The 116,968-nt window shown below is 42.2% G+C and overlaps 2 protein-coding genes across 13 annotated transcripts in view; one reads left to right on the top strand and one right to left on the bottom strand.

The window, feature by feature from the left end:
- Positions 1-8,078, top strand: part of cntn4 (contactin 4) — a 164,295-nt gene extending 156,217 nt beyond the window's left edge. Inside the window, exons 14-23 of one of the 2 annotated variants that reach the window (XM_047583884.1) lie at positions 517-637; positions 1,085-1,243; positions 2,016-2,165; positions 2,544-2,614; positions 3,570-3,804; positions 4,063-4,178; positions 5,089-5,275; positions 5,367-5,479; positions 5,569-5,737; positions 7,821-8,078. In XM_047583884.1, coding sequence (XP_047439840.1) covers positions 517-637; positions 1,085-1,243; positions 2,016-2,165; positions 2,544-2,614; positions 3,570-3,804; positions 4,063-4,178; positions 5,089-5,275; positions 5,367-5,479; positions 5,569-5,737; positions 7,821-7,912 — 1,413 coding nt within the window. In that variant the 3' untranslated portion in view covers positions 7,913-8,078. The remainder of the gene's footprint in view (positions 1-516; positions 638-1,084; positions 1,244-2,015; positions 2,166-2,543; positions 2,615-3,569; positions 3,805-4,062; positions 4,179-5,088; positions 5,276-5,366; positions 5,480-5,568; positions 5,738-7,820) is intronic. The other variant, XM_047583886.1, reaches the window with a different exon arrangement.
- A 4,939-nt stretch (positions 8,079-13,017) lies between these two features.
- LOC125006529 (band 4.1-like protein 1) lies at positions 13,018-106,325 on the bottom strand. Of its 11 annotated transcripts, none has more exons than XM_047582639.1 (25): positions 106,051-106,325; positions 57,240-57,404; positions 55,848-56,009; positions 49,527-49,631; positions 42,435-42,477; positions 42,163-42,238; positions 41,638-41,856; positions 40,729-40,816; positions 40,489-40,641; positions 38,004-38,101; positions 37,118-37,293; positions 36,620-36,849; positions 36,212-36,247; positions 34,962-35,006; positions 32,401-32,550; positions 30,630-30,716; positions 28,952-30,355; positions 27,181-27,231; positions 24,562-24,939; positions 23,982-24,110; positions 18,872-18,931; positions 18,085-18,180; positions 17,608-17,688; positions 17,386-17,502; positions 13,018-16,185 (listed from the first exon to the last, which is right to left on the bottom strand). In XM_047582639.1, exons 2-25 carry the CDS (start codon positions 57,276-57,278, stop codon positions 16,180-16,182), a joined length of 4,029 nt encoding a protein of 1,342 aa, XP_047438595.1. In that variant the 5' UTR covers positions 57,279-57,404; positions 106,051-106,325; the 3' UTR covers positions 13,018-16,179. The 11 variants fall into 11 exon arrangements, with proteins under 11 accessions (XP_047438595.1, XP_047438594.1, XP_047438593.1 ...); XM_047582638.1 differs by having other exon boundaries at positions 24,562-24,936; positions 55,848-56,015; positions 106,051-106,324; XM_047582637.1 differs by having other exon boundaries at positions 55,848-56,015; positions 106,051-106,324.
- Between the last annotated feature and the right edge of the window lie 10,643 nt (positions 106,326-116,968).

A 116,968-nucleotide genomic window follows, 5' to 3' on the forward strand; every position in this document is an offset into this window, starting at 1 on the left:
AGCTAGCGGCCGCTGTATGGAATTCTTATTGCTTCTGTGCCACAGCTTTTCTGCCATGTCCAATTTATTACAGAACCTGCTGAGCTCCACTCGCACTGATAAAATGATAATGTAGGAGTGGGAATTGCAATTAGAAATGGAATGAAAGTCTCTCTCTTAAAAAACTAACTATTAGCCTGCGACCATTAGGCTGCTCCACATAACTGAAACTGCTCAATACCGCGTTTTAAATCAAGCTATTACTGCAGCGCGGCCCTGTAATTACAGCAATAAAATAAATGCTCAGTGTCCAATGTGGTATTTCTGTCCTCTTCAGAATACAGAAGGAGCACGCCACGCGAGGAATTATGGATTTATTTTTCCCAGGCGCACATACATGAGCTTTCTGCTATTCCAGCAGGCGGCTTTGTTCCCACGAGGCTCTATATTTCTTTTGAATTACAATAGCCATAGGTGGGTCGCCACGTTGCTCACGAAACTCTCGTGTGTCTTTTGTGTGCATGTGCGGAACGACAGCAGCATTCGGCAGGAGACATCATGATTCGAAACATCCAGCTGAGGCACGCGGGGAAGTACACGTGCGCCGTGCAAACGAAGGTGGACAGCATTTCTATTGCCGTTGACTTGGTTGTCAGAGGTGAGTCGCACACACTCCGCCTCAGCTCTCGCTACAAATGCACATGCTTTTAGATGAAAGCGCCGACCGCATCATTTAGGCTGACACGTTCTCCAAACAGCTCCAATTTATCTGCGACCGAAGACGAATAGAGTCCTAAGACATGTCCTCACTTGCTGCGTCTGACTGCTGGAAAAAAATATATATATATATAGAAAAGATTGAGAATTAAAAGTGACTTTCTCCTCAAGGGTTAAAGAAAATTTACTGTCTAATTAGACCGAACAGCTCCCAAAGGTTTCACATATAAGTGACTTCGCTGCAGCAGCCGCAGGTGCTACAACCGCAGCGACTCTCCCACCGTCTTTCCATCTCTTCCTGATTTACATTTCTCCTCCCCCCCTCTCCCTCCTCTACCTCTTTGCTGTCTGTCTCCCCTCTTTCCTGCCTGGCTGTGGCATCTATCAGGTCCCCCGGGGCCCCCCACCAGCATCCACGTAGAAGAAATCACTGAAACCACAGCCTCTCTGTCCTGGAGGCCCGGCCCTGATAATCACAGTCCAATTACAGCGTACACCATCCAGGCCAGGACACCATTTTCCCTCGGGTGGCAGGCTGTCACCACAGGTAAGCCCTGTCCAACCAGCCGTGGCCTCCTCCAATCAAACGGAGGGAGCTGCTCTTCATTCCTTTCTCGGCTGTGAATATATTGGAGATGTAATTTTTTTTTTTTTAGCCCAGCGCCAAATGGTACCCAATTGCACCGCGTCCATTGACCGGCATTTTATCGGACTCCCGGGAATCCTGAAAAATGGATCCTCTCCTCGTGATGAAGCTCGTTTTCGAGGCTGTAATTTGATAGCGCCGCTGTAATTTCCCCCTGCATCCTCTTTAATGGGACCCTTAGCATTCACACACGGCTGTGCTTTTCTCGCACGCTGTACAGCTCGTTGTGTTGACAGTTTTATCTCAGGTGGTTTTACCGGCCCCATTGATCTGTCAGATCAGGATCACACACACACACACACACACACACACACATATATATATATATATATAAAGCAAACATATAATGACGTTGTATGCTGCACAGAACTACTCCATGCACAGTGTCATTCATGTTTTATTATAGAGTCAAATCACTAACAGTCATTGTGATTCCTGACCTTGTTCAGTATTGTTTGCGCGTTTTTTTTTTGTTTTGTTTTTTTGTCTGCATGCATCATGTGTCCTTGTCTGGGATTACACTACACCTGTGGTGGAGTCCTACCAGGTCTTTCAGCCTGGAGGATAACCTGCTGCTGCTGATGCTAAGCGGATACACACATAGTCATCACACCTACATGCACTCCTAAAGTTTCTTGAAATTGAAAGGGGGCACTGTGTGTTTTTATGCCAGTACCTGAGGTGGTGGGGGGCCACCGGCTGACAGCCACAGTAATAGACCTGAGCCCTTGGGTGGAGTATGAGTTTCGAGTCCTGGCAAGCAACACCATCGGGACCGGCGAGCCCAGCAAGCCTTCCAAACAAGCAAGGACAAAAGGCACTTGTACGTACCGACTGAATCTCTTTCAAAAATGGCATTGACTTATGTTTTCCAGAGAAGAACTCCTCCATAAAATACTGATTAACGTTGACAGGTGGACACAACTAGTCCTGCTCTGTCCAAATAAAATCTAACTAATATAAAATGTTTATTTAGTAAAACCTTTTTCACATTTGGTTAAGGCATTTTGCTGAGGTTAGATCTCCTGGTATCTTTTTGACTCGTTGCTGATGAGGATCTCTGGATGTTGAAGTTCTCGCTTGGCAGTAAAGTCACCTCCCTTTTGCAATTGGGGAGTAGAAACCGAGAAAATGATTACATCTGCTTTTGCAGTGTCATGTGGATTCGACACAACTAAGCTGATCTGTCTCCTTCCTTCAGCTCCGAAGGTCACACCGGCTAATGTGAGCGGAGGCGGTGGCAGTCGCTCCGAATTAGTCATCACATGGGAGGTAAGCAGGCGTGCTTAGGACCCCCTCACCCATGGAGGCAGCCAGACGTCATTATTCTTTGTGGATCCCGGCCTCTGTTTCATTAATAACAGCTGAACGGCTTAATGTATGGCATTTCATTTTTAAGAACAGAGAAGCAATAACTGCTGCTGTCACCGTGGAAGGGGGGGAGAGAAAAATGCTTTTGAGGTTTCAATAAGATAATTAAACTCAATAGCTCCTTCGAAGTCCCAACATTCCTCTGATTATTTTCCATCCCCTTTCTTCTGTTCTTTTTTTCTCCATCTTGTTCTTTTTCTACAAAGTCCCTCACACATCAGCCCGGCTCTAAGAGATTATATTTGTTCAGGCTGCTCAAAAATCACTGGCTCCTGCTGTGAAACGCCGGCCAGAATCAGAGCTTCTGTTGCAGAAGTTTAATTAAAGTGTAACTTTGGCTTAACAAAGCCACTACTTTGTCTCAGCCCTGAAAATTCTTGAGGCATTTTCATTTTTACACAAAGGAAGGGAGGGTTTTTTTTGGTTAGAGGGTTTACATTTGCATGGCACCCCTTTAATGTGAAGACAAGAATAAAAGTCTAAATTAAATTCAGTTCTGCCTGTTAAATAGTACCAACAAGGCAACAATTAAAATATCAAACACTCTGTTAAAGTTTATAGAGTGTTTGATATTAGATGAATAAAATCAAAGACGATGAAACAAACATGGTCCTAGAATGGAACCCTGTGGGACGCCACAAGTTATTCACGCATAAAAAGTCCATCCATTTATTATTTACAAAATGTGACTGATCTACGTGTAAGTCAGTGTATTTAAGCCATAATGTGACTAATTAAATAAATGAATATCAGCTTTGTTTATGCTATCACGCTGGGTTCTGTGTGTGCTGTGTAATGGGTGTGTCCGGTAGTAGTTCTTTTGTGCAATATCTGAAGGATTGTGGATTTTCTGCAGCCTGTTCCAGAAGAGCTGCAGAACGGACCCGGGTTCGGCTACGTCGTGGCTTTCCGACCCCACGGCGCCACGGGCTGGATGCAGGCGGCCGTACCCTCGGCTGAAGCGTCCAGATACGTGTTTAAAAACGAGAGCATCCAGCCCTTCTCGCCTTTCCACGTGAAGGTCGGCGTCTACAACAACGAGGGGGAAGGGCCCTTTGGACCTGTTACCACTATCTACTCTGCTGAGGAGGGTGCGTATGATCTCGTGCTGCACTCAACATGTTATGGAGTTCTCCTCCCTTGCTCAGATAGAAAAATTTATGTATGAGTTTAAGATTAGAGCTGAGTCGAGTCGGAGCAGGTTCTTCAATCGGCACTTGCAGACGTCTTCCCCGTACTTCCCTCCCTGTGTTGTTCCGATGAAAGGGGTTCACTGATGTTTCCTCTTTGAGGAGGTCATCAAAGCTCAGCGTTACATCTGAAAATGGTCTCCACACATTAACTTCCAGAGCCTGGCAGAGCGCCCACGAGGGTCCGCGCCAAGAGCCTCTCTGCATCCGAGATTGAAGTTGCATGGAAAGCCCTGCCCTGGAACGCCAGCAAGAAGAGAGTGCTGGGATACGAGGTGAGCTCAGGAAAAAAAAAAAAACACGCACACACTTTGTTTGTGGGAGCTTTCAGCAGATCCACTTCTGTTGTCTGTCTGTGCGTGTGTGCATATGGCAACTAATGTGCATGAAGCTTGTTCTCTTCTATTATTGATGAGTGTTTCAGACTCATGCACCTTGGGCGTAGGAGATAATAGCTTGTTTCATGCATAATGGTCCAGCCTATTCCCAAGCCTGTGGGTTTAGCTGTGTTTCTCTTGTTGCTTACCTAAGTACTGTAACCACCCTGATTAGCGTACTGATGCAATACTCTAAGGGATAGAACGTTTAGCTTCTAATCCACACAACAAAGCACTTTTCAGACAGTGGCTTTGCGCTCAGTTAGTTCTTGTCGTTTTAATTCTCGCTCATTATTAAAATCCAAGATGAGAATAAAGGCGCTCTCTTCCTCCGCGGATCCCGTAAAGTGCCAGAATTATAAACTGTTGACCACTCAAAGTCAACAGAGAAGCGGGGCCTGAAGGAAGCATTCCTGTGAGGAAAGACAAATTATATTTGTGTTGTCAAGCGTGCGGGCTATTTCATCCCTGACAAGCAGGGTGACAAAGAAAATCTGTTATCAGTGGAAGCTGATGTCAGGGGATTTTTGTGGATTCTTTTTCTATTTCTTTTTGCATATTTGACCTCGCTCTTTACCACACGTCTCACACTGAGAGCGGCCGAGGCGTTGCGGCTCACGAGGTAACATGCGGTGTCACGCTGCTGAAACCTTGTTTTCAGACCAGTTCACATCTTCCATTCGGTGGAGTTCACATCCACCTATTTCCAGTTTGCGCTCCATTGACAGGGTGTAACAGGAAGCTTTTAAGGAGCGCGTCGTGTTTTCTGTGTTCACGTGTTTGACTCTGCGCCTCGTTTGCTTTTCAGCTGAGGTACTGGAGTAAAAGTGAGAGGGAAGACATGGCCAGCGTGCAGAGGACAGTGGGAAATCAAACGTCTACTATTATCAGCGGGGTGAAAGGCAGCACCACTTATTACATCTCGGTGAGGGCGTACAACACGGCTGGAACGGGACCTCCCAGCACCACGGTCAATGTTACCACCAAAAAACCTCGTAAGTGTCGGATGGAATTAGGATCCCTGCAACTCCCTGACACCCCTCTGCTTTTGTTTGTGGTGAATAATGCTTCCTACTCCCCCCTCAGCGCCCAGTCAGCCACCGGCTAAAGTGATGTGGAACACATCAAACTCCAAGATCATATTGAACTGGGAGCAGGTCAAAGCTCTGGAGAATGAGTCAGAGGTCACTGGTTACAAGGTAAGCTCCCAAGTCGCTTAATGTTTTTTCCAGAAAATTGTGCTGGTGGTTGCCGCCGCGTCTGACTCCTGATTTGACCTCATCCCAAGGTGCTGTACAAGAAGAACCGACACAGCCGCCCCAGCGTCATGGAAACCAACACCACCTCTGTGGAGCTTGCTCTCCCCACTGATGAGGATTACATTATCCAGATAAAGCCGTTCGGAGAGGGAGGCGAAGGCAGCAGTAGCAGGCAGATCACCATCCCAAGGATACCAGGTCAGTGGAGAGCTAGTTAGCCTCCCTCGTGTCTGAGCGGCATAATCCCCCTCCCCCGCTGCAGCCTCGCCAGAGCAGATTAGCCATCATCATCTCCAAAGGAACAGAGAAAGTGGGAGAATAATGTGCTACATGAGTGTAATTAGGTGACACCATAAAGACACCACCACCAGAGCCACATGTTAGAGAGAGTCTGTCCAACTCAAATCATGGGCGCCATGTTTGCTACATCAGAGGTTAGATTCTACAGTGTAACCGTATGGGGCGGATGTGCTATGTTGAAATAAATGTCTTATTTTCTCCATTAACAGGCCTATAAATGTTATTGCTAATGTCTGTCAATATGTAAAAGGCCCTTGCTTAAATATCCCAGTTTCTACTTACTTTAAATACTTAAATGAGCTGTAAAATGCTTTGAAGCCCAATCACCTCATCAGTCATGGAGCTGTGTTTATCTTCTCCTCAGTCTCCATGTTCATCCATCACCGTTAAAAAGGCTGAAATTACTCAGAAAAATGATAAATACTCAGAAATAGTGAAAATTAAACTAGCCTTACTGTTATTTAGTATTATCATTATAACAGTAGCACGCTAGCCATAATAACTTAGTAGTATCTGAGGCAAAGTTACGTGTCAATTCAATGTGTCTATCTACATGGACATAAGTTACATGCACACATCGGTTTCACAGTTTATATGACGGTAGCTGCTATTTTTCTAAGCCTTTAGTCTAGATAACTAGCTAGCGTAAGTCTAGCTTAACGTCAAACTTCATTCATTTCTAAAGCATTGTTGGGCGTTTTTGAGATCAAGGTTCACATTAATGATGGTATGACTTTATTTTTCTGTATAAAATCTTAACAATTGTCAAAGAGAGACATTTAACCTCACATAATAGGGAGAAATGAGTTGACATTTAGTTCTTCCTTTTAATCTTCTGCTCCCATAACTTTTTTGTTCAGTCTTTTCCTCTTTCTGTGGCATATTTTAACTTTTAATCCAACTTCATTCTCTGTTATTGCCACTTTTCTATTGGTGAATATTGGTTAGATCAGGGGTCGGCAGCCTTCAGCACTCAAAGAGCCATTTGGACCCATTTCCAACAGAAAAGAAAAAACACTGGGAACCACAAAACCCCTTTGACATCTAAAATGAAGATAACACTGCATATACCGTGTTTTACCTCTATACTAGGCCTATGTATAAAAAACTAGTGTGTTGCATTTATGAAATGAAATAACTGCTACAGAGAAAACTAAATTTTATTTATGCATACATAACAGGGATTTATCCATGGTTGGCTTACCTGCGGTTGAAACGTTTGATAAATAGCTGGACCTGCCGGCAGGTGTCCCATGTCGGCAGTTGTGACATATTTTGAGCAACAAAAAATAAAACACATTTTAATTTTAATGTTGCAAGATCACCAAAAATTCAAATTTGGAGTTGTATTTATAAAACTAACAAACTAAAATAAAATACATTTGAATTAAATACTCGATAGCAAGGAGTATGTGTGCTGCAATGCACTGTGGGAGTTCAGTGTTTTTGGTTGATGTTACAACCATGAGTGTGGTGTGGCATTCAGTGTCATTCAGTCGTTGTGTAGCTCTTACTTGTTCATTATTGAGTGACTAGTTGGTGCTATTCTGAGGCAGTTAGCGTGAAAAAGTGAATGACTTTCATCGGCATCCTTGCTACGCCCCACTCGCCACAGAGAGCCGCAGCAGAGGGACGAAAAAGCGGCATGCGGCTCTGGAGCTGCGAGTTGCCGACCCCTGGCTTAGATGTATCTAACATGGCGCCCATGAAACACGTGACCAGCTCAGAACCAATCAGCATAGAAGGATGGTCCATTCCCTAGTTGGCCCGACTCTCAAATATACGTCTCTAGCCATCCCGTGTATATATAGTCAAGCAGCCTGTTAAGAATCCCAGATAATTCTCAAACACTCAACAGCTGGTAATTACTAAAGCAAACCAGAGAGGCAGTGGATTAAAGAGATGAAATGCTAAAAAAAAATTATATATTTTGATTCCATACACAGACTAACAGTCTTGTTCTTTTAATTTTTTTTTTCAGGTCCAAATGCAGTCGGCTCAGCATCCAAGGTCTCCACTCTGTCAGCCCTCAGTACAATAGCACTGTCTTTCACAGCACGGACATCTTTATGACAAACGGCTCCCAGCAGACGTTGCATCTGAGGTGGAGGCATCGGTCCTCCAGTGGAACGCGAATACACCCCGCTCTGGTGTAACTAGATTCATTCATTTAGATTTTAGAGGCAGAAGGGAGATGCTAACAAAATAAACAAAATAAAATAAAAATGTTTAAAAAAAATTAAAACGCCACTGAGATGACAGGAAAGGAGTCCCCTTAAGCACCAAGGCTAAGTAAAGGAGTAAAGGAGAGTGACCGATGTCGTGACTATGTTGTTACCAAAGCAGCTTTCATAAGAAAAGGAAAAAGAGGAGAGATAAAAAAAGTCTTATATGCATCTTTTTGTAAGACGTGTGGAGCTTTTATAGATTTTGTTTTCTTAATCAAATCGGTCTGGGCTTATTGGGCGAGATGAGTGTAGCGCATGGTAAATAACATCCATCAGAGTTCCAGAGGAGTTTGAAGGAAATAGGAATGTGGTTTGACATCTTTTGTCTTCTAAAACAAGGTGACGATGCTTGTAACTTTGGTTCCAGCAGACGACAGTGGAGCGTGTTTTTGTTTTGTTTTTTCATGTGATGAACTGTCACCTGGTACATCTGCTCGATTACAGACATATCTTCACTCTAAGGACTCCGTCGACAGCGTTGGTGATGGGTCGTCTTACCCGGTGTGTGAAGTGAGCATTAGCATTAGAGCACACATACCAATGCTCTACTAAACAAACACACTGCTTCTAATCTGCAGAATGAAAAAATATTAACTTCATATTATCTGCCTTTATGGGGTGGGAATTTTGTCAGCATACTCACATGCCATATCATTAGCCTAATAGCATAATTGCCTAACTACTTTTTTGACTTACTGTTACAATATCAATAAAAATACAATGTGCTTGATACAAATGTGTTTTTTTCTTATTTTCCAAAACCATTCAAATATTATTTAGGCAATTATGCTATTATGCTAACGATATGTTTCTCGACAGAGAAAGAGTAAGGAGTAATCATTCCTTCTGTCCGTTGCTACACTACACAGATCAGCCACAACATTATGACCAATGACATGAGTACTAAATAGCATTTAAACCATCTTGTGACAACTCAGTGTTCTGCTGGGAAACTTTTGGACCTGGTATTTATTCATGTGGATGTTGCTTAGACATGTAGCACCAAACCCATAAAACCCAGAGGCTCCCAACTAACCACTAGTGATGTTCGATACCACCGATTTCCTTTCCCATCTGATATCTGTTATTGGCGATACTGATCCGATACCGATACTTTGTGTAAATACATCCTGTGTCTGGGAAAAAAAAAAAAAAGTAGCACACATTCAAATTACAGCTTTATAACGAATAAAACACATCAGAGTCATTCATTTATTCATTTATTTTAAACTCTAAAGTATATTGAGGTAGTAGCCTCATTTACTATATAGTCGAGCTAATACAACAACAGAAAAACCAAACAGAGACACAATCACACAACATATGTGAAAATTATGTTTCAAACACTAATCATAAATGTGTTGTGGTTTAACCTGAGGCGTTTCACAAGGTTTGTTGTGTTGCCACAACTCAATAGTTTAGTTTCTTTCGCTCCTACATTACCTCCAATGACTGAAGTATCAAAAGTATCTGTATTTTTTAGTTGATTTTATGGCATAAATACCTGGTATCGGAAGTATCGATATCTCGGTATCGATCACAACTGTTGATCTGTTTTGGAGGCAACAAGGGACCTAAACAATATTAGGAAGGTGGTTATAATGTTATGCCTGATCCTTGTATGTTAGATGGAGGGAAAGAACATTAACCTTCACACTGATACCTGGACAGAGATTTTATTTAAACCTGACAATGTTAAACAATCCCCTTTAGCTCTAGAATTCAAATTTGCACATAACAAAGGAGCGTGTAGAGCGTTTACAGCCGGTGTGGACGGATGGGATGATTACAGGTCTGTCACCTTTAGTGGGAGTGGGGTGAGGCCGACCGAGAGCATCCAAAGAGTCGATGGAGTACTTAAAGCCAACCACGGGATAATTATCAACCTTGTTACCAGAAAGAGTAACGGTGGGGTTCCCTCTACCTTTGTCATTCTGCCGCGCTGGTGACCGGACCCTCGTGGCTGTCTCATGCTCCTCATTCTTTCAGTTCAGCCCTGTGTCTATTAGAGCTATCGTTTGCCTTCTGTGTGCCTCATCATATGTTCAAAATCCTCAGGTCCTCGAAGAGCCTTAACTTATCATGTATATTTAAAAAAAAGAAAAAAATAGAAAAAAAAAAAAGCATTAGAAGGGTAGAAGTACGAAGCAGCCGCGGTGATGTTTACATGCTGCTGTGTTGATAGACACTGTATGTGGTGGTGGAGGTGGTGGTGGTGGTGGTGGTGGGCCGGAGAGGGGGAGGGGCTTAGGGCGTGGCAGCATCCTTTCCCGAGGTTACTGAGGTTAGTTTGAATGGCGTTCTGCTGTTTCGCATGGGATGTCGGCGATATATGAGGCCTGGTGCATTTTTTCTAGGTGTGTGTATTCTTAATAAAAGACAATGCTGCTGATCTTTTTTCTCCCCCCCCCCCCTCCCTCCCATAGTCTCCTGATGCCATGTGGGACTTGCTGTGCTGCGCGAGTACGCTACACTACACTACAGTACAGCACAGCGCAGCCTGTGTGTAGCTTGTAATCCAGTTTTAAGTAGTTTGTAGTACTTTGAGGGCAAGTGTACTGTAGGCTACTGGGTCTCGCTCAGAATCATGCATCGAGAAACGTGTAATATACTGTTTTGTACACTTCAAATCATTTATATAAAAGAACCTTTCTAAAGAGATGATTTACTCGGTTTTTATGTAACGACTCTTGTTTCATACCGTAGCTAGCCGTCGCTCAGCATGACTGTACTCCGTCCGCTCTCTTCTGTTCATCTGCAAAGCGACTGAATGGCTTTAGGAACATGCATCATCTGGTAGGTCTGTGTTTACCGTACGTGTACCACGAAATCTGAACCATGATCCGCCCTGTGTCTATGCTTGTGTCTCAGTCAGCCCCCCCTTCCTCCCCCTTCCTCCCCCTCCTCCCCCTCTCTGAGGTGTACTGGATCTACTCTCCACAGACGCTCTCTTGCAGGAGGGGTTTCCTCAGTTGCTGTTTGTTGTTTATACTGTGTTAATAAAGACTATTGATTTATAGAACCACGTCGAGCTCTGTTAGTCCATCAATGTGTATCCACCCGTGTGACATATAGGAATAAGCGAAGGCAACGCACAGCTACACAGTGTATTGTTATCCGATAGAGCACGCAATCGGGTTTGTGAATAAGATCAAATAATTTTTTTTTTTTTTGTGCTCAGACTACAGCTGCAGTAAATAAACATTGTCTCACCTAAAACTAAACTTAATAATCAGCAGATGTTGAGTGACATATTTCACAACCTTTACACTAAGATGCTAGAGTACTAATAATAGACGTCTCTGTTTAAGTCATTAAAAGCTGCTCCATTTGAAAATAGGTTTTGATCATTGTTGCTTCTCTTCTAAATAAGGGGCTTCTTCATTCATCTAGTTCATCATTCAGACGCTACTTTCATTTTCTCTCTTATTACATAAAAAGGACAAACCAAGTCAAGGTCCAGGTCCTAAATCACTGTACGCCGTGATAAAGGCACCTGGTGATATAAAATATATTAAAACTGAGACCAAACGTGAAAAAAAGGCAGGAATATGAGATGAATTATGATTTATTTGTTTTTTCACAGCAGTGGAAGCTGGAATCCTACAATTCCCACAATGCAACACGTCTACAAAGAGAAGTCTCTTTTCAAACCCTTAATAAACCTTCATCAAAGACAAATGGCTCCTTAACTAATAATTATTATTCTCCTTTTCCTATTTGCTAGAGTATAGGTCTTCAACAGGGGGTCCGTGACCCCTAAGGGGTCCGCGGAGATACTGCAGGGTATATTAGACATTTTATATATATATATTTAGATATTTTAATTTAAATGTCTTTAAATATACATAAATCCAACATATTTTATTAAAGAGATAAACGGAGTCAGAAGACGTTACCAACACCCTGTTGTTGCACGGTTGAAATAAAGAATGAATATTTGAACCTGTGTATTATTTTAATAACTTAATACTGAATGCAAAATAATAATAATAATGTATATTTAGCAGTGGGCTGAGTTTAATATAGGAGATTAAGTAGGGGTTAATCTCAGTTTGGTCCTTGACCTGAAAAACGTTGAAGACCTCTGTGCTAAAATATTGCTGCTCTAGTTCTTTGTCTGCAGGAATTCACTAGGTGGCGCTAAGAGCACACAAATGAACCTGCAGCCCACTCACACTGCATGTACTCTATTCGGCCACTAGGTGGCAACGCACAACCAGGTAGCACTCCATCATTAATCCGTTGCTAAAGAAGCTCTTTGTTTCTCTGTGCTGCTGAATTATTCATTTATGGAAAATATAAAAATAAGGGACAAACATTTGTCAGAGTTCCTCTTCTTAATGACAGATACTTCAGTTAAAAACAGAGACTGTTTGAATCATACTGAGACATTTATTTATGCATGTATGTTTTTTTTTGTTTGTTTTTTTTTTCCCATTTAGACTGAATGCAAATACAGCAAATACACGCCACCAAGCACTAGGGGAATGTAGAGCAAAAAGGAAGTGGAGACTTGAAGGTGGAGGCTTTAACAGCAGGTTGATGACAGCTCCCCGTCGGCCGTCTCTGTTAACGGGGGCCCAGCAAATGTTTCCATCCGGTTGACGACTAACAGTCCAGATCCAGAGCAACTTTTTTTTTTCTTCTTCTTCTTCTCCTCTTAAATTCAATGTCAGAGTCTTTACAAGACGATAATTCACTTTCGAGACATGCGGGTCCCTCCTCACCTTGGGTGGGGGAGGAGAGGTCGTTTCTCCATCTGTCTCTTGCCGATTAAGAGCACTTTGAGCCGAGCACCGATAACTGCGGCTCCGGCTCCTGTAACCACGACTTAAGGCACCCTTTTCATGTGACGTTTCTATTCCTTCGGGTTTTACTTACTGCTTCACCCTAAAAACCCCCCTAGCTGCTCTCATTACAGTGTACAGGATAATATACAGAAGTATGGATATATATATATATATATAGTTATACCTACCAGTCATTGACTTGACCTTTGACTGGTAGTGTATATTAATATAAAAAAATACAGGCTGTCCATACTCCGTCTCAACACCTCAGCTTCTCTCCTTATGCCTACAACTATTAACCCTCCGTCAGTAACGTGGCCTGTCCTACAGCAGAGGCAGGTCCTCATTCCCAGCAGTTTACAGTAGATGTGCTGCTGTCGTTCACAACTCTCCAGTGTCGTTTGACCAGATAAAATTAAATTAAATAAAAAAAAAAAAAAAAAAAAAAGAGAGAGAAAATTATACAAATCATCTGTTTGCTTCCACAGACACATCTACAGCAGGTCGATTAGACGATGAGCGCGACAAGAGCCATGATCACAAGTGTTGGAGAAGCTTCTTTTTGAATGTTACTCTACAACTGTGTGTGTGTGTGTGTGTTACAGGTTTTGGTTACGCTTCGGTACACATGAGAGTTCACAGTTTTCTCCCTTTAGAGCGAAGGGGGGGCGGGGGGTGATGGCTGCTTATTGCAAGTCTCGCAAGCAGTGCGCTTCACCGCTTCGCTTAACAGCACAACGCTAACAACGACGAGGCCGACGTGAGTCCGAGGGGTTCTTACGTTTCATAAACTATGCATAGTATAGTATTAAAGGTCACCCAGGATATATGGATACACGTGACAGTCCACACCGGCCGCGTACGTCGCACAATATGCCCTCGGCTTTGTCTGCTAAGGGGAACACGGAGGCGTTCCTATAAATATAAGTACAAACTCAAACAGCAGAACTTTAAAGGAGTTAATCCGACAGAAGACAACAAAAAGACAAAAGAAAAAGTCTCTGTGTTGATCGTGTGGTTTTGAACTTTTCAGGCCGTGTGTTTGCAAACATGCAGCTGGAAAAAGTCTTTAAGCTGATTTATACAGTTTTATATTAATAAAATGAGTGAAATGACTCAGTGGAGCCTGGAAGGAAACCCAGGAGAAGTCTTTCAGCTCGGACATAAGACGAATGGATGGGGTTCGGGTGGTAACATCAGTCGTTTGTCATTTCTGAAAACACCACCAAACACGTCACAATCTGTAACTCTAGGGCGTTTTCAGGAATTAGTGAAAATGACAGAAGGGGGGGATGTGTCTGTATGAAGTGAGCACAGCAAACGCACAAAACAAGTTAGAAAGGTTTAACATAGTGGAGCATTTCAGAAAAAAAAATAAAAAATCTGTGACCTAGACAGAATTTCAAATTAAAACTGGTTTCAAATAAAAACATTGACTGTGAGCTTTTAACCGGGTGAAACTATGTCAGTGTTGCGGCTAAACATGTGTGTAATTTTTAAAAAGTTTGAAGCAAAGCCTACGATGCCAATATTCACCATAGACTGTATAAAGATGGACGACGGAACAGCTCCTCAAACGTGATGTCAAAGTAAGTAAGGTAAGTAAGTAGAGCTCCCCCTGGTGGCTGGAGGCTGCAGTGTAGGCCATAAGCTCCACCCACTCCATTTTAGTGGGTGGGACTTTTTGTCTCTTGTCTCTAAAATACTAAAATACACGTCAAATACATTTTCTAAGGATGGTTTCTGTTGTTTTATGTGGTTGATATAATGTTGACGAATGTTCAAATGTCAGTTTTTTCATTTTGGTTAGTTGGATGCGACATCCTGTTGCCATGCCAACAAGTATTAATTAAACGAAAGTGAGTCAGGAGGAAGTGTTGGCAGGTCATCAATATCGGACTCTGGCTACAAACTGGCAAGATGGCGCCGCCGCCCTGTATCCCTGGGAAACGAGCATCAGTTTGACCAATGCAAGGAAGTGGGAACGCAGCGTCCATATTTATGATACTGACACATTCACAACTCATCACAATCTGGTGAACTAACTTTCTAGCTGCGGATGACAACCCTCTGATTTAACGCTGTGAGATCTCCAGGGAAGGTTGAGGAGGGGGGCGGGGGAAGAAAAGAAAGTCACAGCATGTTCACACATTTAGACTGAAATGTCCAAAAACACAGGAATATCAAAGAAACCGATTCACAATGGAAGTCATTAAAATCAAGTAAGAAAAAACAAAAAAACAAAACATTTGCATTCTTAGATACAGTGTAACATTATATTAAAATGTCTCTAAAAATCCTAAACCTCTGCCCGGACTGTGTGACCAGCGTCTATTTATATCGTTGGCGAGCTGACACCAAAATGAAACAGTGACAGTGAAGCGGGACAAGGACTGTGATGTTTGGATGTTTGGAGACTGGGACCCGTTCCAGCTGTCCACTGAAGGAAGTGTCTTTATATTCTCCAGCACAGTCTGTCAACATTTCTATGAGTCCATGACTTATTGGCCCAGAGTTCTTTGCGCTATCTCAGCAGGTCCTCGGTTCCATCATGACATTTCGGTTTCGAATGTGAACATGTCCGAGTATTGTGTTTTCATTCCCTCTGCTATTTTTTAATTATTTTTTTTTTTTAATCGAACCATGCAGATTATAATCATCTGATATTATACATATTTCATAAACAAGCAAACACTGAACATAAATTAGATCATCTATAGATAAAAATGTAAAAAGCTAATAAGACAGCAGTTGATTATACTGAAGGTGTCACGGCCGGGAGGTGGCGACAACAAGCGAAAAGGCTGCCTCTCGCCACTTGACACCTCCCCACCCCACCCACGCCACCAGCGCTGCCCCCACACTTTCAGCCAACCCACCTTTTCTCTTACATTCACATCATATGTGACAGAAACACGAGGCAGATATTTTTTGCCTTTAAACAGGAAGTAGTAATTTGCGAAGGGAGGGAGTTTAAATCATGTCGGGTTTAACAATATGCAAGAAAAGCTGAATCTTTCCAATAGAAGACATCTCTATGGGTCCACGAGGAGGTGGAGGAAGATGGGATTGGCCGGGACTGAGCGGGAGGCTGGGTGGGGGTCACGGGCCGCGTCACAGTTGGTTTGTCTAAAGGGACAGGAGTGGAGGTCTACTGCTTCATGGAACGCAGCCTGCTCTTGCGTCGGTGTGTACACAGTGGGGTAGATAGTCCTCTTTACTGGGTTGGTGGCGTACTGCAGGGCAGGGCAGGAGACACACGGCTGGAGGATCTTCTCCTGTGCACCCCCGCCCCAGTCTCGGGGGCCGCCACGTCCGATCAGGACTGCAACGAGACCACAACACATAGAGCCGTCATGAACGTGGACAAATGCGTGGGACATTCGCTTCGCTTTGTGGTTGGACTGTCATTTTGTTTCTTTTTGTCGCTGTTTAGCATCCATTCCTTGTGGTTAGATTGTGTCATTTTGATTCCCTTCAGTTATTTTATATGTATATGTTGTGCAGTCAATGTGCATTTCTTTGCATTCCATACTGTATTTTGCATCCCCTTCAGTCATTTAAGTCTATACGGCACTTAGCCATTTTGCATTTCTTAGTATTTCATACAGTATTTTGCGTCCTCTTTAGTTTCTTCATGTTTATATGGTATGTAATCATTTTGCATCCCCTTTAGTCATTTTATGTGTCTATGTTATGCAGTCATTGTGCATTCCTTTGCACTGCATACAGTATTTTGCATCCTGTTTAGTTGCTTCATGTCTATACAGAATATGATCATTTTGCATCCCCTTTGCCTGTTTTATCTGTCTACAGTTTGTAACCATTTTGCATCCCCTTTAGTAATTTTATCTGTCTATGTTATGCAGTCATTGTCCATTCCTTTGCATCACATACTGCATTTTGCGTCCCCTTTAGTCATTTTATGCCTGTATTGTATGAAGTCATTGTGCATTCCTTTGCACTGCATACAGTATTTTGCATCCTGTTTAGCTGCTTCATGTCTATACAGAATATGATCATTTTGCATCCCCTTTGCTTGTTTTATGTCTACACAGTATGTAGTAATTTTGCATCTGCTTGAGTAATTTTATGTCTATATGGTATGTGATCATTTTGCATCCCCTTTAGTCGTTTTACGTGTCTACAGTGTGTAGCCATTTTGCATCCCTTTCATCATTTTATGTCCATATGGTATGTGATCATTTTGCATCCCCTTTGCTTGTTCTATGTGTCTACAGCTTGTTACTAGTTTGCATCCCCTTTAGTAATTTTATGTTTATAAGGTATTTAGTCCCTTTACATTTTTACACCTTTGGTTGTTTGTCTACAGGATGGTTATTTTTGCTTGCATTTTGCATCTCTCAGTTGTTGTGCGTACCTTTGCAGTCACATAACACGTCTTTGCTGTTGTTTTGTACCTCTTCCACAAAATAAATCTTAATCAGAGACTCTGTGCTTGGCTGGCCCGTGAAACAGTCCCTCCATAGAAATACTCTGATCACGGGCAGAGACTGCAACGTACCTCGGCTTTGTGCTGCAGCTCCTCAGTGGGAGACTCTGTTTCCCTGATAACCACTGCTTTTGTCACCAGCATGTCAGGATGCTGCTGCTTGGCCTCTTGGATCGCCATGGCGAGCGCCTGGGGACATAAAACACCTCCGTCACACATAAGCCTCCGGTGCCCTATTGTGACCTTCTGAACACTCGAGTGCAAGCGTCGCATTGTTTCCGTGACAGCCCTCACCTGATGTTGGTCCACGTCGTCGTCTCCTGTGATTATAATCCTTTTCTCGATTCTGGTCTCGGAGTAGCCTCCTTTCACAGTCTGTAGAACGCACACAGAAAGAAACAAATCAGATGAAACATGAGCTCAGTCCACAACGATTAAAAATTCCCCTTGTTTAATGAAAAAAAAGGGGAAATCAAAGGTATCACGGTTGTTATTGCATTTAATCCTCTTCTTTGTTCTAAAAACACTCGATATTTAGCACCAGACACTTATTAGAAACAACAACAAAGATAAAACCACTCATGAAGATGGACAGATGGAAACTCCTAACTGAGAATCACAGAACGATATAAATAATTAACTAACTCAATGTTCTGGTGGGAAACTTTTGAACATGACGAACATAAAACATGGTACAGATACAGATGTGGTGGTGCTGACTCCAAGCTTCCTGTCACTGAACTGTAACCATGGGAACAGATGACTTGTCACCTTGGTAACTTGTGTTGTGGTTGCCGAGGTGACGTTCTCCCCGGTGATGGTCAGCGGCGACACGACGGACTCCCTCTCCTGGATGCTGACTTTTACCTACAGCGCATTCATGACGGTCAGTCACACACAAGATCAAAAAACACGACACACAGCGCCCGGGATGACAAAGCCCATTTTCACACCTCACACAACATCACTATGAACATCACTATGAGCGCAGCCCGGCTCTTAAAGATAGTGGAGACCACATTCTAAAATGTACTGTAATTTAATTAGTGGGATGTTTGTCAAATAATCCCTGAGCTCTAATCACACCTACTCCTCAGAAAGTTGTTAACTTTGTTTAAGAATGAAGCTCAAGAGGACCCGATATAATGACTGTTTGTCACTTATGTGGATCAAATTATATTTCCCAAAATGCAACATGTTCTTTTTATTAGTCTCCCTTCACTGGTAATTTCTCGTGTCGCTAAAACCTCAAATTTACATGTTTTTTGTCTAGTTAAAAATGAAAAATTTCCTTTTCTTTTGGCAGGACAAATCTGCAAATGTGAAGATTTTTCTCCTTCCAAACGCTCGTAGAAGCCTGTATTCATTATAACGTCAAACCCAGTCAGGTGAACCTTGGGCACAGGTGAATATGAGATAAAGGTCCAAGGATACAAAGGAAGAAAGCAGGAGAAGAAGAATGGCTGCAGGCACACACACACACACACACACACACACACACACAAACACACACACACACGCTGTCACTCCAATGTATCTCTGACTTAATGACGCTTACCGGGGAGCCATTTTCTTTAAGGGCAGCAGGAGCCTCCCGTGGGCTGACGACACCGTGGTCCTGAATGAGACAGAAACGGCTCCTATTAAACATGTTTAATAACCTTCCAAACTCCAAAAGTCATTACGGCAGAAATAAAAAAAAGTCTCTTAGCTGTCAAACGTTCAACTAGGCTGATCAGGCATAACATTATGACCACTGACAGGAGAAGTGAGAAACTGTTGGACCTGATTTTCATTGTTGTGGATGTTTCCCCCATAGAAATAACACTCCTAAACAACATGAGTATTGAAGCCAGTCATTTTAGAGACAATGTTTGTAATGTGTATGAATTCATTCCCATCGGGTGAAGTTAACGTGGTGAAGAACCAACGGGAACAGTCGAGGAGAACGGGTTGAACAACAACAGGGGGGTGGGACGGGGGCAACAGAAAGAAATATATTTTTCTTTTTAAGTAGCACTGAACCTTAACTTAAGCTTTAAAAAGTGTCTTATTTATTATAAAACAGCTTTGAACGGAACAGAAGAAGAAAAGAGGTTTGGTATCAGTTCATCCTTCAACAGCTTTGTGGGAAGGAAAAGTATCAACTCTTCATTACACAATTATATTGTGATGCGTCCTTAACTGCTCTCACTATCAATACTGTAGCTTAATTCTTTCTCTATTCCTCTTCACCATCTACAATTCAGACTTCCACACTGAAAAAAAAAAAATGAATTTCAAGAAAGCAAAAAATCCTCGAATCAAAGAAATACATCTTAGAGTTTGTTCAGAGACGAGAACTTTGTGCTTATTTTAAGAATGTTTGTCGAGCCAGAAAAGCTCAACCCATCGGCAGATTTCTTTTCTCAATACGAGACGACCTGACTGAATATAAGAATGTTTTGCCTCTTTCTAGTGATGCTGCTTTTGCTGCCACATCCAGACGTTCTGGGACGATGAAGCCATTGTTGAGTATCTGCTGGGAACGACCTGGAGATCAGGAGGTCGACGTCTTTGCCGACTACTCATATCAGTGCCACCAAGACAAAGGAGATGGTGACTGACTTGGGAAGGAGGGGAACACAGACTTTGTGGATGGATATAAATACCTGGATGTTCACCTGAATAATAAACTTGGACTGGTTGGACATTAATGTCCCGTAGAAGAAAGGACAAAGCCGCCTGCTCCACCTGCTGAGGAGCCTGAAGTCCTTTGGGCTGTGCAGGACACTACTCAGGACCTTCCACTCGGTTGCATCTGGATCCTTTTACGCTATGGTCTGCTGGTTTGGCAGAGTCCCAGAGAGGGACAAAAAAAAAAAAGACTGGGCAAACTGACAAAGATGGCTAACTTCATCATCCAGGGCCGTTCTCTGGACTCGGTCGAGCAGGTAGAGGACGGGAGGGTGTTAATTAAGAGCCAGAAGGAGCTTTTCCACAGGTCCTTTTTCCCCTCAGCAGTCAAAACCTTTTTACTTCAGCGTCTTTCTCTGACATAATAAGAACTTTATACATCTGTCTACACCAACTCATCCCTGTATTATTTCACATAATTTCTCACTAGTGCAGTATTTGGTGCAGCTCCTATTGGAGTTTGTCTTTATTCAAGATATTCATGAATGTTTGTTTTCTCATTGTATATTCAGCCTCCTTACCGCTTTGTTTGTTTGAACAATAGCTGTTAACATTTTGGTTACCTACTTAAACCTGGTGCAATATGTAAATATGTTTGTACCTTTTATATATTTACTTTTATGTAGTTTCTCTTGTCTTTCCTTATTCTATTATCTCTATTTTTGTGCTGTTGTTGACTGATGCTTTTTTTCCACCACAGGGATAAATAAAGTCCTAGCTTAGCTTAGTTTAGCTTAGCTTAGCTTAGCTTATCTGATCTCATCTGATCTGAGCTTAATGTGTCAACATTTAGGGATAACACATGTTACAGTGCAGGCCAAACGTTTGGAAGCAATATCAAGTTTGTACATGAAAGATCATAGTTTCATTTATGTATTTTCCATCAAAACAAACCTGATTATTATATAAAGAGCAACTTATCAGAAGACATTAGTACTATAATTATGAGGTATTTGAGTCTTTCTTTCTTCAAAGTAACCTCCTCTGGCTTTAACAACAGTGTGACGTATACGAGGCATAAGAGATAAAGCGAATAAAGCAAACTGTGGTTTGTTTTTTGTTTTTTAACTTTTGCACTGAAGTTGTGACTCTTGCAAATCTTCTCGACCCTAAAACTAAGCCCTTCTTCTTTTCTTTTGCTGACATTTATTCAGCAATGTTCTGATAACATTAATGGTCATTAATAAAGAAAAGTCTGATCATGCAGTAAATACATCCCAAAATACATGTAACTCATGCTGCGTTTTAAGGTTTCTGGTTTGTGAACAGAAGTTGCCTGTAACGTGCTTGTAACGTATACACATGTTGGAGCGGAGGAAGGAAATCAGAACTTAAAATACCTGCAGACCGCACACAGAAAGAAACAAATCTGATAAAAACAAGAACTTAGTCATGACAATTTAAAATTCCCACTTTTGGAAGAAGCCTAACTCAAAGCTCCATCATTATCCACAACATTAAAGGAAGGCAGCTGGACTTTTAGAGTTTCTTTGAGACGTTTCATCTGAGCAGCTCCTTCAGTTCTGAAGCGGTGGTGTAGGAATTGGGATTTAAATAAGGACATCTGTGGGTGACTCTGCAAGTCCGGTTCCCTTTCATTAATATAATAAATATATTTAAAACCTGGATGACTATAATTGTTTTTATTTTATTTAATCTTCAAGATCCAGGATTCAAGAACCATTTATTGTGATTACCTGCTAGTTCCTCGCTAAAGTAATGCAAATATAAAAATATTACTTAACAGTCGTCTAGTTTACCGTAGATCATTAAAACTAATTGAACTACAATCCAAACACATTAAACAAACCCAGAGCAGCAGTGGTCTCCCTCTGCTGGCCGCCCTACGTCACTGCTGCAGCTCTTTGGCGTCCTATGGATGACGTCACCCTGCATTTGATGCGCACACACTCAGACTCACACTCAGACTCTACTCCAGGCTTTACTCCGACATCTTTGAAAATTTGACTCCACGCTGATGTGGCACTTCAAAGACACTCTCTCTACATCAGTGCCTGAGTCTCATCCAGGCCATTAGCTGAATGGCTGAAGAGCCCAGCGATGATTACATTTTAATAAGGCACCTGTGGGACTGCCAGCCTGCACTCAAATCCCTGCCTCTGGAGATGAATGGGATTCGCACCTGCTTTCATCATCCTCATTAATACCCTGTCAATACTTTAATCACTCCATAACGACGCTATTATGTCATCAGTGCCTGGGGAATGTATCACTGTAGCCCGTAGAAAAACGCGTCTTCGTCTGATCCAGGCTTCAGGGCTGCGCAAAAAAAATGTGACATCCTTCACTGCAAATGTGTTTGATGGTAGACTGGAATGAAATAGAGCTTCGTGTAAGCATTGTCCTCAACCGCTCTCACTGTAGCTCAATGTGTCAGCATTTATGGATAAAACATGACGTGCATGTAATGTAGACGTATGTGACAAATCCAATACTTTGCAAAAGACTTCAGAACTAAAAACACCTGGAGACCGCACAGAAAAAAACACATGTGATGAAACAGGAACTCCTGGTTCTGGTAATTAAAAATTCAACTAGTTGAAAGTTATTTGCACAAGCCAACACAACGCAACCTGGATTGAAATCGTTCCTCTGAAAAAAGCACAAAACTCATGTGGTGTAGATTCATGTAGTTTAGAACAGAAGAACTCAGGTTAATCGACTCTAAAGACTCATTTAAGGTTGTGCAAGACATAGACAGCGTGACTGTTATCTGAAGAAGTTGTATGTGTTTATGGGAAAAAGCGTAACTCAAAGCTATCATCATTTTTTTTCTATTTAATCCTTTTATATGTACACTCAAGTTTAATTTTATCATATACATCAGTGTAGAAAGTATGAATGTGATGTCACAGCAACGTCACTGTGAAATAACCTAAAACTAACTGAAACTGAGGCTAATCCACTTTTCCAAACTCATACTAGTTCGTAAGAATCATTGTCGAGTCCAATTATTCTTAATTTGATCTGATAATCCACATTTTTCCCGGTCTCGCTGTATTTACTGATACATTTCACTGTGTTTTTGCCACTCAGGCGGCGTGGTCCCAGGGGGGCGGTGACGTCTATCATGTCTGAGGGGAGCAGCAGTCAGCTGGTTAGCTTAGCTTAAAGAAGCTCTGTCTAAAGGCCCACAGATCAACACATCTGACGCTTGTTTATTCTACCTGGTAGTCATGATAAACTGGACGTGTCGCTACTCATCCAAAGACCATATGAATAATGTTAACAATGACAGTAACGAGGCCGACATGAGTCCGAGGGGAACTTAAGTTCGATAAACTGTGTTTAGTATAGTATTAAAGGTCACCCAGGACATATGGATTTGCGTGACAATCCGTCCATGAATGTCAAACAATACGCCCTCGGCTTCGTCTGTGTTGACACTGTCTCCTATAAATGTATAAGTACAAACTCAAACACCGAAACTTGAGGGAGTTAATTCAACAGAAAACTAATTGTGTGCTTTGCAAACATGAACATATGATCGAAACCGGAAAACTCTTCAACTCTGAGTCGCTTGTTAAAAAAGAATTAAATGACCACGTGGAATATTTAAAGTGTTGCTTTCATGCTCTCTTGGTTTGAGCAACAAGAAAACTCACGTACTGAAGAAGCTATTTGAATAAGGGCTGAAACTTCTGAAGAACTCTACAACACAGCTTTGTTTTCTGTTTGTTTTTTACATACACTATGACCGAGCCTGCAGTAGCCACACTCAGTTCTTATCACAATATGATTCTGGCAACACAACTTGGATTTTAATTATTCAGCTTGAAAATACCTCTGCATAAACTTAGACTGACAGATACTTCCCAGAATGTCAAACTGTTCCATTAACAAATGTTTGGTCTGGATTTAAATTCAAAGCTGTCATTCTAAGTAAGATAAAAGTGGTAAAGAAAAACCATTTCACATGACAGCACGGTGAGGTTGGCTCAGGCGCCTCTTCGCTCCTGTTGTTGCGTTACCTGTTGTGAGACGTCCATGATGTTGGTGTGGACCTCCGATCCATTTGTGTGCGTCTCCGTCTTGGTGTCAGCCCTCTTCAGTTTGTGGGCCACGCTCACAGCGGTGGGGTCTTTCTTTGCCACGGGAGGCTGCGTAAAAAAAAAAGAAAAAACACAAACGAAAGTCAATCAACAACGGTTTCTTCTTTCCTCCTCTAGAGATTTAGGACCCGTTGCTCATGGGCAGTAAACATTTCAGAAGAAAAGCAGTGCATTCAGCAAACCTAAAGGAAATACGGACTCTGTGGCTCGGTGAGAACATGCAAATGATGATGCAATGGCTGGGAATACAAAGAAATACTGACTTCACGGACGAAAGAAATCTGAAATGGATATATCAACAAACGCAATACAGGAAAAATTGGAAAAACCAAACTACAAAGGTTAACAAAAATTTCAAACAATGGGAAATGGAGCAAAATAAATGATAAATGAAATAAAATAAATAAACAGCAGGTGATTTTTTTTGGCATCAGGTTCAGTCAGCCAGGGTGAATCCAGGGGTGATGATGATGAAGGGTGAACGCGTCCGTCTCTCTACCTCATGATGATGGTGGTGGTGGTGATGCATTCCCTCCTCGGGAAGCGTCTCCTCCATGGGAGACTTGTCCCTGGAGCCCATCAGACGGGCCGAGTAGAACCGGGAGGTCTCCTCGAAGTCCTCCCGGCCCACCTCCGGCTGCCGCTCCCTCTCCCCCAGCTCCGACATGCCCTTAGAGAAGTCCTCCACGCCGGAGTGGAGGTCCGTGATGACGGTGAAGTCGACCTCGGCCTCCAGGCTGGACGTGGAGCTGACCGTCATGCTGGAGCACTTGCGCTCGATGCCCAGGTGGGTTTCCCTCATGCAAGCCACCGTGTCCCTCTCCTGCTCCTCCTCCGAGGCTACGCTCGGCTGAGGCCTTCTCTCCGCGAGCTCCTTCTGGTGCAGGCACACACAGGTTCACCACTCTGACATCATGTAACCTAACTACGGTCATACGGGCGACGACGCACGGGTGAAAGGAGACTCATCCTCACAGTTGCACTGACAGAGGACCTCATTCACTGCACATGCAATTTATCCTAAACATAAGGCTCCTAGGTTAGACACAAAAAGTCCATTCACTGTATGATGACGTGAAGGGTTTCAATTATTATAGAAGCATATCTAATATACAGGGCTCTCAAGTCTCACACGCATTTCAATAAGTTCACACGCTCTCACCCACACATGACATTTCACACCGAGAAATGATAAAACCTGCCGCACACAGACTTTAAAAGAGATTAGTAATCTATGAATAGTACTGATGTGCAGATGAATGCTGAAAATCGATACTTCCGGTACCAGGTCTTTATGCTCTAAAATCGATTCTGAAATGAAAATATCGATATTTTCGATACTTCAGTCACTGGAGGTAATGTAGGAACACAGAGGAGAGTAACTAAACTACTGAGTTGTGGCAAGAGTTTAAAATAATAATAATAATAACCAGACACATTAGGGTGTATTTACACATCTTTAAACAGCTAATATACCTCTATTAAGGACATGCAAAACAACAAACATGGCCAAACATAAACCAAATAAACTCCTATAATATGCAAATTTCTAATTCATGTGAAAGCAGCCTTTTAACTTTGCAGTAAAATATAAACCCAACCACAGTAGCTACACTTTTCTAAATTCTGGAAGCCGTGAAGATGAGTTTCAGCCTCAGAGAAGCAAAGGCAGCTTAAGACAGAGCCACTGAAGATCAAGTGAAAGCGAAGCCAGGTCCACCTCGAGCTAAACGTAAACCTCTTTCCAACAGAATCTTCTTTTTATCATTCCAACATCTTTAAAAGCTATTGATCCAATAATCCTTCCAATTGATAATTTGCTATTGCACATAACTGCTGCAGAACTTTGATAAAATGAACAAAACCCACAGTTAGTCACTAACTTAGCAGGTTTCAGAAGCAGCTGAGATGCACTTAAAGGTAAAATCACACGTTTCACTGTATTAAACTGAAAATGGGCAGTAATAGTTAAAGTTTATAAAGGACAGGGAAGCTCTGTGACAAACCAAAGGAAGAGCAGATCTCCGTTTCAAGGTTCATCACTAAAGGTTCTGACAACGACTAAAAGGCATAAAATGAAGGCATTATGAGCTTTTAATCCCCTGCTCCTGACAAATTCCCTTTTGCTCAAGTTCACTGCATCTATATTCACTGTTTGTGTAGCACACAGGGATATAAAATCTGTCACATAAACTGAATATTAAGCTAAACTTTAGCATCTTTAGCCTGTAATTATGCCCTGAGGGAAGACGGCTCAATTTTAAAGGCTCAACAAAAAACGATTTCGATCAATTAGTGGCACGTGCATCATTTACAAGTTGCTTTAATACATTTATATGTTCAGTTCCAGCTGGTGATGGAGGAAGGCAGCAGATTAACTTCTGATACGTGACACACTTCATTCTTTGTAGCTTTTTGCAGTTTTATCTTTTTTAATGTAGATACATATGTCGTAAGAAACTAAACCCACCATTTAGGATGTATCGGTCTTTCCCCGACCATTGTTTTAGGGTCGGTGAGTTCAGTGAGTGAGAGTATAGAGGTCAGTGAATACAGTCCCATCAGTCAGAGTCAGTTTTTTAAAATAATGTAGTGTATTAGTATATTCTCTAAAATATACGTTTTCTTCGTCCATTCTTGCCAAAACAGTCCATTGAAATATGCTAACAGGCATTTACAATCTGTAGTGTTGGAGATGTTTTGCATCCAGTTAAGCCCCGCCCCCTTGTTTACAAACCGTGAAGGGGTCTATAGAACAGGTCTATACCTTGTTTTTTTATTAAACCAACTAAATAGCCTCATGTTATTTATCTTATTGACATGACGTCGCATCATTTTTGTCTCTACGTGGTCGCGCATTTACAATTCTCATTGTGCACGGAGGAGTTCTGCACATGCACATACAGTTCAGCTTATAAATAGACTACGGTCACGAAAAGAAATGCGTGATTCTTTTAAGTGTTTATGATGGTGTCCACCTGAACCCACGCAACACGTACACACACACACTCACAATCACACATACTGTGCATGCAGTTTTTTCCCGTACCAGGGTGCAGAGAGGAAAAGAGAAGACGGGTGAAGCATACGAAGGAGTGTTTAAATACAAATGAATAACCTTGAAATCAGCAAACGGCTCTTCATAAATGGCAGGGGTGGAGACGGGCTCCTGCAGGGGGTGGGGGAAGCAGAGGAAAAAAAGAGCAGACACAATCTAAAGGTTAGCAGGAGCAGAAGTGGACGTTCGAATGGCACGACACCACAAACACACAGGTCCTAACGGCAGCGCTTGACTGGGGCCTGAACGTACAAGCGCAGTGTGTCCCTGAGGACAACATACTCCAGTGCCAAACCTAAACTGGGATCCCACAATTGTGATACAGCAATTGTAAATTGTTCATGAGTATTTTTTTAATGACTTAATCCCAAGTTTAGGTGAGAAATTCAGCCAGACCCAATCTCAGCCCGCTGGTTCTGTTCAGATCCAGTCAGGGTCCAAATGGATACGGGCACAAATTTCAAGCACTTCTCTATGAAACAGCATAGCATACGACGGAAAAGAGGTGAGTTTACAACATCTACGCAACGACATCTACAGCCATTTGTTGTAATTAGCGAGTTCTGGACAAGAGCATCATGCAGTTTGTGTAATGAGCAGTTTTCAGCGTAAAAGCAGCCACTCATCTAGCAACTGAGAAAACGTTGCATCACTGTACCTTGAATTTTCACCAAGAGCGCTCTCAAACACTCTCAAATACTGTTGTTAAACGTCCAATAAAAGGTGCCGGGACGTATTTCAAAGCCTCCATCAAAAATGACTTTGTCCACATGTTTGGAGGAGCACGTAATATTTTCCCACACACTATACCTGAGTTCAATCAGATCGTGATGCGATTGTCGCAACATCTTTTCTCATGCCTCTTTAATCCAATATATGCGGGAGCTCGACTCGGATGAAAAGGTGGGAAATGATGAAAGCTGTCATGTCTATTCACTTCAAAATTCCTTTCATTCCAGTGCCAAAAACACGTGCAAGCTTCCAATGATACCAAGAGTGAAATGAAAGCAGCAAATCTGACTGTGTCAGGCACTGAGCTGTGGTGTCTGGCTGCTCGCTGCCTGCTGGGGGGAACCAATGTGTTAATGGCGCCGCGTGGCTTCCTATCCAGGTGGGGTTGGAGGAAATTACGCCCCTCATTTATTATTTACTATCACCCATGTGAAGGATCAGGGGACATTTTCTTTTAAGGGTTATTAGTTTGATGTAATTTCTCAATATTTTTGTGCAAAAACTAATTCTACACTTCATTTATCTCTAATTTTGAGAGATAAGTGCTCTCCCCAACTAAGTAATGGATGGCAGTTCATTTCATTATTTATCAAATGAATGACTGAACTTGTAACATTCATATGCAATAAATCCTTTTTTTTCATTTCCTGTTTTGAGAATAGCAAATAACATGATAATGTGTGAGTCATTCTTTCCTTGCCACCCTCTGACAGGAGAAGAACGTGAGCTGGACGGACATTTCAGGCTCACGAGTCAAAAGAAGAAAAAACCAACAACCAAACCGAGAGATATTGACTTTTTTTTGTGTGTCTTTTTAAGCTTTCACAGCCAGTGTTGAGCTGTACAGATTTGCCACACAGTGTGGTGTATGTTGGGCGGGGAATGGGAGGCAATTAATTGGGCTGCCATATGGGAAAATGTCCAAAATAGTTTTGCCAGATTTTTTTTGCCACAAGGCTCTCCAAACAGGTAAGATGGATGAGTGTTTTCAAGTCACTGAAAACGTAGAAAAAAAGAAATATGGCGTGCGAGTCTGTCTGAAGCTCATGCGATGCTTTTTTTTCCAATGACTGAATTAGCAGATGCCAAGCAGAGTTACCGAGTGTCTCTTCTTGGCCGAGTCGAGGTTCGTCTCCCTGCCGGCATTTCGGCTGTTGCGCAGTATTAGCCCGGACTCCCTGGCCTTCTGCGTCTTCACCGGCGGGGCTGGGGGAGCCATTTTGGGAAGCGCTGAGATCCTTGAACCAATCGTCTGACTCTCCGCGTACCCTCTGCCAGACTGGAAGCTATCCTCCGAATGTTCTGTCTTAGCTCCGTCCTCCAGGTCTGCTGCGAATGCTGGGTGGAAGGCGGGGACATCTGTCCAGCTGAGGTCTGAGGATCCCTCCGGAGAGCCGACGGACCAGCGGTACTCTCTCCTGATGACCCGCGTTGGCTCGTCCTGCCCCGCCTGGTCCCTCTCATCCTTACCAGCTACGCTCTTTGACCGCTCCGGCTTGAGAGGAACGATCCTGGTGATTTCCGCCTGGTAGCTGCTGCCCGACAGTCGGTGGAAAGACGTCCTCTGACCTCTGTCGCCCAGGAAACCCTCTACATCCTCTCCTCCAGAACTACTGATCTTCCTCTCATGTGTCCTGACCTGTCGCAGTTTTACCTCTGCTAGCTCTTTGTTGTCAATGAGGCCCTTCCCTCGCACCTTCATCACACACTCCCCTTTAACAGCTGCTAACGAACTGTCATGTTCTATCTTTCCAGGTCCATTCACTGAGCCTAGATCCACATCTTCTCTCCCAGTCTGGTTCACTTTTCTCTTCACTTGCTCTGTTCCTTGAGTGGCGGCCTCCCTGTTCTCCCCATATTTATCGTCTTGCTTGCTGTCTTTATAGACCCTATCAGACTGATCCTTTCCTAATCCCAGATCATCTTTCATCATCACCGCTGGGGGCGACTCACAATGACTTCCCTTCTTCAGTGTTTGTTCCGAATTGTTGTCTGAGTCTGAGCCCTCGTTTTCTTCTTCTCCGCTGGAATCGCGGCCGGCTTTCTCGTAGATGAGCTCCGCGGGCATTCCCAGATTTAAGCTCTGGGGTCTCCTCTTTTTCCTCGGTTTAGACGCCGTGCGTTCCTTTATCTGACGAGGGCCTGGGGCCACATCATTGTTAGCCTCAGGGCCTGAGGCATGAGAAGGTTTACGTTGAGATTTGTCTTGAAACAGGCCGGCATCCTCAGACAATGGAATCACAAAACGCCAAGGCTCAGGGCATGCGTCTGCCTCTCTGGGCGATTTTGTTGACGGAAATTCATCAATATGGCTTTTCATTTCTTTTCTGTCATACCCCGTTACCTCTTTATGTATCATCTTGGCAACATCTATATCTTTTTCCAGCTCCCTTTTCTCCCACGAGGAATCAGATGGGAAAGATTTGTTCTTTTCTTCTGCCTTCCAGTCAAGGTCTTGTTGATAAGGTTCTTGTTTTTCAATCAATACCCACTCCTCAGAGCCCTACATATTTGGTATAGATTAAAAATAGTTAGACATGCCAAGCACAGCTGCTGCAGATAATGAAATCTACACAATGATTTCAATCACAGAAAAGGGGACAAGGTGTACAACTGGTACATATTGAAGTTTTGGTAAGCATAGGTATTAATGGTTCAATATGTGGTTCTTAGACAATAGACAGATGAATGATAGTACTGCAATACACCAACCCACGAATGTTTTAAATAGTAAACTATATCATGAGGACAAAAAGGAAGAGAGAGAGATGTGCAACCTCGGGTGAAGTCACCACAGTCTTCTGGACGAAACCCTCAACAGACAGGCTGTTAACAGGGTCCTTTACCATCGGCCGGCCCACCAACTGGCCGACACGAAGCAGAGGAGAGAGTTTAAGAGAGAAGGAAGAACAGCTATTAGAGCTCAGACTCCAAACGAGAAGGTTTAGTGAAATGAACAACTTCATGCAAAAACGTCAGGACAGATGAAAGGCAGAAACTGAGGCCACGTTTACACGAAAACTGAATTTTGGGTGAAACCGCGTCGGCCTTGCACGGTTCTGCCTGCCATCGATGACGGATCCGGATCTTCTTGAGACTGGAACAACATAACTGGTGGGCTACAGGCCCACCAGTTACAGGCTACTATGTGACTGTTCTGCATCAGATACTGACCCTTGTATGGTGGCTTGGTCCAGTATATACTATTGTTTCACCACCACAATGAGATAAAAATGATTACGAACTCTAATCCAGACTGTATGTTTGTATACGACATGCAACCTTCATGCACATGCTACGCCTCTTCTTCTTCTTCTTTTTCTTGCAGAGTTCTGTAGAAGAAAGAGCGCCACACATAGGTCTGGGATATGCACTACAGCCTTTCTACAACTAGATGCGGTTTTGCAACGGATCGACATCTGCGGAGAAATACTCGACAGGACGGTAAGGAAAAATCGGATCGTTTTCGGACGTGTGCACGTGGCCTGAGATGTTCTGCAGTAACTTCTCATGCACTTCAAACTAAAAACATGCAGCCTCGTCTACCGGACTAGCCACCAAATCCACATAACTACACGAGGAGGGATTTTCTTTGTGTGTGTGTAACCAGATCAAAGAGCTAAGTTTGACTGAATCTATTCGAAACAGTGAAGAGCAGAAAGACTTCCTCAGCCTTTCGACCGTCAGTCAGACGGAACAATGCAGAAAGCACGGAGGCAGATTACATTTTCCACCCCAGACAGCATTTGACATTCTATGGGCATAATCTGATTGTGACAGACAGCACACGAGACATTGTCTCCAGGCAAAGATAAAACTATCCCATCTGAAGACTCCAATCTCAAATCTTCAAAAGCCCAATTACCAAAGTGCGATCAAAGCTTGAGAGATTTCGTGATTAGGCAAAAAAGAAAAACGCCGTCACTCTTAGGAAATCAAGACAAAAAAGAAAAATACAGATAAATTATTTCTCAAGTGATTCACATTGAATAAATCTCAAAAACATCTTGAATCTAATCTCATCAAGATGTTTCCGTCTGCGCTGCTTGCCAGTCATCGTCAAGCACCTCTGGGATACTGTCAGAATTATCCCGGTGCTCCAGAAAAAGACTTCATTACAAACACATATTAAAATAAACTTGTTTGCTCCTGTGAGAGGTAATATCTTTGCACAGGAGACACCTGTTTGCAGTGCCTGTAGGGAGAACCATAACTGCCCTAACTAATCACGCTCATTTACTTTTCTTGCAGTTATGTGCCGGTGCAGTCTGACTGGAGGCTTAAAAAACTTGAAAAGTGTCTACATAAAAAAAAAAAAAAAACAGGAAAGTAAGCATCTCGGTGTGACAGAATTAAATTTATGACCTGTTTTGCTTAGAGTGAAGGATCAAAAAGAGTAATTTAACATTCAAGAACTCAGACGGGACGCTTTAATCAAATGTCAAGCTTCAGAGGCCGCTGGTTTTGAGATTCAGAGCCAAATGGACTCAAAAGCCCCTCCCACCCCCTCCGCCGCCGCCGCCGCCGCCGCCGCCAGCCCCTACTCACAGCCTTCTTTTCTGGTGTGCCAGTTGGGGAGGTCGCTGACAGACGCTTCTCGCGGTTCATCAGCTTGCTGTTGGGCTCCCTCAGGGCTCTCTTCAGCTCGTTGATGCTGGCCTGGTGCTTCAGCAAGACGTCCTGCGACTTGTCCAGGAACTGGAGGAGAACGAGTGGAAGAGGAGGATAAAAGACGACGGAAAGAGAGAAAGGCTACGTGTTAGCAGGGACCTGAACATGCTAAACTACAGCGGTGCCCGCATTAATGAGATGATACTACATGTACACAGTGTGAATTGCCTGCACTTATCAACTGCACTTGTTCTGCAGATGTTGTACTACTCTGTGAGAAAATGGCATTTAAGCTGCTATTGAAGTTCAGAAAAACAATCACAGCTACAACTGAATTAGTTTTTAAGGCACAAATGAACACGACAATCAAGGCACTCGCTGCAAAGCCAGTGAATGGAGAAAATGAATATTAAAACATCAGTTAACTTTGTTCGCTAATTAAAATTCTGAATTTGATTTGTGTGTGTTCTGGGAAGGATGACGGAGCCGGTGGTGAAATGTATTTACTGTTTAGTGCTGCATTTTAATGAAATGATGAATAACGATGTTTTCTGCATATTAGAGGGTAATGCTGCACTTCTCATTCGACTACATTCATCAAACAGCTCTATATAGTCACTGCACATGTTCAAGGACAAGTTTACACAATATGGCTTTGTAAAAAAGTAGCCAGCATATATCCTCTTCTATTAGTTTCATAGTCAGTTTATTTTTCACCACTAAAACTCAACAGGGAATCACAAAGCGCCTGTTCAGACTTTGCATCTTTCCTTGTAGCTGTTAACTAAATAAATAAATAAATCTAAGTGAGAATTTACAAATGTGTGTATTTAATGTGAGTATATGTGTATTATTCTTCGTTAATTACTGATGTGGTCATGTTGATTAAGTCATGACACACACACACATAGAACAGCTCTGTTCTCGGTTCTGGAGCATTGGTAGAGATCCATCAGTTAAAACACATGAGGCGTATTTACATACAGAGGAGCTGAGATCAGTACTGGAGACACATGTTAATGGCTGGTGACTTGAGGTCAGATAGCTTAGCTTAGATCTTAATGCAAGATCTGAACAGGCCCAAACAATCAATAATGAACTAAAACTTTTAAAGGTATGGAGCCAGGTCGACTTTTCCCACTTTTCTGAGGCAGGAAGGTGGTCTGGAGTTGCTCTGCTGGGAACTGACTAGTCCTACGTGACATCTGAGTGCCATGGTTTTGGCTGTGATTGGATGTAGGACTATTCAGCTGCATTGGGAAGTATTTTTGTTTTCTCTGAACTGGTTGAAACACACTCCATGATGAAATTTAAAACTCAAAATTGAGTCTGATTAAGCCAGGCTGCTACAATACTACTACAAATACATGCAGTATTTGACTGTTGACAGCCCTCATCACACTGGAAGTTCATTAGACGTCTTGGACCATTTATGCATTTTTAAAAAGACCGACTTTATAAAACTCATTTCATTCAATAATGCATGATATTCATAAGCTCATAACTATTATCTATTTGAGTCACTACACCAAACCTAAAATCAGGCAGCAGGCAGAAAAGTAAAACACGACATAAGGAGTTGTGCAACAGACAAACTAATAATTTATACATTTATACAAATCTTAGGCATTTTAAAAGAAGGACGTGAAATAAAGTAACTGAAGCCGGTTGTATTCATCGTCTCCCTTATGCTGCTTGGTGACAAACAATAGACTGTATGAAGATGGACGGTGGAACAGTCTCTCTCAAGTGAAGCTAAAGCAATTAGAGCTCCCCCTGGTGGCTGGAGGCCACAGTATAGGTCGTAAGCTCCACCTCCTCCATGTTAGCGGACAGAAGAATGGTTTCTGTCATTTTAGGGAGTTAATATGATGTTGATGCATGTTCACGTGTCAATTTTGAGGATGAGTTTCGTTTAAAATAGTAACTTGATGCTATAGAAACGTGATGTGTATATAATCCTAACTGGTAGAGGTGGACCCGAGTGCAGTATTAATTCAGTGAAAATGTGAGTGAGTCTGGGGTAAGTGCAGTCCGGTCATCAAACTAGCGGCTCCGCCGTACTGATCAGACTCTGGCTGCAAACTCGGATCGGCTGCAAGATGGCACCGCCCGTATCCCCAGGAAACTAGCATCAGTCTAGCTAATGCAAGCTGGTGGGGTCATGTCCATATTTATACAGTCTATGGTCACAAACTCAGGTCTATTGAAAGGACAATGGAGAATGAATATGTACTTTGTTGTGCAAGCACTATCTTCAAAATGTGTCCATCACTGGACAGGCAAGAATGGACTCAAAGAAGTGTCGATGTTTCAAATCTCTATGACATTTAGAAAATATATATCAAAATAAGCTTGTTTGCTTGAAGGCGGATCACGCAGAGATGGCCTCAAGATGGTAAAATCCTCTCGAGTCCGCCGAGGCAGAGCAACAGGAAATATGCCCCCAAAAAATAGATAAGAAAAAAGCACAAGAGCTGAGTGCAGGAACCCGGTACCTCCTGTTTGTGCCGAGGAGTGGTCTCCTGGTCCAACTGAGAGAGCTGAGTTGGGGCAGGAGAACGGACGGAGGGGAGAGAGGGGTCAGAGGTGAAGGGTGCGGGGTCGGGGAGTGCAGGAACAAGGTCAGATGCAGAGACAATAAGGTGGTAAGTCAGTAAGAGGACAGGCAGGCAGACAGACTTAGAGGACAGATTTGAACACTTTGAAAACATGCCAATTTCAGAAATCATCCCAGAAGACATTTTGGAATCTATGAGATACATTTAATTGTCCTGTTTTTTATACTGAGTGACATTCAGAGCGTTTACATGCACAGCTTAATCAAATTATGCTTGAAATTCGATTTTCTCAATGTGGTTCTTGTTCTAGTTTATATGCAATGGAGAAAATCAAATAACTGACGGGACATGTCCTCCTCCTCCTCCACACTAGGTGGCGATATGTGTCTTTTCAGTGGGTTAATAAGGCCCCCTATTTCTGGTTGACCTATTACGTCACATAATAAAAAACTGGAGTCATTCATGTGTCAGACTGGCTTTTCAAACAACAACCAGATGGATAATAGTTCCGTTATTTAATCTTGTTCATTATACGTGCTATATCATGGTGCAGATAAGATGGCGCTATCCCTCAGGTGTTTTTTTTACAAGCTCTGTTTACCTTCTTCTTCTGTGACCAGTGTACTTGGATGTTTTTGTTCTGGGGTCATATGCCAGCGCAGCAGTTGTAGATCATGTGCACATGTGTTGTCTAGTTAAAGTCCAATTAAGCGTATACATAGCAGAGAAATTTCCAATCACATTATCTGGGTGTCTTAATCAGATAAGGAGAACTCAGAATTTAGTGGGAGTAACGTGTTCACATCCACTTAAATTGTCCAGTTAAAGTCGGATTAAGGCAATAATTCCTTTTCTTCCACGTGCATGTAAACGTACTGACTGTTTACTTCAGGTTCCCTGAGGTTTAACAATCTTTGTGAGTCAGATGTTTTCTGGGATGCTTAACTATGACAAAACAGAGCAGACATAATCTTTGCAGCATCACTTGTTTATGTGGTGCAATGCAGCATAGTCTCTTTGCTAATGTAACTACATTGACAGCCACAGTTACAGCGGCAAACCCCAGAGAAAGATAGGCAGAGGTACAACTAACAGATACTCTCAGAAAGAGAGAGAAATCATGATGGATGGATACAGAAAGTATACAGACGGACAGACAAGAGACCAAATCACCAGACACCAAATACCTCTTGTTTACTGTCAACTGGTGACCCAGCCTCCTCCTTAGCGCCAGCAAGAGTTGAGAAACAGAAAAGGCATGTTAGCAACACAGGGGCTCCTTGAGTTTGCATTTCTCAGCACAGGAAGTGAGAAAAGTTAAATACTGTAAAGCTGTTAGCGGGATTTATGAGCAATGCAGTGCAAGCGTTTAAGCCTGAGCGAATAGGAGTGAAAGAGATGTTAGTGAATGCTAAAATCACGACAGAGTTGCTGCAGGATAAAACCGATCTGAGAAGCTTGCACTTATTTACGTCATCAGTCCTACAGTTCCTGTCGTCTCCCTGCACCAAAGCTTCAAGCCGACTATTAAATGTGGACTTCACCACAACGTGAACCTATGACATGTCACATTTTATTGTCTCAGTCTTAACTACCATGATCTCTTTCTTTCTGCTCGGTGTGACGTCGCCATCCTCGTCCTGGTCCTGGTCCGTTTCCCGTGCCGGCTCGTGGTCCCTGTCCTCCTCGTCCTGCTCCAGACTGGGCTCCAGCTCCGTCTCCTGCTCGTCCACAGAGGGGCTGTGGAGACGTCGCTGTTCACTGTGACTGCGGTGGGACATGCCGTCGTGGTTCTCACACATGGACGAGACGGGACGTGAGAACTCTGGCCAGAGAAGGACAAAAAAATTCACCACTTCTATACAGCAATATACAGCTGGTATGCAGCTAGTTTAACTTGACATCAGGACTGGAGGCTTTGTCCAAATATAAATACAGATGACAAGGTTATTTGCTGCACAATTTCAAGACAGGTTTTTTCTATTCCCTTCATGCTATGCTAAGCTAAGATGTCCAACCCCTGGCTGCATCACCAGAATACATCACCAGACTCTCCACAAACAGATCTAACGAAGCGCTAGTGTCGCTCTCACCTCCATCCAAGCTCCTGGACAGCAGGTACCTCTTGCTGGTGGAGCGCTCAAAGTGAGGAGCGGGCCTGTCTATGAGAGCGCTGGCCTGTCTGGTTTGAGCCTGCGTCCTTCCACTGTAACGAAACTTTGAACCCATCACCAAGAAGCCCTTAGGAGGAGGCTCCGGAGAGACCAAGCTGTGGGAGCAAAGACTGCAATCAGCAATCGGCACATTCAGTATAAAACATTTTTTCCACTTTTAAGAACTGGAATAAATGCATACACTGATCAGGCATAACATTATGATCCCCTTCCTAATATTGTTGCCTCCAAAACAGTTGTGACTCATCAGAGAATGGACACAGGCCTTCTGAGGGGGTCTTGGATGTTAGTGGGGGCCTTTAAGAGGAGAGAGGCTGGATCATCCGACAGATACTTGATCAGTCTGTGATCTAGTGAATTTGACAGCCAGGTCAGCACCTTGTGCTGTTTTTTGAGTTGTTCCTGTGTGTCCACCTGTGTCAGGCTGCATACTCCTGCAGATAGAGTGTCATTGCTGTGGGGTGGGGGGTGTCTGGTCTGGTGTAGGTGGGTGCTACATGTCTAAGTAACATCCATGAATACCAGGTCCAAATGTTTCCCAGCAGAACACTGAATTGTTGCAAGATGTTCAATATCATTTACTTCTACTGTCAGTGTTTTAATGTTGTGTTGTACAGTACATGACTGATTTGTTGAGTTCATCTTTAGTCAGATAACTGTAGAAGCTATGTGTACATCTTGACATATTTATTCTACAGCTGACTCTTCTTCAAACATAATGTGAGTGCCAGCGTCGGGGTGTTTGTTGCTTTTGACGGGAATCAAAGGGGAAACTTTCCATCGTTACAAGAGATTGAGTTCTTACCGGAAGAAAGTGTGATGCTCAATGCAGACCTTCCAAAGCCTCTTGGCAGCTCTGTGGTTGGGAAGCTTAAAACCGATTGTACTTTCAAACTGCTCATACTGGAAGAAAGAGAAAGCGGGGGGAGGGGGAGTGGACAGCATACATATTTACTCTGTTCTGCTGAGGGTAGTAGTACTTGACAGCAGACCAAAATATCGGTTAACTCAGTGAACTCATAAAAGAACATTTGAAAATATGAAACCTCGTATACCTGCACGAACCCAGTCAATGCAAACAGTGTTTTTTTTGTGCTTGCATAAACACTACTGCCACAATAAAAATCTCAGTACATGAGCAAACATATAAAAAGATGCCGACTGGACAGAAAGGGGTCGATCAGAGCAAAGAGGGACAACCTCTGAAGTATTTCATGGCTCTATATTTACACTCCTTCTGTTCTGGCTGAGGCTGCAGCTGCAGCAGCTCTGTTAAAGGGCTTCTTTATTTGACTAGATCACAGGCTCACTGTGCTGCTCTGTCACTTGACTGGGTCTCACCCGGCACACCGAGGCTCAGCGCAGGGAATAAGCTCCAGTGCTGCACAGCACAATGACGAAGGGCCAAAATACAGACCTCACCCTGTGGAAGGAGCTGAGCTTAGACGTGTGTGGTCATTTTTGGGCACAACTAATCATCGAAAGAATAGATTGACATTTTGCTCAGGAAGTTTAAAAAAAAAAAATACTATGACTGTTGACAGCCCTCATTACACTGGACGTTCATTCGATTTCTTGGACAATCTATGCATTTTTAAAAAAGACCCGAGTTTACAAAGCTATCATTTAATTGTGTATGACATTTATAAACTCATATCTCTTATAATAAAATCTTGATGCCCTTACAAACTTTTTGTCTTGAAAGGGCTTGGTTGGAGTCCCGACACTAAAGCTAACAAGACAAACGAGACTATGTAGGTGGAGCCAGGAGACTGTTTGCTTTGGGTAATGAGTGACAGGTTTCCTTCATAATGTCCGTGTTGAAGTCCTGTTTAATTACATGCACAAATACCCAGATGTTTTATTTTTATAGGTGTTTAAAATTAGACCGTCAAAGGATGTGTTATATTCTAACTACATGTGCTATTACGTAGACAAACTGCATCTCCAGGTGCTGCAGCTCTTACCGGTTGATTAACACCAGACCCAAACTCAGGGGAGGTGGACTGAAATATAATTCATCATGTATTTGCAGCACAGTCTTCAGATCTGTCCCCAAACACACTGGGGGAAGAACATGGGACGCAAACAGATTGCTTCATTTACAACAAAGTATCTGGTTGTTACAGTCACATGTCACATAGGCACATGTTCCTATTTAAACCTCAACTCCCCACCAGTCATTTAAACAAGCTACTTGAATAGGTCCAGTTGCTCTTGTTTAAGCTTTTTAATGTATTTATTTTTTCGAATATACTTTAACCATCTAATGCATTGTTGTAATAATAGCAATTACTGTACATGATTAAATTTTCACTGCATCTGTGCAGCCTGTTTATTCACCGTGTCCATAGTCCACAACTATGAATGCAGTCATCAGACATCATCATCATAATCAGCCAAACAATTATATCTATATGCCATTCTTTTTGTAATAATTTTCTCGTTCTCTCTTTTTTATTTTGGGCATCTGTTTGTTTTTATTCTGTGCAGATGTGCACAAATGGAAATCGACTGGAAACAGGGAGGAACAGCTTGTCTGACTTTTACTGGATCAATCTAAAAGCACTTCTGCAGCTTACTAATTAACGCGCCACATATCTCTGTGTTTTTGTTTGTTTTTTTACTCATATATTTGAATGTTTGAGTGGAGGTTGTGATTGAGTGTAAATGCACGACTGTGTAGCTGGGGCTGTATTTATTTATGTTTCTGCCTCATCACCAGAACCCAAATAATTTTATGTTTTATTAAGTTTATTATCATTATTATTATTATTATTTTGATGTTGTCTAGGCTCCTGGTCTGATGGAAGGACTGAAAGGGGATTATCAAAATAATCTTGAGGAGACCTGCAAGTCTGCTACATTATTTCTTTATTATTATTATTTAATGTATTGTTTATTTATTGTTATTTTTCAATCTGTTTTGAATGAGTGTTTATACGTTTGTGAATTGTATTGTATTTTATGTTTTTGAGTAAATGAGGAGGTTATATTCTGTGGCAATGGAAAATAAAATAAATATGTTCACAAAAATATATATCTCTATGTTCAACTGGCTAGGGATAAAACCTTTGTGCTAAGATAACCTCCTGCTGCTTCATATTTCATATTTACAGACACTAGAGTTGTGTCAATCATCTCTTTAACTTCCCACATAAAAGTGAAGAAGCATTTTTTATTTGTTTTTTTTTAAATCGTCTGATCGGACAAAAACAGAAAAATCGAACCCCAGCTTTCTTTTAGCCACGATGACTAGTACACAGACTTTATGTATTACTACTTCCTACCTCCCCAGGCCTTATCTTGATGTAGAAGTTGCTCCTCTTGTACGATATCTTGAGGATCTTGGGCCAGGCAAAGCGGTTGATCCTCAGCCTATCACGGTAGATCAGCAGCCCGTTGGCACAGACTCCCAGCATTATCTCTATCCCTTCAGAATCCTGCGGCGGATGCAGACAGAAATTATTCATGAGCAACACTGTACGTATTTCGTGGAAAATTAGGAAAACCATTGAGGAACAGCCGACCTTGGCGTGATGGAGGTCTACCCCGTACATGGACAATTTCTTCGCGTTCTCCAAGAAGTTCATCTCGGCCTCTGCTGGAGTCATCCCCCTACGGGCCCAATAACAACAACACGTGTAATCGACACATCAACACATTTTCTTAATAATAAACGCAGAATCTTTCACAGGGGGAGCAGAATTATCTTGGTAGTATGCTTGATATATTCACTCCTATGCCAGAAAAGCTGCATCAAACCAGAGTGAAAATCTGAGGGAGTGTTCTCACACTGTGCTTCTAAGTGACAGATGGCTCAGTAATGTGACGGCATCTATCAGCCATATGCACGATGGAGTGTTTTTATACAAACGGAAAAGTCACCAACCGACCACACCGAGAGATGTGCCGATATATTAACCTCCTGAAGACCCTGCGTCCTCATATGGGGACATTAAGTTTCAGGTTTGTGTTTTAGCTTATTCTGCTTCATTTAGTCCTGTTGTCTTGTGGTAGCAAAGGATTTATACATTCATTCATTCGACAGCCAATCACAGGACAAAAGTGGACAAGGTACAAAACCTCATGACACGTAACTTTAACAAACTCTGTGGTAACGAGCTTCAATGTTGCTAATTAGTAAGTACTTGTTTGAGGACGTTGGGACTTCATTGTTTACAGTTCTGTTTTTGCACACCCATGTTCAGGTATTGAAATAGTTTTATACATTTGTTACACAGTAGTGGCTTAACTGCATTAGATGAAATAATCCCTGTGTCCACATATGAGGACTTTATTTTTTCCAAAGACAATGCTAAGATTTATACTTCTTAGGTTCTTACTAATCCTTAATATCTTGGAGAAATTAAAAATGCTTTGTGAAAATAACTTCTCAGGAGACTAAAGTCAGATTTAAACACAAGGGCGTCCCGTACTTGTAGTTTCGGTGGAGCTCCATCACTCTCTCCTCCAGCTCGCGGGTCTGATTGGGCGCGAAGCGGAAATCGCTGACGTAGTCCGGGCCGTGGTCGTCTTGGTCGTAGTCTCCCAACTCTGCCTGAACGGTGTAGGAGCCCAGGAGGGCGTGAGTGACGAATGAGCACGGCAGTCGACCTGACAGCATGTCATCCCTCAGCTGCAGACACAGGTAGTATCTGTCAGATGAGACAAAAAAGGAGGGAGAGGATGGAGTCAGACAGGCCCAAGCCAGTGCAAGCTCCGACAAGCATTCAGCCTGGTTAATCCGCAGCAGTTAGTAGCATTCCTTGGCTAATCCTCGAAAAAGGAGAGAGGGATTTGGGTTGCTTTGACACAGGGGCAGATCTCCCATGAGGACTGTTACAATGCTTTTTTGGGGGGAAAATGAAAAGTGGCAAATCATCTGAGGAGCTGTGGAAGCAATTTCTCCTTTGATTACAGCCAGAGTTACAACTGTTAATATTGTGGAAGCGTGCGCTAACCTGGTGATGTCCTCTGTGAGCTGGGAGGGGTCCGGAGGGTAGAACTTGACAGCGAAGGCAAAATGCCACGGAGAGTCTGAGGAGAGGATTACAACGAGAGAGCTGGAAGCTTAAATACAATAAACTTAATTAAAAGACATCGTTAAAACCGTGGCTAACATTTTAGCACATAACTTAGCAATTCAGCTGTGAAAAAAAAAAAAATTTTATGTCTCTACTAATTTAATTTTTTAAATATTTATCTACTGCAGCTACTTGGAAGCAACACTCACTGCGCATCTGCTTCTTGATCTCCTTGGAGGGGTCCAACCAGTTCTGAAAGAAAGACAGAAGGCATGAGGAACTCACACAGAGCCGAGTAGAAACATGGCTTAATGCGCACCCCGGTGTCACATTTTGTTCTAATTGCCACCGGTGTTGCTAGTGAAAGCCTCTCCATATGGTAAATAAAGAAACTGATCCCTCCCGTGCAGAACACGCAGCGAGGAGATTTAACTCGAGCGTCTTTCCTTTATTGCGTCGACCATTTATGTGTCTGATCTCACAGAAATCTGACCGTGCAGTGAATCTCGGTGCATTTTGTGCACGGATTCACGTGTAACAGCAGCTGTAGAGGACGCTGCTGCCTGGATGCACAGCCACACAGATGGCAGTGGAGAGAGTACACAAACATTTTCCAGAGAGCGATCTCACAGAGCTAAAACTGAGCTTATCACAACCAGTGAGGGGTTTGCAATCTTTTCAATGGGTCCGGTCAGACCTTGCATTAAGATAATCTTAATCTTCCTTTCCTATGTACACACATCATAGCATCTACACACAGCCTCAAATACAACCACCCATAACAATTCTATCTACCATTTATAATACTATAAATGTATCCATTAATGTACACATAAACACTCATTTGCCCCCAAATCTAATTTTTTCCTTTTTAATACTTTGAATATTTTTATGTTGGTGTTAAGCTTGATTTGTTTTGGTAATGAATTCCATTCTTTCATCCCTCTGTAACTGATAACAGTGTTTCCTATGGGATTTGTTCACAATCTGGTAACAGATGCATGGCTGGTGATGTATCCAGTATTTTTAATTCTGAAATTAAGGTTTTTAAATAAAGCAAAAGGTCATTTTGAAACATAAATTGTTTCTGATGAAAATGATCAGTGAATATAAGAGTCTGTCTTTAACCAACAGCCAGTTTAGTTTATTGTGCACTGAGATGATATTTGTCCTATAGTCACACTTGAGTATTGTGCGTGTATTTTCCATGTTGTAGTTTGTTTAACATGTGTTTAGTGGCATTGGACCAAACTGCCAGGCAACAGTGTAGATACATTAATATTGGTGGTTCAATAGCTCTGTTCAAAAGGTTTGGGACCAGAGAGTTAGACACAATGTGTCCTGAGTCACATTAAAGACGTCCTGTACTGGACAGGGATGCTCCTGCCTGATTCATTCAGTCAAAAACACACCATTACAAACAATGGCCCTTAAAGAAAAAAAACACCTTAAGTGATGTCTGTTGATTAGTAATGAGAACCTTTAAAAAAATTACAAATGATTAGTGAGTAATGAGTATTTAATATGAGTACACGAGTGTGATTCTGTGTTAATTACGGATGTGGTCATGTTGGTGCATGAGGAGCCGTGTGTGGTTAAGTATTTCCTCTGTTTATTTATTTACCTTCATTACCGGTGATTATGGTGCATATGGAAATCTGAGTTTTGTGCAGGTCTAACTAATGTCAGGGTAGAGATCAATAAATAGTAACTTTAATGACTTTAAAGTCACGATGCCCATTATGTTAATGCACACTGTTAATCTTTTATATACCCTATTTACTTCTGTCTCTATTATGTTCTGAACATTAGTTCATGTCATTAGCCTAATAGCATAATGGCCTTCATCAATAAAAATAAACTCTCGTTTTCTGAAAACGTTCAAATATGACTCAGTTATGCTATTAGGGTTAACGTTATGCAAGTTTTGTACATTTTTTTTACGTATACTATTTTATTTGATTTCTTTTTGATTTAATCTTTCAAATTATTATTATTATTATTATTATTATTATTATTATTGTTATTATTATTGTTATTATTATTGTTATTATTATTATTATTATTATTATTATTATTTTATTTTATTTTAAACTGACACCCACGTACCTAGAGCTAGTCACTAAGCTCATGAGACCCAGCGTCCTCATATGGGGACAGATTTTAGGTTTGTGGTAACTTCTTGTTCTGCTTCATTTAGACCTGTTGTCCTTATAAGTGGACTTATAATCCTTCAACAGGACAGGCCCAGTGTCTCAGAGTCACCATGTTCTTCTCTGAAGGCACTGAGGTTGTGGCATCTCACACTCATTCCTGGCCATCTGCTTATGACTTTTGTTTGTCTATTGCTTCAGATTTTTGTTTCACTCTGAGGCCTTGTCTCTGTGACGTACTTTAAACTGAGTTATTCTTCTTGAAACTGTCATCAGTCTTTATAGACAGTACACATGTGTATCAACCACAGCATATGCAGATAAACTGATTCTACGTCCACAGCTGGATTGGTTAAATGCAGAGAACATGAGGATTTCTTTAAAGGATAACAAGCAAACGAATATATCTGGGTTTAAGAAGATCTAAGCTGTGATAGATATCGTTTCACTGGGTCATATGATTAGATCAGACGTGCTTTGAGATGCCTCAATAACATCCGTTCTCCAGGAATGTGTCAGAACGCTTTCATTCCTACTTCCAGGCAGCAAAGCATCCAACGTGGCATTAACTCAGCTGTTATTTTTGATCATCGCGCATTCCCACACAGACACATGTTTCTTGAATGCGACACAGCTCTGAGCTGCCTGCAGAGCACACAGCTGACAGTGATCCTCACTAACCCGAATTCCACACAGCAGCTGATTATTAATGCAGGCCGTCTTTCCAGCAGCTGATATCAACATGAGTCAGGGTGGAACCACGAGCAGCGAAAGGGTTTGAGACAGATCAGAGCGATTCCTGTGGCCGTGATGGACAAACTGACATCTCTCATACAGGCACAAATACATGTACTCCTTCAGCATTTAGTCAGGCTGATAAAGACTTTAAAGAGCCGCAGGCAACATTCAGGTAAATAAACAAGACAGATACTTGTTACAATTACTATCAACAGGTAGCAAAAAGGCATTAACCAGGAAAAGGCTGAGTTATTAGTGAACGATAATTTCAGATTGGACAGAAACAGTTGAAGAAATTCATCGCATGGAAAAGAACATTTTCCCTAAGACACAACACTGAAAATGAAACAAGTATTAGGAGAAATGGAGATGTTATCTAACACGGAGGTGATCCCAACGTTGAATATGGCCTCTTTGTTGTTGATGTTTGTTATTGATTTTATTTTTTTTTAATAAGCCCAGTTAGGGTTTCTATACCTCTCTGGCACTTTTTTCTTCTTCTATGTTATTTTCTTTGTATTATGGTGCAAACAAATTCACAAATTACAAATATTTGCTTTAATTGGAGAATTATATGTTTTTTTTACTCACTGAATAGATACTGAATATTCTGTGTACATTTTTTTTTATCCACAAAAGGACAATGGAAGTTTTTTTTTCTGTGTGGAGAGATTCTCTCTGTTCTTATCTTGTTTTCCTTTCTCACATTTTGTTCTGTAAAAAGGTCTATGAAAAGCAGTGAAAACCTGTTCTACAAAGGCTAAGCCAATCTTTCTTATTTGTAAAAAGACAGAAAATATGTTATGTTCGGAGTAGAGGTGGGAAATAATATCGCAATATTTTTCCTTCTGATACCACATCGATTTTGAATGTCTTAATATTGATTTTAACCTCCTGAGACCTGCGTCCTCACATGGGGACATTAAGTTTTAGGTTTTATTGCAGCTTATTCTGCTTCATTTAAACCCAGATTTATTCTTCAGACGATGACAGATGAAGAACAAATCCCATCAAATTCTATGGTTAGAACTTATTTATTTAAGCTTATTAATGTTTTTTAGTTTGATATGACCCGCAAATTTAACAAGTTTTATCAATAGCAACCAGCCGGACGATCCGGTCCATGTACATTAAGTCAAAAACAAATTAAGTCAAATTAAAATTAAGTCAAATTAAGTCAAATTTTGACTTAAAAGTATTAAGTCATTTTATCATCCCTCCTGAATCCATCTTATATCAGCTAAGGACTAAAGAGTACTCAATTAGTCTGGTGCTCTCTGCTGAATTGCTTTTCTCTGCAGAAAAAGCAGGAGGAACTTCAAATCAGCAGCCTCTCACGGCTTCACTCTTGCTTTTGAAACCTCAGTTGATAACACAATCGTTAATTCAGACAACATTTGGCAGAAGAGATTAAATTAAAGATTAAATTCTTGCTCCCCCAGCTGAGAAGGAGAAAGGGCATCTGAAACAACATTTTGATTCTCAACCTTTTGGTCTAGCAATCAGCGAAGACCCCGGACAGTCGGCTCACGCTGCGCCCTGATAAGCCGGTCTTTGATGAGACCGTCATATTGATCTAAGCGGCAGCAGCCTCACCTACAATCAAAGACATCAAAATATTTGGACTTTTTTTTTTCTTTTCTACCTCTCAAAAGTTACGTCCCTCACAAGTAACATGTGAGCTGACAAAGCATCCACGAGCTGACGATGGTGTCGGAGGATTTGCTCCAGATGTTTAAAGAGACTTAGACTTGTCATGTGTCCTATCTTCAAAAGGCAGAACGTTCCTCTGCATCCCCATGCGCAGTCGCACACCTGCCCTCAGGCTGGTTCACATCAATCGAAAACCTCCCAAACCCCAGATCAAAGACGGAGCTGACAGCCAGGATCCATCAGCTCGGAGTCAATTACATGATAATATGATAATTTCACCGGCCTGTGTATCTTACAACAAAACAACAACGACAACAACAAGCAGAGAGAAACGCATTTAGGCCTTTTTTTCAAAATGTCACAATGATTTGTAATACGTTCATTAGGAGCAGAAATGATTACGCCGCAGATGAAAGAGAGAAGGCAAAGGATTCGAGATGTAAGAGTAGAAGAGATGTTTGCTTTTTTTTCTAGTTCCATTGAATCTTCCAGACAATCCTCTTTTGTAAACATGTGAATGGACAGCAGCTTGCAAACATACTCACCATAACAACTTCATACGGTCATTATATGTGGATGTTGTGTTTATATTGTAGGTTGTAATGATTTCCCCGACTGTAACCTCACTTAAAACAAAACCTGGGCAAATAAAAACGAGTGAAGGCTACACCACCAGAGCTGAGTTTGTTTTTCATCATTCACAAGTTTCATTACTTCAGATTTCTGCCGTTGCGTAGTGACATAACACTAAGCTAGCTTGCTAACCCTCCTGTGACCCTACTGTAACAGGGTCACATATATTACTTACACAAAATCTGCTGTATATGTAGTTAATTTCTATAGACCCCCTCACAGTTTGTAAACAGTGGGGCGTTTTTCAAGGGGCGGGGCTTAGCTGGAGGAAAAACATCTCAAACACCATAGCCTGTAAACGCTAGTTAGCATATTTCAACAGACTGTTCTGGCAAGAGTGGACGAGGAAAACGTATATTTTAGAGAATATACTATTACTCATACACACACTCATTTAAAACATTGACTCTGACTGATGGGACTATATTCATCGACCCCTTCACTCTCAGTCACTGGCTGGACAATTTGACCAAAGGAGGACACAGCGGGGACAAAGTCTGGTCTGTCTTTATCAAGTGAAGTCTCTCCAATAAAGATATTACCAGAAGTAAAAGGAGCCACTGGCTAATGTAGCAAATGCTACTTCTGCTTGGACACCCCTGAAACGCGCTTCCTTCTGTTTTGCCTCCAGCTAAAACTACTGTATAAAGTGTCACTTTAGGTTCCTCAGAGGTATGTGTCACGTTTTTAATCACAATTTAATGTTACAACTGTTATATTTATGCATATTTGTTGTTGCTGTTTTAACAACTAACTATGCTAACTTCACCTCTGTCTTACATTTGCTATATTTACGCAGGACCAGGTGAGAAGCAGCTAAGGATCTAACAAGTGGCAGTAGCTCAGGAAGTAGAGTGATCGTCCAATAACCGAAGTTTGGCGTTTCTGTCCCATCCTATCCTTAGTCTGTCCATTGTGTCCTTGGGTAAGACACTTAACCCACCTTGGTCCCAGTGTGAGCTCCACTGATTGTGAGTGTGTAATATTATGAGTGAGAGATGTTTGGTGCTGGTCGGAGAGGCCGTAGGCGCGGATTGGCTGCCAGGTTTCTATCAGTCTGCCTCAGGGCAGCTGTGACCACGGAGGAAGTTTACCACCACCAGGGTGCGACTGTGTGAGCGAATGAATAATGTATTGAACTGTAAACGCTTTGAGCATGTAATGTTAAGTTCAGTTTATTTGGATCCCCTTTAACTGTTACCCTAGGCAATAACTATCCTCCCTGAGGTCCACAACAAAATAAAATAAAATCACAATTAAATCTTAATCAATACTTTAAGTGACAGTCTTATGTAATATAGCTCAGAAATAACAGCTGTTTCTTGATTTTTTTCCTACTCTTGATCACTGTTATTGTGATAGGTAACTGACTTAGCTCTGTACATCACTGATTAAAATGAACCAGTTTTGCCTGTCTAGTGGAGTGGGTATGTCTGTCATGAGTATAATTAATCTGTTTATGCAAACAACATGGTTTTCTGTTAACACATGTGCTTCTGAACTTGCAAGCAACATTCGTTCTATGATAAAACAATCTAAACATTTGTGCATGTATAAGACATTAGACCTTTATTTTGAACTATTTGCAATTTTCTCAGATCTTTCTTAGCTGCATTGAAACGTTAAAGCGTTATATAAAACCAACGCATTATTATTCATCATTATTATTATTTCATTGTCTAAGTTTATCAGAAATTATACCATTTATTTTAACGGTTACACAGTCATTATGAAAGTAAGACAGGGAAGTCAGTAAATTATGTTCTGAGCTGTCTTAAACTGTGGCCCTCGGCTTTATTCCACAGACATTTAACTCAGCCCACGATGTTATTTTTATCTCCAGAGCAATACTTGAATAACTAAATTTCACATACGCAATTTGCAAAGACTAAATTAAGAATTTTTCATCTCCTCTCCAACTCTTAAACTTGTTCAAATGCCTTTTGTTCATGCCCAGACTGAACGTGGAAATTTCCATTTCGCCTTCATCTTTGAATGATGAACAGCGCTCCCCCTGAGAGAGAGCCGGCCAACAAGTGAGAGGAATACAGATTGTTTGGGTGAGCAAAGTGTTTATGTGCTGAGACATCCCCTGAGGTTATTGTGTTACAAAAATCCACTGACCTTCTGGCTCTCTGTGTCGGAAAAGGTCAGACCAAAGTAGTCCTTCTCCAACAAGTTGAGGTGCGCGCACACCCTGTCCATCAGGGTCTGTCCTTTGGAGTGTTTCTGAGACAAAAATACATGAAGTGGAAAAAAACATCAGTAGAAGATTCTCTCTCTATCTTCCTGAAAATGCCATATGTGTAAGAGCCCATTAGCGCTACAGTTACATTTTATTGGATACAGTATCAGACCCCATTAGACAGCTGGCCTGTTCAAGGTTCTCTGGTTCAGAGCGCAATAAAACCAGGCAGTGTGCATCAGACACCAGCAAGAATGGACTGAGAATGGCTGAGATTGGTATTTCACTGCATGTACAGGAATCAAGGTGAGAAATGTTTCCCTTCACATTCAAGAAACAAGTTACATGAGTTCACATTCTGAGTGCGATGGTTCTGTCTATGTACATTAAGGTGCATCCGTTCTCACTATGTGCAGATATACAATGGTTTCACAGCCTCCTATAAGATCAAGTCAGTGAACTGAATACACAAGTATATACATTTATTTATATATCAATTGGGGGAATTACTTTACTGGTACATTAGACTCTATACGCTGTATTCTGAATAAAACACACACATTTAGATTCACATTGGTTTTTGGTATCAGTTCAAATACGTGGCTTCCTTAGAGACGTCTTAAAAGGTGGAGATTAACTAAATGCAGAGGTATCCATCTGGTCTCTGTTTTCCTCCGAGCTGATAGGTCAGCATATACCCCGACCAAGCATAACATTATGACCACAGGTGAACAGGTGACAGGTAGTAAATAACACTGACCATCTTGTGACAATTCACTGGGAAACCTTTGGACCTGGCATTCATTAATGTGGATGTTACTTAGACATGTAGCACCCACCTAAGACCAGACCAGGCACCGCCCCCTCCAACCCAAAGCAATGACTTTTCTTGATGGCAGCAGCCTAACACAGACACGAAATGCTTCAGAAACAACTCAAAAAACGTGAAGAACAGCACAAGGTGTTGACCTGGCCTCCAAATTCACTAAACTGATCAAGTATCAGTGGGATGATCCACAGACAGAGGCCCCTCCCCTCAATCCACAGGACCCAAAGGCCCCCATTAACAACCTTGTGTTGCAAGAAACCACAGGACCTAGACAATATTAGGAAGGTGGTCATAATGTTATGCCTGATCGACGTTAGTTCCCCTTTGGTCTCATTTTATTAGGTTAGTTTAGATTGTTGTTTTGTGTTTAGTTTACCTCTTATAAATGCCCTTGAGTTTGTCAATAATTTTGTAATTTAAATAAAATAAAACCCACACTTTTTTGGAAAAGTGAACCCGTGTCTGTTCGTCCTTGACTGCTTGGTCCCCGACCATCAGGATGCATAATGTTTGGCTCCCGGCGATAGAGAGCCATCGGCTACATGTGGCACAGCTCTTGAATTGACATTGAAAATCAGTACGATGGGAGTATGGATTAGATTATCTAGTGTCTGCCACATTGTCATATTGTGACTCCTGCTGATTTAGACCTTAATCAGTCATGAAATTCACTAAAGCATCAAAATAATACCAACAACATTCATTTTATAAGATAAGATAACAGCTGGTAAAAGACATTATGTGTCTTAAAATAGGACCAGCTTCGATGCAACTCAATCTCTGTTTGCATCAAACGTGATAAAGAGCTTAGTCCAAGTCTGTGCTCAGGTGCAGCAGTTCTTAGAGCCACATGCTAACGTGCTCGATAGCCTCTTTTGCAGAGAGAACATGCTACGTTGTCCCTGAGAAGACCCCCTTATCGCGATGCCTTAACGCGCTTTTCCTCGTCCACAGTGGATCAAACAAAGCTGGTGTGATGGCAAGCCGGCGCTTCTGAATCAGAGGCGCGAAGTGTAACAGAACGGCACCGGCGTCAAACGTGGGCATGTCGACACACCGTCCCAGCTCCCACGTTTCGCACACAGATGTGCGATTCCGCTGTGTGTGTGCGACTGCCTCTGCTGCTGGCTTCAAGCGAGTCGCGGCACCAGAGCTCCCTCGTTCCTTCTGTTTACCTTTCATACAGAACGACGAGGCGGAACGAGAGCTCGACGGTCCTCCAGCCTCCAACGGGCTGTGTGAAAGCAGCGACTGATAACGCTGATACCCAGCAGTGCTTTGAGTTTGAATGCTAGCATCGGCATGATAACGTTGGAAAAGAGTGACACTCCCGGGGACGTCGGCATTCGGTCAGAGTCGAATGATGAATAAATGTAATGAATAAAATGCTGCTGTGGCAACAATACAGGGAAAAGTGCTAAAGTAAGTTAATCTTGAATCTTTATTGAATTTTACAGCACTGCATCCGAATGATAAGTTGGTTGAGGAGATATTTTACGCCTCCACAAAAAACAAAGATCACCTATCACCTATCAACAGACACAGCTACAACCAAGTTGACTGGCATGTTGGTCCGTGCACATCTCTTCTGCTGCCAGTTTTGTTTTGTTTTTAAAAAAACAACCGGATGGACGAGAAGAGCCTGAGAAGACTCCTGGGGAACCTCAGGTTCTTTTTTCCATCAGACTGTGGTTGATAGCTTCCTGTACTTTGCTGTGGTTTGTTGGTGAGAGCAGCAAAAAAGGAAAAATCAGTAGAATGGACAAACTGATCCGATGAGACTAACACACAGTGAGTTGGAGACATTTGTGTCAGGGAGGGACAGGAAGACACTGGACAAACTGCTCTCCATCACGGGACAATTCCTTCACACTAAGTTCACTATAGAGGAGCAACTCAGTCTCCAACACACTGATCCAGCTCTGCATCCACAGTGACGCTACAGGACGTCATTCAACCAAACTCAATGGAGCTGCACAACAACTCACCTTTTAATGTCGGTGGTTTTCTCTCCATATTAGTTCTTATGCTTCATGTGTATACAGTGTATATTTACTTCTATTTCTTGTAGATGTGTGCATATGCAAATGTTAATAATAATAGTAATAATAATTTTAATGATATTTAATAATACTTTCGAGAAAAAAATTGAAATTTCGAGAAAAAAGTCGAAATTTTGAGAAAAAAATTAAATTTGAGAAAAAAGTCAAAATTTTGAGAAAAAGTCAAAACACATTGCCGAGAATAAAGCCGATCTTCAACCGGCAGGACCGTATACATATGGTACCACCAATACTCTGCTGATGTGTGTTGGGGCTTAATTAACAATTAATATTCAAAATTTTAAAGTGTATTGTGATTATTTTTTCAGTTATATTGCTGATATATTTTATTGGACTGTGGCATGTCAACAGGGGCCTGGATATTGTCACACACTGTTGACTTGTCCACTGAGGGAGCGACGTAACGCAGCAAAACACAGACACTGCTCACGGTGAAACTCCCTGTGGGTCCGACTAGCGAACACAGTTGATCCATCCTGGCAAAGACCTCACGTTCGCCATGAGTACAGTGGCACAGTTTGTATTCTGACTTTTATCTTAACATTTCGACTTTTTTCCTCAAAGTGCATGACAAAAAATATTATATATTTGGAACAACTATCATAATGTTTAGATCTAACACTTATCACACATGCACTGTTTCATTCTCCCCTTGAGCCTTGAGCTCACTTTGTAAGTTGACAGGGAGATGGAGTGAGCAGTTGCCAGGGAAACAGATGCAGTATTATCCCTCTGCTGTGTTATTTCTTAATATCTCGTGGCAAGAGCCGGAAAGCAAAATAAGTATTTTTCCTCTTTGTCATTACGGGTGAAAGGAGGCGACACTTGGGCTCGGCCTCGAAGCTTTCATCGTGTGAGTCAGCGGGTCCCCAGCAGCAAAGTTTCTTTATGCACGGCTACGGCGTGCGGCGTGACATCAGAGGCAGCCGGTGGAATTAAATAAACAAATCAGCATTTGCAGCCTTAATAAGCCGTGACTGAGGTGATCCAGTCTATTTGCTCTCTGCTCCGCAGCAATTAAACCTTCAACGGTGAAATAATGCGCTCAGTCTTGCCACCTGAAAGGAGACGGGAAAAGCCAAGACAGAATCTTGGCAGTGTGAAAATACAGCTAAAGAGTATGAAACACTCAGTTTGACCTAAAATAGCACCGTGCAGAACACAAGCCCACCCAGGATTGACTAAACATGGGGGGGGGTCAAGGCGTTTCCTGCCCCAGGACTGTGAGGATTCTCAGCCACGCAGCCATTACAAGAGGCTTAATTAACCCATGAATACGGCACCTCCTCCAGGGAGAGCGTTTCCAAAGTACGGCCGGCCTCCTCGCAACGCTGTTATTAATGGGAGGCACGAGGGAGGTTCAGATATGGCAGGCATGAAGTTCAGCCCCGGCAATTACAGACAGGAAGCAGGAGCGAGCCCGTCCATGACCCGGAGGTTTGACGCTCTCACCGAACCAGAATTTTAAATAAGCACGGCCTGGCAAGAGGCTGCGTCTGCACGAACTGTGACTGTCACGGCCTCCGAGTGTGGGGGCGAATGTTCAGGGAGGAAGAAGCACTCGAGTCGAAAAAGCTCTTCGCGAAAGGCAAACTCTTGTTGTGGTGTTGAAAATGCCCCAAACGTATTTCAGAATGTTTTCATTGCGCTGAAAGAGAGAGGCTGGTGCAAGCGTAGCATTCCTGAGCCTTAGCTCAAACACACACACACACAGAAGGTTTGTGTACTTGTGTGCCTAAGTGTCCTAAGGGGTGGCTCAGTAATAATAACACTACTCTTGTATTTTCATCGTTGGCTGGCCCACGCTTGCAATGACGTAATAACTGTGGATTATTAGCGACCCGCGCTGAGGGCTTTTTGTGGATGTTGACTGTTAGTATGGGATATGTAAATATTAACAACCTTTATTTTAATTTAACACATTACTACATTCACCAGCTGCTCACGGGGGCTGTAAATGTACAGCAGGTATGTGTTACAGACAGAACCTAAAGATGGAGTAACACCTATATGACATAGAGGTAGCATCCACGTACAACTCAAAGCCACTGTGCCCTGAATTACGCCGTAACGTTAAGCCTTAATAAAACAGGAATTTATTATCAAGACACATTCTTTGAACCAGCTGCTGTAAAGTTGGAATATATTAATATGTGCTTCTACAGGGACTGAGGGACCAGTCTTTGGTGCTTGACTTTTCAGCTTCAAAAATAAATAAATAAATGAAATATGTGTCTCTTCTTTCTTGGTAAGAATCAGACACACACACAAAAAAAAAACACAATGTCTGTAATGCAGTTTTTAGTTTTTGCATCTGACAGCAGCACATATTAGTTATACTTAGAGGGACTCTATCGATCCACAGGGGAAATAACTTGGTCACAGTAATTTAATTTAATTTAATTTAATTTAATTTAATTTAATTTAATTTAATTTAAAATATGAATAGATTAAATTACATAAAACATTTAATTAAATTACCGATAAAAATAAACATAAATAAAATAGAATAGTATGAGTAAAAAATCACAAGATTTGCGCAAACCTATAACAAATAGAAAGAGAAGTAAACGTACACTGTAGAAGTAGGATTATTGTGAAACTGTTCAAACATTCCTCTACTCTCTGTCTGAGGCGTGAATTCTTAAAGAGCTGCAGCGTCTGTGTGTTTGTTTGACCGAGTGTGAGCCGAGGCCACGGTGGACAGGATGACGTCCCCTTCGACTGCAGTCACACAGAAAGTTCAATGAAAAGTTGAACCGAAACAAGGAACCGCTTGAAGAAGTTCTGCATAGTTGTCTCAACCGTCACACAATCGGATACAAATTCTTCCTTCTACTTTCCTGCCAACATATTTCAAAAGCAAAAACAAACTTAAAGGTGCTCTTGCCAAAAGGTGCACACTGCCACAAAACCTCCAGAACCTTCAGCGAGCTGAAGCTGCACGTACTGCATGGAAGGAAATGAACTTAACACCTGCCTCCTCTCCGCCGGCTCATGCCTGCCTTCGCTTTCCTTTCCCAGCGAGAGGGAAATGCCCTATTTCACACCGCTGGAGTAATGACAACAGCTCTCTTGCGAGGAATGAAAACTTTCATTCTCCACTATTTTATGTGTGTATTACAGAAATGTGTAACACTTTTTTTTTGGCCCTGGCCCCCCTGGTGAGCTGTCAGCGTGGCGCCCTCCCTTTTATTCTCTTGGCCCCTATTATCTGCTCTGTGCAGCACCATGCAACACGCGGCAATTACACATGCCCACAGAAGAAAAACAAAAACAAAGGAATAAAAGGATGCGGTTTGCTCAAAGCATGTTAAGCCTAATTCCAGAAAACGTGTTAATGCAAATTGTTTTTTCACTGTTCTTACCTCAATTTCTCCCTCGAACTCAGAGGAATCCAACAGCGTCACTTTGAAGGGGGCCGTTTTGAGGCGTTTGGAGCCTTTCTGGGGTGACTTGAGGTTCTTGTTCGGGGACGTCTTCTCAGACGTGTCATCGGGTTCCCTGTGTTCATCCAGATACTTGGAGTTCTGTTCCTTTGAACGTATAAAAATCAAAGTTATACACAGTTATATATACATCTAGATCACACACGTATCAGGAGATACTTGCAATGGTTAAAACACACATCAGATGGGAATATATTATGTTTTATATTGTGCTAAACGCCGGCAGTTTCTGCAGCAGCTCCTGCAAAAGATCTGGTAAAAGTGACGGGAGTGAACGTCAACCATGCACTGTCAGCGGTTTGGTATTAATAGGTATTGGATTTTAGGCACTGTGTGCAATATGTGTAGTGTGTATATAAATATATATAGATACTAAAACACAGAATGCAATGCAGGTCTGATGAGCCCCAGTCACTAAGCACGACAAAACAGAGCACAGAGATAAAATACAGCCTCTAGAAGAGTGCAAGACTGTTGCAATATCAAGAAATATTCAGATAAAACTTTATCATCAGCGCTGTCGTCATTAACTACAACAGCTTGTTAAAGAAAAAGTTGAGCAACGATTCCCACCATACGAAGCAGAGTTTTCTCCATAAACACCTTTCAGACAGGTCTATACACTGCGCGGCTGGAGGGAAAGCTGTCGAGCAGTTTGATGCAGAAGTGTAATCCACATTTACGTTTTCATCTTAAGAATCTTAATTTGACTGGATTTCAAAGTGCTGTCTGTTAATGGGATGTATATCAAAATCTATCTAGCAGAGATAGAACCAAGTCACTGTTTTCTAAGTCCTAAACTTTCAACTTTAAACTGTAATTTAACAATCATAATACTGTATTTTAAATTTAAATGACAGGCCATATTTACTTTTTAAGACAGCTGGGATAGGCTCCAGAAACCCCCGCGACCCAAGTGAGGATAAGCAGTAGTAGAAAATGAGATTTACTTTTTAAAATTTGCATTTATTTAATAAAATAAGTTGCAAGTAAACTCACAAAATGTACTTCCATATGGGACTATTAACCAATTCCATCGAACTCATCCGTAAATATATTCTTCCTTTTAAACTTTCTGTGCAGAATAAACATTTTATAAGATGCAGAGTTCAGCCTGTGAATGTTTTCAGTCACCCAGAGGTCATAGTAAATCCAGAAACAGTGAAAGAAGAGCAACTGGACATAGAGCTTCCTGAAGGCTACTTGGACAAAATCAAAATCTCTCACTTGAAGGTGAATTTCTACTTTGCATGACCTCCTGGAAGTCTGCGTTTTTCACCGTAATATAACACTGATAAGGCCCACGCTGACCTGTTTGGCCATCTTGCCGTCAGAGGCTGAGTCCTGCATGCCTGCTCCTGCTCCTGCTGCTGCTCCTGCTGCTGCTGCCCCCTGCTGTCTGGGAGGACTCCTTAGCTCGTTCTCTTCACCTCACACTCGGGGAATGCCTCTCTCGTTTCAGCAAGTAACACCAACCTGAGAAGAGACAGAAACGTAGCAAACATACACATCAGTTTAGACATAAACTACATTTTAGCAACTTTAAGAACATAAAAGTGAAAAAGCACCAAACGTGAGTGGGTTCACCCTAAAAATGAGGATCAATCACCAGCACTCGGATCAAACCTTCATTACACATTCTGAAAGCTGCACTTTCTTAAAGCAACACCATTTACAGAGACATTATTCATAATTCACCTTGCCGTCAAGGACTTTAATTATAAAATCCCTCACTGAGCAAGATAATGATCATTTATTTCAGCAGGACATGTTCCCACACAATGATGATGATTACCAAAAAAAAAAAATAGGCCATGAGCACCACTGTTGGTAATTCTGGTGAATTCTTTCGCTTATGAAATTATTAGACCAAAACGAGATGTATGAGAGTCTCTCATCCATGAGCAGATAGCATGCTTGTAATGTTCCGCATGTAATCGTAACTGGAGAACATGATAAAGCAAATAATATAAAGCAGTGACACAAAGACACATGGTGAGTTATGGAGGTTTATTAATCTGTCTTCAGTCTTTAAAGCATTTTTTAATCAGGTGTCAGTTTTCCTAGAAACCTGCTGCAGCATGTTGTCTTGACTTGCCGGTTACAGGTGTGGGAGGATAGAGCAATAAACGCAACCGACGCAAAGGCAGCGAGCAGCCAGTTTTATCAGTTTAGAGAGGCGTGTGCTGCAGGCACGTCCAAACAGAGGATCACTACTAGGAAGTCATTCGAGAGAATGAACTGGAACCCGCGGGAAGAGTGAGGAGCAATTCCCCCGTGTAGAGTTTTGTAGTTGGCCTGTAGAAATACTGACTCACACACCGCGATACGCATTCGGATGATATTCGTGACAGCAGCAGATCCTTGGAGAGTGAGCGCAGTTTCTAAACTAGGTTGCAATATAATAGTTACAATATGTGCAATGAATTATATGCAAGATTAAAATAATAACAAAACTATAGTGCAAAGGCTCCTGTTAAGAAGACAGAAACAGATTTTTACATTTTACTGCCTCTTACATTGATTTAAGGCTTGTCTTCCAAATCTCTGCAGAGCTACAGTATTTGCACCATAACAAAAGACTTATGTTTTAGGAAAGGAACCTTTTTTTTATTATTATTATTGTGTCAGATTTTATTTGCAGAGCTTTAGAAAAAAACGCTGCAGTATTTTGTTCACATTGTAGATCAGTGGGGAATAATTTATGTGCTCTTCCAAGTCTTATCACCACTTCAGCGGTATTTTTGATGTCTTAGAAACCCATGATGTTTGGATATGTACGTGAGTGTGTGTGTGTGAGAGAGAGAGATGCAAAAATAAAAATCACAATGCATTGATTTCTCCTCACATGATTGTGGAGAATGGTGATCTAGCTAGAAGCCTCTCAAATTGCAAAAAAAGCTGATATTTTTTACGGTGAATGATACAGATACAAAGTACTCATTTCTATTCAAGTGAGGGGGAAAAAAAAATATAAGACTTGTGTTCTCGTCACCACTAAATCCACAAAGAGGCCCCCAGACGGATACTTTTATAACCACTGGATATAAGCAGCAGATTTCCCAGCGGGTGCAAAGGATGCTTATGACCCTGGAACATGTTCTTGTGTGACCTTTGATCAAAGGAAGGCACCGCACATAACGTATCCTCAGTGGGATCTGCTCACCGTAGCATACAGGAATAATGTGTGTGTGTTATAGAGGTCCCCAGATAGACTGAAGGACTTTCTATATAATCCAGTCTCTATCTGACCCTGGAGGTTTCTCTGCTCCATCAGCAGCAAATCACATCAACATTACGCACCTGGGGATTGCAGGCGATCGTGGCTGACGACCGAGGAAAGAGAACAACCGGTTCACACTGGTTCAGAGGAGAGACAACACCCCCCCGCCCGCCCGCCTCGCCGCCCCCCGAATCCGAGCCAGCGAAGGTCTTGAAATATTGCACGTGGTAAAAGAAGTGTGAACGCCTCCTCCTCCTGCTCCTCTCACTCCTCCTCCTGTGCTGTGCTGTGCTACCACAACCGCCCCATTATTAACAATCACAGTGATTTGACAGAAATGAATTCCCCTCCTCAGGGACCAAAGTGAAGCATGGAGTGGTATGTCCGCCCCGGGCCTCATTTCCCCCTCCATGTCCGATCCAGCTGGGCAATGAGCTATAAGTTGCTAAATCAATTTTCTGTCACTGCCTGAATTGTGGGTGTGACTGCCAAGTTTACTCCATGATCGCAGGGGGAAAAAAAACTCTGTTGTGCCCTGATGATGATGGAAACAAACTCAACGCCATTTTTTTATGTGTGTGTGTGTGTGTTTTCACGTTTTGCCTCCCGGTCCGATTCAGCTGAGCTGAAAATAACGAGTGTCTCCCCTGTGTGCATTGCAGGTGTGCGCTCTCTCATCCTGTTCAAGAGAAACAGAAGCCGACGTCCCCCCTCACTTAACATCCATCTGGGCTTCATGACACACTGCATCCATCTACAGCCACTTGTGTGAATATATCTGCCTCGGTTGCATCACGTTCGAGGAAACGAATCACCTGCAAACAGCTGCAGTCGAACCGTTTTGTGAACATTTTTTCCCACTCATCAAGCCAAAGGAGACACGTTTTTAAGCCAATACCTGAGTCGATGCTCCCTGTTGCTCTGAAGTGGTCATAAAGGATTTGTTCAGACCACGTTGGGCAATAATGAAAAAGACCTTTGAGGGCAGGAGAGCGCACACACACAAGCAGCTACGCATAATAGTGAATACAAATTGCATAATCCAAAGTTAGTTTGTGGTCATTGAGGTCCCTTATTGAGACATCTTCTCATGAAATCAGATTAATTAGCAAATTAACGGAGATTGATGTCATGGAGGGAGGCAGCAGAGCTCTGTGAAAAGATTAATCTCCTGTAACAGACCATTAGCCTCAATCGCCTCTATCAACCCCACCGCCTGAAAACCTCTGCAGAGGAGAAGAAAGACGCTTAAAGAGCAGAGCGCACTGTATGTTTCCTCTGTGTGCAGTATTCTGACAAGGTTTGTCTTTGATATCCACCATCAGTAATAATAATTCATCACGGGGGGGGGCGTATTGTTTCCTGGGAGGGTTATGAAACGCTACTGTTCTCTAACAAGCGCAGCATTTTTCCCTTGTTTCTTTTTTGCCTCTTCCTCCTCGTTCTCATCAGAGCCACACTTTAATCTGGGAGAGAGGGAGCATGCGTGTCTGTGGAAGAGTACTGGCTCGGCGCCAAGAGGCAGTTGCCATGGTAACACCACAGAGTACTCTTTCCCTTCACACCCGATTGTCTCTCTCCTCGGAGGAGTGACAGAGAAGCGGAGAGAGGCCGGCCGCAAAAAAACAGGGAGGGAAGACGAAAGGCCAAAATAGGAGGCGAGCCCGAAAAAAAAAAAAAAAAAACAGGGATCAAGGACAAACGGGGACGATAAGAAATGACAAGAGGGAGGAAATAAGGTGATGTGGCATTGCGACTCAAAGGAAATGTCAAGCAGGCTCCCCGCTGATAAGCAGCAAAGGTGAGGCACGCGTGGACGGACGGACGGGAAGGACCGAAGCAGATCTGCAGCCTGGCCACTGCTGGTAAACCTCGTCGTCTGCCAGCAAACACGAGCTCCTCCTCGTCTCAGCCTTATCCGAGCATCTCAGCGAGAGTGCACAGTCATCACTGTTTGGCCAACTACAATCCCATCGTAGCTCTGCGATCGTAATCACATTTATCCATTAGCATGCACTCAGCGCGCCGTGCGGTTGAGTAATGACAGAGAGTGCACTGGAAAATTAAAGAAACATGAATGCAATCCTTGCTAGATGATGTTAGGTGAAAGGCAAACGCTGCAGCCTGAGTGAAAGGCAGAATGTACAGTAGCACTGTTGGTGGAGCAACACTGATGGTATATGTTTGATTTGGGTGATATAAGTGATAGCAAGTAATAATTTGGATTATAAATACAGCCCCAGTCCAGGGCCCGAGTTCATATATGTAAATCTGTGTCAAGCCATTCAATTCAAAATGTTTGTGGTTATCAAAGATCCCAAAGTCAAACCTTGACTCCTAGCCCAAATATAACTGTGTTAAATTTCATCACTTTGCAACATCAGCTGTGGAGTCGTGCTGCGGTATTTTGCCATCTACAGAACACGCCTTATGGCGTTGTGGGATTGTTAACAGGAGGTACATGCCACAGACAGTGAGTACATCTGCATACGTGGAACTGAATAAATGAAAAGGACACTTAATAATAAATAGGAAAAAGCCTCACAGCACGGTTAGATTGTTCATTAATAGTACAGTACTGCTGGGAACTGATTACGCTTGAGCAAAAACCTGCAGGGTCAGTGAAAGTGTTTGGTTGGGTTTTATGTGGTGATGGTCAGAAGACGGAGTCATACGCGTCCTCTGGGCGCTGTGCAGTTTAATATGTCTGGTTGTTGGACCATCCAGCTGTTGCAGAGGTTGAAACACGCTCCCATAATAACATCTAAATGACGAGGTGAACAAAATCTGGGCTGGTTTGGGGGGAGGGGTGGTCATACTGGCAGTGAAATAAAACCATAGTCCATTTACTGTTCCTCAAGACAGTGTGTGTGCATGAGTGCAATGAATGTGCACAGCTTGGGCCTCTTTCTTAAGAGTAGAGGATCAAATGGCTTCCTAGCAGCCAGATGCAGTTGTGGTCGATTGCTGCATCGATTCACTGGATAATTTAAGTACGTGTGGTAGGTAATTCCAGCCTGGATCTTTTTTCTTCTTTTTTTTGACATACTAACACGCTAACACAGAAGAAGCTACTGGTGTGATTGCCTTCCTTTAACGTTTTTTGGATATACAAAGACGTGGATGACTGAGAACCTTCAACATGACGAAGAAGAGCATGATGAAGAAGAATGCTAATGTTTGAAAATTAGGACTAAGACTGCAGTGACACTGAGGATAGGTAGTGAAGAAATAACATCGTGTGATGACCAGAGTTTCTACAATTCACACAAAGGACAAAACATCTGCATCAGACTAGTCCACGGGTAATGAAGAAGCTGCAACGCACCGATTGAATTTAAAGTGAAGACTACGGAGAAGAGCCGGACATAAACAAAGCCACATGCCAAATGTGAAACAAGGGGTACAAATCTCCACAACCAATGACAATAATAGTTTTGTGAAAATCTTTTTCATATTAAAGTAACATACTTTCAAATAAGATCTCTAAATACATTCAACCAAATCAAACCGGGACGTTGTGAAACCGAATCAATTCAGAAATCAAACTCATAGTGGAAATTTGGAAATCCCAGTTCTCAACTATGTGACGTCGGCCTCAAGTGTGTCGTTTTTGCATTAGGTGTTTCTTGCATTCAAGTTCAAATGATGCCTGGGGTTCTCTATCCATACTCTAAGGTCACCGAGCATCTGCTGCAGTACTGGACGGCAGCTCATCACGTTGTCAACAGTTCTGGCGCATCCTCGGCGAGAACAGCAGTGATTCAGTCTGGCGTGTCTCGGCCCCACTGATCTGAGGCACAGAGCTACATGTCAGTGAGAGTTCATACTGGAGGCTCAAGGACACTGATCTCATTCGCCAACATAACAAATAAACACATAGCCTGTCGCACACGCTGGTAGCTAGTGTCAACTCTGAGGGAAGCCACTCAGGTGTAGCTCCAAGCCTTTTTTTATTATTTTTATTTTTTTAACACAGAACTGAATGAAGAGAAGCTGTGTGCGTTTCCACTCCAGTGGTAATCTTTTCCTTGGATGACAATGCAGCCCTTGCACTTATAGTAACCCCTTCATTACTCCACGAGGTTTTCCTGGGTTGTCTTCTGGCAACAGATGATGACAGATGAGGCCGCGTTGGAAAGATTGCGTGAAGAGTCACAACCCTGTAGTATGTCTGGAATCTCCCTCAGAGGGGAAAAAAAGGCCATGTTTCTTTTTTTTTTTACGCAGCTGTTGCAGCAACACTTGCTTGGCTTCCTCTCGTGTAGGGGTGTCAAACATACGGCCCAAGGGTAAAATACCAGGCCAGGTCCAATCTGGCCCAAGGGATGAATTTGCAAAGAAAGAGGAGGAGAAGAAGGAGGAAGAGAGAGAAGAGGAGAAGGAGGTGAGGACACAGGAGTGGAAGGAGGAAGATGAAAATGGGAATGAAGGAGGAAGAAGCATAAAGCTTGTTACACACTCCACGAGAAGCGAGAAATTTGTTCTCCCAGGAGAGATTAGTGGTCACACTGCAAATGTTAGCATCTGGGTGTTCACAGAGTGGCCACTAGCGTTAAAGCTTTTCTGCATTAACAAAAATCTCTTCCAATTTCTGACCAATCACAGTTGCCGAAAACCACACGAGAAAAAAGTTGATGTAAAATGATGTCATTTTGGAGCAAAAATAAACTTCTCACTTTCTCTTTAAGGAGGGTGAGAAGAAGTCGTTGGGCACGGAGGAATAAATTCCTTCACAGCTTGTAAACAATGGGATGTTTTTTTTGAGGGGCGGGGCTTAGCTGGAGGCAAAAGATCTCAAACGCTATAGCATGTAAATGGCGGTTAGCATTTTTCAACAGTTTTGGCAAGAATGGACACTCACTCCCCAAGACTGTGAGTTGACTCTGACTGATGTGACTACATTCACCGACCCCTAAACTCTCACTCACTGGATGTACGATATGAGCAAAGGACACAGAGGGGACGAAGTCTGGTCTGTATTTATCAAGTGAAGCCTCTTCAACAAAGATATTAGTGGAACCACTGTGGAGGGAAACGTCGTAAACGCAACTTTTGCTTGGACACCCTTGACACATACAACTAATGTTGCGTTAGCTAGGGTTAGCATTAGCATTACGTTACCCTACAGTAACTTCAGTCACAATTTAGTCTAAACCATAACGTTCTCCAGGCTGAAACTGATAATGCATTACATATTAATCTTATCTGATAAGAAGTGTGTGCATTGTTGATGACTGTCTGACTCCAGTCCTTTACGTTAATCACCAAGGTTGTCAACGACTGACAGTAGCTGGTATGTGATAAAACTTCCAAGTTAGTGTTCTTGATTTTTTTGATTTTGACACCAACAATACAGCAAGATGACATTTTCACGACTGAAAGTGGCAGCGTTCGCCTCAAGCTTCCCTCTGCTTCGCCTCCAGCTAACACCATGACGTCACTGTCACGTAGGTCACAAAGGGGTCTATAGGAAAAGTAGGGAGGACATTTTTAAAATCAAATGAGTCTGACACCACTGCTCTAGTGAATCAAATATCGGAATCTAGATATAAACTCGCTCTCAGATGAATGTCAACACACAAAGTTGTGAACAGAGAGCAGAAGAGGATGACGATCAGCAGTGGGCGTCGTATAAACTGTTACAGAGGCATCATCCTGTCGCAATGTATCTAATGGAAGCTGACCTTTCTCATGCTGTGCTGGAAATCACTGGTGCATACATGAGGACGGACACCTCGCCTCTGATGGATATGTCCCTTAGGGTGCCAAGCACCACGCCCTGCAGGGACTACAAATGGAAAGATGCATTTTATCGTCCCCCCCCAGCCTCGCAAACCAATACCGCGTTAAACGAGCAAAAGTACGGCGACAAGAGTTTAGAGCGGAGAAATGAGGACATGGGTGTGGAAGCAGAAGGGGACGTCATCGACACGAAGCTCGGGGGCAGTGAGACATGCGGTGGCAAGAAGAAGCTGGTTTGTGTGAGTGCTGTCAGAGCTGGGCTAAATTCTAAAAAGCCACAAATATGCCACATGCAGCACAACTTAAGTTCACTACCCTTCAAAACATTGTTTGGGAGATAATACTCTTGTGTTTACAACTGTTGAAGTTGCTGTTTCTTTTCACTATCCACTTTGTGTCTGAACAACTCTCAATAAGCTAAAATTCCCTTCTCCAAATGTAAACAATCTGAGGACGTTTCAAGCTAATATTCATAAAAAAAAATAAAAATTTATGCCACGTCAGATCCATACGATATGTGCACCGAAATTAATTTGGCGTCTGTCGTGCGTGTGCATGTGTGCCGCCTGTTTTTATCAGTTCCTGTCAAAAAGTGCTGTCACATTCTCAAAGGCCAGGGTGTAATTGTCTCGGCTGGAAGCCCGCGCTGGGCTCCGGTTAATGAGAGACTGTCACAATGGTTGCACTTCCCAAACCAGATTCAACACCACTGTAATAATCTCCGGGCGGGAAAATTATTTCCTGTAGCTCACAACTGCTCTTTTGGTCGACAGTGAAGTGCTGACGGCAAACAACAACAACAAACAGGTCGGTTCAGTTTTTGGAGGATGTTGTCTCCACAAGAAAAGTGTACTCACAAGCATTTTAACTGTTCAGCGTCGGACAGATCACAGAGATGACACATCACCTTTTAGCCCAGCGACTGTGGGCGGGTGGTGGACTGATGAAGAGACGTTTAGGAAATACATGCATCGGTTCAAATCTGTAAAACAAGATTCTCCTGCAGCCGTCGAGCTGCTGTCTGATCTCAATTAGTGGGAGATGAGTTTGACACAATTTCCATCAGAATTCATCTGATGGCCCAAACTCCTTGAGGTTTTCCCTCAGCATGGCACACACACACACACACACTCCCTTTGAAGAAATACACAACCAAGCACACACCCTCCTACGCACCACACCCTCCCTCTCCCTTTGATTTCAATTTCTTTTTGTCCTTATCTTTAAAATTCATATTTATTCTGCAACTTTTTAAGTTTCGATTTTTTGTTGTTGTTTTATTTACAAACCTCCTGTTTTTTCTTTTCTTACACTTTTTGCCTGGGGTGTATTATTTTTTATGCAAGGAGTAAATCAGCTGCTTTCGAATCAACCGGACGAGACAGAGTGATTGCAGGAGCATTTTTTTTTTTTTTTTTTTTTTTTTTAGAAACACAAGCCACAATTTCCGCCCCCTTCAGACGTGCACCTTGTTGTGATGAATGTTCGACCGGTTGGGCTCATGTATGAATCATTTTCCTAAAAATTTAAATGCAAAAGTAACAGCCGACCTCTTATTAGACTGACTGCTGTCACAAACATTTCGGTGAAGTTTCCAGCACTGCATAAGTCATTTGAACTCATACATGAATTACGCATCACAGCAAATCTGAGTGAATAGATTTTAGGCCATTTCAGAACAAAAGGCTACAATTATCACCCTAATCAAGCCGAACATAAAATGTTTGTACCTACACCAATCAGGCATAACATTACGATCACCTTCCTAATACTGTGTAGGTCTGGTGCTGGTGCTGGTCTGGTCTAGGTGGGCACTACATATCTAAGAAACATTCACACTGATGAATGAATTCCAGGACCAGATGTTTCCCAGCAGAACACTGAATAGTCACAAGATGGCCAATGTTATTCACTTCTCCTGTCATAATGTTGTGCCTGATCAGTGCAGCTAAAGCTTTCCACACACCAACGGCAGCCAACTCATATCAGGAGCTATTTTGGGTTCAGTGTCTCGTCTAAAGACACTTTGTTCGGTGGAGGGGTTGGGACCAAAGCACCAAGGCTACTACTATGAAAGGACAACTTCCAGGCCCTTCTGAGCCACATCAGTTAGTAGCTGAGTCACTATCTCCACTAAAATAGATGCCTATTGCTAACTGGTGCAAGGTAAGCATTGTACAGTAAAGTAATGAAAAAAAAAACTGCAAGGTTTTATAATGTCAAACCAAAACAATGAGTTTAAAGATGTGGAGTTAAAGGATCTTCCACATGGAATATTGATTAGTGCAACGTTATCTCAAAGGCAATAAATTCATTGATTCATGACTGTTTTCTAACACATTTTTGTTTGTCAGCTGTGGTGCCATCCCTAAGAGTTCAAATCAGTTTTATTTATATAGCGTCAAATGCAATCCAACATGTCTCAAGATGCCTCACAGAGCCCAAGCCAACATTTATTTCATGGACAAGAACTGGATGCCTGAATGATCAAAAGCCCTTCACGTCACCAGACAGACAAAGCCAGGAATGTAGTACAACAATGCATTTATATTCCACGTCTGAAAAGAACGTGAACGTGTTGCTGGTGTGTCTGTCCTTATTAAAGTTTTGAGAAACTCAAATATCTTTTCATCTCAGTGGGAAAAGCATTTACACTGCATGGTTCTTCCCAGATATTTTAGACGATAGCAGGGAGATAAATGCCAAAGTCTGTTGTGAAATCCATCCCTTCCAAGTGGGGAAGTTGCAAGTCTTGCTTCACGATCCTGTTGTAAGAACTGACACAATACCTGCTTTGTTTCCCGCAGTGTTAGCCCAGCTGGCACAAGGCTCAGATTAGTTTTTTTTTTCTTTCGTGGAAAAAGGATCTGCAGACAGAAAATGTACTCTGCTTTTAATGAGAGTCCCATTTTGGTCAATTTCCAATGACAAGGAGTATGTTTCAGTGCAGCTCACAGGGATGAAAAAGCCCCCTTTCATCTTTTGTGATGCTTTTTGATGTATTCAGGGTTAATCTATGTCCCCAGTAACTTTACTCAAGTCAATGCTATGACTTTTACTTGGTGAGGAGTTCGGTGCTGAGTCCGTCCCACCCCAAAAGTGACAGTGAAGCCTTGTGTCAACCTGCATATGCATAATATTATGCTAATGGTCTTGCTCAACTGCATTTTGCAAGAACGCGCCCTTGTAACAGAGTTCATCGCAAAGAACTGTCCTCCGCGGGAATAAATCCAGACAGAACAAGCCTCAGTTATCTATTGTGGGAAGGACACAACTAACTGCCTCCTTACACGGAGCGGCCGTTTATACACACAGCAGTCACCTCCAAGGTGGTTTTTCCAATTTCCTTTCACCCTTAGAAGTCGTGAAGAGCGCCATAAATCAACGGGAAAATGGTAGGTGACGGTGTGTCCTCACAGCGGGACTCAGCTCTTCACAGGGTGCCTTGAGTTATAACCACACTCTCGCTGTGTTTATCTCAGGGGATCAACATGGATCAGCTGGTGATACACGTGTGATATTGTTGGGATTCCCACGCGGAAGTCTGAAGCTTTAATGTGAATCCCAGTAAATTAGCTAAAACTACATTGTACAGACGACTGCAGACAATTAAACTATTCATATTTATATAAATGGATTCATTTAATGTCGACCTTTTTGAGGTTAATGCATAAATTGGAGTAGGTGGTGATTCATAGTTCAAGAAGCAAATTATTTCTCTTTTGATGCACTAAATGGAAAGATAAAAGCAGCTTTTTTCACCCCCAGAACATTTCTAGACATATGCTAGTTCGCGGCTGCAGACTTTTAATAAGAACTCAACAGAACAACACTACAGCACGATCCAAGGGGAACAATTCAGAAAACTTAAAGAGGGTCGCTGGCTATTTTGGCACAAATGGGCTCATCCCCCAGTGGCTGCACTCTCTGCCAGCTGAATACATCCTGCTGCCGCCCAGCTAGCGGGAGTAGCACTCAGCCACTGTTGGCTAATGGAGTGCTTAAAGTGAGAAGAGGCAGAGCGACTGTGGGCCTGTGCATCAGCCTGGCCGGTGTGCTGCAGGTGCAGAGCGTCGCCGCACAAAAGAGGCAGTGGCTGGAGTGCTTGTGTCGGTGTGTGAGTGTTTGTTTTCGTGCCCGTTTCCTCCCCACTCTTTCTACACACATGCTCCTATACAGTACCCTCCCTGGGCCTAATCATTTTCCATCATTCGAGGAGAATGGCAGGCATTCCAAAATGCTTTGGTGACGGGCCAATTCACATTCTCCATGCCAGGTTGCAGGAATGCAGCCGTGCCATGGCTATCTAAGGCTCTTCCACATGGATGCAAAATGCCGCAGTGCTTTGGTGGTGTGAAGTGAGAGCACGCGGGGAGAAGAGGGAAGAGGAGAAGGCTCATGTAGCAAACCACCAAAGTGATCCACAACCAAGACATTATTTCACACAGAACAATGTGGCAGCAGAGCTTGCACCGTCACCCACTGTCGCCGTCATGGCCCATTTGAAACTCGGCCTCCACTGGGAGAATGTGGCACAGGGCCCACACCATATGGTATTATAGGTGGCAGGGTGCAGCACCCTGCAGGAAAAGCTGAGCTGCAAGAGGAAGGATCCTGTCCATTGGGCTAATTAACGTCTCTGTGATAACCCAGGCAAGAGACCCTTCAAAACACATTACCTTTGGCAAACTGCTCAAAGAAGCTAAAAAAAAACACCAAACTTTACATAGCAGAACAGATGGTGGTCCGTGATCTTCCCCGTAGATGCATCGACACAAGGTCTAGGAGGTGGTGTGTCTGAGGCATGACTCTCTTTTTTTTCTCTCTCGCTTTCCATTTCTCCCCCAATGCCCTTTGTGATCCGATAGGTCTGGAATAATAAGCAGTTGCCGTGTTATCTGCTAACAGCTCCATTACAGCGAGCAGATAAAGCTGCTTAGATCTCAGCAGGTGCAGCTCATCAGCAGCGCTCAATAATAACACTGGAGGCCTTCACAATGACATGTAATTAACATGTGAGACTAGCTTTGAGAACTCATCAGAACATCCGGACCGGAAATTAGCTCCAGAACGTTTAGCATATATATTAAGGTCGTACTGGGAACGTGCTCGCTAGTTGGTGGGTGTTGGTGGGTGTTGTCAGCAGCTCATATTGGATGCGGTTTTCCTACTAACACAAACATAAACAAAGTATAGGGTATGAACTCTGGTTTAAATGTCTTGCATACGCAAGTCAATCAGGCAAAACATTATGACCACCTTATCATGTCGGTCTCCCTTGTGCCTCCAAAACAGAGTTGTTCTTAGTGGGGGTTTGGTCCTATGGGTTGATGGCAGGGCTACATACATACATACATACATAGAGCTACATATTTATGTAACATTCACAGGAACACAGGAATGAATGTCAAGTCCAAAATGTTCCCAGCAGAACAATGAATTGTCATAAGACGGTCAATGTTATTTACCTCTCTTGTTACTGGTCATAATGTTGTGGCTGATCTGTGTGTATATACCATTTGAACTGCAAACATTCTTCACATGGGTCGGATGTACTGAGGCTTTTGCAAGTTTTTCAGGCACAGACGTGGTGCATTTGATATATTTTATACATTTTGTTTCCTGTATCGATCCCTCATGGGGAAAATTATTTTCTGCATTTATCCATTCTGAAGCTGTGGTTTGACACCTGTGCGTTGCCTGAGCGGTTTAGGGGCGTTAGCTGCTTCCTGAAGGCACCTCAGCCTCCAGCATGCATGTTAAAAGAGATGAGTCGCACTTGACCAGTTAAAGCAAAAGGACTGAAAAAAAAAAAAAAAAAAACTACTCAGAAATAACACGATGTTTAATAACAAGATATTTCAGAGAGATACGGTTGGTGTTCATTAAAGTGAAACTTTAATGTTGTGCTCGGTGAACTGTGAAATCTCTACGGGTGATGACTGCACTCTAAAGATAAGACTTTACAGTTTGCACTGAGCTACATTTAGAGAAGCATCAGCCGTGTCAGCAGCTCCACCCTCCACCTGCTCTAATGGGAGTTTTCTACCAGCTATCGAGGTCCCCACGTCAAACGACTGTACGTTCCTTAATGATCAGTCAAAAGGCTTTTTTTTTTGGTTTCTTTGTGGTACAAAACCTATTGAGTGCACAGATTTTTGAAGAAAACGGTGCATGTGAAGAGGACATACTGCAGCATTTCAACTGGGGAAGCACCGGATGGCCACAGAATTCTGACTGCTTTATTAAAATGAACATTTGGAGCCCTTGTTTGCACCGTAATCAGATTCACCGGTCGCTCTTCTGTTGAATTTCTGACAAAGTGTAGCTGCCAGGGAGCATTTGCCATGGAATTAAACTGCACTTGCTGTTACCACGGTAACCACAAGTGTTGCCAAATCTGTCAGCACTTAAATATCTTAGGCATTACCATTTAAAAAGCACCTGTTGTATAATACGCCAACTGGTTAGAAATGCAGATGCAGTGTCTCACCCCCCCACACACACACAAACACACATCTCTCTTTTTTTTTCTGAGCTGCGTCGCTTGTTATGAAATGATTATTGTGAATGTGCTAATCAAGGCACAAAAGCAACTCAAAAGATTTTTGTAAAAACACCGAGTCTTCAAAATGCAAATGCAAACTGATTTTTTTGGCTGGTTTTCTATATTTGCAAAATGAGCATACTTTCAGGAAAAAAAAATGTTTTTCTTTAACACCGTTTCCCAGCCAGAGGCACAAATCTTAGTGAAACATGAGGAAGCTGCACCCTAACATAACATATGTGTGGATGGACTCACCTCTGAATGGTTAAACATCTGTAAGGACGTACCGCAGGGTTCTGTGTTAGGTCTGCTGTTATTCTCAATTTACGTTAATGATTTGGGTCATGATGTGGGCGGAGCTAAATCTCATTTTTATGCATTTGATGCAGTGGTATACTGAGGTGCTCAATCCATAATGGAGGCCCTTACCAAATTGCAGACTCTTTTTAACATCATCCAGCTTTTTCACCTAAAATTGCTTTTAGACTAGACTAAAGATTGTCTTCTGGTATAAATATCTAGACGTACGGACAGACGACTGCCTGTCTTTTAACCAACAAGTGAAAAATCTTCTCAGAAAGCTGAGGTCGAAGTTAAGGCTTTATTTTTAGAAAACAGGAGTTGTTTCTCCTGTGAGGCCAGAAAGAAATCAATTTCTGCAAACTTCCCGATTATGGCGATATTTTATACATGAACGCTCCAGCCCATTGTTAGAGGATGTTGGACAACACATATCACAGTGCTCTGAGTACTATGTACTACATACTGTGTATTCCAGGACTGGCTGGCCCATCACTGCCTCTGTGACATGTGTCATTGGTACCTGTTCATCTATAAAGCCATTCTAGCCAAGCTCCTTTCTTGTATTGGCTCTGTGATTGCTCAGAAAGCCGGTGGTAGCTTCGGCTTGAGATTGCAAGATGTTATACTATTATCTGTAACAAGTGTAAGGACTGAATTGGGAAAAAGTGCTCGGCTCCTCTTACCTGGAACAGACTTCAACAATCTTGGGGAGACTTATCCCGCCGTCTCATTTTAAAGTTCTCATCACCTCGATGATAAATCCATCGGTTGGTGCTTGTCATTGTCTGCAGCTATTTTAATGTCATCATTTGAACTGGATTAATATTATTTTTAATGTATTTGTTGTTGTGTCCTGTCTGTAACTATTTATGCTGTTGCTATTTTGGCCAGGTCTCTCATGAAAATGAGATCATTGATCTCAATGGGACTAACCTGGTAAAATAGAGGTTAAATAACAATAAATAACATCTAGATTATTCTGCCATATGAGCGGCAGCCAGGGTACTTTAAAAGGGAGAATTATCCAGTGCTATATGGTTTTTCCTTGTAACCGAATCCTGCCCAATAAGAACCAGTGGCTGCACACAAATAATCCGTTTCACAAGAAGAGATAAATGTGTGTTTCAGTTTGCCTGGTGCAGAACGTGTGTGTGGCCCTGATCCAGAGGCTGAGTGTTTGTTTGCTCTCTGTGGTTTGAGATTTGCCACGGCACACTCTTGCCTGCCATCGATCTGTCCACCTCTAAGTGCCCTCTGCAGCTTGTCCTTAAAAAGCAACACACGGAGTGGGTCCTGGGCTGCCGGCAACACTGTTCAACATCTGTGGCACAATCTGCCAGCGGGGGCTAAGTATTTATGCCACAAGGTCACACAGATGCGCAGTGAAGTCAGAGGACGGGAGGCACGACATCTGAACCAGAAGGAATTTCTTTCTGGTCATGTCAGTCAATTTTATAAGAAGAGAAATTAACATATTAGTGGCGCATTAACAAAAATCCCTGAGTCACGCACACACACATATGCATTCTGTTGTGTGACCTCGGCCCGATCCATAACTTGGAAACTCGGGGAAGAGATCAAAGCAGCAGTAACACTGTGGCCGGCATCTGAAATGCGGTCGCAGGAAATAATTTAAACCTGAGGAGGCGGCTTCAAAACTGTCGAAGATCCCGAAAAATCCCCAAAGAAGCACAAGAAGAAAGCAAGTAAAGCAAGTTTGACGTCAGTGCCCTGTCGGGAACAAAGTTATCTGCATTTACCGTCGATGCGAACCGAATATAAACTTGAGAAATATATCCATCCCAGGCGCATTTACAACAAACAAGTATTAAATGAAATTTTTAATCCATCGACAGCATTTTAGGTACATAATTACTGTGAGTTAATGTCGCGAGGCTGGATATATTATTTCAAAGATGCAATAACGGTTGTTGAATTACGTGGCTATTAGCAGCTAATCCTGTTTTAAGGCTGCAACTATTATTTGCAAAAATTGACCCCAGCAACAAGAGAAGCTAAAATAAATCTTCATGTTCTTCGTGTTTGGTCGAGGAATTAATCAATTAGCCTGATTGTCATTCTGTTTATTTTCTCTAGGATGCAGTCGTCTTGTGCTTCATGGCCGACTCATCTGTCCATTTTAAAATTTTCTTGCCACCATATCTGAAGCGCAAAGCAATGCAGTTTTTGAAAATATAAGGGCGGCCAGGAGACTGTTGCACATGTCATTAAGAGGCTTCCTTGCATCTCTCTGAAAGCATAAATTGAAGATGAGATTGACTCTCAAACCCATTTATTTTCTTCTCCAAATATGCAGCCTGACTGTAACAGAAAGAAAATCTGAGGCTGTTTTGTTTCCAGCCTTCTCAAATTCAAGCTAAACCCTTCATTTGAACAGTCAGCTGATGTTTTTTTAATCAGCATGAGAAGGCCCACTTGGTTTCAAGAGCCTGAATCAAATCCACAATACTTGAGGAGGGCCCCCATCATAAATATCACTAGCTTATTCACAACAAGGCAAACAGACATTTGAATCATTTGAAGTTGTTTTCGTTTCAGGGCCTCGATATAAAGACAGTCTGCTGGAACACAAATGGACCATTTAGAAGTTTTCTTGCATATTAAAATGGTATTCATCAGGGCCGTGTAAAATGTGTGCGCCATGGGAGAACGTATGGCTCACAGAGGGCACCGGGGAAAGGAAAGGGCACAACAGTGCCGCTGTTATGACAGTGAAGGAGTGTTTTCACTCCTTGTTAATAACCACAAGCTCCTGCCGTTTCTGGATTTAAAATTTTCACATCTCGGTTTCAGGTTTATGACCGCACTGACCTCAGAGCCGGGTCAACTGCGCTGCAACAATCTCAAACGGAAAAGGCTGATTTTGACCAAAGCCTAAACTAGTCTGATATCTCTCTGTGGTTACAGCCACTGAGTGGCAAAAAGTGACAGTTGAAAATAGAGATTAGCAGCATTAGTTTGAATCATAAACATTAATAGCATCTAAAATGTAAAATTAAATTTAAAAAAGGTGAAGAGCTGTTGTGTGATTGACTGAACCAACAGATTTAAAAAGCAGTCAAAGATATATTATAAGAGAAGTAAATGTATCGCTGCATTAGATGAAACAACTGGAATCCAGGCACAGAAACCTGGTGTTGTGGTTCACATTTAGTGTCAGGTAATATTAATTTATGCTGTATTTTTTTGATGAAGTTACTTCTTATGTTACGCTCTGGAGGCTGTCAGATAAGTTTGTTGATGTTGTTGTTTTGTCGTAGTTACGGCCGACAGTAACTATTTCAGTTCCAACAATTAGTGTTAGCATCTTTTATTTAGCTACATTTATAATAACTGAAATGACTTAAAACTAACTTAAACTAACTGACACTGAGGCTAATCCACTTTTCCAAATGCATACTAGTTCATATGGATCATTGTTGAGCCCAGTTGTCCTTAATTTATTCTGATAACCAACATTTTTCTTGGTTTCTCTGTATTTCCTCATACAGATACTAGGATGTGCAATAACAGACTTCTACATATACTGATGCTGTTGTTCCATTCTGTTCTTTTCTATTCTACTCTGTTCTGTTCTGTTCTATATATAGGATATGAAAACAGATTGAAGCGAATAATTATAAGAGTTGGACTTGAGCAGTGGAAAAACCACAACACAAATCTCGCCTCAAACCAGCAGCATGGAAACACAGCATGTGTCTATGTTGCTGAAAGTCTGACTCCTTTTCATCTGTGTTGAATTTTAAATCTAACATTTCGACACTCTGCTATGATTTCATATTTTCCCTGGTGGGTAAATGTGCTTTCTAGCTTAAAAATATTACAGCCAAACAACCTGTGGCTCAAATGGACTTTTTAAAAATACATTTAAGAAGGTCCAGGCTCCAATTTCACCCCTGCAAATGAACCACAACACTACGGCCTAAATTCAATTGAGGAGTCAGTGAAATGTAACCCCCCTTTTTTTTGTGACTGGCACTTTAATTTTATTTTGCTATGCTTAAAGCCCGAGGTATCCTTGAATTGCACAAATACAGCGGTCATTGTTGCAGCACATTTGGGTGAGAGGGGCAAGCCTTGGGCAAGCTGGAGACATTTAGTAAGAAAAGTGAGTCTTCTTTTATTGACTCCGTGTTAGACGTTCACACGGCCATTTCTGCAGCCTGACGACTTAGGAGGGAACGAGCCGAATCCATTTATGAATGATTTTTGATGATTCTCCACAGAGACGGACACCGCGCATGCATTCGCTCTAGTGCCAGTCCTACTCAGACCACATTTCACCGTGTGTTACCATACGTAGGAGCTCTGTAACGGCGCACTGTACAGTCTCAGGTTGTGGAGATGTAAAACCCGGGGCAGAAACGATCCGTGACACATCCTGACAAAGTTATGCAATGTGAAGTTGTTCCAGAATCAGACAGGAGTTCACACAGGGACGCCCAGCGGACTCCTCACTGCTTCCATGAACATGTATTCCTTTTGGCCAATTGCACAGGGGAACTACAAGCGCACATCAACACGCACACTGCGTAAAACATATCGACAGCTCAGGCAGATTCTGCAGCTCGAAAAAGAAACTCTGACTTTGTTCACTTGGGAAGAAAAAAATAAATAAAATGCACATACAGCGTGCAAACTTGAGCGCGGACCCACACACTTGGACGAGCACAAGCTTCCTGCTGCAGAACACGCACACGGGCAAACGCACACTCACGCATCAGTTACTGCAGCCTGTGTTTATGTGAAGGCACGAATGCTATCTCAGTTATCCTCCCACCAAGGGCATGGCAGGAGAGAGACTGCAGCACAGGAAACTTTCTGCATCAGTCAGTCGGTGTCTGTCAGTCTGAAAGCACGTTACACAAATACCATGAAAAACTGCAGCAGAAGACGAGCCGGGGAGGATCACTTGAAAGGCATACATCACCGAGATTTACCAAGTCAAGAGAGGTTTGGACACGTTCAGAGGAGGAGGAGGAGTGAAGACACTGGTGGAGGGATGCTGAGGTTTTATAGAGGAAGACCAAAGAGGAGGTTTATGGATGCAGTGAAGGAGGACGTGAAGGAAGTTGGTGCGTGAAAAGAGGATGGGGGCCCCTGAAATATCGATCTTCGCCTGTTTTGGTGGTTTTTGAAACAGCTTTTGGGCTGGAAACCAACCACTCCCTCTTTCTTGGTCTTTTAAAACATAAATGGTTAACGGCAGTTTTCTCATCAACTCTTAAGCCGACAGCAAACGGTTCACCCCACGGTATAAATAGGTATAAAGTGCAGTTTTATTTTCGTTTGTTAGCTCACAGAACTAATTAGCTACAGCTGTGAAGCCACAGTTGTCAGTGCAGGAGGTGAAATAGCTGGTTGCCGAATTAATATGTTATTTTATCAGCTTGACATTATTAATAATGTACAGTTTAATTAAATGCTTGCTTCTGTTAAATAAAAATTAAAAAAAAACATTTTGTATAAGTGACAGGCTATGACAGGTGAACGCTGTTGTTTTTATCTAACAAAGTAACAGCTGACAACATGAAGCTCAAAGTGATGCCGCACCGACAGAAAACTACACAACCCGCAGCTTCTCTCCACTTCACCTTATTATGAGAAGACTTTATTTGGGAAAGAAATGGAAAATGCACATTAATGAACAGTACGGCGTACTTGTAAATGTGCCAGATTATAGCCTGAAGGCTCGTTTCCATCTGAAGCCCCATTGGCAGGTTGGATGTAGTTGTGAGCAGACACAAAAAAAGAAAATAAAGAGCGACACATTACATGTGAGAAATGTAGTATTAATGAAAGGAAAGAAAGAGATAAAAAGTTAAAGTGATATAAAAGGAACATTATACAGGATCACATGTCTGATTACGTGTAGGTCTTTAGATGGCTCTCAAAGGTTTCGAGGCCAGAGCTTTCCCTTATAGAAGGAGGTCGGCTGTTCCACACAAGATTTCCTTTGTAAGACAGTGAATTCTGACCCAACGAGGTTCTTCTAAATGGAACCACACTCTGGCGGACCAGGTAGTTGACCTGTGTTTGATGAAGGTTTCAAAAGTCATGCAAAGTTTTTCACATTAACCTCCTGAGACCCGAACTTTTGTCTGGTATGCATTTTTAATTTCTCAGAGGCATTTGGGATTTTTAGGACCTAAGATGTATAAAAACTAAGCATCTTCTGGGATTATTTCATTATTTATATTCTAATGAAGTCACCCAATGTGTGACAAAATATGAAACTGTTTATTTTAATACTTGAACATGGCTGAGCAGAACCAGAACAATGACATCCCAACGTCCTCAAATGAGTAGCCTACTTGCTAATTAGCGACATTGTAGCTCGTTGCTATTAAATTTGCTCGTCATGTCAAACTAGAAACATTAATAAGAATAAATGAATAAGTTACATTAAATGAATCCGCTATCATGTGTTTACACCGACCAGTATATTGACCCTTTACTACCACCAGATGGCAGACTAGAGCGTCCACTAATGAGGACAACGGGTTTAAATGAAGGAGAACAAGCTGCGATAAAACCTAAAACTTCATGTCCCCATATGAGGACACGGGGTCTCGGGAGGTTAAACATATTGCAGTGGTGGTAAACGTAAAGATTTTTATCCAGAATTTCCAATGCTTTTCTTGTTGAGCTGCTCAACCGACCAGCTAGTAAACCAGCAGCTCAAATGTTAAAATATCATACATGTAAATGTCTTTACTGTTTGGGTTCAATCCCACAGCTCTCGTATTATTTGGGTGCAGTAGGCCCTCCATGACAAAGCTACCTGTTCAGCTAAGAACAAACACAGCTAGAGACCGAGGCAGGGAGGTTGTCAGACTCTAAATAGATCCACACTGCTACACTTCTAAGTAAGGAAGCGTTTGTTAACTAGATCACAAATAACTGAACTCATCAGTGTGAGGGCCCACAAGCAAGTTCAAGCGTGGCCAAGGCCAAACACTTGAAGCTGCACATCCACAGCGTTTGGTGCCCAAAAATTACACTCTGTTCAATTAGGCTGACCTGAGGTTCAGAGGAGGACGGATGCTCCGTCTCTAATTCGCCACATTTTCTGCCTTCACCCAAAATCTGAGCCAGACACCATTGAGTGTGTGTGTGTGTGTGTGTTTCATCTTGTTCTGTCCTCTGCACTGTTTGTTACCTTGCAGATCGATAGCGAACAAGAATCCATGTAATCTCCTGTTTAATATGCGTGTCCGGAGCTCAGGGCCATAATTGGAACCTTCAGTAAAAAACCTGCCAGTTATAAAATCTATCAGTCTGCGCTAAACAAGGACTGACCTGGAACCTGAGTGGATGAATAATTGAAGTGGAGAGGATGGATCTGAGTGCTGCAACCACGCTACCCATAATTCCTCTCAAAATTATCTACAAGATACACTCTGCAGCAACTTCTCATGTGACTCATCGACGTTAACATCCCTTGTGTGTGTGTGTGTGCATGGTGTTCCACATTTCCACTTGTGTTTTTCCCTCTGTTTATTAGCACCTATCAGCAGATATTAAGATCAGCAGATTCCTCGCTGGTTATGATTCCCCCCTTCTTATTCCCGTGAGCGCCCCTCCTGAATAATGCATTTCCCTCCTTAAAGGCAACCTCTTGGTCGTCCTCAGACATGAAGAGACGCCCTGTGACACCTCAAAGCAGCGCTAGGAGGAGAAAGACAAGTAACGCTACAGGAAAGCTCACTTTACTCTTTCTTTTTTTCTTTCACTTTTATCTTCCATCAAAACTGGGAGACTGCCTCCAGACAAAGCAGGAATGTTTGAAAATTTGGAGCCGATCTTCGTTGTGTATCCGATGTGACATAAGTATCAAGAGAAGAAGTTCAAAAGCATGTTGGTTTTGATATGTCTCGTGCTCACCAGTTGTGAAATGTTGCTAATGTGAATGTGTCCCTGGGGCCTTTGCCGCTAAATAACGACAACTCCAGAGTTGTTCCTCTGTTTTAGTTCAAAAAAGTTATGAAAATGTTTACATATGTGCATCTCTTCCTTCCCCTACCCTTCCTCATTTTCAGTCCTTCTCCTTCTTCATCTCAATCTTCTCTTCCTTTTCCTCAATCTCCCCCTCTTCCCATTTCTCCTCACCCTTCTACTTTTCCTTTTTTTCTCATCTTGATCTTCCACCTACTCCTTCTTCTCCATCTTCTCCACCCTCCACGTTCATCTCCTCTTCTTCATCCTCCTCATCCTTTCTTTTCTCCTTCCTTCTTCTTCTTCTCCTCTTCCTTTGCGTATTCATCCCACTGGAGACAGATTGGATGCTCTGGTGTGACACATGTTTGACCACCCTGCTCTTTAAATGTACCCAGGAAATTGGTCTATAATGAAAATAATCAGTAGTTGCTGTCTGATAAACAAAAGGCACCACAACCGAAACAATGTAAAAAACAGACACAGTAGCACACCAGAAAAACGTTTTCTCTTATATCAAATGATTAAATTATCTAATAATATCAGGTAGAACAAAAGACACAGACATTTTCTGCAGCTACTTATCCAGAGTGGTGTGAGCGTTTTTTTTTAAGTAGATTATCTAATTTCTTTCGCTGCTCTTCTGGACCACGAGAAAAAAAAAAAAAAAAAAAAAGTGGGATATTCTTATGATTCACGCTTTATAAGGAGTTAATAAATGATTCATGAGAGATTCAGAGTTTGTTCAAAGTCTATTAAGAAGAATTCCTTAAATCTTTAAGACTGCAGGTACCAATATCTATGATGCATTTAGAGGGGGGCAATAAAATATAATGTCTGCAGTTATGTATTTTACTATAATTATGATACTATAACAAAGCTCACAAATTTTGGGAAACTAGTTTTGCGTTAGAGGTATTGACAGCAGTCGTGGATAAGATTCATTTGCAGGTTTTAGTTTTTCACGTGATCAATATTTCTCAACCTCCGCACAACCTCAGTAAAGATTATCCACAAAAATAATCTAAAAATACTCAGCCTCCATTTAATGGGTGGAAATAAAGGGTACTTATAAATATTGTACAACTTGGTGTAAAGTGGTGCATTAATGTTTGCATGACTGCATATAGAGCATTTAAGATACTTATGGCAAGGCGATAAAAACTAGTCCAACAAGCAGGATCTGAGTAAAAGGGCTCTGCCTGGAGGAGCTGCTTCACTTTATTATCTTGTTCTAATGTTCTTCACTCGTCTCCATCAGCCACTGTAACACAAAAGCAGCAGTGCTGGACACCGGAGAACAAAAGCCGACTGTATGTCAGCCGGACATAGTAGAACTTGTACAGTGAGAAGAGGCAGCAGCACACCAAAACAAAAACACCTTTCAGTTTTCTGCTTCCTCCTTCCACGGGCTCAATAGCTGGCAGGCTGCCGCCTTGAAATAAGAGAGGCTGAATGTGCTGACCCAGCACTCTGCAGGTAAATGGCTATCTGTCCTGTCAGCCTTGTACAAGGAGGGAGTGAATTCTAGTGACATGCTCACTCTCCCCGCCACATACAATCACACACCAGTCACGGACAAAACAACTCTCAATGCTGCATCCTTGTGTATTTGCTGCAGATTTATTAAAACTGCATGAGAAGAAAAAAAAAATGCAAAAACCTAAGAAGACATTTTTCAAAAAACGTGTACTTGACCTTTCTCCAGGCGTTGTCTGCCACAATGATGAAAATACTCTAAGCTGCATGGCTGGTATATAAATAAGAGTAAAAGTAATACAGTGGCATGCCAGCATAATTCTTTTCTTTTAGGTATCTGCCTGTTCACTAATCTTCAGACTAATCCGCACCCTAATGATTTATTAGCTCAGAATTATACCCAAATACCACACACACACACACACACACACACACATACACAATGTTTGTATAGCTGTCTTTGTGAGAACACTCATTGACATAAAGCATTTCCAGCCTCTAATCCCAACCATCTGAACTACTCCTACTCTTTACCCTTACCCTAATTGTAACCCTTAAACAGTCTTGTAAACAAGTGAGGACCGGGACCGAAATGTCCTCAGTCTGCACCAATGTCCTCACTCCAAAGGTGTAAAACTCAAGCTGGTCCTCAGAAAGATAGCTGTGCAAAAACACACTCACGTACAACGTTTGCATGGTTTTCTTTGTGAGGATATTCATTACATTACATAAGACTTAACCATCCCAACTGGGTGCCCTTTACCCTAAAACCAGGTCTTAACCCTTAAAGAGTCCAAGTGTCCTCACTCCAATGGTTTAACACTCTGGTCCTCAGAAAGAAAGCTGTATAAGAACACACACACACACAGAGCACAAATTACGGTTTTAACTTTGACATATACCTCATTGTTGATTTTCAAGCACAATCTGGTCACAAATAGCTATTAAATGTTAACAATAGTGCTCTGCATCATTCGCTTCGCAGGGCCAGATGAAAAAATGTGTGCAGACTGGTATAAAGTATAAAGAAGATGTCAGTCAGGCTCTGGACAGAGGAGTTCAAAAGAGGTAAAGAGTTGAAAAACACAAACATGAAATCAATAAGTGCCCGGCCCACTGTGAACAAAATTCTAGTTCAACAGATGTTAACAAGACACTAAATATACATTTTCACTTTCACAGAGCCAAACACAATGGACAGCCATCTGAAATATAAGAGGTATGGAAATGTTGAATTGTTGCTGTCATTTAGGCAGATTCATAAGTCCTTTCAGCGCAGCCACTTTAAGGCAGGACTGTTCTGCCTTTATACCACCTGTTGTTCATTGTGAAAGGCTCAGAGACGGAATGAGGGACTTTCCCGTTGCACCTTTAACACACAGCCCAGGTAATCACAGAGCTTAGCCAGTGTGTGTGTGAAAGCACAGACTGTATACAAATATGGACAACACGTCTCGACTTTTCTGACACTGGCCAATCTGATGCTATTTTCCCAGGGATACGGGTGAGCGGAAATCTTGCGAGTCAGTACGGTCCGAGAGCGTTAATGATGACCTCGCCCATATTTTCCTCCAGACTCACTGTGGGTTAATTAATACTACACTCTACTCCACAACTTCTGTTGGTTTATACTGGTAGTCATCATGATGTCACATCCTGTTTCTCTAGCAGCAAACATCTAACTAAAACGAACTTAGCAGAGAAATGAACACTTAACTACCTAAAGTGACAGAAACCATCCTTGAAAAAACATATTTGACGTGTAATTCAGTGTTTTATTTCAGACCAAGTCCCATCCACTAACATGAAGGGGGCGGAGCTTATGACCTATTCTGCAGTCAACCACCAGGGGGAGCTCCACATAACTTGTGTGAACGTGAGAACTGCCACAACAGGTCGCACCACCCAACGCAATGTTTACATGTTATACTTTTTACATCACAAAGGCGGCATTAGAGGACAAGCAGTGTGTGAAAGATTCTTCATAAACACAAATATCAACCTCCTTCCACAGAAATCTCCTCACTATTTGAAATAAATGATGATTTAATGCTACATTGGCATGTTTTTTTTTTTTTTTTTTAGTTTTAATCTTACCTCGTGGGGGAGTTGTGGGGGTAGACATTTAAGAGCTGATTGTGTGTGTTTAATATACTATATAAAGCTAATATACCTAAAGGATTAAAGTACAGCTGTATGTAGTAGTACAGTAGTGTAGCGGTTGCTCTTTTCCGTTTGTCAGTAGCTTCTTTGTGTCATGCTGCAGAGTCCAAAAAGTGCGTATAGTCTTTTCTGCTCTGTGTTCAGATTCTGGTTTTACCTCTAAATGCTTCACTATTTCACCGTCTAGTCACTCATCATTGTGTGATTGCCATATGGTGCTGAGGGAGTTGCATGTAGTGGCTAAGCAGAAAAACACACCAACAGTAAATGTGAAGGCATTAAAATCACAACAATTAATGTTGCTATTAAAAAAAAGAACTGCAGAGTTGGCTAAAAAGTAAAACTTTCAAATGATTCATGGCTTAGTTGGTTTGTTTCACTGTTTATAGTGAATGGTGCAGCTTAAATTGTCATCACTTTCTTATAAGGTGGTTGCTGTATTCTAATCCTGCTTCTTTGAGTGTTGTACACTGCACATCAGAAACTTAAATAGAAGAAGTAACGTAGAAGCCCAAGTATTTTCCAAACTTCATTATTAGTCCTCCTCCTCCTGTAACCTTCAAGATTATTTCTGCAGCAGGACCAAATCTATCGTGGCTTTTTCCGCTGCTCCTCTGTGGCAGTGTAAAAAAACTGACTGTTAGGTGGCAGAGCGTCGTCTGTTATCAGAAAATAACGTGATATTACATCCCTTTGCATCATTCCTGTCATCTTTGTGGTGTGAAAATGTTTCAGATTTAGAGCCTCTGAGAATAAATCCATTAACTTGGGCTGTTGGCGGGATGGTGACTGGATTAAAATCTCCTAAAGACCTCCTCCCCATGTGGAGTTGGCATGATCTCAGGGTGTCTCTGCGGGTTTCCTCCCACGTGAAAAGTAATACGTGATTCTCCAGAATGCCGATGCCATCGCTGTCGGCTTGGGGCACTTGATCATCTGGCAGCATAGAGAGCTTAACCATTGCTCCTAGGAATATAGACCAGGGACCAACATGGTCAATAAAACGTGAACTTGAAATTTATCTATGTGGCAAATAAGCTCAGCTTTCTGCTTTTCTTCACCTAGTCCGACCTCAATAAACAGCTCTGACACATGAAAGACACAATCACTACTGACGCAGTTTTTGACTAGAAATGTGTACGCCCCCGGCAGTTTGAAGAGGCATCGTAATAACCTTGAGAAGATGACTAGATTGAAATTCTATCAAATAATAAGTATAAAGGATTAAAAAAAAAAAAAAACCTGAGCTGAATGTGACATTGATCTGAGCTCTCTCGTCCCGCTCTCGACTTCGTGCCGAAGTCTGTTCAGTTGGGTAAACAAAAAGAGACGGCTAATAACCTGCCTCCCTGCTTAAATCAATGCTCCCTGCGAGTCTGGCCAAGACACCGATGCCTCATCACTACAAGAATCACGGCAGGTTGGAGTGGGTGTCTGAAGTGGGATGTCGGATGCCCTGAGAGGAGTGAGGGTAAAGTGGAGAAACGAAAGCGGGTGAAAAAACGCTGATAGGTTTGAAGTGACTTTGATGGTGTATGTCGCAGAAAACTTTGAAGTTTGAAGTTACGGTTATAAGATAAATATTCCTTTATTGTATCATTAAAACTATGATTATGAGGGTTTTTTTGCTGAATGAATGAAGCAAAACTCTTATGCAATAACACCCCTACTGAGTACGTGGTCTTTAATGTGACCCAGGATGCATCGTGTGTGTTTGCACTATCAAAGGAATGAGGTCACATGTGTCCCAGACTTCCTCCAGATCACAGTGGATCAGTCAGTGCATCCTGGGCGCATTCACAGCTGCACTTAAAGCTGGTATCTTTAAATGCAGCTGGTAACTTTAAGGACCTTAACTTTTTACACATTATGATCTGCACATGTTAGCTACACATGAATCTACACAAGCTACTGCAGCCTACACACCACATTTGACTCATTTGGAGAAATAGTGTAAATAATCCAAAATTAAGTAATAGACTGTAGAAAATATTTTACAAAAGATTATTATTTTTGTTTTAGGGGGAGTGGATTCTAGTGTCCCAAATGCTATCTAAGCAATTAAAAACTATTTATACAGTATGTGACAATGTCTGCACATAAAATAAGACCATGCACTTTGTATCAGTCCGTCTTTAAATGACGAATATTTTTGGATTTAGCGACAAATAGCAGCAGAGTGTGCAGTTCATCTACAGGAAGCATGATGCTAAATCAGTGCTGACACTGTATGGAAAACCCTGTTTTATGTTCGACCACTAGAACACGACCGTCTGTCCATCATGATTTACACACATTGTAATCTTGCAATCCATATTATTAATAATGGACGACCCTGACCACCCTCTCCACCGCACAACAGACAGACAGCGGAGCTCCTTCTCTAAGACAACTCTGACTCAAAGAACGCTACAGGAAATCTTTCCTGCCTCAAGCCGTCCGCCTGTTCACCTCCTCATCTGTATGTGACAGACGACACTCTGGGCTGTTTTGCTGTGAGGCATCAGTGCTAATCACCAAGAAAATATCACATTGATAGACAATAATTGTGCTTTCACGTGAGCTGATTAGTGTGGCACTTCCTGTGCCTGTGTCTCTGTAGCTCGACAGTTCTGTTGTTAGAAAGCAAATTTTAAATCATGACATATTCCCTAATTAGTGTGGCTATCAATCTAAAACCGAGGCAGTTTTACTTCTCACAAAATTGAGAAAGAAAAGCAATAACCTTGCAGGCACACACACAGACTCACACACACACACTCTCTAAATTTATTTTATGCAGAACTTCTGAAGTAAGAAATACACAGATATGATTATTTGAATTAAATGAATGGCCCGTGCTTAATTTTGCCCTGAAAACTGCTCAAAGGCAGAAACAGAACGCGCATCAGCGCTAATAGAAAGCTGCAGTTTTCCCCATTCTCAATTTACACATCATCTGAACGACAACATTTAATGTGCCGGAGCCATGTCCTTTCCATTTCCATGCATTAAACATTCATACAAACACAACAAACCCACACCGGACAGGAGGGGTTGAAAAATGGATTCAAAACTAACTATGAAATATGAAACATCTGAAAGTATAATAAGCGTGAATTATGAATATGGGCATGGGGGAAAATGATCAAGTAATAAGTGATGAACATGAGCCAGCACACACAGAGATTTGGACGCCCTCCTGAGCTCATTCATCTCTCAAATCCAAATGAAAACAGTCCACATCGTAATGCTGAATTGATCCAAGTGAAATGTCACATTCTCGATTTAGATCCGACTGGAGACGTTTAATTTGCTGTTCAAAATCACAATGACATGATGTGAAATCTTGAAAGAGGTCACGACCATGTTGTTGCGGTTATAATTATCAGCCAAAGGTGAAACAAGGAGACATCTGCTCAGAGCTTGTTGGTTCTGTCACAGAGTTTCTGCCACATGTTTCCTATTGACCACAAACAGACAAAAAAAATCACAGTCACTGTGGAAACCATAGACTGCACTGATTTTATTTTAATTTATTCTCATGGTCTTATGGAACTGCTTCACCGAGTGATTGGCATGGCAACTTGTAGTCACCATCATGTTGCACCCTGTTTCTATTGCGTCAAATACTAAAACGAACTAGAATGAAACTTAGAAAAGCGAAGAACTTTGAACATGCGTCAATATTATTTTAACTGCCTAAAATGACTAAAACTATCTTTGAAAAATAATTATTTCATGTATTGTAGTGTTTTAGTACGTAGAGGGGGTGGAGCTTATGACCTATACTGCAGCCAGTCACCAGGGGGAGCTCTACTTGCTTTGGCTTCACTTTTGAGGAGCAATTCCATCTCCATCTTTACACTATGGTCTATGGTGGAAACAAACATGAACAAGCATTAAACAGAATGATGTTTCACTCCGTTAAGGAATGCATAATTGATTTACTTGAACGTTAACTTCAAGATACGCTTTTGTGCAGGAGTTGATTTTTTTTATAGATAAAAAGAGCACAATTGTTTATGCATAACCTTTAGGCATTTTGTCAACACTGGAAGTGAAGGCTGGTTGAGTTTCGCTTTATTTACCACGGTGACGGAAGCAGAGGAGACGAGGGAGCGAGGCGGCGAGATTCAAGTGGGAAGAATTAATATTTTGCACCTCATTTCTGACACTTTCTGTGCCTGTGTTCCTGCGCGTTAATTATCAAACAGCCACAGCAGTCCAAAACGTTACACTGCCTGCAGTGCGAGGCTCAATCTGCCTGCATAAAGGCAGCACCAGGGTGGGGCTGGATAAGCTCTGCCACAGCCACACCAACAAACTACCAAACATTTGACTAACAAAATCCTACCTGACTCACTTTAATCAGCTGCTAATTTTCCCAGTTCCCAGCCAGTCCAGCGCAACAGCATACCCAAGCGTCAATCTTCTCTGCATTAGCATCACACAGGGAAGCTATCGCTCACATTTCTCAGTATTAACAACGGAATAAATGAAGACGCTGTTCATTAAACCCACAGAGTAATATTATGAGACTGCGTAGTCCCCTTCTGTGGTTTCAACAAAAAGAACTCCACCGCGCACTGCCTGCCCAGCACCAGGCTGCAGACGGACACCCTCAAGGACAAATTGAGAACACAGCGGAGCAATTATCAGGTGGATATACCTAGAGACTAAAATGGAGCCAAAAGAAACAAGAACCAAAATAAGAAAGAAAATAAGAAATCGGAGGGGAGCGCTTTTGATGCAATAAAACCGATGTCATGTTTCCCCAGAGGTAAATATTCCCTGGCACGGCTCACGTCTGCAGCTACGCCAGTTGCTAGAATCAGTTTTGCAAAGAATATTCCTTGTCAGTAAACAGCATATGCAAATAAAACTAAACGGCAGTAAAAAGAAAAAAAGGAATCAATAAGGAAAAAGATGACAGGTGTTTTTAACTTGTGGCGAAATCACCGTGGAACTGCAAATGCTTTCTTTTAATAAGACATTTGAAGCCTGAATTTGAATGCGTTCAGCTCAGTATTCCAGTGAGGCATCAGGCCGCATCTCCACCCTCTCCAGCCTCTACCTGCCCCGCTTTGCTCGCAGCTCTTTCTTCTCCTGGACCGTCTCCCTCCTGCATCTCATTACTTCATCAGCATGCCCGCCCTATATTATCCTCTCTTTTCCAGGCTTGTTAATCTTAGACAAATCCCATCTCTCGAGCGGTGCTGCTGTTCTGCCCTTCAACCAGAGACGGGGGCTCCGAGCGTAATTCCAGACGCCGAGTGCGTAACGAGCTGCCGTCAATAAATTTAGACAGGAAACTTACACGATCGGATGAAATGCATAACATTTTTAAATTTGCATGTGTCTTTCACATGTGTTTAGTCGCTGTAGTAGGAAATGCGGCGACGCTACTATGTGTGAACACAGTCACTCAAAGGGAAAAATGAGGGGGCCGGTCGATAATATGGTGGTGCTAGTTTATTGCAGAGAAGTGAGCTTCAAATGATAGAGAAGGGCGACGGACTGCAGGTACAGGGATGCAGGGGTGCAGCTCTATTAACCCCTGACACCATTAAGGACGTCGTGAATCCAGAAAGAGCAGCCAGAGGCGGCCGACAGCACTAGACAGTAGGTTTTATGGGAGCTGAAGACAAGCACAAATTGCAAGATCCCCCGTGCTTTGTCTGAAAGCTCGATTGGTTCCCTGCTCGCTGTTCATTCTCTGGCTGAGTGTGCCCACATCCAGTCTACAGTCCAGTCCGGTGACCGCATGTGAATATGAATTAGGGTTACATAACCATAAACAATGATCTTTACTCAGCTTCTGCAACATTTTCCTTGATGCTTCGAGACGGGGAGGAAGCGAAATGAACGCTTCAAACTGTGAAGAATTTCTTCAATGACAGAGAAATGAGGCCCCCACACATGAAATATTAAAAATGTGACCGTAATGACTATGAATTATGAATAACGGTTTTCAGGCAGAGTGTTGAGGGATTAAGTGACGACACAAAATCACGCAGCGAAGTGACTGATGATGATGGCACTGCCCTGCTCCAGCCATCCACCAACATTTGTCACTGCATTCGGGGGCGGCGCCAACACGTCCACACGTATCGATGCACTGACACGTAAAATGTCTTTTGAGTTTTTTTGTGGTTTGCTTGGTTTTAAATTCGAAGAAGAACACGGCATCTCCTCGGAAACTGCAGTGGTGTTCAGTATGGCAACAGTTCTAAGACATTGCATCAGATAAGACTCATACCCCTACCTATGATACAACATCGCATCAGCTGTTACATTAGGCTACACCAGTTCCTCGCTTGTGTCCGGAGAGCAATTTCCATGCAGCTGACACCACAGAGAAAGATAGATTTCCATTTAAAATGATATGCTGAGGCAACTTGAGGGCTTCGGATAACATTTACAGCCATCAACCAAAGTGTTTGCATAAGGCTGAGAGCACCAAATATGGATCAGCTTTGCCTTTAAGCACTGACAAAATGTATCTTGTTTATATTTCCTTACGTTGCACGTTGCATGTTCTGCAGGTTACAGACTGGATTCTCCTTTACAGCTTTATTTTTTCACAAACTCATACAGTGCTTCCCCCTAGGTTTAAATGCTGAGGGGGCGGGGCTTAGAGGGGGCGGGGTTATGATGTAGATGTACTCTGCCTAGTCAGTGCTTGTAAATTAGCTAATATTATTATTGATGTTAGCTTGATATGAGCATGAACACAGCATTTTCAGAACTTAAATGTGGTTTTAAAAGGCAGTAAATTTTATATGTGCCCAGGCTCCAGAGGTTGGGAAACATTGAGTTAGGTAAATGTAGTTTTAAAAAAATAAACATGGTTATAAATTAAGTAAATGTGGAGAGACGGAGTAAGTTAATAGTTCTTGTTTTCGAGTATGAAAAGGACAGAAAACTCTGCACTGACTCTACACAGCCTGCAATTTCTCAGTTCCTCCAGGCTCGTCCTCTGGAAGCAAATTCAACCAACCATGAAAGGAGTTGTTTTTTTGGTCTACAAACAATAATAAATACTTAAAATTGTGGTTTGTGTTGTTTGATTCCATGTATTTTACTGAATATGTCAGTAATTAAAATGTCATACTTTTTAAACAGGTTGTATAAAGTATTTGACAGTTACTAATATCTTTTTTCTTTAGTAAGATTCTGTGGATTCTGCAGGTAATATTGCAATAATGTGACTTGACTTGGCTTTTTTCTTACGCCAGAAATCCAGAACGTCATCATAATGAGTCTTTGTCTTTTCTTGTATTTGTTTTTGTTTTTTTGGTGTTCTGTTTGCCCTTATGATACGTGACGGCTCATGTAGATGTGTTTGTGGGAGAAATAATACACTTATGATGTCAGTGTTTTTAATAGGGTAAAATGATAAATGAAGTTGTGTCTTTTAATGACAGCAGGTCAATTTAACAAGTGAACAATTACTTGAACTGTTAAAAGGGTTGAGACAGAAATGACATGCCATTGTGTAAATAATATAAATGTATTGTATGTAGTTTGATTCATTAAAAAAAAAAAACAAGGTACAGACCAGTTCTACAGGATAAGTAACCTTAAATGGCTTCTGTTGTCATCTGGTGCTGTATAGAAATCAAATTAACTTGACTCTTGGGAGGGTAAATACTGTCATATGCCACATCCATCAGGTGCTGCAAAACTAAAAGTATATAGAGAGTACGCTCTGATGTCACTGCTGCCCGGGGCCACGCCCCCTGAGTGGCAAAAACATGGTGAAATGTATCAGTAAATACAGAGAGACGGGGAAAAATGAGGATTATCAGGTCAAATTAGGACAACTGGGCTCGACAATGATCCGTACGAACTAGTGTGGATTTGGAAAAGTGGATTAGCCTCAGTTTCAGGTAGTTTAAGTTAGTTTTAGGTCATTTCAGTTCTGATAAATGTAGCTAAATAAAAGATGCTAATGCTAAAAGCTTTACTGAGAACTAACGTTAGCCGTACAATACTGTAGCGTTAAAAGGATGACGAGGAGTGATCACAAATATTCAGTTTATTATTTTATTGTTATTTATTGTTGGAACTGAAATAGTTACTTTCGGTCGTAACTACGACAAAACAACAACATCCACAAACTTATCTGACAGCCTCCAGAACGTAATCAAGAATCAAGAATCAAGAATCTTTATTGTCATTATGCAAGGCACAGCGAAATTCTGTTCAGCAGCTCTTGGTATAAATGTACAGACCTGAGATATATAAATAATATAAATATAGAATAGGAAATATAAAATAGAATAACAAGTTAAAATAAAAAATAGAATTTAAGAATAAAATAAGATGAGATGAGAGGTAGTAGTGCAATCAAGGATATTTAAAGTGACCAGTATGAATATTGCATGTATAGCAGCATGTTTAGACAAGGTGCAGTGCAGTATCAGAGTCTATCTGGCATCTGCAGGGGTTTAATGCTCAGTCTCTGGATGGGGGGGTATGTGAGGAGATGGGGTGATGGATTTCACAGCTCTGGGGAAGAAGCTGTGTCTCAGTCTGTTTGTGTTGGTCTTTATATTCCTGAACCTCTTCCTGGAGGGAAGAGGCACAAACAGTTCGTGGCCTGGGTGGGTGGGGTCTGCAGCTATACGGCCAGCCCTCCTTTGGACCCGGCTGTCATATATTGAGTCCAGGTGTGGGAGAGGACTCCCAACAATCCCCTGTGCGGTTTTCACCACCCGGGCCAAGTCCTTCCTGTCCTGTACAGTGCAGCTCCCATACCACACTGTGAAGTTAATGAAGAAGTAACTTAAGGTTTGACTTCATCATAAAATACAGCATAAATTAATATTACCTGACACTAAATGTGAACCACAACACCAGGTTTCTGTGTCTGGATTCCAGTTGTTTTTTCATAATGCAGCGATTTACTTTACTTCTCTTTTCTTTGGTAGATATCTGTAAAAATATATCTCACTGCTTTTCAAATCTGTTGGTTCAGTCAATCACATAACAGCTCTTTTAAATTAATTTCACAATTTAGACGCTATTAAAGCCTATGATTCAAACTAATGCTGCTAATCTCCATGTTTAACTGTCACTTATTGCCACTCAGTGGCCGTAACCATGGAGACATCAGCTGGCTGTGATGTCACGTACATACCCTATATTGATCTGAGAACATGGTGCTCTGTAGCCTGTTCAAAAAAAAAAACATTATCCCCCTGAAAACTTCACTTTTATGCTAAGAATGAGATGAGGAAACTGATACCAGCATACGTGCACCCTCACACCAAAAACATGAAAAACAATCTAACCGCTAGCTGCACCTTCATGTTTATTCAACAACAACGAGACTTCTAAGCCTTCTCATCTAACTTTCATGTCTGTCCAAATGCGGCACGAAAGTTAACCCCAACGCCACAAAGGCAAAAAGCACCCCCCCCCCAAAAAAACGATCCATTTCTATCACTAATGGGATGCAAATACCAGAGGTCGAGATAAACAAGCGATGGCACTAATCCTGCTGCTTTTTAACCACTTCAGAAGGAGAGGGTTCAACGAGATGACCCACTTTGAAAAAGCACAGACGAACGATGAACAAACATGTGGCAAAAAAAAAACGTGGTAACATGTCGACTTTCTGCTTTTCTTTTGTGTTGATTTCAGCTACACATTTCTTCGTCGCACCACAGGAACATTTTGTGGTTTTGTTTGCTGCTACTTGTCTGTGTCAAGTATGAGTAAAAAGTGTTTTTGTTTTGTAATCGCATTTTGGCTCTTACTTTTATGTGTAGCTTTTAAAAAAAAAAAAAAAAATAAGGGTTTCTTCAACCTAATGGAAGTGCAGACATCTCTGCCAGAGAATCATGACTGGCCTTTTACAAAGAAGACATCTGAGACATCTAAAACCACAGGGCGAGAAAACAGCCTGTGAGACTGATGGACGGCCAGAGGCTAAAATAAAGGTGCTGTCAACACACACACACACACCATTAACAAGAAAAGTCAAGACTTTTTGATTTACTAGTTAGAAGCAGGTCTCCAGAGACAGAATCAAACTTTGCCCCCATTGACCGGAAGCTTTGACCTACATGTTGGACCTACAGGGTCCAAATCTCTAAGCAAACATTAGCCCCGGCTGCTTTGTTAAGCATGAAAGAAGCCGTTAAGAAGAGGCGTCAAATTTAATTAAGCACTTGATTTGGGTTTGTCCCATTCCAGCTCCGAGGAGTTTCACTGTGAGCAAACCCTCAGAGACAAAAGATATGTTTTTGTTTTTCGGAGAGGAAAAATGAGTCACGCATGATTTATTCTCTTTGTGTACAACTAGCATAAATGGAAATGCCGGGGAATAAAGTAATACTGCCTGCTACTAAGGAACAGAAATATATATTTATATATTTATATAAATATAATCCCAGTAATGTTGTGACGGTGCACCATTTCACTCCCACATCTGTTATGCAACAAGCGCAAATGCAAACCACTTTGCAAAGGGAAGTGTTTATGGTGAAAGCAGTCTGTTCACGGACATAAATAAGGCGATATCCTTAAGTTTTTTGAGGCTCTTATTATTCGTGGACGTCATACACCTCCACACCTCTACAGGCGCTCTTTCCCACAACGGCCTCTTCTTATTCTTCTGTGTATTTTCAAGGAACCACGTGTTCTCTTTAAAACATCCAAAGACAATATACATATATATATATATATAATGTGTTTTCTGAAAAAGGCCTTTTTTGTTCTACTTATTTAATTATTCTAATTGTTTAGTCTTGCTAGTCTCTGTTCTGAGTGTAGCTGAAAGGGTGACATCATTCCCACATTGTGGCTGAATGACATAAACGCTTTTAGACTTTCTAGCAGTATTTACCAGAGCCTTTCCCATCTCTACAATAATAATGGCCTGTACTATTGCCCTGAAAATGTATTTGAGGACAGCTATACTTACAGATCATTAAACTGACACTGTCTTTCTGTGCCTTCTACTGAGTGTGATAGTCGTTCCCACTAATAGCATTTTAAGAAGCCAATTCACTGTGGCTGCACAGAGCCCAGTGTAGCAAATCCACACAGCTGGCCTTTCGCATCATCTGTTTCTCATGCAAACTGTGTATTTTCATGATGACCACGAGGATTATGTAGTTCAGAAAAAATACTATGCACCATTTGATGCTTTAAGAGCACGGCAAACTTAAAAAGTAAGTTTAAATACTTTGTCTGTAATTAGCATGGTCTCACATATACATCGATCAGCCACAACATTAAAACCACTGACATGTAACAATTCAAGGTTTTGCTGGGAGACGCGTTCGAGTCCAGCTCGGGTCATTCTGCGTGGAGTTTGTATGTTCTCCATGTGTCCGCGTGGGTTTTCTCCAGGTACTTCAACTTCCTCCCACCTCCAAAGACACGCTCGTTAGGCTAATTGGTGACCCTAAATAGTGTTAGTCCTGTGATAGGCCGGCGACCGGAAACCCCCGCGACCCTAGTGAAGTGAGGATTAACTAACATCAGGGTGGAGATCAATAAATAATAACTTAACATGTGAAGCCAAAGTCATGGCGCACACGCATAAACCAGCTGGAGCAGTGGCAAAGATCCATCAGAGACACCAGCTGTTAAAAATATTCTAGTTCTACCCCAGATAATGTCAGGGTTTATATACATACAGCAAAAGTGAGAATGGATCTGGAGACGCATGTTGATGCAAAGTCTGAACACACGTACCTAAAACTAGTGACTTGGCCCAAATCTTCCAACTGAATCTTAATGCAAGGTCTGAACAAGCCCCAGTGACTCATTCCTGCCTCATCTGGCTTCTCATTCTATTTGAAGTCGCCTGTATTGAAATGCATTTCTATCCACTACCCCTTAGGGCTGGGTGGTATACTGGTTCATACTGAATACCAGTAATTTTGTTTGGGTTATGATATGAATTTCTAATACACCGTCATACTGGTGCATTTGATTACTGTTTCAGATGGGACCATTTTCACTGTAACACACATGCGTCACTGAGAGGCGTGGTGAAAATGGAACGGTCCAAAAATGAAGCGTCAAAAAAAGTGCCAAAAAAAGGTGCCGTGTCGGTTGTTTTGTTGTTTTTGTTTTTTTTTAGGGTGACCAGACGTCTCTGATTTCAGGAACAGTCCCTGTTTTGGATGACCTGTCCCCCGGCTAAAGCTGTCCCTGAAAATGTCCCCAATTTTAGCTTTTTATGACTGAGAAAAAAAAGGTTGAGTGCAGACTACAGTTATTATGGTAGCTCATCACACTGCTACTGACATTACACACATTTAAATATGTTTAAATATGAATACTGGTGTCAAAATAAATGAAACCATACTTGTCCCTGTTTATTCATTTCATCTTGATAACTTTTAATTCTTTTTTCACCATCAGCAGTCAGTGCTAATACAGGGCCATGCAAACCTGTTTTACAACTAGTGTGGGATTATTCTACAATATTTACTCAACATCACAATAAAATAGTCCATCCTTATGTCAATCTACTGCATTAATTCCTCCCTCAACCAACAGACAATGTTTTCAACAGGTGATTTTACCTGAAAAACACCTTCCAGGTTTCATTGCATGCAAGCTATTAACTTTGTCTGTTCTGAGAGCTCTGCACACTCAGAACTGATCACTGACCAGTTCAACAGAGGACCACGAGCATATCAGAGGGGACTGAAACAAGCATTTCACCACCAGAGCACAAAGAGAGAGGCAGTGGGCATTCATCCAGTCCCAAGCTCAACTCCACTGTTTGTAAAGAGCCATTCATCTCCTTATTAGGATCAGTGCCGGGGCTGAAAAGAAGCTGCAGGAGCTCTCTGTGTTATTGGTGTTAGTGTCAGAGGCTTTGTAAAGATGCTGAACAAGGAGCTCAATGCCATTTGTTTAAGTACAGACAGCGACAGGCACAGAGGAACGGGCTGAAGGAGCGAGTCAATGCAACATGTTAGACTTAATGTGGGCAGAATCGGGCATTTGCCAAGCGACGCCCTCTACAACAGAGTGAGGTTTGCTAAATGGCAGCTGAAAGCCAACACCGATCATCTTAATCTGAGGACTGGAGCTTTTGGCAGGGCTGCGTGTGTTGTTGGCGTACAAGTGTCTGGTGAGATTGCAGCAGGGAAAGTGCTACCAGAGGGACATCAATCATTGCATGAATTATGAAGGAACCTCTCATTATCGCTGCCAACATAAAAAAAAAAGAAGAAAAGAAACAAGAGAAAGGAAAATCAATGCATGACAGAGAATCCATGAATGATTACTACGTTAAGAGTCAACCAAAAAAAAAAAAAATTAACAAAAAGAAAAAAATAAAACGTGGAACAATCTGAGAAAAAGCCTGCAGAGAAAAAATGGAGCCAACTATCGCAGAGGGAGCTGCCGATGCCAAAACAACGAGCAGTTTCCGTTACTGGGGAGCAGCTTTACAAGTTTTTAGAGTGCAGGTGGGGGAAGAGAAGTGAGGGCGTTGTGCGGCGCGAGATATCAACACTAACACATGAGCGATCAAAAAGCAACACGCAGCAGTTTCTAGCAGGAGCGGACCACCTTAAAATACAACGCCACACTTCCTGAACAAACCGCCGCCGCTTGCTGAAACAGAACGGCTCCGGGATTTACTGTGAGCTGTGCTGTTGGTTCAGTGTTCACACACAAACACACTGCTGCAAAATCCCCGGTATAATTCCACCGACAGGCCTGCTGCAGATGATAGCTGATTAAAATTAACAATCTAAATTAAACTGCGCGAGAAGACGTGCATTGGCACACAGGATGGTAAAACAGGGCGTGCAGGTTATTCAGCTGTGATGTATGTGTACGTACGGTTTACAGTTAACTTTAAAGAGGAACTAAAAACCACACCTGTACTGTTTCTGACCAAATGTTTATTTTAACTGCTTTAGTCATCTTAATACTTATTAACGCATTATAGCAGAGTACGGTAAATTATACTATATCTGCTCCGAGCTCAGTTCAAGCTTTTAACAATCTGGTTAAAAGCTCAGACTGACCATCATCTGAACTGAATTCAGCTACAAATTAAAGGAATCAGCCACAACATTAAAACCACTGCCAGCAAAGGTAAATAACATTTAAACCTTAAATCTTGTGACAATTCATTGTTCTGCTGGAAAACGTTTGGACCTGGCATTCATTCATTCATGTGGATGTTACTTAAACATGTAGCACCAACCTAGACCAGACCACCTACAGAATGTTAGCATGGTCATAATGTTATGCCTGTTTGGTGCACAGGGGGTAAAATAAAAATGTTTTTTCTCACTTTCACACAACTGTGGGATTAGAAGATGGAGCCAGTATGTCTTTATGCAACCATGTGGAAAGAAATCCCAGGAACATTGCTGACACATCTGGACCAGGAATCATCCTCTTCCAAACAGCTTTCTGCTTTAAGCCTAAAAAGTATAAGTCTCATCTCATCTTCTACTACCGCTTATCCTCGCGGGGGTTGCTGGAGCCTCTCCCAGCTGTCATCAGGCGAGAGGCGGGGTACACCATGGGCACAGGTCGCCAGTCTATCGCAGGGCTAACACACTAAACAAACAACCATTCGCACTCACACCTAGAGTCAATTTAGAATCACCAATTAACCTAACGAGCATGTCTTTGGAGGTGGGAGGAAACTGGAAACCCACCCTGCTCAAAGGGAGGCATCATTGCTCACCACAGAGCCACTGTGCCGCCCCAAGTATAAGTAAATTGTCCACCAGTCTCTGACAGGGTGACAGGTCAAACTACCAGGCCACAGACATAAATCAATCAGTCTAATGAGGAAATTATTACAAGTTATTCCATATACTACAACCGTATTTGCTTTATTGCATAGCTGGAGGCAGCGTGAAGAAGGACGGCTCTGTGGAGGTGGTGGGTGATCAGAGGATGGATCTGAAGCTGTGCTCCCTAATGGAAAACCAATCCCACCACCACCACCATGGTGCTATAACAGCAGTGGGCTGACTGCTTCACCCTCGCTGTGTGAAAGTTTGTACCTCAGATCCTTCCTTCCTGCTGCTGTGATCCTGCTCCCGCTAGACCACATATGTAGAACTACTGTTGGGTCTAATTAGCTATATTTGTATTTATTTAATGTGTTTTACTTTTCTTTCTCTGGTGGTCACTGTCCTCAAACTACACCCCGTGTTTACTGTGGGATAAATGAAAGGCTTGTCTTATTTTATCTTGCCTGAAAGGTATCTACTGATGATTTTTTGTTGTTATTGCTTTGAATAAATGGCATTAACGAGGCATCTTTTCGTCAGTTTTGTCTTTGGTAGCTCACAAATGCAGCATCTAATCTGAAAAACGACTTTGCCAACGTGCTGCAACTGCCAGGAATGTCCAAACATGGGCTCGTGTGTCACTGTGTGCAAGAATGAAGCCGAGAGGCAATCTTGTAATTAAGTCCACTGATAAGACAAGTACATCTTCTGTCGGACGGCTAATGTGTGTTGCACACGCTGTATGTAAAATATCGTTCCCAGTGCATGCCCTAGCAACCACAAAATTCAGCATATCCACAACATTCACTGCAACAGATTAGGTTTCAGGTACTGGGTATGTTTGAAGTAGTAGATAGTCGCGTACAGTGGCATTCCTGGGGGTGGGAGGGATTCAAACTCTCATCTCTGACTTCTGGGTCATGGCTGTTTGGAAATGTAAACAAACTAGCCTGGTACATGAGTCTGGTAACACTACATATTGGATTTCATTAAGGGGCATCTCATACAGGTGACATGCATGAGTGTAACTCTTCTGTCCATCACCCTGCAGATTTTTACCGGGGCATCGAAAATGTATCACGAGGTCCATCTGCATCTGGTGTTTTGGAGTTTCACACAGTCTTTTGCAGCATATGGAGTCTGCTCAGGTATGATTAAGGGTGGGTGTTGGCAAGGACTTCATGATACGGTACGTATCACGATACTTGAGTCACGATACGATACATTATTGCGACATTATGATACTGCGATATCTATTCACTGTGAAACTTTAAATGCAGCTTAAAATACACGTTGTATATATGTACATCAGATGACAGTGATAATTCATTGGACAAATTGAGTCAAAAAACAATATTAATCCAAATGATCCATTTCCAATTTATTGGAAAAAAGTGGTGGTGGATGTGCGGAGGTCGATCATGATCGTCTCAAAGGACTTTTTCCTTTTTCTTTTAAAATCACTATTAAGACATTAGAAATCGATATCGTATCAGAAGAAAAAAATATCGCGATATATTGACACATCGATATTTTTTTCCCAACCATAGTAATGTTGGAGTCATTTGAGTTCAAACTGAAATTATTCTCTGAGGACTTCGAGTCTGTGCTGGTTAAGACGCAGTGACTGAAAGATAATAAGATCAAGTAGCACAATTCAAACAGAACTGACCTTGAGCTGCAACACAGCATGGCAAAGCCACGCATGAGTAGGTCAAGATGATAACATTAAGCCCGACAGAAGACGAAAGATGTGCAGATTCTCACGTCTAATAACATGATGATGATGATATGTGTGTGTGTGCGTCTACAGGACAAGGCTGCAAACACAGCAGAATGAACCACGCAGAAAACAAACAAGGCATGTGACCACAGATTATTACTGACGACGGTAAACACACGCACTCCAGCTTGAGTGTACAAAGTGTAGACTAATGAGTGCGGTTTGTGCCTGAATCTGCCTTCCAACCTGTCTGACCAGTTTAGAAGCCACAGGACGGGGCCTTAAGGGTCGGGGAGTAGTCTGATGATGTATTCCTCCATAGGCTGCCGCTACAAACAGGCAAAGCAACACTTTGACTTTTCTTCTGAGCAGTGTTGTGACACATTACAAAAGTAATGCAATTACTGTAATGCAGGCCATTATACTGCATTGTACTGTCATTAAGCCTAGCTTAGTCATGATGCCGTTCCACATCACATTCTACTGGATGTGTAAATGAGCTACACTGAATGCAATAAGATCTATTGAGAATGCAAAATCCATATTTCCAGTTATTTTTGGTGAAAGTAACTTGTAATGTAATGCCTGACAATTCAAAGACAGTAATATTATAGCTTACCCAACACTGCTTCTGACAGACAAACGTCGGTTTCTAGAAAACAGAAAACAGACAGAAAGCGACAACCTGCACGCAGACTACACCCACCTGCTTCACTCAGCATTTGGTGCACAATCATCTTTCCGTCTAATTACCAGTGAAATATAATGAAGAGGTCAGAGTGTACCCGGCGCCCTTAGCTGAGCCGCATATCTCGTTAACCACACAGTGGCAGTCACAAATGTTAATCACGGAACCATTACCATGGGCCAAATTCAGCTTTACCTACAAAACGCAACTGGTAAAAAATGATTTTGTGCAAATCAATTCGGCCGGATTTTACTGAGCAGCAGTGGGTAAGGTATTGTTGTGAATTCTTCACTTATATTTTGCAACTTTAATCTCGGTAATCCTCTTTTTACTTCCTGTTTTACATATTTATAAATAGTTTGGACAGAGATCGAACCTTAGCACAGATTGAGTTTTCCTCAATTCACCAGCTTTCTGCAGTGTGTTGGACTTGGGCAATCACACGCCCTAATCATCGGGGGGAAAATGAGCGCAGATCAACAATGGAATTAGTCTTCCTCCACAACTGTTGAATGCAAAAGGCTCTAATTAATGAATGCCAAGTGTGAAGTAGCCAAAAGCAAACAATAGCTGCTGGCTCGGTTTGTTGGAAGAGGCAAAAAATAGCTGGAGAAAACATTTCCACAGCAGACCTCGTCTGCCTGAAATATGAATTCAGCTTTACAGTGCACAAGCAAAACTGAGCAGCATTACGGGAGGTATCGGTGCGGCAGATCAAAGCCAGACAACAACATGATGAGTCTCATCCTTGAGAGGCAGGGGATTTGTTGAAGGTATGCAAAGGACAAGGAAAAGGAAGGGGGGGGAAAATGGAGAAGTTGCTGACTCACTGTAATCATGAGGCTGAGGCAAGCTGAGCCACTGCTGCTCAGGGTAAAGCTCCCTGCCTCTCCTTCAGAAGGACAAGGTGATGCTTCTCTGCGACTCTGAAGAGCCTACGACTGAAGCTAGGAAATAAAAAGGAGATATAAAACTGTCCGCTGAGATGAAATAGCTCCTCTTCCTCCATTCTTACATCTCAGAGCAGGCACAATGATGCAAGTCTAAAGGAGGCAATAATTTGCCCAACGCTAAAAATAAAACCCAAACGACAGTGCTGGCGACCCCCCGGACACACTGTTCCACAATTCAATTTTGACAGGACTGCAGTTGATGCAGGAGACTTAACTCGATTCCCATAAAGCAAACGCGCAGGGCCACTGTGATTACCGTTGGCAGGCTGGGCAGCAGTGATGTTGTGACGTCCGTTTTTAGTTTATTCCAAATAGAGCTGACAACAGAGCATGTACGACAGAATAAGATTATGTCTCTGTGCGCGTTCCCTGAACAAACACACGGCTGCAGTCCACTGTGCTGCTGTAATACGACTGAAACAACAGCCGTATCAGCTGACAGTCAATAACACAGTGCTACTACTCGTCTCTTATCAGGTATCTCATTAGCTACGCAGTGCGTAAACAGTGTTTGACTGAGTAGTAAATAATCATCAGGACCAAGCGCTGTTTAAAGAGATGGATGACGTGAAAACTTCCCGGAAATAAAACTATGTCGGCATCATATTTTGCCATGTGATAAAAGTTCGAGATAGTGTTTTTGATGTTTTGGTTTTGGCACCAAAATATACAGCATGACGACGTAGTGACAGTGTTCGTCTCCAGCTTCCCTCTGTTTAGCCTCCAGCGAACGTCGTGACATCGCAGTGTCTTACACCAAAAAAAAAAAGTTAGTTTCAAATCACTAAATTTTAATTCAAGATTCAAGATCTGTTTATTGATCCATGCAGCGAAATTATTTTGTTGAGTCACAAGATAAGAAAAATCATATATGAACAAGACATAACAATAAAATAAAATAAGAATGGAGTATAAGTAAAATTTACATAAAATATACAGTAAATAAAACACTTAGTTAAGTGTCCTGTGTGCGGTCAGTGCAATCAGCCAGACCATTTATGTTTAACCACAGTTAGAGTTGTGCAAGGGACAAATTGGTCAAATCAGTGGGAGAGTACTCCACATAAAATCACTAGTATATGAATAGTCAAGGCGGCAGGAGGTATGTAAAACATCGATAGTATGTCTCCACCCTGGTCCGGCTGTAAATTACATCTTCAGGATATGATGGCAGCTGCCATTTCCACGATACTTTAGCTTCACTTTTATGTCGTCCCTAAACCTCCGAAACCTGCCTGTAGTGTTAGAATAAACATGGATTTCAAATTTAAATGACATTTAAATTTAAGACAACTGGGATAAAGCTTTATGTTTTTCAGCCAATCAAAACAACGGCTCTTCCTCTTCTTCTATCAGCAGCTCGCTATCTGCCTTTTTCCGTCCATGTCTTCTCGGATGCATGTGTGGAATGTGCCCCACATATGCACACATGCACATTTGTGGGATGTGTTGAGGCACATGTTACGAGTCCACAACTGTCCATGTTCTTCCTGAAATATGACCGAGGCTCATGATTTAAAGGTTGAAATAATACTCTGCAAAGTTAATGTTCAGATTAGTCTTGGTGAAATTAACTGTATAAAATCTGGAGACATGTGCGACAAACTGGTGACATGAAGAGATGAAGTAAGGTGTAAAATCTGGCATTATGGGAATTGTAGCATCCAGGGTTTTTCCGAGCATGACTTCATAGGAACCCAGGATGTCTTCGTTATTACTGCACCAGATTTGAAAATGTCCATTTAGTTTTTGGTTTATTTGTAGAGTCTGGAGTTTTAATGAAGCAGGTCCCTTTCAGAGTGGGCTGAGATGGACCTCTCAGCTAATGTGGTGTAGACACATTATCATTATGGGGCATGTTTCACCAGTTCAGAGGAAAAGAAATAATATCTCTGCATGCGACCAATCAGAGCCAAATTCAACTCTGTGACGCTCAGATGACGCGTATGACTACGTCGCTGTTATTTTCCTGTCCATCACCACCCAAATGTTTTGAACGGAATGAATCCAGACCAGTTTTCTGTGACAAAACTCTAGTTTGTCATCACTCTTTAACGTTCCTACATCCTCCTTCCTAAACTGTCAGCCTCAGTGGCTTATCACGGTTTATGACTAGTGTTACAAGCATTTTGTCTGCACGTCTTTTACATGTCGTAACCGCGAGGTCGGGAGTTCCTCTGAAAAAAACACGCCAATACACAATCGTTCACCTTCCACATCACATCTTGTACATGCATGTAATGTGTCCGCAATCTGGATGCAGCCTGAGTAAAAACAGCTGTAAACAGACGCACATACAGCTACACACAATAGTTTACGTTTTTTTTAGCACTGCGGCTTGATATATTCCCAATTTTAAGGTTTATTAGACAGGGTTACAAGTGCATCCAATGGTTTGGCATTTAGTAGTGTTGTGCAGTGTAGCGTAGTGTATTTGATTGTGTATCACTGGGTTTCTGCAGGCAGCAAGAGATGTGACCGCGCTCATCAAATTACAAAAACACGGCAGGTCAAAAAACCTTCAGCTGGGCAGCTGGGCCAACAGCAATGACAGCCAAGCGCAGGACACGCACACACAAACAAACACAACCTGTTGCACGCCCTGTCATCATTGTTGGTAACATCAGGGTGACCCCCACCACAATTATGCAGCATCCCAAGTGCTCCGGGATGTAGAGAGGGAACTACGACTCGAGCAGGAGACAGCCAATAGGAACTATTCCTCCTCTGTGACACTTAGAAGCCACTAACTGCCCTCTTTCTCCGACAGAGATGTAGAAATGGTTGCGTTAACTTGCAAGTGCAAAGAACGACGCCTCAAGAGAGACACAGAGGAGAGGAGGGCTGCTTCAGATGCCTCATACAGGCTCATTTGAATTGCAAATAGCGCGAGGCAGCATGCTGGGCTGTGAAAATCCCGGCAGCACCCGCGGGTATCTGAACCCACACACAAACACTGACACGTACACACTAGTAGCAAGACGTTGTGTACGCATGCACGCTACAGTAAGAGGAAAAGAAACCACTGACAATCTTTTTGGTTTGTATCTCAACTTCGCGCGAACGCAAACATGGGAGCACTGACGGGTAAACACGGGAGGAACTGGTGCCGAGATGAGGTAATGGCTCCCCGGCAGTTAGACGAGGGAGAAGAAGTATCAGGTGATACTTGGAGCGGAGGCTGACTAGGCAAGGATGACGCAGTGGGCGCAAGAGTGTGTCCAATGTTGACAAGATGGATGCGGTGTGACAGCAGGTCTGCCAGCTGCGGCTGACAGCGCACGTGCAGCCTAGAGGAAGAGTGTGACGAAGTCTTATGAGTCCACCTGTACAACAGCAGGGAGTGGGTCAGAGCACTGCAGGGGAGGACGGAGCCACCCACCTGGTCGGATACACACACAAGACACAAGAATGAGGCAGAACCATGCAAACTAATGGCATTTGTAAGGTTCAGAAATGTCATTTTATGAAGTTGAGAGTCTACAAAAGATTCTACACTATAAACTGATCACTCTACAGGAGGCAGAGTAGCAGTTTATCTGGCAGACAAAAGCTCAAACGCTTCTACCGGACCATCCCAGAGCCGTGCCTCTTCAATACTGTACATAATTCCACATAACTGGTATAAGCCAGGGGCCAAAGGTGAGGCCCTTTCCATACATGGACCTGCCTCAGCATGCAGGCAAACAAAAAAAAAAAAAGAGTGTGGCTTCATGTCTGTAGACAACTGTCTCCACAGCATTCAGCTAAGTCAACATGTCACTCCGTCTACACGCCACTGACGGACTCAGTCATTGTGAGTTAAAACGGGACAAAAAAAACACGAGCCATGAATCCATAAATCACTTTGTTTTTAGATACGTTTCCACTTTGTGTAGGCAAGGCAGAGGTGATGATGAGAGGGTTTGACAATGGCAAACATTGTGTAAGTCCTCAGTGTGTGTGTGTGTGTGTGTATGTGTGTGTGTGTGCGCGCAGTGTGGCTGTTGCATAATTAGTGATGGGTGTGTTTGGGAATATACTGACTAGGCCAATAGGAGATGTAGTTTCCCTTGACAGGCTAGGACACAAACCGAACAGCTGATTTCTGAGGAGCAGCAACTTTAAAGAGAGAGAAAAAAACAAACTGAAAATCAAGGGTGTGGGTGAGGGTGTCACCTGTGAAAGGACTGTGTATGTGCATGTGAGGGTGTGTTGTGGGGGGGTGTGAACAACCTGGTTGCAATGTTTCTGAACGGGGAAGAGAAAAAAAAACGGCACTGACTTTGCCAGTGGGCACAAAACGACGCCACAACTTCCAACCACTTCTTCTTCTTCTTCTCCACCACTATGGTATTTATCCCCCGGCAGAGGACGCGGCAAGCAAGCAAGCGGGCAAAGTCCATGCGCCTTATAAAATAATCTGGCCTGTGGAGCAGCTGCAGCTTGAATAAATGCCTTCTCACTGCAGCACAACGAGACTGGAACAAAGCGCCGAAATCACCGGCGAATTACGCGTAAAAGACGTTTATTGGAAAACGTCAAATCCCCGACATTCAGTCACACCAAGACAGCGCTTCTACCGAGCATGAGCAGCGACGGGAGACAGAAATATGAATATTTCAACATACCCTCCTGCCAGACAGTATCCAGGGGAGGAACATGGATGGTGCGCACCGGGGGTGGTCAGTCCTGCTCCTGCCGCCGCCGCCGCCGCTCCGTGTGTATTCCCTTGGCTGAAGGGAAAGGGAGTGTGTCGGTGTTTTGCCGGCGAAAAGCCTAATGAGAGAGAGGAGGAGCAGAGAGAAAGAGGGAGGGACGCTGTCAGATGCAGGGAGGCAGGAGGACACGCTCACACAAACACACGCCGACACACACCCCGGGACTGTCAGTGCGTTAAGGAGGGAATGCGTAAAGCCAAACAACGCCTGTGTCATCCCTGCAAAAAAAAAAAAAAAAAAAAAAAAAAAAAAAAATGCCTCCCCAACCCCTCTGTCAACATGTACTCAAATCTAAAATAAACGTCCGGGGAAATGCCAACAAGGTGACATAATCCCTTATTGTTTCCACAGAAGCTGCAGCCCGTGTTAGGACCGAGGCGACAATTTGAAAGATTTGCACCATTAAAACGTGTTTTGCATTGTCCGCCAGTCAAGTGAAGATGTTTCATTTTGAGACACGGCTAAAATATTTAAAGCCCCCCAGAAACTACACGTGAGGAGCTGCTGTTATTTCTCGCAGTGTCGTCAGGATGGATGGAACGAGCCCTTTGATTTCATCACTTGTGAGTCAACAGCCATCAACACACAGACCCAACTCCCTCACCTTTGCACACACATGATGGGATTTATTAGCACAAAGGGCAACGTGCCCCCGAGCCCCTCCGTCCCTCCCCGCTGCTGTAAACTGTAAAAATAATGTGAACTGGACCGTGAAAAGGGAATGCGACGGCGGTATCAGTTCCCCCATTGGTGCCTGCTAAATTAACAAGGTGTTATTTTGAGAAGCAAACTGGGTCTGATATCATTAATCACTGATGAGAGGCTGATTGGATTAATCACTGCCAGTTTTCTTACAAAAGCGGTGAAGAATAATCCACTTATTAGAGCATTAATGCAGCACCGCCATACATTATATACGGTAGCTTAACCTACAAGGTCACTACAAGCTCGGAACAGTTGCTCTGATGATCCTGTGCCAGGGCCGGAGTGAGGCCGTGAGGGGCCCGGGGCTCCAGAACTCCAGGGGCCCCACAAGCTCCGTGTAATTAAAGCATGTTAGTATCATAGTGCGGTTTAAAGGGTGGGTTTGCTTCAACATTTTGGACACACAATCTATCCATTTACATTTAACATCATTTGCACATTGATGTTTTGCACCAGTTATTTTATATTTAATGTGTCTTTTATGTTCTTCCTCTAAGATTGTATTTTTGTTTGGCATTTGGGTGAACAGCAAAAGAAGAATTTCATTTTACACTGAAAACCTCTGTACTGTATGTACACTATCCATCTATCCATCTGTCTCCGTCCATAAATGCTTGTTCCTCGTCAAAGCTTCATGTGGTTCAAGATTCTGATGAGTTACGCAGAAAAGGGAGCTTCAAGCAAAAACAAGGAGCTGACTAGTTCACTTCTTTTTCCATGTCATTAGGCTCAACCGCCTCAAGTATATGACATAATTTGAGAATATATCTTGCAACACAAAAGGCTCCCGACAGCCTTTTAGTTACACACACACACACACACACACACACACACACACACACACACACACACACACACACATATATGCAAGTATACTCCACATTTAAAAGAAAGTAACGTGTAATATTTCTGAGTTTGACCTTTTTAAATTAGATGGATCTCGTTGGGTCTCCGGATTTAAATCTCATTCAGACACCTTCTTTGCTTGGGCTCATTTCTCCATACCTCTATAATCACTGCTGTCATATCTAAAGGGACATATATATACCTACTTTTAAGAGGTTACTCTAAAGGTCGATGGAAAACTTCACAGAACTCAGATGCTTTATTTGAGATGTTTGGGTTTCTGCTGCATTAGTCTGTGTTTCCACTCCCCCAAGCGGTGGGGGTTAATGACCGACCTTGTCGCAGGTAGCGGTAGCATCAGGCTCATTAGTAACAGGCTGCTGCACTAGAATTCCTCAGTATAAATTCAGAAATCTTGTGATAATTAACAATCCAAGTAAAGCTTCTTGTCCCTCCAGTAATTTAAATGATTGTCTTTGTTGTTCATTATAAAGAAAATTAGTGTCGGTATGTGCTTTCAATGCATAATCTGTTGTAGCTGATGAGTAGCTGTTCCAGGGGTGTTTTTGTCCTAGAGCACCAGAGTAGGTTAGTCCAGATATTTTTTATTGCTCCAAACAAACTGTGAAGGAAAAAGCAAAATGTAATATTAGTAAAGTAAAGACTTCACTGTGCTACAACACCCAAGGATCACATCATTTTCTCCACTCCTTTAGATTTTTCCTGTTGCTTGTAACGCACCGATTTATTTTTAATTTTTTCCCACGGTTGCATCAGCAGGACATTTTCTCAAAGAGAATTACATGGTGGATGTGTGTAGAACATGAAAGTGTTGCTGGGCTTTTGAAAACAAACCCACTGCACCATGCTACATAAGACTTAGAAGAAAAATAAAATGAAGATACTTTACTGATGTAGCCACTGATATGCAGCGCACTTTGAAGCTCTTCTTTAAATTGCAAGTGGACAAATCAGTGAGAACTAGTTTTTAAAAAACAAACTGTTTAATAATAAAGCGTCTCCCTCTTCTTTCTCCTTCTCCTCTTCTGCAGCAGGAAGCAACAATGTCCATTCAGAAGGCTCACAACAAACGGAGAGCTGGGAGTGTAAAGAGACGATGACCTGGCCTTGGAGCAAAGTGAAACAGACAGCGGAAATGCATATTCATGGACAATGAGATGTCAGAATGGAAATAGGCTGATCCTGGGGACCGGCCCTCTGCTCACAATTTAATTATCCAAACGGGCTGAGCAAGCACGGAGACATGACGCAGTGCTGCTGGTCTGTGTTCCACCAGTGACTCAGACTCGTGTTTCGCAGCATGTGTCCTGCTGCGTGTCCTTTGAAACGTGAGGTTGTGATGATTCATTAGTATAATTTACAAGCTGATCCGCTTCGTTAAAAGATGCACAATGTAAACATGTTCATGGGGAACCTGGCAAAACAAAACAGAAAACACTGCGGCACATTAGTTTCCAAAGCAGTTGTGACTCATCAGAGAATGGACGTGGGCCCTCTGAGGGTTGGTGGGGGCCATTTCGAGGGGAGGGGCCTCTGTGGATCATCCCACAGATACTTGATCAGTTTGGGATCTAGTGAATCTGGAGGCCAGGTCAACACCTTGTGCTGTTTTTCATGTTTTTTTTTTAATTATTCCTAAAGCGTTTTTTGTGTGTGTGTGCTGCCATGAAGGAGTGTCACTATGATGAGGTGGGGGGGCCTGGTCTGGTCTAGGTGGGTGCTACATGTCTAAGCAACATCTAAATGAATGAATGTCAGGTCCAAACAACTGATTTGTCACAAGACCGTCAATGTTATTTCCTTTTCCTGTCAGTGGTCATAATGTTGTGGCATAATGATCAGTGTGATGATATATGACATTATCTGATTAAGTTATGTGCTCATACCTTTTGGTATATGTATGTGTTGATTTCTTTTATCATATATTATATAATTCCTTTGCCTTCAGTGACAAATTCCCTGCAATCAGAACTCATCTCAGCTCAACTTTATTTATTTAAATAATGTTTTGAACAACAGCTACAGTCAAGAGAAAGTGTTGTACACGGGTAAAATAGGAGCGTAAAACATAAAACAATTAAAAGCAATAAGGCAATAAAACAATAAAAACATTAAAAAGCAATAAAACAATAGAAAATAATAATAACAGGAAGCACTAAAAGCACCAAACAAGGGCAAACTCTCATGCAGGATTGAAGACCAAGGAATAAAAATGGGTTTTAAACATTTAAACTAACAGTTTGACTTTATTCTCCGAGCTGTTACATTTGCAAACAGGTTCAGTAGAAGAGATGTGTACAGCTTGACCCATATAAATTATACTACAGAGTGGCCACTGCCATTGACCTCTGTGTAGTTCTGCCCTTCACTTTTTATTTTGTATTTTCTAAATCACCTCGAGTATGAATGACTTGTGTTTGCAAACTCTCCCCTCAGATTGCCTCTTCACATATGAATTTCAAATAGGACAGTAAGCTCTGCTAGCAGGAGAGTAAATATGTTCTATTTGTTGCTTTCAGCCAGTTTGTCCATGGATCAGATCAGTGTTTCATGTCACTGTGACCTTTCTGTGGATCCTACCATCAGGTGGCACTACATTTGTAAATCTGACACTATTAGCTGTGGCATTAAAGGTCCCACATTATGCAAAAATTCACTTTATAAAGGTTATATGTGTCCCCATAGTCTGTGTACGAGGCCCCGGAAGTGAAAAAAATTCTGTCACTTCCCTCACATGCTCCACTTTTTAGCAAATGTGAGCTCAAACAGGCAGATCTGAGATTTTTCCCTTCTTAACGTCATGCCGGGAAATGACCACTCCCCCTGGAAGAGGATACTACCTTTGACCTGCCCCCAGGATAGATGAGCCCGCCCTCTAAAATTACCGAGCATTCCAGCATTTCACGGAGGACTCCTTTCTAAACATGGGTCCATGCAAAGCAACAAAACAGCAACTGTCTGTGACACAACTACAAACGTGGGAACTCTAAACTATTTAATTTTGTGTTGCCTACTTAGCGCGATAGCCTGTAAACACGTCCCTGTAACATAAGCGCTGCATGTTTACGATTTTTTTCTTTATCTTCCAATATAAATAAGACATAATTAATCTATTAGCGCTGCAGCTAACGTAGCTCAGTTACGGTTGCTAACATTTGTGTCAAACTTTAATAATATATATATACTAACGCCAGCAACAGCCGCATGCTCTCTCCGAGAGGGGCGTGGACAAACACGGCTCATTAGCATTTAAAGGTACAGACACAGAAGTAGTCTGTTCTCAGCAGAACTCACTAAAATGACATTTTGACTGGCTGAAACTCAGGATCAAGGCTCAATTTGGGGGTTATACACTTTGCAAACAATGATGTTCGACCTCTGACATGAAATTGTTCAAAAAAATATGGGACCTTTAATGTCTGAAATGTGTAAGACTTTAAAGAGCGACTTAAACTGGACTGATGCTCCGTCTTTACAGCTTGTCAAATAGCATTTAGAAACCTCTGTCTTCACACGTTTTCCCAACCTCGGTCCAGGGGATGACTGTGTTTCACACCACCAGTAACTTTCCAGAAGAACAACGATCCAGCGTTTACTTTACCTCATGCTGCGATTGCGAAGCTGTGCGGAGCAGGAGCCGCGCTTCGCTTTCTAGCTCCCTTTGAAACGACGAAACGTTAAAACACCACCATAACCGGTAGAAATAGAGATCCTTTTGCAGAGTCCTATTGCTGTGTCTGTATGATGCAGTGGTTTACAATTTCATGGAGGGAGGGTTTCTTTGGCTCCAGGCTGTGGATGAACTGCAGACAACAGCAGCAGCAGCAGCCAAAACCACAGAGCTCTTTGTTACACATCAACCTTTAATCCATGTCCCTCGTCACAGCGCTGGGTCGGCTCGGGTCAGGTCTTCCCAAAAATTAGAGCTGATTGATAATCTATAGGGGATCCTTCAAATGGCCCTTTTTAATCCTGCTGTAAGCTGCAGGTTGCTAATCAAAGACGGGATTAATACTCAATGTGAAGCACAGGTGCTGCTCGGTTGCTGGTGTGTGGTGCTTCCAGTGCTGTTTCCAAATAAGACTGAACTTCATGATTATTTCATTCACTCCATGTCTCTTCCCACCAGCAAGGTTTCTCACCACAGCACGCGCTGGGTTGAAGGTAAGGGAAGAACAGAGAGGTCGTCCGCCACATGGTTAATGCAAAGAGACAGATGCTCGCATTCACACTGTAGAGGAGTCTGTCTGAACTTAACTTTAAACAGTTGTATTGAATATTAAAGTGTTGCCTGGCCAAGTGAATTTCACGTACACCAATCAGGCATCTCCCCTGTTCCTCCAGTTGAGACTAATCAGAGAGTGGACATGAACCTTCGGAGAGTGAATCTGGAGGCCAGGTCAACACCTTGTGCAGATCTTCATGTTGTTTTTAGTTGTTGCTAGTGTTTTTGTGTCTGCGTCAGGCTGCTTCCTGCTGAGGACGGCTGCTGCCATCAAGGAGTGTCATTAATATGGGGTGGGGCAGTTCTGGTCTGGGTGGGTGCTACATGTCTAAGTAACATCCACATGAATGAATACAAGGTCCAAAAGTTTACCAGAGGAACATTAAATTATCACAAGATGGTCGATGTTATTTAGTTCACCTGTCAGTAGTCATAATGTTGTGGCTAATCAGTGTATGAAATACAGTTAAGGAAATATTCTTCTTCTTTTTCTTAGTTTACCATGAAAAATTGTGATGTGTTCAATGCTTATTTTATCCGCTGCAGATATATCATCAGTCTTTCCTGCAGATTAAGTCAAAGTAGATTAAGAATTTAAAATAACCAGTGTGTCCCTTTAAGTTAGATTTATTTTTCTTTCATCGTGTGTTTCACACAGACGGGAATAAAATCTGGGACTGTGTAATGTCCCACTGAGCATCAGTGGACGAGCATTAGCATTATATGAACTGTTACTAAAGAGCAGTACTTAAGGGAAAATGTCCCTTCTCATCTTTTATTCTCATTGCTACCAGTTAGCTCATGTGTTTATCTAAACCAGGCACATCCCAAATGATTTTCCTCCCAATGTGACAAAGCCTGGTGTGAAATGATAAAGTGGTCCCATCCCAGTGATTTACAGCCTTTTTGGAGAGGTTCATAAGAGACCTGCAGCATCCTGTCTCTTCCTTGTAGGATGTTTTTTTTCCTCTCTCTCTCCTCCTATCTGTGGCCAGGACATGGCTTTTCCTTTTCTTCATTTGTTCCACCAGCACATGTTACACAAACTCAAAATGTCACGTTTCAGGTGAAAATCTGGTGGACGCATTTATTCTTGCACAGGTTTGAAGGTTTTTCCAATGTGACCCCTGTACTTTGACAAAATGATCGAGGCCACTCAAATAAACATCATGAGACCTTCAGAGGAAGCTCTTAACCTATGAGAATAATAACGGAGCAAAACATAGTCCATATTTCTGAAAAATGACCTTCCAGAAGACAAAAATGTTTTGAAAGTCACTATATTCTTTAAGCAAAGGAACCTCTAACCTTGGTATATGTTGTCTGAACTATTCCGTATTAGTTTTTCCTCTCCCTTCACTCGACAGCGCTGAGATGCCCGGCTTTTCTGATTATTCTGGGCACAAAACTCTCTGCGGTTCTTATTCCTGGGAGCCGTACATGTCCTCTCACTGCACGTATCTGTGCAGCGTCACGGGTCAGAGGGGAACCCGCCTGTCATGCTCCACCGTGCATGTGTGTCTGGACAGCTCTGATGATTGCAGTCGACAGCACAGCAGCCTTCGCAGCTGCACAGGAAACCAACCGTGACATCCTGAAACTCAAACAAACCCCTTCTAGCATCTGGTCATACCGACAATAACATGGGGCCGACTCCACGACACCTCCACTCAGGGGCGCTGTGGTCAGAACGTCCCTCTGGGTCTCAGCCTCAGCCTCATAACAACAACAACAACAACAGTGACGACGACGACTGTTGCACTCCTGCTACGTTACTGATTGAAAGTAATGCAGATTTCAATATCATAGCTCAGGTGTTACTCATTAATCTGTTTGTAAATATTGACCTTCACAGCTTTTACACTTGTTTTCACATCATCCAGTCAGCTCTTCCAAATTTAGGCTACCGTGGGATGAAAAGACTGAATCATATCAAGAATTCAAGGTAAATGTTTACATGTGTCCCTATTATATTAGTTTATATCCCCAGATATAAAGTTTATTAGTAACTTTCTCATTTGATTTTTTTATGATCAAAATAGTGGTAAAATAGTGTGAAATGTTTCGATTGCGTTGCATCACGTAGCAATAGAAGTTTATGCCTAAGGGAAGCATGTATAATGTGAATAATATTGGTCCTAGCACAGAACCCTGAGGAACTCCACAGCTTGAGAATCATTGTTTACATGGAGAAACTGAAACCTGCGTGACAGATAGGATTCAAACCAGTCTAATGCAGTTCCTGTAATCTTGAAAACACTTTCAAGTCTCCATAGAAGAATACTGTGATCAGTATTATAGAGACCAGTCCACTGTCTGAAGCCTTGAGGAGATCATTGGTAACTTTATCCAGAGTCGTTTCTGTTCTATGATGAGCTCTAAAACCTGACTGAAATTCTTCAAACTGACCATTTCTGTTTAAATGTTCACACAACTGATTGGCAACAACCTTTTCTAAAAACGTTACAGATAAAACGAAGGTCGGGAATTGACCTGCAGTTGGCTGAAAATATCTGGGTCAAGAGTAGATTTTTAAGTAAAAGTTTAATTACAGCAGCTTTAAAAGACTGGGACACATGTCCTGTTAATAAAGATGCGTTTATTTGATTTAATATGGAGGTGTTAATTGATGGAAAAACCTCCTTGAGCAATTTAGTCGGGATGAACCTGATAACAAACAGCTAATGGGGCAGCTAATAAGACAGGAGTTTACCAGACACATGACAGCCCATTATTCTTTTTAGTTTCTTAGTTATTTTACACAATTTACGCTGATCAGCCACAACTTCAGTGTTGTGATTGGAAAATTTTGGACCTTGCATTCATTCAAGTGGATGTTACTTAGACATGTAGCACCCACCTAGACCAGACCAGGCCCCCCCACCCCATAGAAATGACACTGCTTGATGGCAGCAGGATGCAGCCTAACAGACACAAAAACAACTAAAAAGAAAAAAACATGAAGAACAAATGTACTAATTTACTAACTTATTATCTGTGGGATAATCCCCTTAGAAGGTCCATGTCCATTCTCTGGTGAGTCACAACTGTTTTGGAGGCCTACACAATACTAGGAAGGTGGTCATAATGTTATGCCTGACTGGTGTATGTGCACTGGCTGAGGGGAGGACGATGGTGACCTTATCCGCATGTTTCCATTGTGTCCGTGGCAATTACTTAGTTAGAGCCTGTTTAGTTTCTGGCACCAAGGTACCGCCCAGAAAAACTGGCTCCGCTTTTCCCACAATTTGTACTGTTGCCTCAGCATAACAACGAGCGGGGTGACACATTTTATTGTTTATTCCTAGTGGAAAAGCTCAAATTGGGAGCCGAAACCGACACAGCTTCAGCTGCACCTTGTAATTGTTTTACATTACACCTGGTCCATCATTAACACAAAAAAAATATTCTTCGGTGCAGCTTTAAGTTTTAAATATTCTGTGTCAGTGCAAACAACATCTGTGTTCATGTTATTTTTTTTTCCTCTTTCAAAGACGAGTACTACTCGTCCTGTGAAAACCGATTAAGCCTATAGGCTTATATAGAAGATATCGGCTCCTCCACTGTTGCTCCATGTGGAGTTGAAACTTTTTCCTTCGCTGCAACAGACAGCAGCAGAGATGCTGATGTGGAGGTGGTGGTTTAGGTCTCAGACCGATCTGTATCTGTATCATCTCCAAGGAAACCACAGAACAACATTTGTTTACATCTACTAAAACAAGTCTTTTGAAACATTTCCAGCCTGATGCACGAGCGCAGTCGGATAACTGGGGTTTACAGAAGGTTCTTCTATCTAAAATCAAAAGCTGTAGTGTATGTGTCACGGGGGGCTAAAGAGGCCTGAATGTGTGCGTGCTATTGAGCACGAAGCCCCGTGGTCATAGGAAAGCCCCAGCTCTGGCTCCCATTCTGCAACAGCTCAGGCATATTTCAGGGATCAGTGAACTTTCAAATACACGATAAACAGATGAAACAACTGTAAGATACTAAATGACACCTCCAACAGATCCAGATACAACAAATATATAATATAAACCAATACAAAGTATTAACAAAACAGTATCTATTGCAGGAGGGAACATTTTGATTGATGTGTATATTAACAGATAAATTATTATAGTGTTACACATAAACATACTTAGTAGAATAGAGTGATTGTTGTGAGTATTTTATTGTATTGTACTGGAGGCGATATGTAGATGCTATGATTTGTGTACACAGGAAAGGAAGATTTTTTATAGATTGTGGTAACACAACATTCCTGTGTCTATTATCAAATCAAATCAAACTTTATTTATATAGCACTTTTCATACAAATTGCATCGCAAAGTGGTTAAAAAAACATGTTGTAATGTAAAACATTACAGCAACTACTAAAAACCAACCTCACTCATGCACACGCACACACACATGCACACGCAGCATGTTACAAGGCCCAGTAACACAACAGGGCACTTAGGATCCAGATGAGCAAATCTGCGATGTTCAGCTTTATGTGTATCTAAATTTTGTGTTTCTTGATGATTGCATGCATTGTTTATGCGTTTTGTTCATATACTTGTTAATATTTTGACATGTATTTATATTTATAAGGTTGTATGTACTTTTATTTTGCAATGATCTCAGGGAGAGTAACAGTCGCCTAAGGCAACAGCTAATGGTTGATCCAAAAAAAAACAAGCATAAACACACGCTGTTAAATTATGTTACATTATATTAACGTTGCTCTGGAAATAGTTTTACAGCTTCTGCCGTTGAGGGAAGAGCGACGGTGTGCGGAGCAGAGGGCATGGACGGGTGCCCGGGTCCTACAGCTGCATGGCGCTGTGGCACAGACAGCCCTTCTCTCTGAGGCACATTGCGCTTTTCATGCCCAGCACACTGAACCATTGATCTGCGGCGTCCTCATCTCCGCTGCACCAACGCACAGCAGCTCAGGTCAGACTGCGCAGACTGTGCAGCGGCGCTCGGGGAACACAATATCTGACAGCGTTTATACATGCAAACATTCATTTTGCTCACCAGCTCTGT

Source organism: Mugil cephalus, chromosome 4, assembly GCF_022458985.1.
Source record: "Mugil cephalus isolate CIBA_MC_2020 chromosome 4, CIBA_Mcephalus_1.1, whole genome shotgun sequence".
Lineage (NCBI taxonomy): Eukaryota > Metazoa > Chordata > Actinopteri > Mugiliformes > Mugilidae > Mugil > Mugil cephalus.

Bases quoted from the DNA above. Each gene is read 5' to 3' on its own strand.
- LOC125006529 (XM_047582637.1), bottom strand. From the start codon at position 57,278: ATGCAGGACTCAGCCTCTGACGGCAAGATGGCCAAACAG. The intron at 42,478-49,526 runs GTCAGTGGATTT...TCTTTCTTTCAG, and splicing joins CCGACACAGAGAGCCAGAAG to AACTGGTTGGACCCCTCCAA. The intron at 27,232-28,951 runs GTAACTCTGCTT...CACCCCCTGCAG, and splicing joins CGGCCAAGAAGAGACACTCG to GAGCCCGTCTCCACCCCTGC.